Below are 126444 nucleotides of genomic sequence, written 5' to 3'. Positions count from 1 at the left end.
GTTGGGAGACAGTCTTATGGGAATGAGCCTTTAACTTGTGTGATCTGGTGCTAATCAGGTACTTAAGTGTCAGAAATGAAATGAATCATTAGACACCCAGTTGGTGTCAGAGTTGAAGTGCTATAGAAAAACCCCACACATTTGGTGTCAGAAGTGTTGGGAGTAAGAAAGACTACAGAAATCCAACACCAGGCCCTTACAAATGGTTGTGCTAGTGCTATCAGAGAACATCATTAAACGTATGAACACCTCATGTTGTCACGGCAAAGATTTGAAGGAATTAAGTGCTGTTTTAAATAATTTCATTGCAAAAAGAATCCTCACTTTAGGGGCTGGGGATGTAGCTCAGTTGGTAGAGTGTTTGCCTCGCATGCACAAGGCCCTGGGTTTAATTCCCAGCACCCAGCACAGCAAAAAAAAAAAAAAAAAGAATCCTCACTTTAGGGCTGGGGTTGTGACTCAGTGGTAGAGCAGTTGCTAGCCTCTGTGAGGCACTGGGTTCTATTCTCAGCACCACATATAAATAAATAAATAAAATAAAGGTCTATCAACATCTAAAAAAAAATGTTTAAAGAATCCTTATTTTCTTTTCTCCTTCCAGTTGCCCTATTTGGCCCACCCTTAACATGAATAAAAATGAATGCCTATAACCATCATAATCTCAATGTTCTATCTCCAGTTAAGGCCCCTACACCAAATATTATTCAGATTACTTCGCAGCTACTGATCAAGCTTTCTCCAGCACCACAAATTACATTTATCTGAGGGAGTTGAATGGAACACACTCTTTTTTTTTTTTTTTTTTTTTGTCCCATAGGCTATTTCTGTAACTTCAACTGTTACAGAAACTGTTATGAAGAAAGAGGACAATCAAGGGCCTATCCCCACACACTCAGCTATGGAATTAGTGATGATACTGTACGAAAGGGAGATACTTAAGAAGCCATCACATAAGATATTAGAAATGTTGATTAGACTTTGACCTTGGCTGCACCACGATGAATCACAAGGTGCAGAGCTCTACCTCTATCAAAATTTGGGGCCAAAATTTGGTTCATAAAAAGCAGCTATGCCATATCGTGTCAAGCAATAGGTATTGGCTCTCTTTGCTCAGATCTCTCTCAAGTCTAATACCTACGAGTCCCTTTTGGGTTTTGGTGGCAATTCATTCTAGATTTTTAAAACCTAAGTTACTATTTAATTTGGGCCCATTTGAAAACTTCACCTTCCTCAAATACATATTTGCTTACAGGAAACCTGAGAGTATCATGCTGACCCAAACACTGGGGGTGAACTGTGACAATTATAGGAAACTTGCACTTGACTTCGTGTAAGCAATCCACAAGCCCCATCTCCTTCCCCAGTCTCCTGCCTCCTTCACAGTCCTCACAGGGTTCCCCTGCCATTCACAAGTTTTATGTGCCCTGCAACCATCACTTTTAAACTTCCTGCTGGTAAAAAGTCCCCTGTATAACATGAACACTGACTACTCTTCCTGCTCTGGACCTTCTACGTAACAAACCCCATTCCTCACCTCTGTTTGATCATTCTAAGGGGCTATTGTCATAATTCTTGAAACACAAACCTAACCTTGGAGGGAGTTTCTCCACGTCACAGTGGAGTTGTAACAGGTATACAGATTAGCAGGGGGAAAAGAAAAATCTTAAGTTTTCACAGATGACATGATTGTCTACCCAGAAGGTCCCAAGGGTCCCACATGGTGGTGCATGCCTGTAATCCCAGTGACTCAGGAGGCTGAGGCAAGAGAATCACAAGTTGAGACCAGCCTCAGCAACTCAGCAGGGCCCTAAGCAACTTAGTGAGACCCTGTCTCAAAATGAAAAATAAAAAGGTCTGGATGGTAGTTCTGTGGTTAACAACCTGCACCCAATCCCTGGGAGGGAAGGAAGGAAGGAAGAGAAAAATCTTGGGATTTTCTCTATACAATAGGTATTTAAACTATTAAGTTTGACAAGAGGGTAGGATATAAGGTCAATATAAACAATCAATTGCACTTGTACACACTAGCAATGGACAACTGAAAATTAAAGTCTGATAAATAGTACCATTTAATTTAGCACCAAAAAGCATGGAATACTTATATATAAATCTAATAAAATATGTACAGGATCTATATGCTAAAAACTACAAACATCAAAGTAACCAAAGGAGTCCCAAACAAAATTATATACCATGTCTATGGTGTGGAAAATTCGATATTGCTAAGATGCCAATTGTCCCTAAATTCAATTATACATTCAATGCACTCCTAAGAAAAATCTGAAGAATTTACTTTCAAAAATCACAAAGATGGATTCTAAAAATTATGGGAAGACAAACAAAACTCAAATGAATTCTGAAAAACAATGGAATTGGAAGACTCACATGATCCAATTTCAAGATATATAAACAAGAGCTATGGTTGTGCAGTATTTGGCAAAATGATAGATCCAAAGATCAATGAAACCAAACAGAGGCCAGAAAAAGACCTACACACAGATTTTTGACAACGGTGAGACAGCAATTCAATGTTGAAAGAATAGTTAATTGGGTGTACATATGAAAAAAGGGGAACTTGGCCTCACACATTAGCGATTAACCCAAATGGCTCATAGTCCTAGATATCAAACCTGAAGTCATAATATTTTTGTAACCTTGGATTAGGCAGAGTTCTTATATCTGAGATCAGAAAAAGAATAATCCCTTAAAGTCCAAAATTGAACCGCATCAAAATTTTTAAAATTTCCACTCTGTGAAAAATACTGTTAGTCAAATAAAAATATAAGCCAGGGACTGGGGAGATAGCTCAGCCAGTAGAGTGCTTGCCTTGTAAACACAAGGCCCTGGGTTCAATCCCCAGCACCCAAAAAAAAAAAAAAAAAAAAAAAAAAAAAACAAGCCACATACTGGGATATAGTATTTGCAAAACACGTGGCTGACAATCGGTATGTATTTGGATCAGTTATAAACACATATACACACACACATTTTTTTTTTTTTTAAAGGGCCAATTTTAACACAGTTCACCAAAGTAAATAATAACAAACAAACACATGTAAAGACACTGAATGTAGTCCTAGGGAAACACAAATTACAATCAAAATGAGATACCCCTAACATCTTGTGAAATGCGAAAGACCAAACAAGAATAAAAGAAAACCCTAACACACCAAGTGTTGGTGAGGAAGAACTGTAACTCTCATACATTGATGATGATAATGCAAAATGGACAGTCATTCTAGAAAAGTCTGTCAGTGTTTTGGAATGTTAAAAATATTCTTACCAGGGCTGGGGATATAGCTCAGTTGGTAGAGTGCTTGCCTTAGGCCCTGGGTTCGATCCCCAGCACCACAAAAAAAAAAAAAAAATTCTTACCATACATCCCAGCAATAATCCTAGGTATCTATGAAGACAAAAAGAATCTTACTGATACACAAAACTGTATGCAAATGTTTATAGCTGCTTTCTTCATAGCTGAATCTGGAAACCCAAATATTCTTCAAGTGGCAAGTGGATAAGTGAACGTGGTACACCCACACAGCAGAATACCACTCAGCAATAAAAGGAATGACTAGAGGCCTGGGGAAGGAGCCCAATGGTAAAGCATTGGCCTAGCATTCACGTGGTCCAAAGTTTGATCCCCAGGACTGCCCCCCCCAAAAAAAAAGGAATGACAGATACATGCGACAAGATGGGCCAATAACTCAAGCATTATGCAAAGTGCAAGAAGCCAGAATCAACAAGCTACAAACTATAAGATTCCACTGCAAAAAAGTAAAACCAAAAACATATCAGTGGTTGCCAAGGGCTGGCAATGGAGAGAAGGGCTGACTAAACAGAACAAGGGAACTTTGAGACAGGGGGTGCTAGAAACTCAAATTTCTTGATTGTGGTGGTGGTGACCTGGCAGTATTTGCCAAAGCTCAGATGATATACTAAAGTCAGTTTAGTGTATATAAATTATTCCTTAAAAGTTTTTAAAAACTATTAGATTTTCATATATCTTTTATCTAAGAAATTTTTATCATAACTAGATGTTGAATTTTATTAAATGTCTTCTCTGAATCTGAAACAATCATAATAATCCACATATAGAAAAGAACACATGAACCAATATGAAACTGAGCAGATCTAACTAATCCATAGAAGGTGGGATTGACTGGGAATGGGCACAAGGAACCTTTCTAGGGGCTGGGGCTATAGCTCAGTCCATAGAGTGCTTGCCTGTCAAGCACAACACCCTGGGTTCAATCCCCAGCACCACATTAAAAAAAAAAACAAAAAGAAAGAAAGAAAGAAAGAAACTTTCTGTTTAACAGAAATATTGTATACATTTGTCAAAAATCAGGAAGTGAACTGGGGTATAGCTCAGTGATAGAGGACTTGCTTAGCATGAGTGAGACCCTGAATTCCATTTTCAGCACCAAAAAAAAAAAAAAAAAGGAAGCCACCAATTTGAGATTTATACACATTATTGAACTCAAACTATACCCCAATAAGGTCCTGTTAGCATACAAAAATTCTGGTCACAATCCACTAAATTGATTTATGAACCTACTAATGAGTTACCACTCATAAACCTTTGTTTATAGGATGGGCTGGGTTGGAAAAATGAGTGCATATCTAATTTAAATGTCCTCTATGCCTTGTAGAACAATTCATTTGAGGACAATTTTACAGAAACTAATTTAGAACTGGATTAAAAAACCTTCAAATATGACTGGTCTCTTTTCTACTATTTAGCAATTACTGTGAGCATACAATATACTAGGCACTGAAAACACAGAGATTTGGCAGTCAACAAAGTCTCTACTCTCTTGGTGATTATATTCTATTGGAATGGACTTTGGAACTTCCATCTTGGTACTTTTTAGTTCACTCCATATCAGATTCATCCTTCTTCAGCCTCTTGTCTGTGTATATCTGTTAAGGGTCAAGGTTCTGAATAAAGTTCTATGGTTCCATTCTTATAAGGCTTTTCTGTGTTTGGTCCCCAACCTCTATCCATCTTTAGCGAAAACACCAACCCTTTTAATGAAGCAAATTTTTTATCTCCTATAACAGCTCTGATAATTGGATTATTTCAGCACCCATTTGAGATATTAAAACATAAAACTTCAGAGTTTATGATGAAGGGAAGTCCTTGTCACCCTCATCATCAGCATGGATTCGCTGATGAATTATAAGACTTGAGCTCCAACTGAAGCCCTTCCCACACTCCTCACAGGTGTATGGTTTTTCTCCAGTGTGCACTCTCTGGTGGGCTTGAAGGTAGGAGCTCCAACTGAAGACCTTCCCACACTCCTCACATTTGTATGGCTTCTCTCCAGTGTGGACCCTCTGGTGGGCTTGAAGGTAGGATCTCTGTCGGAAACGCTTTCCACACACATCACATCGGTATGGTTTTTCTCCGGTGTGGACTCCACGATGAGCCAGAAAATTTGAGGCCCGACAGAAGCCCTTCCCACACTCGGCACACTGATATGGTTTCTCTCCAGTGTGGCACCTCTGGTGGGCTTGGAGCTGTGAGCCTACGCTGAAGCCCTTCCCACACTCGGCACACTGGTATGGCTTCTCCCCAGTGTGGACTCTCTGATGCACTTGAAGACTTGAGAACTGACTGAAGGCCTTGCCACACTTTTCACATTTGTAGGGTTTCTCTCCTGTGTGGATTCTACAGTGAACGTTAAGATCTGAACTCCGACTAAAGCCCTTCCCACATGTACCACATTTGTATGGCTTTTCTCCAGTGTGGCCTCTCTGATGGGCCAGAAGATTTGAGGCCTGACTGAAGCCCTTACCACACTCCTCACATTTATAGGGCTTTTCTCCCGTATGGACTCTAAAATGAATGTTAAAATCTGAGCTACGACTGAAACCCTTGCCACAAGCATCACATTGATATGGTTTCTCTCCAGTATGGCCTCTCTGATGGTCCAGAAGATTTGAGGCCCGACAGAAACCCTTCCCACACTCCTCACACTTGTATGGTTTCTCCCCAGTGTGGCTTATCTGGTGGGCTTGAAGGTGTGATCCCACACTGAAGCCTTTCCCACACTCCTCACATTTATAGGGTTTCTCTCCCGTGTGGATTCTACAGTGAATGTTAAGGTGTGAGCTGTAACTGAAGCCCTTGCCACATGCACTGCATCTGTATGGCTTCTCTCCAGTATGGATTCGCTGATGGGCCTGTAGTCGTGACCGCCAACTGAAGCCCTTCCCACACTCTTCACATTTATAAGGTTTCTTTCCAGTGTGGACTCGCTGATGGACTTGAAGATAAGAGCTCTGACTGAAGCTCACTCCGCACTCCTCACATTTATAGGGCTTCTCTCCTGTGTGGACTACCACAGGACCTTGGCAATAGGAGCTTTTTTGGACATTCCTCCCATGCCCCTCATGCTTGTATGGATTCTCCCCAGTAGGGACTCTCTGATGATGGTGAAATTGCAACTTTTGACTGAAACCCTTACACAATGCATCGGATTTGTTTGATTTCTCTCTACTGTGCACTCTCTGATGGGCCTGAAGACTGGAAAACCGACGGAAGGTATTATCGCATTTTTCACATTTGTAGGGCTTATCTTCTGCGTGGGCTCTCTGGTTAACTTGAAGATGAGAATCCCAAATTGAACTTTTCTCACATGCCTCCCCTTTGTAAGGTTTTTTACCAACATGGATTCTGTGGTGAACTTGAAGACATGAATCCTGGTTATACCATTTCCTGAACACATCTTCAGAGGGTGCAACATCTTGTTTTTTCAACCGAGAGCCAGTGCCTTGAATATTTCTCATGGAATCTTGATGCCCAGTTAACTCCCCTGTAACCTGTTGCCAGATTTGTGAATAGAAAAGCTCGTCATGTGGCAGATACCTTAATTTGACTTCTTGGAGAGTCTCCATCTCACTTAGATTCTTATTTCCTGTAAAGAGAATTCAGAGATGAGGCATGTGAATGCTCTGTACAGATGTGTCAAAGGTACATGGTGAAGCCCCCAGCCTAAGGTTTTATCATCGTGCATTGGGTTATCTGTGACCCCCAAAACCAAGAGGCAGTCTACCAGGCTCCCATTCACTACACAGTAATGACACCTACTTAGAGTTTTCCTAAGTTTCATAAGTGAGCTACAAGTTAGAAATTTGATAGCCATAGAGCAAGAATAATACTTCCCAGGAAATCTATACCAAGAACCTGACACCTTACTAAAAAGCCTTGTCTTCTTTTGCTGCAGCAGATGTCTAGTAAAAATCTTCTACATAATTCTGCTTACTGCATGGACAACTGGCCTAGCCACTCAGTCTGGGGTAATTGTTATAGCAGTCTTGACAGACTAAGACAGTGAATTAATGAATATTAGCATATATCTACATAAAAAAAGAATCTAGCATATATCTACATATATAAAGAACCTTATAAACTAGAAATAGATTAGACACCTAACAGGAGAATAAAGCTGTTCTAGACTATGTTTCATCACACATTTGTACTTACCAACCTTTAAGTATCTCCACAACTAAGAGAAAAAAATCCATGTAACTCATTCATTCATTCAACAAATATTTATAGAAAACATGCCCTCTGCCAGGTCTGTTTTATACACTGAGGATAGAGCAACAGGGTAGACAAAATTTCTCCTCTCCTCTGAAGTCACATTCCAGTGAGAATGTAGTGAAATAAATATGTAAACAAAAATATGTTAATATGCTAAGTGGCGATCAATGCTTATACATAAAATAAAACAGGGAAAGGAAAGAAGGAAGAAGGCAAAATTAACCGAGTGGTCATGGGAGGCCTTTCTTAGGATGTGACATCTGAGAAGAGACCTAATGAAGTAAGGGAAGGGCCAAGAGGATGACAGAAGGAAACACCACTCCTTCAAACAGCAGGTGATGAGGCATGAGCACACTCAGTCTAGCAAAGAGGCCAGTATGGATGGAACTGACTGACAAAGAGGAAAGTCACAGGTTGTGTTTATAGAATAATGGGGGAAGAGAAAGGAGCAGATACGTGGGACATTAAAAATCACTTTAGGTATCTGAATTTTACTCTAAATCAAGTAAGAAATCATCAGAGGTTTAGAATAAGGAATGACATGATCTAATATTGAAGAGTCAATCAGGTCAGGCATGATGGCGCACGCCTGTAATCTCAGCAGCTTGGGAAATTGAGGCAGGGGGAACACAAGTTCAAAGCCAGTCTCAGTAAAACTGAGGCACTAACCATCTCAGTGAGACCCTATTTCTAAATAAAACACAAAATAGGACTGGGGATGTGGCTCAGTGGTTAAGCACCTTGGGGTTCAATCCCAGTACTCCCCTGCAAAAAAAAGTCAAAGTGGAGAGAGGACTATAAAAGAGCACAACTGAAGAGTGAGAGAACAAAGACTGCTATGGTCATCAGAGACCCAGGCATTGACTTAACCCAGAGCCAAAGCTGTGAATGTGACAAGGACAGACTCCAAACTGCATGATGCTCACCTGGGGAGTTACCACTCTGAGTTGCCACCTTCATCATCCAAAGCTCTTGCCTCTCTATATCTGGTGTGATGGACTGATGTCCTGTGAAAAGACAAAGATAAAAACATATCCCAATTAGAGGGAAAGGACATTAGAGGCCAAAATTACTAAAAATTGTCATTCTCCCTGCATCCTCTTTAGGACATGTTTTCCAAGGGGCTGGGGTTGTGGCTCAGTGGTTGAGCACTTGCCCAGCACATGTGAGGCACTGGGTTCAATCCTTAGCACCACATAAAAAATAAAATAAAGGCATGCTATCCATCTACAGCTTTAAAAAACAATTAAAAATAAATATATAAAACAAATGTATTGTGTCCATCTACAACTAAAAAAAAAAAAAAAAAACTTTTTTTAAAACTAGCGTTTTCGGGCTGGGGAGATAGCTCAGTTGGTAGAGTGCTTGCCTCGCAAGTATAAGGCCCTGGGTTCAATCCCCAGCACCACAAAAAAAAAAAAAAAAAGACTACTAAAACTAGTGTTTTCCAAACTTTCAATCATGACTCAACAGAGGAAATATATTCTATGCAAAGACTCCAAATATTAAGACATTAGTATACACTACTGGAAAAAAAAATGTCTGTTTTCACTGTATCCCCCCCCCCCCCCAACTGTATCTCTCCCCACTGTCTCTCTCACAGTTCTAGGCAATGGGATGCAGTTTTTGCTGCAATGTGCAATTATGGCCAAGCACAGTATTTTCTACTCTGTTTCATTAAAAAATGTTCATATGATTCACTAAAAACTCACTAATTTGCAATGACTGTAATTTGAGAAAGGACAAAAACTTACTGCAATCACGCTGTCGATTTGATTTATTTACAAAAACACACACTACCCAGGGGAGAAAGGCCAGAAAGATTTCAGCTGTCTCATAATGATTAGAAAACTCCAAAGTCCTGCACAGAGAGGGACACAGACATGCCACAAGGAGCTAAAGTTCAGCCAAAGCATCTGTCCTCACCCACTGAGACCACATTCCTGAAGTTCTCTAGCATCACATCTCGGTACAGCTTCTTCTGGGCAGAATCCAGCAGCCTCAGCTCCTCCTCACTGAAGACCACAGCCACGTCCTTGAATGTCACCATCTCCTACAACATCAAACAGACTTCACCTAAATTCTGCAACAAAGATCCACTGGAAGAAGGGTAACACTGTGAAAAGTGGAAAAGATGTATAGGAAGCAGTTCCAGATTCCAAGAGACCAAAGTCAACTTTACTATAATATATGTTAAAGATTTTTTTCTTGTCATAATAAATGCTGAAAAGAACAACTTTTTCATAGATATCAGTCCATCCAATTATTTTCTTAGAGGTAAAAATTACAGTATCAAAAAATAAGCAATTTCAAATTTGACGTACAGTGAGATTTTCTTTTCAAAATTTCCCCTATTTTATCCTTCCCCCAAAGAATATACATATTTATCTAAATTACCACAGACAATACTGATTTTTTAAAAAATTCTCAATAATCTAGTCAGTAAAAAACAACTTGTTTTGGTTAGTTGCACTTATTTGATGATTAATGAGATTCTATTTTCATATATTTACTGGCCTTCTTTATTTTTTCTTTGGCCTTTCCCTTATATTCCAATTAGAGTTTTATCTTATGGCTCTGTAAAATTTCTATTAAATATTTTAAACTTTTGTTTTTCAGTATATGTATGTATACGTCTATATTACACATTTCCTCCTACATTTTGCTATTACTCTCATATAGCTAGCTTTGCATACAGCAGTATTTCTCAACTTTAGCACTACTGATATTTTGGGCCAGTTACTTCTTGTCTACAGGGGGTTGTCTGGTGCACTGCAGGATGTTTAGAAGCATCCCTAGATTCTATCCACTAGCTACTAATAGCACCCTCAACTGTGACAAATTGTGTCAAGATGTTGCCATGTCCATATATGACTGCATGACTGATGTGATCCTACAATTTTTATAATCAGAAAAATGAGAGATTACACTTCATTTACGTATGAGCTACCAAAATGTACACATGCATTGTCATGTACAACTAATTAGAACAAAAAAAATTAAAAATAAAAAAAAAAAATACAATAAAAAATGATGTTGCCTAGGAGGTAAAATTACCCATGATTAGAAATTTTTCTGATTAAGAATTAAGCACTGGGTTGGTGATATAGCTTACTTGGTAGAGTGCTTGCCTTGCATGCACAAGGCCCAGCACCACAAAAAAGAAATAATCATTGTTTTGACTTTTCACTTGCACACTGTTCATCCCTAGAGTCCTGCACATTCGGGCACCCTAAATGTCCAATGCTCACAGACAATGGGTCAATGAAGAGTGAAGTGAGAAGGAGTATGATCTGTAACATCTTCCACCCACCAGGACAAGTTCGGCACCCACAAAGAAAGGCCTAAGTCCTTTGGGCAGAGAATTCTTTGCCCTTCCCTGCTCCCTTATCCAAGTAAAAAATGTAGCAGACCTTCTGAATCATTTTATTCTTCAGTCTCCAGTGTGAATTTAGCTAGCACTTTCCTGAAATTCTGTAATCCTCACTCTTTGCAATACACACAAAATCAAGCACTGCTTTATAAGATTGCTTTGAGAATTAAATGCAATAAAAGTACCTAGCAAGTCTTCTTGAATTATGGCTTTAAAAATTAAGTACACTATTACTTCAACAAAATAAATAAATGTAATAAATTTTAAAAATGTAGATCAGTAAGTAAATACACCCAGGGTGTAACTCAGGCATGGGTGAGAAATATCTAGCTTTATTATGTGATCTTTAATCAGTTACATCATGTTGCATCAAGATATATTTTTACATTCTACATACAAAATATCAAAGTACCACATATCAAAAGTACTTTTGTAATAGTGGTCCATTTCACCTTTTGAATATACCTCTGAGGCTTATTTTTAAAAGGGACAAGTTTTCCTTTTCCTCTTCTCCCTCTCCCCCTCCCTAATAGCGAGGGGGAGGGGCGGGGGCGCGGCGGGAGGCGGGAGGGGGAGGAGGGAGCCTTGAGTTATCTGCCAGAGGATCTAGCAAGTGAATATCTCTCAAATTAACAAGTGAATGTTAACACACCATCAGGGATCCCTGGGACCCCCTGTCAGGGCACACCTGGAATGGTAAGAGCCCTGTTCCTCCTGATGAGCAGAATTACAGCCTCTGGGACAGGAGTTCCCCTTTGCTAACAAAGAAATAAAACTTCTTTTTCCTATTTCTCAAAACTGTCCTTGTTAAAATTGAATTGGCATCCAGGACAAGGACAGAGCTTTCGGTTATACTCTTTCAATTTAGTGTTCCTCAAATATTAGGAAAAAAAAATAATAGCAAAACTCCTCCAAATTCCTTTTTTGGGGAAATGCTTGTATTTGGGAAAACTGTACTACAATGTTTTTTAACGCTGTTAAAATTCTACACTACTAAAATATCCATAAATAGGGAAAAATAATCTCTCAACTCTGCCCCAATCAGAGTATGCCAACTTAAGGGAATATCAATTGTTGTGGTTTGGACCTGGAATGTTCACTGAAAGGATCATATATTAGTCAATGCAGCAATGCTCAGAGGTGAAAAGATTGGATTGAGGGATCTGACTTCATCAGTGGATTAGTCCATTTGATGGACTAATAATTTGAATGGACTTCACCAGGAGAGGTGAAAATGATAGGCATGTTAGACATGGAGGAAGCAGGTCGCTGGAGCATGGTCTTGGGACTATATTTGTCCCTGGTGCCTCCCCGTCTCTTCTTCCACATTGCCATGAGCTGAGCAGCATTCCTCTACCAGGCCCTGCCACCATATTTCTGCCTTGGAGCCAAAAGACCATGGACTGAACTTCTGAAACCATGAGCCAAAATAAATTTTTCCTCCTTTAAGTTGTTACTTTTGGTCAAAGTGACAGAATGCTAACACAATGATATAATCATTAAAAATGCAGGGCTGGGCTGGGATTGTGGCTCAGTGGTAGAGCACTTGCCTAACATATATGAAGCACTGGGTTTGATTCTCAGCACCACATATAAATAAATGAATAAAATAAAGGTCTATAAACATCTAAAATTTTTAAAATATATTTGAAAAAATGCGGGGCACATAATATTCCTTATAAAAGACATAACAATTTTATCTACATAATGATTACAAACATACTGTTATGGATGTATGTGAAGAAAACATGGGAAAATAATTTTATTCCAAAAAATAGAAAATTGGGAGATTTTTATTCACTACTGACTTTTCTATGCTTCTGATCAAATTATAAAACAATAAAGCAACAAAAATTAAACTATACTAAAATAAAAGCATCTGGCACCCAAGAGCTTCTCAAATGCCAACTGTTATCTTAATTCTTCCTCAGAAAAAGAAGGAAAACGTATGCAATCTTTGAGAAATGAAAAGGACAATTTAAAATGTAGAAAAGTAAGCCCAACTCACCTTGAACTTGGTCATTGTGTCCTCCTTCTGGGGAACACCGAGTCTTAGGAAGGCATAACGTGAGGAGGAAAAAAAGCCAAGAGGTTACTGCTGTCAATTGAAAATCACCTTGAACCTCTGGAGTATCTGTTATTCTCTTAGTTTGTCATGCTTAACTTGATGCCTCTGAAATAATATTTAAGATTTCCCACACAACTGAAGTTTTTGGGGTGTAAAATACATAAGGTAATGTACCACTTTAACCACTTGTAAGTGTACAATTCAGTAAGTGCACTGACGATGCTGTGCGACCACCCACACGTCTGTACCACCCGAACTGAACCTCTGAACCCACTGAGCAGTAACTCCCACTCCCTCTTCCCCAGGGAAGACCACTGTCTCTGTGAATTTGACTATATGGACGACTGAGTTGCAAAATCTACCTTGTTAACAAGGTAGGGCCTTAAAAAGACTATCACGGAGATAAGGAACTTTAATAAAAACCTGTGTCTCTATAAGATTTACTTAACCATAAGTTTGATAATCAATGTCAATGAAATTATCAAGCTAATTATCATCATCATAACAAAAACAATAATGCTTAACATTAAATAAACACTAAGTAGATGTTAAGGGCTCTGTGAAACAAGTTTCATTTAGGTCCCTCACACATACCTGTGAAGATCCCTCACACATACCTGTGAAGAAGCTACTGTTACAGTAGTTAGGTGACCTTTGTCCAATCACCTAAACTTTGGTGCCTATCTTCAGCTATAAAAAGAAGAAAAACAGAATGTTAGCCACAGGATTATTATGGGGAATAAATGAATAAATTCATGTAGTACTCTTGGCAAAGTACCTGGCATTTCAGTAAGTTTTCAAGAAACGATGATGACAGTTCTTACACCTATTGAACAGGTGAGGTCAAGAGGCAGGAGTGGTCCCTGAATCCAGCTCTGACACTGAAGCCAGTGTTCTAAATCTTGTTTCTGTTGTTTCTAAAGACAAAAATAAGCAGATGGAAGTCTAAGGTCTGACAGAGAGAGAAATGAGAACTACAGGTAAAAGACAGACACAGAAATGGAGAGGACATTGAAGCCAAAGGATTTGCTTGAGGAGATGAGAACTGAGCTATGAACAGAACAGGCTCTAAACCCAGCCCTCCGGTATTTGAATACTGGCATCTCCACTTGCTAGTACTTTGTGCCTTTGTGTATAATCTAAAAATTGGGGATAATATTAACAATACCAAACTCATAGGAAGGTCAGTGAAAGTGACTAGGTATACATAAAGCTTTTGGAAGTGTCTGGCAGCTTAATCCTTCAGTAGCTATTCCCCAGACACCAACATGGCTACTTTATGTGAAAGAGTCAAAATGCTCCTTCCATGGTGCTATGAGTTGAATGAACGTAGTCCCTCAAAATTCATATGTTAAAACCCTTATGTGATGGTACTGGGCCTCTGGGAGAAAATTAAATCATGAGGGTAAAAACTCCACAATGGGATTAGTGTCCTTATAAGGAGAAAATGTGAGGGGCTGGGATTGTGGCTCAGTGGCACAGTGCTTGCCTAGCATGTGTGAGGCACATGGGTTCAATTCTCAGCACTGCATATAAATAAAAATGAATAACATAAAGGTTCATCAACAACTAAAAATATGGACATTAAAAAAAAGATCTCTTTGGGTTGCAAAATTTTGTGGTTGACCCCCAACTGTGAGGATTTAGAGAGCAGGAGTTTTATTTCCAAGTCTTTCCTCTAGGTTTTTCACAACATTCACTGTTCTTGGACAAGATCAAGGTCATCTCAGAGGAAAGTCATCTCTAGATTTTTAAAAATACCATCTTAGGAAGATTTTTTTCTTTTTTCTTTTTTTTTTTTTGTTTTGGGGCATCAGGGATTGAACTCAGGGGCACTGGATCACTGAGCCACATCCCCAGTCCTATTTTGTATTTTACTTAGAGATGGGGTCTCACCAAGTTGATTAGCGCCTTACTATTGCTGAGGCTGGCTTTGAACTGTCTCAGCCTCCCCAGCCGCTGAGATTACAGGTGTATGCCATGGCACCTGGCAGGAAGATGTCTTCTGTTCTTCAGTCAGTGCCTATTTGGATCCCTGTTAAGGAAACCAAAGAATGTGTCCATCAAAATATGGAGAATGACAACTATTTCACTGCCTGCATAGTTAGCACTACACAGGTTAACTTACTGATTCTTCATTAAACAAATGAGCCTATCAACTCAGCAAACACATATGGGAACCCAGTTTCAAGATGCTGATTAGGAAATCAGCAATGATGCTCCACCTAAGTGCCAGAGTTCTGCATAGGACCCTCTGGCAGAACAAGAAAAGGGCCTGCGCTCACACTGGAATGGAAGGAGTTCTAAAACATGGCTTGATTTGAGCCCTGGAGGATGACAAGAGCTGTGTTAGCTGAAGAGGAGCAGAATCCTTGAAAAACTGCTAGAGGATGAACATAACCACACAAGGACAAATGAGGCAGAAAAAGATGGGCAGGAAGGAAGATTCAAACTATGAAGTGTGAGTTCCTGACTCAGGGCCATGGAAAGGAGAGCAGGAAGATTCCTTTTGTGTTGGAAACAGATTACTCTCCCAGCAGACAGGAGGAATCCTCCAGAGGAAGAAGCCAGAGAGAAAGCCAGGAGGGCCACACCATGCACCATTTCCTTCTTTGTTCAAATGTCAGCACCTCAGCGAGCCCCTCCCTGGCCACCCTGTAGAGACTTTCCATCTCCTAACTGCACACATTCTCTCTTCCTCACCCCTCCTGCTTAAATCTTTCTCCCAGCACTTACCACTTGCCAGTACTCCACTATGCAACTTACTAATTTATATCCACTGCTCTGTCCCCCAGGGAGTTTGTTTCCTGTTGCATCCCAACAGCTAGCATGCTGCTGTAGAAACTCAACAAAGGTCTGCAGAATGGGGTTCTAGGGATATAGCTCAGTTGGTATAGTGCTTGCCTCGCGCATGCACAAGGCCCTGGGTTCAATCCCCAGCACCCCCCCCCCCCCAAAAAAAAGATCTGCAGAATGACTCTGAATTACTGAGTGAACAATTAATAAATATATTATGTAGATCAGGCCTCATTATTTATCCTCTTCTTCATTCATTCAATGTAAGTATATACTTATTGAGAGCCTACTCGGTGCCAGCCAAGGGTCCTAGACCAGAAAGGTACTTCACAAGGTGAGTGAAGCAAAGAACCTAATCTCACAAAGCTGCTAGTACAGTGGGGTACAGGACCACAACAAACCAACAATATATGGTGAAAGGTGCTCTTGATAATGAGGCAGGCTAATAGGATAAGAAGAGGTGGAAGGTGTGACTGTTACAGAATAAGTTTTTGTCATAGAAGGTTTCTCTCACATTTGAGCAGAGACCTGACCCAGGGAGAAAGAGTCATAGAGATAAATAGCTCAGAGTCAAAATGTAAATTAATCACATGGAAACAGAAAATATTTTTAGTTAAAAAAAAAAAAAAACTAACACTAGTCTGTTCTAGTGCTGCCCACATTTTAATGCTCTACGAGTTGACTGGTGATCCTGTGAAACATACAGGACACCCCTAGAAATTCTAAGTCAGAAGTTCAAGGATAGGTACGAAGAATTGACATTTCTAACAATACCTCTCAAGTGATGCTGCTGCTGCTGGCCCCTGGATCACAATGTGAGTAGCATTAGTCAAAAATAGCTCTCTGAAGGAGAGGTTTAACACTGACCTTAACATATGATTATTATCTAGTTCTTGTGTCAGAAATGGTAACATTCAATACATACTATCCTCATGTTTCAGGAAAAAAAAATAGCTCTCTAAGTGTCTTCACACAAATGACCAGTTTTTCACCTCTAACTTTTCTACAGACCTAACAGACTGCCCAGCTGCCCAAGGACAAAACACTGCAGACCATAAACACAAATTGCAAGCTTGTTTCTCTAATACTAACAAATGGGATTAGACTCAAGGTCTGTTAGGATCAGGAGGACCAAGATCAACTCCACTCCCATCCCCACATTACACCCAAGGAAACCCAGACCATTCATTCATTCATATTCTCATTCTCTCTCTCTCTCTGGCTGGGCGGGGAGGGGGGGTTGGTTACTGGGAATTAAACCCAGGGGCCCTCTACCACTGAGTTACATTCCCTGTCCTTTTTATTTTTTGAGACAATGTTAAGTTGCCCAGGTTGGCCTCAAACTTGTGATTCCCCTGCCTCAGCCTCCCCAGTAGCTGGGATTACAGAAGTGTTCTCAGCCACTAGACAATACTTCTCAAAGTCCAGTGTGTGTCTGTATTGTGAGGCCTACTTTGACATCTTTGAAGTTCACAGGGCTCAAAAGGCCTGACTGTGAGTTCCTCTGTCCTCTTCAGATACACCCTTATTTGGCAGGAAATATTCCCTGCCCAAACCCAAATATTCCCTACATATTTAGCATGTCTTTAGATTCTATACTATTTGACATTTGTTATTCCTAATCTCTAAATCTGCTTAATCATAGAGCGAGACTTACAACCAAAGCTATTTACATCTTCCTTGCATGAAGCTTTCATAGGACACCAAAGACACTATTCCTTCAACCACTAACCCTGACCTGCCTGTTTTCGTTCAGTACTCAACAGAGGACAGTCCATTGAGCTACCCAAGTCATACAAGCAGTCTCAGTTCCTTTCTGTCTGCTCCCTGACCCCTAATGTGGCCTGCTTCCTGAGGCCCTGTGTACATGATGTGCCTCTCACTTCCAGGAGAAGTGTAAATACCAAAAATCTTCTTTCAAGCCAGACACTGTGGTACATGCCTGTAATCCCAGCTACTCAGGAGGCCAAGACCAGAGGATGTAAGTTCAAGGCTAAAAATAAAAAATACAAAGGGCTGAGGATGCAGCTCAGTGGAGAGCACCACCGGGTTCAATCCTCAGTACCTCAAAAACATAACAAAATAAAACCAAATCTTTGTCAATGGCACTAACCTCTCCTTGTCAACACTCAGTCTCCTTTGTAAATTCAGACCCAGGCATAATTCATCCTCTCAGCTGGAACACAAGAACTCCATCAGGTCCCTGACAGAACAGGTTTCACCTCCCTGACAGGCTGCAAAATTATTCAAACAATCCATCCTCCTATGGAAACCAAGGGTCACCTTTTTGTCACTACAAGGTCTACCTACCATAGCCTCATTTGGTTAAATCTGTAGAAAAGTTAGAGGTGAAAACCTGAAGTCATTTGTGGCTCTGCCTGGAGTATAGTGTCCTTCTCCCTAAGCTGTGAATATACGTGGCTGATATGCTGCTGCCGATCTTATCACTGTAAGTAGCATCGGGCTTGTGTGTTCAGTCAACTCATATTTAGTCAGTATCTTAGTCCATTTGTGCTGATGTAACAAAATACCACAGACTGGATAATTGGTAAATGATAAAAATTTATTTTTCACAGTCTGATCACAGATTTGGAAAGTCTAGGTTCAGGGCTCTGGCAGGCTACATGTCTAGTAAGGGCCTTCTTGCTGTGTCCTCTTGTGACAAAGGGGACAGAAGGGGCAATACGAGGGGAGAAATGCTGTGCCCTCATGTGGCAGAAGATCAAGAGAGGAGAATTCTCCCTGAAGACTTTAGTAAGGGCCTTCATCACTTCCCGAAAGGGCCCCCTCATAATGTCACCACAATAGGGATTATAATGAGAATTGTGAGACACACTCAGACCATAGCAGTTTGGAATCCTGCCTTCACCAATGAGGTGAACAGATAATCAGAATAACACCAGAATTACCCAGAAAACTAACCATGAGCACAAGGTCAAGCTTATTAAGTAATGTAAGGAATGGATCTTTGTAATTTTTACTGAGTCCCCCAGGTGACTCCAATGTGACCAGAGTTCAAAAACCATTACATATTCTATACTCCCAAGGAGTTAATAGAACTGCCCAAGGGCACCCAGGAAGCCCAAGGCTGGGCTAAGTCTGGCACTCAACCTCCTGATTACTCCTCTGCATTATAAGGTGCTCCTTGGGCTCTAAAAGACAGGAAGAGCAGAATGACTGGTAAATGCCCCTGGAGGCAAGTCCTTAGAGTGAAAGGGAAGACTTCCCTCTAGATCAGTGCTGTTCGACAGAAACAGAATGCAAGCTGCACGTATCATTTAACATTTTCTCCCAGTCAGTTTCGCACATGCTAGGCAAGTGCTCTGCCACTAAGCTATACCCCCAGCCCCAACTTGTTGCAGTTTTAATGTTGCATATTCAACATTAACAAATAAAGGACAACTTGAACCTTTAACACAGAGAGGACTTACTACCTGTTCCAAGCACTTTATATACTACATCTCTTTTAATCATAAGAACTTTAGAAGGTAGATATTGATATTATCCTTGCTTGACAGGTAAAGCAGCTGAGGCACAGAGAAATTAAATAACTTGCCCAAGGTTATCTGGTTACTGAATGCTCAAACTAGGTTTCAACATAGGGCTGAGGTGTGACAAAGGCTCTGCCCCTGGCTGAACTGTGACAGGAGGCTACTTATTCAGTTAACTTGTCTGTGCCTATTTTTTCCTATTTAAAATGAAATTAAGAATAGAATTGTCATGAAAAATAAATGCGTGTGTAAAGCACTGCAAATTCTTTTGAGTCATAAGAGGCACCCAATAAATGGTAGCAGTTCTCATCCCTCTGAAGATCTCCTGCAATCTACAACACTGTGAACATAAATCTTGATTTGCCTCTACAAGAATTTTAGATCATGAAATATTATCCATAATTGTACATCAATTTTTGAATACTCTGAAAAAAGTTGTTGGATTCTATAACCCACCAAAAAGCGAGATAAAGGACAAGGTATATAGTCTTTTTATTTTGTGCCCTAAGCCCAAGCTGCAGCACCCTATTTCCCATGGCCTATTGGGACAGCTACATGAATCACACTCACTGAATAACTCCTCTCTGCCCACCTTTTGTTACTCTGAGAATATGATGAGGTCTGTGAAACGGGGGTCCCTGCAGCCTAACAGTACAGAGAAAAGAAACCAAGAGTTATGTGCCAGTGGCAAGCACACCTTCAAAGCAGCAAAGAATTCACCATCTTCTTTTTCCTAACTGCAACTCTTTCTCACATGAGTAATATTCTCCTAGTTGCCAAGAGCAAGAACCTCAGAGTTGCCGTTAACATGTGTTATGGGCTCAATTGTGTTCCCTCCAAAATTAACATATGGAAGTCCTAACCCTCAGTATCTCAGAATGTGACTATATCTGGATATACTGCTTTTACAGAAGTGAGTACCTCAACACACAGAGGGGCGATAGAGTTCTGGCACACGGAGGAGGAAAGTCTCAGAAAAAGTCAAAGCTCCTGACATTCTGACCTTAAACTTCTTGCCTCCAGAACTGTGAGAAAATCAATCTCGGTTATTTAAGCCACTTAATTTGTGGCACTCTGTCATCAGAGCCCTAGCAAATGAGTATAATCTCCTGTCCCCTGGTCTTCATAATATAAACATATATATATATATATATATCTCCATCCTACTTATCTACTTAAAAAGTCCGAGTTCACTTTAAAATACTCAAGGGGTAAAAATGTGGTGGGTGAGAGGGAGAAGCATCAAGATTAGTAAGGACTGAAGTTGGGGGACTGTCACATAGGAGTTAGTTAATTATGCTTTGGGTATATGTGGAAATTTCCATAGTGAAAAACTGAGGAGACAAGGGTGGTAGCACACACCTGTAATTGCAGCTACTCAGGAAACTCAGAGAGCTGGGTGCAGTGATGCAGGCCTGTAATACCAGCACATCAGGAGACTGACGCAGGAGGGTCACTAGTTCAAAGCCAGCCTCAGCAACTTAGTAAAGCCCTAAGCAACTCAGTGAGACCCTATCACTAAATAAAATATAAAAAGGGCTGGGGATGTGAACCCAGTGTTGAGCACTCTGGGTTTAATCCCCAGTGCCACCAAAAAAAAAAAAAAAAAAAGGTTCAGACAGGAAGGATTGTGAGTTCAAGGCTAACAGTAAAACACTGCCCCCCACTCCCCCCACCCCTGCAAAAAAAAGATGCCCAAGAGCTAAGGAAGTTAAAACTCACGATGAATAGTGTGATAACACTTTCTTTTCTTTTCTTTTTTTTTTTGCAGTGCTGGGGATTGAACCCAGGATCTTCTGCTTGCAAGGCAAGCACTCTACCAACTGAGCTATCTCCCCAGCCAGTGATAACAATTTCATAAACATAGACAATACTTGTTTAAAAACAGAAATGCATTAAAAAGTTAATAATCTATATTCTAGTAGGTTGGGTAATTCCTCATGTTTCCTTTAACGTATATCCGTACTTTTGAAATTCTCTACAAAGAGTATGGATTTTTATGATCAGAACTATACATATTGCTTAAAGTAAAGCTAAATGAGAATGCTTCAAATTTTTATAGAAGAGGACAAACTCACTAACCTTGCTGTCAAAATCCTCTACAATAGGGGCTGGAGAGATAGCTCAGTTGGTAGAGTGCTTGCCTTGCCAGCCCAAGGCCCTGTTCCAACTTACTCCCAAATACTCCCTTGAATCTAGTTTCTTATGACTGGATATTTATACAGCTTATTTTTCTTCCTTTTTTTTTCTTTTCTTTTTCTTTTTTTTTTTTTTTTTTTTTTTTTTGTGGTGCTGGGGATTGAACCCAGGGCCTTGTGCTTGCCAGGCAAGCACTCTACCAACTGAGCTATCTCCCCAGCCCCAGCTTATTTTTCTATATAAGTTCCTAATTCAAAACTGTGTGCCTTAGGATATCCAAAGATATAAGGAACACAAATCCTAGACAGAAATTCCACTTTTTTAAAAAATATATTTTTAGATGTCAATGAACCTTTATTTTATTCATTTATTTATATGTGGTGCTGAGAATCGAACCCAGTGCTTCACACATGCTAGGCAAGCGGTCTACCACTGAGCCACAACCTCAGCCCCCAGAAATTCCACTTTTCTTACTAGCACTGTAATATAGAATAAGTAACTTAGGCTCTTTGTTTGGGTACCAGGGATTGTACACAGGGGCACTCAATCACTGAGCCACATCCCCAGCCCTTTTTTAAAAAATTTTATTTAGAGACAGGGTCGAGTAGCTTAGCACCTTGCTGTCGGCTGAGGCTGGCTTTGAACTGAGGATCCTCCTGCCTCAGCCTCCTGAGGTATGTGCCACCTCACCCTGCAACTTAGGCTCTTTGTATCTTTACTTCCTCTTCTGTGAAATAATGCTAATAACAATGCCTACATCATGGGGCCTTTGTGAATGTTAAATGCGTTAATTTTCATCAAGCCCTTAAAACGCTACTTGGCCCTCAATAGTTCTTTCTGATTCTGACTATTATTTTGCCACATTTTCCCAACTATTCAACTATAATTTCACATTTTCGCAGCAGAAACATTTGCTAATGAATGAAATACCTTCTTCCACTTTGAACAGAAAAGGAAGAAGAATGCTAAGTCCTGCCTAGTGGGGCTCTGTTGCCAGGAGCCTGGGATTCACTCTTCCTCTCTGCAGTCTTTCAGAAGACAGGGCAGGGGAAGAAGGCTCCTGCAAGATACCATTATCTTTTTTTTGTGGTTCTATTTAAGTTCCTAATTCCTATTTAAGTTCCCTATGTCTTAGGATATCCAAAGATATAAGGAACACAAATCCCAGATAGGATCTCACCAAACTCCATCTGTGAGTGATGCATGCTTTCTTTAAAAAAAAAAAAAACAGGTCAGAAGTAGTCCAGGGGCTGAGGAAGTACCTCAGTGATACAGTGCCCAGCATGCGCAAGGCAATCGGTTCAATGTTCAGTACCCGAGGGCGCTGGGGGGCGTAGCCCAGGAGTGGCCTTCTTTTCCGCTCAAAAAGAACAGCGAGTGGTACTGCAAAGACCTTGCAAAGAAAGAACAGTTTTTTGGTTATTATAATGGTCCTAATAGTAACAGCCAACACCTTGCCCCTCGCCTACGCTGTCCTGAACATTAAACTTGTACTCTAAGACTGATTCTGAAAACAAATGGATAAGATAGGAACTTGGAATGTTTCCTTTTACACGAGAAGAAACTAAGGCTCAGAAAGATTCTTAGCAAACGTTATGTTGCCAGAAGTGACAGGGAGGGAGGAAGGAGAGGAAAGGTGGGCTGGGCAGCAGAGCCCAGAGATCAAACGCTGCGGGCTGCAGATCCGCCTCCAACCCGCGGACGCGCGCACCGCCCCCAAAAGCAGAGGCTCCAGCGAACCCAAGGCAGGTGGCCGCCTCTGCCCCACAACCCCGCCCTCCTCCGCTAGTCGCGGCTTCTCTTCTCGGTGACCCAGGTGCAGAACTCGTTGACCCTACAATCAGGTCAGAAAGGTTACAAGAGGTCACAGGGCCCCCAAATTCACTCACCTCCCTGAGAAATAGGCAGGCCGCAATCTCAACACCCCGCAGCGGAAGTGCCCCGGTGGCGCCGAGTTCCGAAACTACACTTCCCGAGATCCCGCAGGACACTGGGCCGTAGCCCCGCCCCCTTGCGGAAGTGCTGTCGCCGACAATATCGCCTGAGTCGCCTTTCCCAGAAACTCCGAGAAGGGCGGGCTTTATATTCTCTCGCTCCCATAGCCGAAATGCCACCAAATATTCTGGGCATTATACTATCCCAGTAGTTCCTTATTTCCCTCAGTGGAGCAGCCACCATGGTCACGCCTCCCCGGGGCGGAAGTGCTCCAACCACAGGAAAGGTCTGGACTACACGTCCCAGAATCCTCTGTAAGGCTGAGCCTGAAATTTTCCTTTGGATTAGCAGGTGGACTCTAAATCAGTGCTTGTTTTCCAAATCGGCCAGCGTTGTTTTTGTTTTGTTTGTCTTGTTGTTTTCACATTGTGAGGCAGAAGTATAGGGTTAAAACTGGGTGACAATGAACGGAAAGGCACATTTTCCATGCTTAAGTGTCAAGGACAGGACTAAAGAGTTAAAATTTAAATTGGAGACGATTAAAGAAAATACACACTTTATGCTTAAGAATGATAAAAAGGCCTACCCAACTACAACATTGTTAAAGACTAACAACAAGAAAATATCAAACCGATGTTAGCAGGTCTGACCACAACCCATAGACCGAAACCAGGAACCTCATTTACATGCATTTCCAAGTTAAAACATTCATGTGGATGGAGGAGGGTACTTAACACAGTTTTAGACACATTTTGAACCATTATCAAACATTTTGACCATGCAGCAATTGGCACAGGTGCAATGAGAGATTGTCCCATATCTTATGCTAATTTCTAGGCCCAAAATGTAAACATGCTGTATATGGCTTGACTTCTTTGCTACTGTGCCCATAGGTAGGCTCCTTTCCTTGCCACTCTGCCTGTGGGGTAGCTACCTTGCTATACTAAACAATGCAATAAAAATCTTTTTAATCGCCTGGTTAGCCACATTTGATTTCTATCTTCCACGTGCAAAAGGACCCACTGAGCTGGTTACAGTTGTTCCCTGTTTCTCGGGTCAGAAGTTGAAAATATGAGGGGAGGGGGTGGAATAATTATAAAAGAGAACTATGTCTGAGCTAAAAATGATAAATAATAAAGATAATAAAGGATGGTTTGCACCTTACTAACCAACAAACTGCCTTATTATATAGACCTGAAGTTATCTGCTGTTAGGTAGCAGTTAGTAATGACCAAAGAAATGTGAACCAGAAACAAAGCAGGGCCACTGGGTTTTTTTGGATGACTTTTAATGAACAATCATGTAATCTGTAGAACAATCCTGAGAATAAACAGGTTGAAACAAGGGCAGACAGTTAAGAAATAATATATTATTAAGAAGGAAAGATCAATTGAGTTAACTTCTGGCAGTATCTACTGAAGTCACTGTAAAGTTAGGATCTCAATGTATTTCAGAACAAAATTTCATTAGTAGCACAGTCTCACTAAGATAAATGCCCAGTCATTGACAGCAGCACTCACATTAACATAGGATTGACTAGCTGAAGCCCCTTGAATGGAATGGTGACCATGACAGTTCCGGAGAGGACTAACCAGGGCCAAAAGCTCCCCCACCCTATGTGAAGGAGGAGATAAACAACTGATTGGTAAAGACCACAGAAGGTGGACCCCAGTTCTCCAGGTAAACATCAAACAGCACGAAATATGGAAGCAGCATTGTTTCCTTTGTCATTGTGTAACCGAAAGCTCAGTCCCTATCCCCTTGTCCCGGATGCCAATTCAATAACAAGGACACGGTTTTGAGAAAAAGGAATACGAAGTTTTATTGCTTTGCTAGCAAAGGAGAAGCACAGGGGACTCCGGTCCCAGAGATTGTGATTCTGTCTATCAAGAGGAACAAAGAGGTTTTAAAGGAGTTCTTCAAAGGCTACATTCCAGGTGTGCCCGGACAGGAGGTCCCAGGGAGCCCAGATGGTGTGTTAACATTCACTTGTTAATTTGGAAGATATTCACTTCCTAGGTCCTTTGGCAGATATCTCCTTCCTGTGGAGCAGATAGCTCAGATAGTAATCTTGTTCCCTGCCCCCAGGTTAGGGAGGGGGACAGGAGAAAAGGAAAAGGAAAACTTGTCCCTTTTAAAAATAAGCCTCAGAGCTATATTCAAAAGGGCAAGTGGACCACTTTACACTCCTAGCACTCCTAGCTTACCTCTTTAATAGAACAAAGCAGACCAAAGATATCAGTTAGTATTTGGAATGCTTGGTAAACATATTGGAAACCAGAACTAATTAGTATATACAGAATGCAACACCCAGCAACTGTGGAATATACACCTTCTCAAGAATGCCTGGAACTTTTTAAAAAAATGAGCATATGTTGGGCCAAAATAGCAATAACAATGTATTTCAAAGAACAAAAATAATATACAGATTTTTCTGGTTATAATGCTATTAAGCCCAAAATTAATAATGAAACAGTAACACAATATGTCCATTATGTTAGACACTAAGGAACTCACACTTAAACATTCATGAAGCAATGACAGTAAATAAGGTGCATGATAAAACTTGTAAGATAGGCTGGGGACTTAGCTCAGTGAGCAGAATGCTTGTCTCACATGCCCAAGGCCCTGGGTTCAATTCCTAGCAGCACCAAAAAAAAAAAAAAAACTTGTAGGATGCAGTCAAAGCCAACCTTAAAGTTTTAAGTGAATAATCTAGTTTAACAGGTTAGAAAAAAGCAGCAAGAGGCTGGGATTGTAGCTTAGTGGTACACTGCTCATCTGGCATACAGGAGGCCCTGGGTTCCTTTCACAACATGGCGAGGGGACGTTATATAAAAAATAGGGCTCTTTTTTTTAGGGGGGGCTGGGGATGGAACCTAAGGGTGCTTTATCACTGAATTACACCCCCAACCCTTATATTTTTTATTTGTGAGACAGGGTCTCACCAAGTTGCTTAGGGCCTTGCTAAATTGCTGAGGCTGGTCTTGAACTTGTGATCCTCCTGCCTCAGCCTCCTGAGTAGCTGCCATTAGAGGTGTGCACCAACCCACACCACAAGAAAAATTTTTTTAAAGAACAAATAAATGAAATAGAGAAAACACATAAAGAGAAGATTGAGATATTGTTCTTTGAGAACACTAAAATTATTAAACTCCAGTTCGAATGACCAAAAAAGCAATGTAATCTCAAATTACAAATGAGAGGTTTAAAAATGCATTATCACTAGAACAATTCCAGGCATTAAACACTTATTATGAGCAACTTACACCAGTGAAATTGAAGACTTCTGTGAACTGGGTAAAATTATGACACAGGGAGAAATAGAAAATATTAGTAGATCTAGAACTACTTCCAAATTGAATTTATAAATAATTCCTCATAAAAAGAAATCTCAGGGGCTGGGGTTGTGGCCACACTCAGTGGTAGAGTACTTGTCTAATACGAGTGAGTCACTGGGTTCGATCCTCCGCACCACATAAAAATAAAAAATTTAAAAAAACAAATCTCAGTTATTATAACACCAATGTGAACTCCAGCATATATGTGGTAATTCTATCAGAGAAGAAAAAACAACTTATTTTGTGAAGCTAACATAAATGATACCAAAATCTGATGGAAACTTTAAAAAAGAAAATGGTAAGCCCTTCTCGTTATTTATATGTATGTGGAAGATTCTAGAATAAAATTTTAATAAGCCAAATCCAACAGCATAAAAAAGGATAATACATTATTATTCTAAGAATGCAATTAATTCAATAGACTCCATTAACAAAATAATTTTTTTTCAGTACTAGGACTAGAACTCAGGGCCTCACACATGGGAAACAAGTGCTCTATTGTAAGACCCCCAAAAAGGAGACCCCAACTCTGTCCCATGGATCGACGGCAACCCTGAAAGAATGGACATTTTTTTAAGCTGTCTGTTTTATCTCAACTCCCTAAGGTCTCCCTCCCAGTGATGGGAACAAAGCCCTTAAAGCTGTTCCAGGAAACAGCCCCAGAGAGTAAAAGGGTAAATTGAGCAAGATAGTGCTCAGACAGTTAAGATATATGGGATATAAGATTATCAGAAACTGTTGACCAGAATCTACGCCCTGTTGTAAAACATTGTGAAACATGTTGTATGTTATCAGCAAACCCAGACCCCCTTTGGAATTTCCTGGCGGCTTTGTTCCCCTTTTCCCTTCCGTGTGTGACCCCTCCCGATATGTGGTTTCTGCCTTTATAAACTTGTAAGATTTTCTGCTAGGGACTCGACTCCTGGACTCCTGCGTGAGTGACGAGTTGGGTCCCAGCGCGCTGGAATAAAAGCCTCTTGCGGTTTGCATCAAGTGACGCCTCCTGCGGTTGATTGGGGTTGCCTTGGATCCGTGGGACAGAGTTAGGGTCTCCTTTTTGGGGGTCTTACAACCCCATTCAACTGCAGGAGGCGTCACTTCATCCTCAGCCCTTACAATGAAATCTACATAGATATAGAAAATTTGCTTCACAAAACATATATATATATATATATATATATATATATATATACATGACTTTAAAAAATCATAAAATACCCTTTTAAAAAAGCTATAGCAGGGGCTGAGACTGTAGCTCTGCGGCAGAGTGCTTGCCTAGCACACATAAGGCACTGGGTTTGATTCTTAGCACCACATAAAAATAAACAAATAAAATAAAGGCACACTGTTTATCTAGAACTACAGATTTTTTTTTTTTTTTTTGTACCAGGGATTGAACTCAGGGGCACTTTACCACTGAACCACATCCCTAGCCCTATTTTGTATTTTATTTAGAGACAGAGTCTCACTGAGTTGCTTAGTAACTAGCTTTGAACTTGCAATCCTGTCTCAGCCTCCAGAGCTGCTGGGATTACAGGGGTGTACTACCTCATCCAGCTGCAAAAATTTTTTTAAAGCTGTAGCAAATATTCTTATTGGTGAAAAAGCTTTCCCTCAGAGATTAAAAATGAATCACACCCTTTTCTTCAGCATTTGTGTTGGTGATATTTATTATATGTATCTATCACATTAATTCTAAGAATTTATTAACATTTTTTAAAAATTTTCCAGCTGTTGGCAAATTTCCAGAAAAGGGGACACTGTTACGGCAGTGGGGAGAAAGCCAACATTTTCATAAACGATGCTGAGGTAATTTGAAGTCTGTAAGGAAAAAATGAAATCAATGTCTACCTCATGGTGTACTGTACACAAAAATAAGCTGCTGGTGAATATTAGATCTAAATGTGGGAAGAAAATAAGAAATCTGTTATGGTTGATATGAGGTATCCCCAAGAGTGCCTGTGTGAGACAATGCAAGAATGTTCAGGGGTGAAATGGTTATATAATGAGAGAAGTAACATAATCATTGGATTAATCCACTAATATGGGTTAACTAGGTGGTAACTATAGGCAGGTTAGGAAGTATCACAGGGCTGTGCCTTTGGGTTTATACTTTGTCCCTGCTGAGCAGAGCACTCTCCCTTTCTTTTTCTTTCTTTCTTCTTTTCCTCTCTCTCTGTCTCCTTGGTTATCATATTCTGAACTGCTGTCCTCTGCCATGATTTTGTGGCTCGCCCTGGGACCAGAGCTATGGAGTTGGACAATCACAGACTGAACCTCTGAAACTGAGCTAAAATAAACTCTTCCTCTAAGTTGTTCTTGTCAGGTATTTTGGTCACAGTGATGCAAAAGATGACTTACACTGTTTATTGAATAGTACAGGAACATATCTTGATGACTTGAGGATAGGGAAACTTTTCTTAACCGGGTATCCAATTTGCAACCACTAACTATAAAGGAAACAACTGACACACAAACCACTAATTACAAGGAGAAAATCGATAAATTAGACCACATTAAAATAACAGAATAGGCCAGGTTGGTGGCTCATGTCTGCAATCCTAGCCACTCAGGAGGCTGAGGCAAGAGGATTACAAGTTCAAGTCCAGCCTCAACAACTTAGTGAGACATATCTTGAAATAAAAAACAAAAAGGACTGTGGATATAGCTCAGTGGTAAATCATCCCTGGACTCAGTCCCCAGTACTGAAGAAGAAGAAGATGATGATGGTGGTGGTGGTGGTGGAGGAGGAATAGAAAAAGAGAATCCATAGATCCATGCATATTACTTCGCTTGATTATGCTCAAGAACACAAATGCAGTGGAGAAAGTTTCAACTTTTAAATAAACGGTACAGGTTTCACTGGAATGAGCCTTGGTAAGTAGAACTACCCACACTATCCCTAGATTGCCTATGTCCTGGATTTTTTTGTGATATTAATATAATTGAACCATTTTTGCTTAAGCCACTAGAAGGGGAGTCTCTAGCGATCATAGTTAAACCTACTCCCAAATGGAACAGAGAATTGTTCTCACCTTCCAATCTCATTTCTTACAAAAAAGGATCTGAACTGATGCTAAGCCATTCTTCCTTTGTGTCCACCCACCTAACCTGCATTCTCAAAAGATGCAAACCAGCAATGATACTTGTGACCCAGGAGGGTTGGACTCCTTCAACCAAGGGGAGTAGTGGCTCTGTCTACACTCCGTCTATAGGCATGGCGAGCCTGACAGAATGAGTGGAGCTCAGGCTGTGCAACTCTGTCATCCAAGGAATCCTGTATTTGGAGATCCATGTCACATTCATCTATGCTGATCTATCACTTCTTACACTGGGAAAGAAAAATGGTGATACTCTGCTCCCCTTGAACTTACTACTTTAAGGCATTGGTTCCATTATTTGCACGTTTAGCACCTAAACATCTATATTATCTGTATTAAATGTAGATGTCTCTGAAATTAACTCTATAGGGAATTTTCAATTGCCATTTAGAAATTGTAATTTAGATTACAATAGCAAGAGATGTTTCTGATAAATGTTGTGATTAATGAACAATATGTACTTTTCAGGGATGGGGATGTAGTTCAGTTGTAGAATGCTTGCCTCGCAGGTACACTGCCTAGGGTTAGATTCCCAGTACTGCCAAACAAAAAACCAAAAAGCAACCCCACTTTCATTACCTAAAACAAATCCCAAATGCCACTATAGTTAAAACAGCTGAGGAGCCAGTGCCTTCTGCTGTGATCTGACAGGTGTAATATATAAAGCCGCTCTCCCGCCCACCAGGTACAGCCATTTTGCCCACCTCCCAACCACTTGTCAATCTGCACTCCAGCCACCTCTCCCTGTTACAAGAATTTCCGGCCTCCCTGTCAATCTGCGCTCTGCCCGCCTCTTATGTTAGAGGAATTTCCAGCTTATGCTGCCGCCATTTTCCTGCTTCCCAGGTTATGTCCTAACATGCTATTGGTTCATCAGTCAGCTTGCAAGAATTCTCCTCTGCTATTGGTTCCTTCCAGCCCGCGAGATTCCAATATCTGGGAGAAGACATGCGCCATCTTTCTCTTTTGCCCCCTTCTTTTCGCCCTGAGTGGACGCCTTAGCCGTTGCATAAATAAAGTCTCTTGCGTGAGATCTCGTGTCTGCAGAGTGTTTTTTTCTGGGAGCTACTGGCAAGCCACAACTGCCCCTAACAAAAGGTCTACTATTAACCTACTGAGACAAGTGTCTTCTTGTGAGCAAAGGATGCTCCTCTCTCCCAAAGAATGCAGCTCTAAGAACCACTACCCTGAACACATTCGCCTTATAAATGTACCTTTATGCAACTTGACAAATGTTATTCAATATGAGAAATGGTCCCGCTTAACCCTAGGATGACTGTGGAGATCTTACCAATTCAATTTCCTTTAACATTATTTCCACTAGTAGAAATGGTATTGTTAATATTTTACTTTGAACCAACTTCATTGAGGTAAAATTTGCATTTAAAACACACCCATTTAGGTGGTTTCTCGGCGGGCGCTGCTCCCGCACTTCCGAGGCCAGCACCCTTGGCGAACGGCCTTTGCTTTTCCGTCCAGGCGGCGTACTAGGGCCTGTCCATGGATTGGGCTGCAGTGGCTAGGGTGGGCGCAGTAGCAAGCGCAAGCATATGCGCACTGGTGGCAGGGGTGGTGCTGGCCCAGTACATGTTCACCTTGAAGAGGAAGACGGGCCGCAAGACCAAGATCATCGAGATGAAGACTGGATAAACAAGATATGACTAATCAAGAACCTGCTGTAATCAAAATTATGCCAGAATTCCAGAAAAGTTCAGTGCGTACCAAGAACTCTAAGAGAGTAGAAGAAACTCTCTGTGGCCTTATCAAAGGCCAGTTACAGATGAATGTCGAAAAAAGTTATTGCAACTAAAGGAACAGTATTATGCTATAGAAGTTGGTCCTGTTCTTACTGTGGAAGAAAAGTACCCTTGAGTGGAGCACCAGCTGCCTGCTGCTTCCTGGAAGTTCACTGTTACAGTACCTGCAGGTTTGATTACACGTGGCTGCTGCCATTTTGAGACAACAGCCAAGCCCTGTGGGACCCCTGGCCGGACTGACTGAGCCACGTCTCCAGGATCCCTCAGCCCGACCGATCACTCCCTGCCTCTGGGGCCCTCACATCAACTGACTGCTCCCTGCTGCCAGGACCCCCAAACCAACTGACTGCACCCTATCACCGGGACCCCAGACCGACTGCACCCGGCCTCCAGGATGCCACAACCACAACAAACACACCGGACCTCCAGGACCCCTGCCAGACCAACCACATCCCATCTCCAGGACCTCCAGCTGACCACGTCCAACCCTGAGCTGCAGCTCCCCATTTGCCAACACATTTCAAAGCCAGAGCGGCCATCTTGGATAATCCTGGAAGCCGGGGCTCTGATCTTTGGGTGGGGCAAATCCCATCCTGCAATGCCTAAAGGAACTTAAGCTGTCACTATTTGCGGATGACATGATTCTATATTTAGAGGATCCAAAAACCTCCTCCAGAAAACTTCTAGACCTCATCAATGAATTCAGCAAAATAGCAGGCTATAAAATCAACACGCATTTTTATATGCAAGCGATGAAACAGCTGAAAGGGAAATGAGGAAAACAACTCCATTTGCAATAGCCTCAAAAAAAAATAAAATACTTGGGCATCAATCTAACCAAAGAGGTAAAAGATCTCTACAATGAAAACTACAAAACATTGAAGAAAGAAATTAAGGAAGACCTTAGGAGATGGAAAGATCTCCCATGTTCTTGGATAGGCAGAATTAATTGTCAAAATGGCCATACTACCAAAAGTGCTATACAGATTCAATGCAATTCCAATTAAAATCCCAATGATGTACCTTACAGAAATAGAGCAAGCAATCATGAAATTCATCTGGAAGAATAAGAAACCCAGAATAGCTAAAGCAATCCTTAGCAGGAAGAATGAAACAGGTGGTATCGCAATACCAGAACTTCAACTATACTTCAAAGCAATAGTAACAAAAACAGCATGGTATTGGCACCCAAATAGACAGGTAGATCAATGGTACAGAATAGAGGACACGGACACAAACCCAAATAAATACAATTTTCTCATACTAGACAAAGGTGCCAAAAATATGCAATGGAGAAAAGATAGCCTCTTCAACAAATGGTGCTGGGAAAACTGGAAATCCATATGCAACAGAATGAAACTAAACCCCTATCTCTCACCCTGCACAAAACTCAACTCACAATGGATCAAGGACCTTGAAATCAGACCAGAGACCTTGCATCTTATAGAAGAAAAAGCAGGTCCAAATCTTCACCTTGTTGGCTTAGGACCAGACTTCCTTAACAGGACTCCCATAGCACAAGAAATAAAAGCAAGAATCAATAACTGGGATAGATTCAAACTAAATAGCTTTCTCTCAGCAAAGGAAACTATCAGCAATGCGAAGAGAGAGCCTACAGAGTGGGAGAATATCTTTGCCACTCATACTTCAGATAGAGCACTAATTTCCAAAATATATAAAGAACTCAAAAAACTCTACACCAAGAATACAAATAACCCAATCAACAAATGGGCTAAGAAAATGAACAGACACTTCACAGAAGAAGATGTACAAGCAATCAACAAACATATGAAAAAATGTTCAACATCTTTAGTAATAAGAGAAATGCAAATCAAAACTACACTAAGATTCCATCTCACCCCAATTAGAATGGCGATTATCAAGAACACAAGCAAAAATAGGTGTTGGAGAGGATGTGGGGAAAAAGGTACACTCATACATGGCTGGTGCAAATTAGTGCAGCCACTCTGGAAAGCAGTGTGGAGATTCCTTAGAAAACTTGGAATGGACCTGCCATTTGACCCAGCTATCCCACTCCTCAGCCTATACCCAAAGGACTTAAAATCAGCATACTACAGAGATACAGCCACATCAATGTTCATAGCTGCTCAATTCACAATAGCCAGACTATGGAACCAATCTAGATGGCCTTCAATTGATGAATGGATAAAGAAACTGTGGTATATATAAACACAATGGAATATTACTCAGCTATAAAGAATAATAAAATTATGGCATTTGCAGGCAAATGGATGAAATTGGAGAATATCATGCTAAGTGAGATAAGCCAATCTCAAAAAACCAAAGGATGAATGATCTCACTGATAAGTGGATGATGACACTCATGGGGGGTGGTACGGGTGCAAGGATGGACGAAGGAGGGACTATATAGAGGGAAAAGAGGGATGAGAGGGGTGGGAAGGGTGTGGAGGAGGGAAAAAAATTACAGAATGAATCAAACATCATTACCCTATATAAATGTATGATTACGCAAATGGTATGCTGTTACTCCATGTAGAAACAGAAACAACATGTATCCCATTTGTTACAATAAAAATAAATTTTAAAAATTAAATAAAAAAATTAAAATAAAAACAAAAAAAGGAAGAAAAATACATGGACTCTTATGATATTGTTTTGGTAAAAGAGGAATCACTGGAGGTCGCCAACTCTATTTTACAGAAGATTCTATAAACAAAAATTTTTCAAGAAGACTTCTCCCATGGGTGCAAATGATACAAGATCTACTCATCTGTCCATCTAACTGAAAAGACTCTTATTTATAATATATTCTTGCTCTTGAAGTTTTCCCTTTACATAACTGCAGTATTTTCAGACATATTGTATCAATCTCCTGGAAGCTGCTTTTCCCCACCTCTTTCAGTACACTCCTCACCATATTTTTTAACCACTTTAAAAAAAAAATGTTGAGGCCAAAATTAGAAAAACAACTCCCTACTTTTTCCAAAGTGAATTTTGTAGCGTAATGTTATCTTGCAGTTTTTGAAGAGTCTTTTTTTACACCAGGAATCTTTATAGTTTTTAAAAATGTTTTATGAAATGGTGAAATAATGTGCATGATTTTAAGTATTGCCCTTTATATAATTTGGGTGGATTATGGTAATGGAATCACTATCTCCTGAAATTGTTATATTTTGGTTTATTTTGTGTGGGGAAAACCAATATTCACCAAAAAAGAGTGGCACTTAATATTTGAAAAGCCTATTGGCGGCCATGTGTCACTAATCATCATAAAATATTCTATATTCAGCACTGATAATAAATATGAAAAGTCAAAAAAAAGTATAAAGTTTAAAGTGTATAGTTCATTTAAAGTACCATTAAAAGTTTAAAGTTTATACCATTTATACCATTTAAAGTATGAAGTTCAATGAATTTGACAAAATATGTACACCCATGTAGGAACCACTGCACTCAAGATGTGCATCACACCAAAAAGTTCTCTTCAGTCCTTTCACTCCAACCACAGCACTGATCTGTTTTTTGTCACTACAGATTAGTTTTTTCCTGACCAAGAATTTCATACAAATAGAATCATACAGTATATACTTTGACATGCCCAGTTTTTTGGACCCTGCACGTTTTCTTAAGAGACATGCAGGTTGTTGAATGTATTATTCCTTCTTTTGTTGAATACTCTTCAATTGCATGAATGTAGACCACCCAAGTCCTTTCTCCCTTTCTCTACTGGTGATCTCACACGGCCTCACATATACCAGCTAGTACTCTACCAACTGACCTATATCCCCAGATCTTACTAAGTTGCCCAGGCTGTCCTTATTGTTTTGTAAAAGATTTCTAATTCACCCCAAAATATATGAGAGTTCCAGTTGCTCCACATCCTCACCAACACTTGTTGTTGTCAGTTTTTTAAAGTCATTCTAGTGAGTATGTATTGTAACCTATGGTGGATTTAGTTTGCCTTTTCCAGATGACAAAAGATGGGGATCATCTTTTCATAAGCTTATTGGCCCATCCTTTCACCTTCAGTCCATAGATGCCTTTACACAAGAGGTATGTCTCTTGAAGACAGCATATTGTTGAGTCATGTTTTTTAATCCAATCTGCCAGTCTGTATCTTTTGATTGATGACTTTAGGCCATTAATGTTTGAGGTTATTATTGAGACATGATTTGTATTCCTCATCATTTTAGTTTATTTCTAATTTTTAAACTTGAGTTTCTCCTTCAATTGACTATTTTTAAAGTGTCTGTTCAAATCTGAAGCTAATTTTTAAACTAGGTTAATTGTCTTACTGGTGAATTTAGAGTTCTTTCATATTTTAGATAGAAGATGTTTTTTTGTCAGATATGCATATTGAATATGGTTTCCCCCTCTATTACTTTTGTGTTCATTTCTTTAACTATTTGGGGGGCAGTACTGGGGATTGAACCCGGGGGCTTAATCACTAAGCCACATCTCCAGCACTTTTTTTTACTTTGAAACAGGGTCTTGCTAAGTTGCTTAGGGCCTCACTAAATTGCTGAGGCTGGCCTCGAAATTGTGATCCTCCTGCCTCAGCCTTCCCAGTCACTGGGATTACAGGTGTGTGCCACAACATCCAGCTTTTAACAATATTTTTTAAGAGCAGAAGGTTTTGATTTTCATGAAGTCTATCTTACCACAATTTTTTATAATTAACTTTTTTTTTTTTTTTTTTGTCCTAGGCCTTTTTGACTCCAAGGACATAAGGAGTTTTCTCCTGTTTTCTCTAGAAGTTTTATAGTTTTAAGTTTTGTATTTAGGTCTTTGATCCATATTAATAATTACATATGGTATTCTCAATTCTTTTGATAAAAAGACTCATTCCTTCTTTTACTTACTTTTGACCTTTGGTGAAAAATCATTTGATTGTATATATGTGGGTTTATTTCTGAATTCTAATCTCTCTATAGTGTTCTTTGATTTGTACATTTAACTTGATGCCAGTATAACACTGTCTGTATTACTGTAGCTATATAAAAGTCTAGAATCTGTTCCAACTTTGTTCTTCTTTTTCAAGTTGTGATATTCTAGGAGCTTTACATTTTCATATGAACTGTACAGTCACCTTGTCAATTTCCTCAAATCTGCTATAATTGTTATGGGGATTGTATTGAATTTATAGATAAATTCAGGAAGGATTGACATCTTAACAATAATGTCTTCCAATCTATGGTAATAGTATTTTGTTTTATACATAATGCCCATAGTTTTAATCATACTTAGCTGGGTAAATACAAAGAAGTATGTCTACTACATCTTTCTGGAATTCCCACCTTATTTTTAAGATGCCAACCTTCTGGAAATGTACCTGTTTCATGCAATTTTTTAAAAATGCCATAAACATCTGTTTGTGTATTTTGTTGAATATATATAGATTTCTTTGGGATTAAATGTAGAAATGAAACTGCTAGGTTATACTATATGCATATGTTCAAACTCAATAGAACCTGCTAAATAGTTTTCCACACGGTTGTGTCAATTTACAGCCTCACCAGCAATATATTTATTACATTGTTTCTTCAGCCTAAATATTTTCTTTGAGTTAAAAATTCATTCCCCCCCGATTTTAAAGAAATTAAAACATTTTGCAGGCCCCTCAAACTACTGATGGCCTTCTGCACTTTGCCTACTCTGCCTAAAGAATAGGTAGCCAATTCAACCTGACTGCACAATGTGTCCTAGGGCAAAAGTCAGCCTTATCACATTTAAACTGGCAATTGTGGACAGGGAATTTCAGGATGGAGATTTGGGTGAGGGATGAGAGTTTCAGATTTATATAAACTCAAAATCAGAAACACAAACCACTTCACTTTCAAAATAACACACTCAGAAAGAAACCATAAAGAAAAACATCCCACTTTTGGTTACAGACCCACAGTGGGGCTCACAATGTCAGAGAGCGGCTGGGGAGGCTGAGGCAGGAGGATCCAGGTTCAAAGCTAGCCTCAGCAAAAGCAAGACATTAAGCAAGTTGGTGAGACCCTGTCTCTACATAAAATACAAAATAGGGATGGGGATGTGGTTCACTGGTAGAGTACCCCTGAGTTCAATTCCCAGTATCCCCTCACAAAAACAGAAAAAGAAAAAAGAACAATAATGCATGATATGCAGGTGCTCTTTCTTTAAAACCAATGCACAGTAAAGGCCTAACCTTAACCCTAACCCTAATCCTGTTGTGCTTTTGGAGCTACTCCAGGTGCAGATACTGTTAGGTAGTAGTTAGTAATGATCGATGAGCGATGAAATGTGAACCGATAATATAACAGGGTCATAGTTTTTTTTTTTTTAAATTGCATTTAAAGAAAAATCAGGTAACTTGTAGAACAACAGGTGCACTAACCCTGAGAATAAACACAAAGGGAGAAAATTAAGAAATACATCAAGAAAGAGGGATCAATGGGGCTAACTCCCTATCAGGGTCTATTGAGGTTATTGTAAAATTAGGATTAATGGGCAGAGGTTTCTCAACTTATTTCAGAAGGAAAATTTCATTAATGACACAGACTCACTAAGGTAAGTTCTGTTCAGTCACTGACTCCAATATCCACATTAACATAGGAGACTATAGCTGAAGCCCCCCTGAATGGGATGTGACCATGAGAATTCTGGAGAGGACCAAATAAGGCCACCCCGCCCAAACCCTCAACACACACACACAGGAGATAAATGCTGATTGGTGAAGACTGCAGGAGGCAGAACCCAGTTCTCTTGGTAAACCTCAAACAGCTATAAATAAATTTGGAAGCAGCAGTTTTCTTTTGACGTTCTCTGCCCCAGGCGACCCACTCGCCCCAAAGTGCTTTTTACTTGAGCCTCATTTTACTTTCATTTATAATAAAATTCTCTTACTTGATTTTTCGTGTCTGACTTTAAATTTTCTTTCGTGGGGACACAAGAACGAAGATTTGGAGCTTCAGTTCCCCACTCTCCTATGACAATACCACCATGGGGGGGTGGGGGACCATAAACCAAAAAACCTGTCCTTACAGAGCTCTCCCACCCTGGCTACCAGCTGCAGGCTGCACTGTGGAACCCACAACTTCCTCCTAATGAACTCAGACTTGATGGTTTCGCGTCTGCTTTCGTTGCTCTGCTATCCCGGGTGGGACTCGGAGTCCTCTGGCCTCTCCCACGCACTCCTAACGTCGTGAACTCTCAGCAAGGTAGGTTCGCCAGTACCTGGCCGGGCCGCGCATGCGCGCTTCCAGAGGGGCGGCACTCAGGGACGGATTCTTCCGGCTGGACTACATTTCCCAGGAGTCTTGGAGTCTGACTCCCCCTTCACCATTGAGTCTTCTTCCTGTGTTCCAGTGGCCATAGTCCCCGCGTGGTGGTAAAATTGTGCCCCGCCCCCTGCTAAAAAAAAATTCAGAGGAGGCTTCCACATCCGGAATGGACCCGGCGGTGGGGGTGAGAGGCTCCGAAGGCGAGGAGGCCCAGTGAGGTAGGGACCCTCGTCCCAGGCCCCACCCCACCTCAATCAGCAGAACTGGCGAGGCTAAGGACCTCCCTTTCGCCCCGCCCCCTTGCTGTTATCGGTGGAGCTGTTTTTCCCAGAGTGAACAGCAAGAATCTGCTTTTTTTTTTTTTTTTTTAATGTACCAGGGATTGAACCCCGGAGCGCTTATCCACTGAGCCACAACCGCAGCCCTTTTTTTGTATTTTATTTAGAGACAGCGCCTCGCCAAGTTTCTTAGGGCCGCGCTAAATTGTTGAGGCTGGCTTTGAACTCGTGATCCTGCTTTAGCCACCCCCAGTGGGTGGGATTACAGGCGTGCACCACCGCGCCGGGCAAGTTTCTGCTTTTCAAAACGATTGTGCGACCATCCCGAGGCTCATGCGCAGAGACCCAATCTTTACTTAGAGCGACCCTACTAAGGAAAAGCCCCCAGTTGAAGAACCCCATACATATGATTTGCATATCGTCCAAGATAAAACTCTGGGACGAGCTCTTTGGCGCATGCGCAATAAGCATTGTGGGCATGGCACAGAGATCTGTCAATCACCCCTTGTTTTGCGTAAACCACTCCTAGCAAAAAGCCCGGCAAAGGCGAACAAAGAACTCAGAATCCTCTGTACCTTGGCCCCGACCTCCTCAGAGCTGGCGGGCAGGTGTCTTTGTTCTTTGTCCGCGTTGAGCACAGCACAGTGTCTTCCTTCCCCCAATAAACTCTTTTTTAACCAAAGGTCCCCCCAATACCCTGGGAGTGGGCAGGCCTTGCCCTGTGCAGAGTCTTAGACCTCTGTGTGGGTACGTGTGTTTTAAGTTGTGTCTGATAATGTTTCTGTTGGCGTGTCACTGACTGGTTGATTGGATGCATGCCGTATGGGCAGGCGAGGGTTTTGTGGCTGTGTCGACACTATCACTCAAGTGTCTCTAGGTTCTGCTCATTTCTCAACTCTCCCCTTTCAGTCACTTGGGGTCTGCGGCAAATAACCAGATTCTGAGCTTTAGAATGGAGGATCCCAGCCAGAAGATACAGACTTGAACTTGAGTTTTTTTTAAATTTGACCTCAGGTTTAAGGCAGGAGTCTGGGAGGACCTGATGAGATCCCAAGAGTAGGATACCCTCTGGGAGGTTCCTCTTTGGAACTTCCAAGGAGTTAACTTCATGTTCCATAACTACAGCATTTCCAGAAAACTCTGGGCAAAGGAGCTTTCTGTGAATTAGAAGCAGATTCGCTGTAGACATCAATGACTCAGGCCTCTCTTGTGTTGGGAAGATCAATTCCAGTATCCTTCCTACCCAGATCAGGTAGTGTGTGGACTTGGTGAGCAGGTGAAGCAAGAATTAAAGATAGGCAGTTAGTGTTGGTAGGTGATCCGGGTTGGGAAGATGGCCGCTGATTCAAAGGGAATGGAATGTTAATATCTTCAGGACACATCCCCCTCCCTCCTGGCCAAAGTCACCTGCCTCTGTGGTATTGAAATGATAATACCTCCAGAGCCTTTCCCCCTGCTACAACCTATTGTCAAGGTGACCTGCTCCCAGGGAATTCCTCCCAACAAAGGGCTATTAATGAATGCCTCCTGGGCCCCTTGGGCAGCTTCATCCAGGCCCTTGGCCCACCTTTGGGTTACTAGTCACGTCTGCAGGATGTGGAGAGATAAGAGGGTGGAAGAGGGCAGAGAACAAAGAAGGTCGAAAATGTATAAAAGAGGCTGGAAGCTCCCACTTCTTGGAATACAGGACACCAGCTATGGCCCCCTTCTCCCTCCCAGGAGAGGTTTGTGTTACTATTATTTAAATAAGATTTGCTTTCTACCCTTGCCTGTTAGTTTAATCTTCACATCCAGGAAGCAGAACTGATAATGGCCGTCTCACAGGTGTGGGCAGGGAGGGTGTTTTCTAAGTTACTGTGTTATCCTGGAAAATCCTGATGTTTCATGATTATTTCTTTTCCCAGTGCCACACCTCTCTAAAACAAACAAAAATCCTGGAAGAGGAAAGAATTTTTGTTGCACATCTGAAAGTTAAAGTCCCGGTGAGTTTATGTTTCTTCATTGTTCATAAAATGTACTTTAATTTCAAATACATGAGGCTCTTTCCCTTCTCTTGAAATGTTCTACCTAATAGTGACATATCTGTAAATAGAAGATCTTCCTTTCAGGGTCTTCTCTCTTGTCTACTGTAGGCTATTAGGCTTCAAATTTTTTACTAAACTAAGCTTATAATGAATGTTATTAAGCATAGACCTCTATGTCCTCTTATAGATAGTCCCTAAGGGCAAACTTCTAGATTTGAAATTTAGTCTAATCATAGATGTTATAAAAGCAGACAGCATTACTTTTTCCTCAACTCAGAAAGACAGTGGTCCATATTTGGTGGTTATAGTTTTTATTCTGTTTATTTCCTTTATCAGATGAAAGAAGTTCCCTTCTGCTCCAAATTTGCTGAGAGTTTTTTCTTGAACTAATGTTGTATATTTATTTTCTACATCTAATGAAATAAGTGAAAATTTTTCTTCTTTATTATTTAAAGTTGAAAAATTATATTGATTTTTAAAAGAATTAAATGACCTTTGCCTTTCTAGAATAAATCTCTCTTGGTCATTTATATTACTGGTTTCTCTTTGATATTATTTTTTAATATGCCTGTGTCTATGCTCATGAGAAAGATACGCTGTATTTTTCCTTTCTTGAAATGTCCTTGACAGGTTTCTATACCATAGGTATACAGGTGCTGTGGTTTAGATATGGTTTGTTCCAAGCCAAAATTCATGTTGAGACTTGGATCCCAGCGTAATGGTATTGAGAGTGGTGGAATTCAGGGGCATCTGGCATTATGAGAGATTTGCTCTCACAAATCGTTTAATGTCTGTTTTGCAAGATGGGGTTAGTTCAGATGAACTAAGACAGCTGACTTCACAACATGGGTCATATTTTTCTGTTTACTAGAAAAGATCAAGATTGGTTGGTCTTTATTATTCTTTAAATGAAAGAACTTAACACTGAATCCTTTGGGCCTAACATTATAATGGTAGGAAGATCCTTAATACAGATTTAATTTCTTTAATAGGTATAGCAATATTCAGATTTGCCATTTCTTAAATAAGTTTAAATTGCATTTTCTAGTAGTTTGAAAATTTCATCTAGATTTTCAAGTTTATCATCATAAAGTCATTCATAAGATTCTGTTATCAATTTGATTTCTGTAATGCATGTAGCAATACCTCCTTTTATATCCTGATAATTGACAGGGCTGGGAATATAGCTCAGTTGGTAGAGTGCCTGCCTCACCTGCACAAGGCCCTGGGTTCAATCCCCGGCACCACAAAAAAAGGAAAAAAAAAAAAAACAAAAAAGTATATCCTGATAATTGACAGTTTTTACTTTATTGTACCTAGAGGTTTATTCACCTCTCCAATGACATAACTTCTGACTATACTCCTTTTTTCTTTTTTCTATATCTTTTTTTTTTTTTTTTTTAATAATGTCTTCTTTTTTTTTTTTTGGATGTTCTACTTTAATTTGCTTTTCTCCTCGCCCCAACCCCCAATGCTGGGGATAGAACCCAGGACCTCCTACATACTAAAAAACATTTTAACGTTGAACTATATCCTCCACCCATCTTTCTACCTCTTGAGGTAGACCATTGATTTTCATATTGTTTTTATGAAACATACGTTTGAAGCCAAAAATGACTTTGTTAGCATTGATTTAACTGTACCTCAAAAGCTTTGATATGTCATACTTTCATTATCATTCAGTTAAAAATATTTTGTGGCTTCTATTCTGATTTATTTTTGAACTATAGTTATCTACAGTTATACTCTTTATATTTGGAAACATTTGAGGAATGCCTGTTTTGAATTCTAAAGGCTTAAGAAAATATACATTGCTTTATATATTTGATTTGTTTTTTGCTTTTTTTTTTGGTGGGGTGGTACTGGGGATTGAACTCGGGGCACTTGATCACTGAGCCACATCCCCAGCCCTATTTTGTATTTTATTTAGAGACAGGGTCTCACTGAGCTGCTTAGCATCTCTATTTTGCTGAGGCTGGCTTTGAACTTCGCCATCCTGTTCCCTCAGCTCCTGAGCTGCTGGGATGACAGGCCTGTGCTACAGCACCCAGCTTGTATTAACCTTTTGAAATTTACAGATACTTGTTTTATGGCCCAGAATATTATTCTGGTAATTATGATGCCGGTGTTTGAAAAGAATATATAATCTGCAGTTTATAATTCAGTTTTATTGTGTTCAAACTTCTATGGACTTGGTGATTTTTGCTTTGGTTATTGTTGTCTTTTTTATTACCAGTTACCAATAGTGTTAAAATTTCTAACTTTAATTTTAAATGTGTCTAGCTTTTGTTGCTGTTGACTTTTGTTTTATATATTTTGAAACTCATCAAGTACCTACAAATGTTAGGACTACTATTCTGTTCTTGGTGAAATGTAGAATACGTCCCCTTTTGTTACTTATCATATTTCTTGCATTAAAGTCTGTTTGATTTTTTTTTTTAATTTTTTAAATTTTTTAATTTTTTATTTTGCAGGGCTGGGGATTGAACTCAGGGCCTTGTGCTTGCGAGGCAGGCACTCTACCAACTGAGCTATATCCCCAGGCCTGTTTTTTAATTTTTTAATTTTTTTAATACCTTATTTTGTTTATTTAGTTTTTTATGTGGTGCTGAGGATTGAACCCAGTGCCCCACACATGCCAGGCAAGTGCTCTACCACTGAGCTACAACCGTAGCCCTAAGGTCTGTTTTATCTGTACCAGCTTTCTTCTGATTTCTAATATATTTTTCCATTCTTTAACATATCTGTGTGTGCAATTCTGTGTGTGTGTGTGTGCGCGCGTGCGCGTGCGCCTGCGGTGCTAGGGATTGAACTCAGGGCCTTGTACATGGAAGGTAAGCACTCTGCCAACTAAGCTATATCCACAACCCTGTGTATAATTCTTTTAAACAGCCTAATTGATCCTTTTTGATCCAATCTGACTATTTTGGGTTTTTTTTATTGCAGTGTTCATCTATTTACATTTACTATAACTACTGATAGAGTTTAAATCTGTCATCTTTTTTTTGTGAACCTAGCGCCTTGCTTAAATCCTTTCATGTTTTGTTTGTTCTGTTCATTCTTTATTTCTTTATTCCTCCTTTCCTGCCATCTTTAGCATTGATCAGGTCTGTTTCATTATTTCATTTTATCTCTTCTGTTAGCTTTTTTGGTTATATATCTTTGTATAATTCTTTAGTGGTTATCTGAAATAGTATAAGATGCATCTTTAATAGAATACCCATTAAATTAGACCTTTTAACGCACAGCAGATAATGGAAGAATGTTTCAGTAGTTGAACTCCACTGACTTTGCCTACAGGTAAATTTTGCTATCATCATTATTCCTTCTTAGTGTATTATAAACCTCACAAAACATTATTATTTTTGTGGATTTAAATAGCCCATTTGTTTTGTTATAATAGTCATACATTTCTTTTGTAGCTGCGCGCGGTTTTTTTTGCACATGCATGCTTCCGTTTGGCATTATTTTTTATTTAGTCTTAATACTGTCCTTCAGTATTTCGGGGAATCTGCTAATAGGGAATTCTCTTAGCTTTCGTTTGAAAAACAAACAAACTTTATTTCACCTTAATTTCTGAAAGATATTTCCTCTGGATATAAAAAGGTTGTTAGAGTTTGTTTATTGACTGGTCTCAATCCTGGAAGGTAGACCTGGATGGGAGAGGATCTACGCAATCTGACTGAAGAAGCCAGGCTAGGTTAGAGTTTGCATCTTCAGAATGAGAGAGGCCATACATCAGATGGATCCACTTCAGTTCGGTGACACTTTTGCTCCATGTCCCCACTTGTGTGGTCTCTTTCCCTAGGAATGGAGAGGGCTTGTTGTATTTGTGTGGACTTCTCACAGCCCTTGACATGTATTTATGTTTAGGGCATGGCAGGAAGAGGGCCAGGGACAGCAGGAAGAAGAAATAAAGGAGAAAAAAAAAAAAGCTTTAGAGTTCTGAGTTCCACCAGGTCTCAAGGTCTCTTTTTCCTCCCCTAGCTCTGGCTTCTCTGAACTTGGCTTCTCTGGTAGAGGAAAACTGAGGAAGGCTGGCATGTTAAATCATGGCCCACGTAAGTTGATGTCTCTTTCTACTTCCTGAAAAGTTAACGATTTTTAACTTATGTAACATTTTTATTCTTTATCCCTAAACATCCTTTGTAAGAAAGCTGCTGGACACATTTCATAGTTCCCATCTGTCAACTGACTTTCACTTATGCATCAAGTAATTCATCTGTTGTTCTGCAACATGTTCATCTTCTCTCCAGCAGGTTTTGAGCCAGGTGTGGTGGTGCATGCCTATAATCCCAGCGGCTCAGGAGGCTGAGGCAGGAGGATCACAGGTTTGAAGCCAGCCTCAGAAATTTAGTGAGGTTGTAAGCAATCTAGTAAGACTCTGTCTTAAAATAAAAAATAAAAAAGGGCTGGGGATGTGGCTCAGTGTCCTTGGGTTCAATCCTTGGTACCGAAAAAAAAAAAAAAGTGGGGGGCTGGGGATATAGTTCAGTTGTTGAAGTGCTTCCCTGTCAGCACACAGCTCTGGGTTCAGTCCCCAGCACTGCAAAAAAAAAAAAAAAAAAAAAGCAGATTTTGAGCAGTGAAAAAATGAAGTTCCTTGAAGGAAATACTTAAGTTTTCCTTGTCAGGTTCTCAGCTTCATGACATAGAAGTGATGGTCTCCTTGGACCACAGGAAGGAAAACTTTCTTCATAGTTTTCTGGATAGATAAAGGAAAATTTTGTCTCAGTCTTAGTGCAAAATGAGGTCTGGCTTTGATAAGGTCTTCGGTTTGGGTAGAGAGAGGATTGGCGCTTACCTAGAGAGAGATCAGAGGCCAAGCTAGAGAAGTGAATAAGGTAGCAAGGTCCATTTTTGTAGTGGAACAGAAGTTGCTGATCTTTAGTGAATCAGTGTTTTTCTGGATCATTCTGCATTAGTGTAGTCAAACTCAGTAACAGTAGTTCAGTAAGGGATTATAGAAATGAAGGTCATTTGGAATTTAATGGAGTAGGTGATGCTTTTCTGCAAGGAAGAGGTTGGGACTTGAGTCCCACATAAATAGTATAATACTTTATATTAATATTATCATTATTAATAATACTTAATGCGTTAAGAAAGATTAAATCTCACAAGAGGGACTAAATGAAATCATTAATTTGTCAGAAGAAGGGAAGTGCTTATGACATACTCTGACATATAATAAACTTGTGTTTTGACTTAATTTCAGTTGTTTTTTAAGATAGAGAATATCAGCTTTTTTGAGGTATAAATGACATAAACGAATATTTTCATTTTTGCCTTTTAAAGTAACTTTGGGCTGGGGTCGTAGCTCAGTGGGAGAGCGCTTGCCTAGCACAATGAGGCACTGGGTTTGATCCTCAGCACCACATAAAAATAAATTAATAGGGGGCTGGAGTTGTGGCTCAGTGGCAGAGCACTTTCCTGGCATGTGTGACACCTTGGGTTCAATACTCAATACCACATAAAAATAAATAAAAGATCCATTGTCAACTAAGAAAAAATTAAAAAATAAATTAATAAAATAAAGGTATTGTATCCTTCTACAACTACAAATATTAAGAATAAATATATAAAGCATCTTTATTGAGTTACAAGTGACAGATAATAAACTCATATTTAAGGTATAGAATCTGGTTAAGTTTGGACATGTATATGAACACACCTGAGAAACCATCTCCAGTCAAGATGATGAACAAATCTATCAGTCTAAGCATTTTTTGGTACTAGGGATTGAACCCAGGGCAACTTACCCCCTGAGCCATATCTCCAGCCCTTTTTATATTTTATTTTGGTACAGGGTCTCACTAAGTTGCTTAGGAACTCCCGAAGTTGCTGAGGCTGGCCTCAAACTTCCAATCCTCCTACTCAGCCTCCCAAGTTACTGGGACTATAGGTGTGCACCACCACACCCAGCTTCCAAATGTTTTCTTATATCCCTTTATAATTGTCTCTTTCCTGCCCATCCATCCTACCTTTCTTGCCCAGCAATGATAGCATAAAATTTTGTAGAATTTTATATAACTGGAATCATATATTATGTACTGTTTTTGAAAGATCTGTCTTATTTCATTCAGCATATTTTAAGATTCATCTAGGTTGTTGCGTATGTTTGTAGTGCATTACATTTTATTGCTCACTAATATTCTAAGATTATAACAGTGTATTTATCCATTCATCGGTTGATGGGTATTTGAATTCTTCCCCCTTTTTCGCTATTACAAATAAAGCTGCTGTAATCATTCTTGCATAAGTCTTTGTAGGCACATATTCTTTTATTTATCTTTGATAAATACTGGAATTAGAATGGTTGGTCACATGGACACTTAACTTTTTAAGAAACCAACAATTTTCCAAAGTGATGACACTGTTTTACATTCCCACTTGCAGGGTACGGGAGTTCAGTTTTGTTCCATATCCATGGAACACTTGAAATGGTTAGTGCCTTTAATGTCAGACATTCTAATAGTTGTGTATTATGGTTTTAATTTGTATCACTTTTCATTTTGCATTTTCCTAATAAATAATAATATTAAATAAATATCTTTTCATTTGTTACTTATATGTGTTATGTGCTTTCTTTGATGAAGTATCTGTTTTAAGTCTCTTGCCCCTTAAAAAATCGTTATTTTCTTAGTATTGAACTTTGAGAGTTGTTTATATATTCTTTTTCTTTTTAACAAACACCTTTATTTATTTTTATGTGGTGCTGAGGTTCAAACCCAGTGTCTCACATGTTCTAGGCAAGCACTCCCCCGCCAAGCTAGAACCTCAGCCCATCTATTCTTTTTTTTTTTTTTTTGCGGTACTGGGGATCGAACTCAGGGCCTTGTGCTTACAAGGCAAGCACTCTACCAGCTGAGCTATCTCCCCAACCCCTCTATTCTTGATATACATATGGATTGCATATTTTCTTATAGTCTAGAGTTTAATAAATAATTAGACTACATTTGTGCTGTTTCATGGCTGATCCTTTTTCAGCCTCACCTCGTCCTCTTTCCCTTCTGTATTAATAGCTGAGCAAGCTGATAAGAAAATTCAGAGGCTCCCTCCTTTGGTGCTGGTGGGGAGTCAAACTACACACTCCTGCTCACATGCAAACACCTTCATCCAATAAACACAATAAAAACTCTAAGCTGTTTTCTTTTCTCTGTTCTCTAAAACCTTTTTTGTACCTACTTAGCCACCTTGCTCTCCCTAGAAAGCACCATATATGAATAATAAATCCTATTTTACCTTCTTGGGGTATCATCAGTCTCAACATCTGGAACAAATTTTTGTGTGGAAGCTTATCATTTCTCTGTAGGGTAGCTTGTCTTTTTATTTATTTAACACTTTTGAAGTCCAGGAGTCATACATTTTTATGAAATCCAATTTACCTATGTTTCCTTTTTATGAATTGTGCTGTTCTTATCGTGTCTGAGGAATCTCTGCCTAACTGAAGATTACTAGGTTTGTATATTCCATTTTCTCCTAGAAGATCTCAATTTTAGGTTTTACATTTAGACTATAATTGGTTTTAAGTTAATCTTGGCATATGGTGCAAGGTATGGACATCTAATTGTTTCAGCACTGTTTTTTTGTTTGTTTGATTGTTTGTTTGTTTTGTTTTTTTGTGTGGTGCTGGGGATTAAACCCAGGGCCTTGTGCATGCAAGGCAAGCACTCTACCAACTAAGCTATATTCCCAGCCCCCAGCACTGTTTTGTGAAAAGATTACTGTTTCTCTACTGAAGTGCCTTTGGACTTTTGTTAGACGTCAGAGCCAAGTGCAGTGGTATGTGTGTAGTGCTAGCCTCCATGAGGCTGAGATGAGATTGCTTGTTCCAAGAATTGAAGAGCAGACTGGACCACTGTGTTATTCAACTTTTCATCGCTGTGACACAATACCTGAGAAAATCAGCTTAAAGGAGGAAAGGTATATTTTGACTCATGGTTTCAGAGGTTTAATTACATAGTCCTTGATCCCATCACTGTGGACTTGTGTTGAGGCAGAACATCATGGTGGAAGTGTGGCGTGGAGAAGAGCTGCACCTCAAGGTAGCCAGCAGAGGTGTAGTCTAGATATAGTCCCCCCAGGGCAGACCTGCAGGGACCCACTCCCTTCAGTTAGACCCCTGCTTCTAAAGTGTCCACCCCCTCCCAATAGTCTATTCAGCTGTGAACTCCACTGATGAGGTTAGCGTCCTCATGATCCAGTCACTTCCCAAAAGCCCTGTCCCGGAGTGTTGCTGCCTTGGGGACCAAGCCTTCAACACATTAGCTTTTGGAGGACATTCCACAATGACACCATAACAATGTTTCCAAAAAAGATAAAAGGACAATTGTCTATATATTTGTAGGTCTGTTTTTCCATTCTTTGTTCTGTTCCTTTGATTTGTTTTTCTGTCCAGATACCAGCACCACATTCTTTTCACTATTTTAACATAATAAGTTTTCCAGTGAGTGAGATAGTACTCTAGCTTTGTCCTTCAAAGTCTAGGCTATTCTAGGTCCCTTATATATTTTACATGAATTTTAGAATCAGCTTATCAATTTCTAAAAGAAAAGCAACGCCCCCTCCAAAAAAAAAAAAAAAAAAAAAGCCTGCTGGGGTTTGATTGGGAATATGGTGAATCTGCTTATGTATTTGCAAAGATAAGCAAGCATCACCTGATACATCAACATGTTATATCTCTCCATTTATTTGTCTTTTAAATTATTTTTCAGCAATTATTTCTGGTTTTTAGAGTATGAGTATTGCACATCTTTTGTTACATTTATAAAATTTGCATTTGACACTCAGTATTCAGTTATTTTTTATTTAAATTTATACCAGTTGTTGCTAATACTGAGATATAAGTTGGGTTTTTGTTGTTATTGTTGTTTTATGGTGTTGGGAACTGAACCCAGGGCCTTCTACAGGCTAGGCGGGAACTCTACAGCTGAACTTCATCCCTTAAGATGTTATTGATATTCAAATGTATTGAACTTGGGTCTTCTTGCTGAATTCATTTAATAGTTCTAGTGACTTTCAATAAGATTCTGCTGGATTTTCTATATAACCAGTCATATCATCTGAATGAAGAGAATTTTACTTATTTTACATTCTGAATTCTTTTTATTTCTTTGTCTTGCTTTATTGCATTGACTAGAACCTCTAGCACAATGCTGAACAGAAGTGGTGAAAGTAGATATCCTTGCCTTATTCTTGATCCTCAGAGGAAAGCATTTAGCCTTTCACTAATAAATGTGATGTTTGCTGTAGTGTTTTTTTTTGAGTGTGTGCAGAGGGACACATACCTTTTTTTCTATTTATTTTTATGTGATGCTGAGGATTGAACCCAGTGCCTCACAAGTGCTAGGCAAGCACTCTCCCACTGAGCCACAACTTCAGCCCTATAGGTTTTTTGTTTGTTTATAGTTTCATTAAGTTGAGGGTGTTTCTTATTTTGCTGAGAATTTTTATCAAGATTAGAAGTCAGATTTTATCAAATGCTTTTTCTGCATTTGTTGATATTTTATGGTCTTTTTTAATATGGTGAATTATATCAACTGATTTTCAAATGTAAACTAGCCTTGAATTCATGTAATGAACTTTATTGTCTTTCTGTGTTGTGGATTCAGAGTGCTAAAAATTGTTTAGAGTCTTTGCATCTGTGTTCATGAGGGATACTGGCTTCTACTTTTCTTGTATCTTTATCTGGTTTGGCTATGAGGATAATACTCAGGAAGTCTACTGGGTTTTATTTCGGTTCCCCCTCCCTGTGCCAGTCTGGAAGCTGTCTTTGTATCAGTTGTGGGTCACATCTCATTTGTTATATCTGTTTCAGAGATCATTTGTGCCATTATGCAATGTTTTCTCTGTTGAAAACCATTGTTTCATATATTTTATCCAGTTTTTCATTTATTTCATGTAGGAGGGTAAATTGAATCTCTGTTACTCCATCTGACTAGGAGATATTTTATAATGTTTTGAGGGGGTGAATTTTTTAAATTCTTTTTACATATTCTGTGAAGAAAAAAGATGTAAGGACTTGTGTTGACTAGTAGTTTGCTGGCTTGGGTGATGTGCTTATATATACTATTTCATTTAATTTGGAAAGTCTGACTACTTTATTCATTTTCATACATTTAGATATTTTTTCCATGTTGTCGATGTAATTTTTTGTGGTCCAACAGGATTAAGATTATGTAGGATTCCATGTAAGATAGGCTGTTATTTTCTCTCATCTAACCATGTAATGATCTCATAACTTCAAACAATTCTTTTTTATATATTGCCCCTTTACAGTATTCCATCTTGAAATTTTTTTTTTTTTTTTAGAAATAACACATGGGTGTATCATTTCAGGTACCACTGACTTTCGGTGATGTTGCCATAGAATTCTCTCAGGAGGAGTGGGAATGTCTAAACTCAGATCAGAGGAATTTATACAGAGATGTGATGTTGGAGAATTATACTAACTTGGTCTCATTGGGTAAGGATTTCTTCATAAAATGATGTAGAATCTGCTCTCTGGAGTATCAGCTTTCTCTACTGTGTATTGATCACTGTATATATTATATGCCAGGAAATCAGCTAAATTTCTGCTCCATATTCACAAAGAATTGATCTGAAGTTTGTTGGGTAGAAGTGGGAACCTCCATTTTGTGCTGAATCTTCCCTATTCACTTGCCTTCCTCTGCCCTATCCCGTAAATTGATTCTTTTTCTAAATGATTAGAGATTTGAATTCTGGGACTTTTTAATGTATAACCACTGACAATGAAGACAAATTTCATACTATGTGTATGTTCAGAATGTTTGTAAATATTCTATTTTAATTACTGACCCTCCTCCACAGAGAACAGGTATTATAGGGTCTTGTTTTTTTCTTTACTCTGAAAGAACCTCTGATTTTTATTGTAGAATGACTCAAGATCATTTTCTTACTGTTATTTTTGTAGTTAGAGCGGTGGGACTGTTGACGTAGAGTCTACCCAGAAGTAGAGGCCTTGTTCCAATTTTGGAAAATACTTGGCCTCTCTCCTCTCCTCTAGAAATCCTGCTATTCCATGTTGGAGCTTTTGAGCATATCACACAGCTCTATCATTATCCTCTTTTGTTCTCCATTTTTCTCTGTGCTGGAGTTTGAGGATTTTCTCTTAACCTGTATTCCAGCTCTCTTATTTTGTCTTCTATTGGGATGAGTCTGCTCTTAAAGGGGTATTTTTTGTATCAGATACTGTCTTTTTCAGTTTAGAAATTCAATTTGACTTTCTTTCATATTTTCCAATTATCTGTTAAAATTCTTCATTTTTTGTTGATTTTTTTTTTTTTTTTTTTTTTAAATCCAGGAGTGCTTAACCACTGGGCCACATCCCCAGCCCTTTTTAATTTAATTAAATTTTTATTTTATTTTGAGACGGGGTTTGAGTTGTTTAGGGCCTCACTTAATTGCTGAGGCCAGCCTTGAACTTGTGATCCTCCTTCCTCAGCCTCCTGAGTTGCTGGGATTTTGGGCATGTGCCACCACGCTGGGCAAAAATACAAATTTTGAAAAACATTATGCCAAGAGTTTTGACAAATCGATGAAATCATTATTAATAAATTTTAATCTATAAGAATCACCGAAGGAAAAATAAAACCTGAAAAGTCTCACAGTACTAAAGAAACGGAATCAGTTGTCCATATGTTCTCACAAAGTAGAAGATTCAGGCCTAGATTGTCATAAAAGTCCTGAAATGTGGAGCCTATGGGTGATTGGGGGCACTCCTGGGTGATGGGAAAGGTTGTGTTGTATTTCAGTACTTAAAAACATGCCATGCGGTAGGATGTAGAGAATAAAGATGCTAACCACTTGAAATGAGTTTGTATAGATAAGGCATAGCCTTTCATTTGTGGTTATGTATTTGAGTTTCATTCTAAAATCAAGATAAACCATGTGGAAAAATTATATAGAGAAACATCTGGTAGATGATGTTAGAAATGCAGATAACGAGCACTACTTCTGCACATTCTAATTCCACGTAAGATATGCTGTTATTTACTCACATCTAACCATGTGATGCTCTCATAACTTCAAACAACTCTTTTGAGTCTGAGTGGATACCTAAAAGGGAGTGTATGCAAGAAGTTCCTCAGTAATTCTGATTCACAACTAAATATGAGAAATACTGACTTTTTCTCTTTGCTTTCTCAACTTTATATCCTAATGTGAACATTTGTAATTTTTCAAGTTCTTCTCTCTCTTTTTTTTTTTTTTTTTTTTTTTTTTTTTTTTTGGTACCAGGTATTGAACCCATGGTGATTAACCACTGAGCCACATCCCCAGCCCATTTTTTTGTATTTTATTTAGAGACAGAGTCTTCACCAAGTTGCTGAGGTTGGCTTTGAACTCAAGATCCTCCTGCCTCAGCCCCCCGAGCTGCTGGGATTACAAGCATGTGCCACTGCGCCCAGCTTCCAAGCCTTTCTTGCGTTTTAAAGATATTATGACAGTATTTTAGAATATCCTGATCCTTTTGCTTCTTCTAATGGATAAACTTTTCATTTTATTATTGTTAATATAAAAATCCCCTCCTGATCCCCAACATAGGAAAATGGCATTTGTTATTTATTTATTTATTTTTTCATTTTCTTTCAGACTTTGATTTCTCAACTGAGACCAACAAGTTATCTTCAGAGAAAAGCAGTTGTGTAATAAATTCACGCCATGAGGAGACATTGGAAAGAAATAAAACTTTCAACCTGATGGGGTTTATTTTCAGTAATGACCAACCATGGAGAAATGAATTTGGAAGACAGCAGGGACCTAAAGTGGAATGTCAAATGATAATCAAAAAACTTGTATCCCTTCCTTTACATCAGAGAACTCACACTGTAAAGAAATCATACGAATGTCAGAAATGCAGGAAGTGCTTCAGAAAATATTCACAACTTACTGAACATCTGAGAGACCATACTGGGGCACGCCCCTATGTGTGTAAGGAATGTGGAAAGGCCTTCGTAATTCTCCGGAACTTTATTAAACATCAAAAGTTTCACACTAATCCTAAGCCCTATGAATGTAATGGATGCAAGAAGGCCTTTAGGTTTTATTCAGAGCTGAGTCGACATCAGACAATTCATACTAGTGTGAAGCCTTATGAATGTGTGCGGTGTGGAAAGGCTTTTAAACGTCAGTCTCACCTTATTGAACATCAGAGAATTCATATTGGTTTAAAACCCTATGAATGTAAGGATTGTGGAGAAACCTTCAGGTTTGTACCGACATATGTGTCTGCATCAGAAAAGTCGTCATGGTGTGAAGTCCTATGTCTGCACAGAATGTGGGAAGTCCTTTGGTCGTTGTTCAGGTCTGATCCAACATAGGAAAATCCATTCTGGCGAGAAACCGTATAAATGTAAACAATGTGGAAAGGCCTTTATTCGCAACTACCTACTGGTCGAACATCAAAGAAGCCACACTGGTGAGAAACCTCACGAATGTATGGAATGTGGAAAGGCCTTTAGCAGGGGCTCGAGCCTTCGAAACCATAAAAGAATTCACAGTGGTAAGAACCCCTATGATTGTAAGGAGTGTGGGAAGGCCTTTCGCAGGGGTTCAAGCCTTCGCAACCATAAAAAAGTTCATAGTGGCAAGAACCTCTATGATTGTAAAGAGTGTGGGAAGACCTTTAGCAGAGGCTCGAGCCTTCGAAACCATAAAAGAGTTCATAATGGTGAGAACCTCTATGATTGTAAGGAGTGTGGGAAGACCTTTAGCAGGGGCTCGAGTCTTCGAAACCATAAAAGAGTTCATAGTGGTAAGAACCTCAAACCTCTGTGATTGTAATGAGTGTGGGAAGACCTTTACACCTCGCTGTCTACTTACCCAGCATCAGAGTTTTCACAAAAGTGAGACACTCTTAAGATCGTGAGAGGAAAGCTTTGAGCCATGGCAGATCCTTTACCATTGCCACTGTTCTACCACTTGATGATATCGCGGTCAAGATCAACTAGTGAATACGAAATAGAAATCCTTGGGAGGGTATCTGGCACCTTAGTATTTACTTACTAAATATTTTATGTCCATCATTAATATTACTAAGAATAAATTCATGAGGAAGAAAGATACCTGAGTATGATATTTTAAAAAACTTTCTATCATTACTTCACCTCATTCATTCTGGAAAAAGTCCTGGAGAATGTATTGTACAAGAAATCTTATTTAGAATTTATCTACTTAAAGAATGCTGGAAGGAAATATATCCTGTCTTTATTAAATCTTAAGAGTATATAACTGGTGAAAAATTAGAGAGTGATTTGAAGAAAATTTTTGGTAATAAATTCTGTAACATAGATAAAGTGCAAGCTATATTCCTACCCTATGAAGAAATAAAAAATGAACAATTGGGTAACCAAAACAGATGTTGACTTGGAAAAGTTTTCTTCAATTTTATGCAGACTTACATATTTATAGAAGAGGTGACTTTTCAGTGGCCAGTGGAGGCTCATTAACTCTCCACCTAGTGGCCGTATTAATGATCTCTCTCATACGTGTTCTTATATGTGTTTATATACACACATGAATACATACACACGTGCACATCTCTGGTATGTGTATTCATAGCCATATGTGTAGTCAGGTTTTTATCACTGTGACCAAAGTCCCTGTCAAGGACAACTTGAAGGAAGAAAAGTTCATTCAGACTTAGAAGTTTCCGTCTGTTTCCGTCTGTGCTGAGCTGACCCCATTGCTCTAATCCCACTGCTCCATTCGTCATGGCCAGGAAGCAGAGAGAACAGGCCACAGGAAGGCAGCCCCTCCGGCGCAAACCCCCAGTGACCCACTTCCTCTAGCCACCTCCCTCCTGCCTACAGTTGCCACCCAGTTAGTCCATTCAAACTGGAGTGGACTGATATGTTATAGCTCTCGTAATTATTTTACGTCTGAGTATTCTGTGTTAACACGGGAGCTCTGTGGGGGTCCCCTCATATCTAAACCATAACAACATACATACCCTGTCCTATGTATTATACATTGTTTTGCTGTCTTTTAAGTGAATGTTCGGGGTATCACTTCACCTCTAAAAGACAACATATGGGGTTGGGAGTGTAATCAGTGGTAGAACTTGCTAGTATGTGTGAGACAGGATTTAATGCCCAGCGCTGCAAAACAAACAACATACAAGTCCTAGGATTATAGATAATTTGCTGTATGACTGCTAAACTATTGACACCTGAAATAATTAACAGTAAACTCCATAATGTCCTATAATGAAGTAGGACAGAAGAGGTTGGACACCTGAGGAATATTCAGGAAGCGGGTTTATTGACTGCAGGGTTCAGAGGTAGCTTAAGCCTAAGAATTCTTCTGAAAAAGATTCTGGAAATTCTTTGAACTTTACACCCAGTGTGTATGTGTTGGGTTGGGGTCTTGCAGGTTCACATGACACGTACTCTCTTCCATCCCCTAGACCAGACACAAACCTGACATTTACAAAAAGAGGAAACTACCAACCACAATATCCTCTGCATGTACAAGTTTTTGCTGATAGACTCCCGAAGAAGAGGAACTTATATGTTACAAATATAATGAGAGTTTCTGCTTAATTATGGTAAGGGTCTTCTCGGTGGGGGACTCTGGCCAGCTTCAATAACAGACCATTTGCAAATTTCTGCAATTATTTAAAGTGTCTTGTAGCCAAGAACCACACTGGGTTCTTATACGATGAAGGCTTATTGTGACATAGACTTTTTGCAGATTTCTTAGAAAGACTTGATCTATTTTATTTGGCCTGTTGTTTCTTGAAGTAGATTTAATTTTCTTGAAGTAGATTTAATTTGTTCTCTGTCTTCTATATTTACTGTGAACTGGTAGTTATGTCGAAAGGCCTGATTTTAGGCTTCAGATTAAAAATTTTGTTAAGACTACTTTATAGATAATATTGCATACTTAATATAGAATATCAGGGGGCATATAGTGAAATGATGTTTGACTTCTTAATTTATAAATTGATTACATGTTCAAGGCCAGGCTGGCAACCTAACAAGGCCCTGTCTGAAGGTAAAATAAAAAAGGCTCGGGATGTAGCTCAGTGGTAGAGCACTTGGTTAGCATGCACAAGGCCCTGCGATCAATCTCCAGTATCAGTCAGTGAGGGAAAATAAAAAATAGTCTCTTCAACAAATAGTGCTGGGAAAACTGGATTTCCTACCTTACATGATATGTAAAATTTAATTTAAAAAATGAATCAAAGGGCTAAATATAAGAACTAAAATTATAAAACTCTTAGAAGGAAACAGGGAAAACTTCATGACATTGGATTTGACATTGATTTCTTTGATATGTCATGAAGAGTCAACAAGAGAAAAAATAAATTTCATCAAGATTTAAAACTTGTATAATAAAAGATATGATAAACAGTAATAAGGCAACCTAAATGATAAGAGCAATATTTGTAATTTTATATCTGAAAAGGGGTTAATGTTCAAAATATGTAAAGAACTCTTACAAGCCAACAATGATAACAGAAACCTCAAAAAGTCTAGCAGAAGACTTGAATAAGCATTTCTCTAAAGAAGTGACCAATAAACACATGAAAAAGTGCTCAAAATCATCGAGGAAATGCAAATAGCCGTGTGTGTGGCACACACCTATAATCCCAGTGACTTTGGAGTCTGAGGCAAGAGGATCACAAGTTTGCTTAGTAACTTAGTGAGACCTTGTCTCAAAAAATAAAAAGAACTGAGGATGTCACTTAGTGATAGAGTGCTCCTGGATTCAATCCCCAGTACTGAAGAAAAAAAAAAGGATAGCATTTCATATAGAGTAGGATGGTTATTCCTTAAAAATACAAAAGGAATATAACATTGGAGATGATATGGAAAAATTGTAGCCATTATGCATTGCTGGTGCAAAAGTAAATGGTATTTATGGAAAATAATTGGTTCCTCAGAAATTTAAACAGAATTACCTCATGATCCATCAATTCTGCTTTTACATACATATCCCACAGAATTTGAATCAGGCTGTGTGCAGTGAATCCCAGCAACTTGGGAGGCTGAGGCAGGAGTATCGCAAGTTCAAAGTGTCAGCCTCAGCAACTTAGCAACGCCTTAAGCAACTCAGAGAGACTGCCTCTAAATAAAAATATAAAAAAGGGCTGGGGATGTGACTCAGTGCTTAAGCACCCCTGGGTTCAATCCCTGGTACCCCACCCCCCCCAAAAAAAAGAAATCAAGTAATGCATCATAATAACATCCTGACTAACCTGGGTATACGTAGGAATGAGGAAAAAGTCAAAGAATGTCATAAATGGTCACATTAACAAAGATTACATAAGTGTGTAGGAAGAGATAAAATGGCATTTGATAAAACTCAGGAGCCAATACTACCTAGACGCAAGAATGATTTTTATTCACAAATAAGAGAACACATTAGCAGGACACAGCCATTTTTTCCCCCCAGGGCCGAGGACTGAACTCAGGGCCTTGTGCTTGCAAGGCAAGCGCTCTGCCCCTGAGCTAAATCCCCGACCCCAGCCATTTTGAAAGTACGATGCTGGCTGTCATTCCATCACAGCTGACATCTAGATTTGGTGGCTGAAATTTCTAACTTCAGAACCTGTTTTGGTTATGACAGCGTTTCCTGATGTAGTTTTACATACCTAAGATGATAAGAGATAACAGGAGTCAGTGTTTCCATGGTAGAGTTTGGGATGCACCAGTTTAAACAAACTTGAATAATTTTCTTCACCAGAATACTCACTAGTCTTTTTTTAAGCTGATGAGGTGCTTTTAATTTTTCCTGAAGAGATTTTGTAGAAGCTACTTCGTAAGCTTCTTTAGCCAAAGAATACCCTTCTTTGTCAAGTATTAGTAAGCATTGGTAATTCTTCAGTCATCATTTCACTCCTCGTGGTAAGACACCATCTCCACATCTCGTTACATACAACACGGTACCCTGGGGATGGGGCGTAGCCTACTGACCGATCAGAAATGATAGATCCTATTATTACACTCAAAGTTTTCTGTTAATAATTGAAATTGCAGTTTTGTGGAAACGAGGTGGTGAGTGACTGAACCAGTGACACCATGGGTGCTCTATCTTCCTAAAAGAGACATGGGGTTAGGTATAGACTTATAGTGATGAACCAAAGACATTTAGTTGTCAATGCACAAGTTTGGTGGGATGGTCATTCTATTTTGGAAATAATTTTTAAAGGGCCGACTTTAACTGTGTGAGTACACAAAGGCACACTGTATTTCATAATTGATATGCTTTGATGCCAGCACTGGCATGGGAGAATAGATGTCTCTGGAGAAGGGTCTGAGGAGTTCCCACAGAGAAGGTTGAACATTTTTTGGTGCTGGGGATTGAACCCAGGGCCTCGGGAGGCAAGCACTCTACCAACTGAGCTATATCCCCAGCCCACCAGTGGGTTCTTGATGTAATGAGAGAAAAGAATTTCAGCATGCACTGAAGACATAGGCTTATTTAGGAAAATTTTCCTCATTGTATAAGGGCACAGGCTAAGGTCAGGTTGTTCAAGCTCAAGATTTACAGCTGTGCTTCCAGCATCTCAATAACCTGTGGCATTTCCCTTAAGGTTCAGTATCTCTCCTTATCCTAAATCCCTTTCAGCACTAAGTCATGACAGCCACCTGGTTGAAAGTGACTTCAAGAGCCATTGATTTTAAGATGTATTCTGATTTATAATTATTAAAAATATATAATTATACATTTTCAAGAGTATCTGGTCAAGTTTTGCCAATCCTACCAGTGGTATATCTTAATAACAGGTAATTCTTTAATCAAATGATGATACAGTATTGCCAACAGTGGGGAAAATGGATATTGTCTGTTTCTGACGTTTTGCAATATGAAGTACAGATCACTATCTATAATGATCTGTATAATGAGTCCCAGGAAAATATGCTTAAGTCTTTATAGCTCTAACTTCATTTTATGAGAGATATGAAATGCAGAGGCACATAGTAAATTTCGCCATGAGGAAAGAAACGAATTCACCATAAGAAACAAATATTCTTCCATGGATCTGATGCAAACTAAATCCATCCAATCTCGACAACAGCACTGAGATAGTTACCATCTCATAGCATTTTAAACATGGTGCCCAAAGAGAATAAGCAGTTTGCCCAGGGTCCCGCAGGTAGTGAGGAGGAGATGGCAAGCATGAATTGACAAGGTCATTGGTAAGGGTTTTCCCATATTTTTATCCTGACAGGGCTATATCTAGCATAAATTTGCTAAAGTTTAATGAAGATTGAACTGTCCCAGTAGGCTTCTATGTGTTCACTAAATGAACACATCTGGTATAAATTATGTTATGCTGTCATAAATGTAAGAAAATCGTGATCCCCTCACTGGCTGCTTTTGAACATTTGCTGTTAAAATCAGAAAGGTGAAAAATGAAGGCTTTTTAAAAATTTGTGATTTAGCTGCAGTGCTTTTTAAATTAAAAAAAAAAAAAATTTTTTTCCCTACAGGTACACAGGGTAATAACGTCTGTCTTGTTCTACTGTCCTTCCCATCCCTACCGCCCCACCCCTCCCCTCATTCCCCTCTGCATAATCCAAAGTTCCTGACAAATGAAGGATTTCTTATTTGAATTCAATCATACTAACTTATGTTTTTAAAAAAGTATGAATATTATTTCTAAAATTATTACTTGGGAAGGACAAACTTTTTGCTTTTAATTTCCAATAGTTTATGGGCTAATACTTTCATAAAATGATGAAACTTATGGTAATACCAAACTGCTATAAAAAAACATCCAAATATTTGCTCTCATTTTCTGCATTTATCTCAGGATGGACAGAAGACAATTCTGTGGACTGGCAGTAGTCTCTGGAAAATACTTTGAGCAGTACCTGTCTAAAGGTCTTCCTGCAATTTAATTCAAGGAGTTTCTCATTTGGATGAAGTTTCTGATGTACTCTATAATATACGCCTTCCTGTATTCCTTACATTCATAGAATTTCATAGCAATATGAATTCTCTGGTGCACAGCAAGAACTGAATTAAGTTTAGATTCTTCCCAGATTGCTTATCATTTTAAAGTAATTCTAACTTTTTTTATTTTTGGTACTGGGGATTGAAATCAGGGGCACTCGACCACTGACTCATATCCCCAGCCTTATTTTGTATTTTATTTAGAAACAGGGTCTGTGTTGCTTAGTACCTTGCTTTTGCCAAGTATGGCTTTGAACTCATGATCCTCCTTCCTCAGGCCTCCCAAGCCACTGGGATTATAGGCATGTGCCACCGTGCCCAGCTTCTAACATGTTTAACTCTCTGGTGTTGATCAGCTTTGTGCCATGAATAAATATCTTCATGTCTTCCATTAAAATGGTTTCACATCAGTGTAAATTGATGTTCAGTAAGATCACACAGAAGCCTAAAGGTTCTTTTCATATTCTTTATATTCAAAATGTTTCTCACTAGTATGGATTGGCTGATAACAGATAAATTGTCTACACACTGGAGGAAAAGCTTTTGCATAATCCTTACATTCATTGGGTTTCTTTCTCTTTTTTCTGCTATACCAAAACTGAATGAACCCAGGGGTGCTCTACAACCCCTGAGCTACAACCCCTGTCCTTTTTATTTTTTAGTTTGAGATAGGGTCTCATCAAGTTATCCAAGCTAGTCTTCAACTTATACTCCTCCTACCTCAGCCTCCAGCATAGGTGGGATTATAGGCATGTGCCACCATGCTCGGCACACATTCATATGGTTTCTTAGGAATAAGCTCTCATGTCAAGCTGTCCATACACAAAAATATTCTCTCACATCTTTTCAATCACAAGGTTTCTCCAGTATCAATTTTCTTGTCTGAGCAAGTTGTCCATATAAAGGCCTTCCCAAATTTTTATATCTATAGGGCTTATTGTTACTATGAGTTCTCTCAAGTTGATCCAAGTTTGGGCTATGAGTAAAGGTCTCCCCAAATTCCTCATACTGATAAAGTTTCTCACCAGAATGAAATCTGTCATGAACATGAAGTTGATAGCCACTAGTGAAGGCTTTCCCATGTTCTGTACATTCATAGGACTTCTCACCAGTGTGGACTCTCTCATGTTTAACGAGACTTGAACCCCAACTAAAGGCCTTCCCACATTCCTTACATTTAAAAGGTTTCTCACCACTGTGGATCTTCTGATGTTGAGAAAGATGATAACCACGACTGAAGGCTTTCCCACATTCTTTGCATTCATAAGGCTTCTCACCAGTGTGGATTCTCTCATGTTGAACAAGACTTGACCCACAATTAAAGGTCTTTCCACATTCCTTACAGTGGTAGGGTTTCTTACCAGTATGAAATACCTGATGTCGAGTAAGCTGATACCTGCTACCAAAGGCTTTCCCACATTCTTTACATTCATAGGACTTCTCACCAGTGTGGACTCTCTCATGTTTAACAAGACTTGAACCCCAACTAAAGGCCTTTCCACATTCCTTACATTCAAAAGGTTTCTCACCACTGTGGATCTTCTGATGTTGAGTAAGATGATAACCACGACTGAAGGCTTTCCCACATTCTTTGCATTCATAAGGCTTCTCACCAGTGTGGATTCTCTCATGTTGAACAAGACTCGATCCACAATTAAAGGTCTTCCCACATTCCTTACACTGGTAGGGTTTCTCACCAGTGTGAAACATTTGATGTCGAGTAAGCTGATAGCCCCAACAAAAAGCCTTTCCACAAACCTTACATTCATAAGGTTTCTTACCAGTATGGATTTTGTGATGCTGAGTTAGTTGATAGCCACGGCTGAAGGCCTTCCCACACTCTTTACATTTATAAGGTTTTCTCACCTGTGTGAATTATTTCATGTTTAGCAAGGCTTGAACCCCAAAGAAGGCCTTCCCACACTCCTTACATTCATAAGACTTCACACCAATATGAATTTTCTGATGTTGAGTAAGGTGATAGCCCCGACTGAAGGCTTTCCCACATTCGTTACATTCATAAGGCTTCTCCCCAGTATGGATTCTCTCATGTTTAATGAGGCTGGATCCCCAACTGAAGGTTTTGCCACACTGTTTACATTCATAGGGTTTCTCACCAGTATGAAATCTCTGATGCGCACTCAGCTGATAGACACTAACAAAGTTCTTCCCACATTTTTTACATTCAAAGTGTTTTTCGGTTATATGAGTTCTCTCATGTTGAACAAGTTTTGAGCCATGACTACAACTCTTTCCACATTCCTTACAAACAGAGGGTTTTCTCTCTATCATGAATTCTTTCCTGTTGAGTAAGAGATTTACTTTTTCTGTATGTGGCCATTTTGAATAGCTGAAAATCACTTGACTTAAGTATCCCTCTTGATGTTCCTGTAGTTCTTCAAATTTGTTTTTGCAATTCCAGTTATTTCTGAAAATGGATGCCTCAAGGCCCAGGGTTTTACTTTTTTCCTTTGTGTCCCAGTGGGGAAAAATTACTTCAAAAATGTCCTTTTCTGAAAATATATTTTTGGTCTCATATGTTGAGTCCAAATCTGAAAGAAACACACACACACATACACACACATTTTATTTTCTTTACCAGAAAAACCAAAATTTCTATAATGGGGGGGATTGAAGATAATACCTACTACAAGTAAAATGGATTAGGAGACTTACTAAACTCACTTCTGAGCATCAAGGATCTCTCCTTTTAAACAAATTGCTTTTATTTTTCAGCTTTTATGTTCTGATAGTTTTCTGGAGAATTCAGACATCACTTGAATGAGCCACGCTGATAGTCTCTTAAACCAAAACATGAGCTATCAGTCAAGCCCTTATGTTCCTAGGTGTGGTTATCCAATGTCCCTTGCTAGGTATGTGTCTTAATGGTGATCAGATTCTTACTATTATGAACTTCAGCTGATTATGTTTTGTCTCACCTGGTCTAAGTTTTCTGTAACATGTAGATTGTTTTGTTTTCCTTAACTCTCACCAAAATCTCTTTAAGACTTGATTCACTCTGGAGTTTGTTTCTGATTTTCCAAACCTGGTTATTTGTATGTGATCTATTGGGTGATAAGGAATGATCTCTACTTTCTAATTGGCTTACGTGCATACTGGGTCATAGAGCCCAATGTAGTTGATTCACATGAAATCTTTGTGTCACTTTAGGAAGTTATCAATCCTGTATAGATACCTTATACTTGGCATGAGTCATTGTGGGTTTTGGTGTCTGCATTTTTGTAATGGATTCCACCGGTAATCTAAGTTTGAGTCACGCCCTATTCCATGGCAAGATCACAAACTAGAGATTTACCACACTTCTAGATTGCCCTGATCATATAGTTGGCAAAATGTTCTTCATCACTCTTTACATTGCTGTTATCTCCTCCAAGCATAGAAACAATATCTTCTGTACATGCTTTGATTTAAATGGAAGCTCTGCGGGCACAAACAACTTCCTCTTTAGGGTATTCAGCCTCTTATGTGTATATGCACTATTGTCTCAATTCCCAGGCATATCCGACAAAGTGGCAGCCTTTCATTCAGGATAATTTAGAACTACAATGGCCATTTTTGGCAGATTTGAAATTTTAACATGCTTCTGCAATTCCAAATAGCTCTAGAATACCAAGGAGAAAATTAGTAAATGAGATTTTTAAAATCTAAGGAGCTACATTTATAGAGACCAACAAGTACTTAAATAAACTCTTAAAAATAGAATTCAACAATTATTTTGTTTTTAATATTTAAAATCTGTTTATTACCATGGCATGAAAATGGGCAAGTTATCAATCCTGTTTATGACTGTATTGGTAGTGTCCCATGCAGTGCCTGGCTAGGAGTGGGTACTCAATACAATATTTGCAGAATTTATGAACAAATATGTACCTTCATTCTCACATGCACAATTAAGTTCAACATATAGATAAAATGGTTGCACCAGATATAGAAAAGAATACCTTCTCCTCATGAAATAGGCAGGAAATATGAGAGGAAAAAACCCAAGAAGAATGGTAAATGGGGGATTAAGATGATATTCCTGGGCTGGGGATGCAGGTAAGTGGAATAACACTTGCCTAGCATGTGCAAGGCCCTGGGTTCTGCAGTGGACAGAGAAAAAAAAAAAGTGACATTCCTTTGGTAGCTCAGACTGAGATTTCTATTTCCTCCTAAGTCTCAGGGCTTCACTCCAAGGTCTTGGTCCTTAGAAGGGGACTTTGCAAACCCTAACCCAGGCCCTCCTTCTCCTCTGTGACCTGTGAGGCTCTTCTCTGCAGTGATGGTTCCCCTGCCTCTGTCTTGCCCTCCCTCTCCTGGGTTCCAGCTTCTTGTCCTCTCCCTCACACCATCCAGGGCTCTTCCCTTGATCTAATAATGTTGTCATATCTGGCTTAGGAATGGAGTGTCTGCTTGCAAGTAAAGAAATGCCTAATGGTGTAGACATTTTCTTAGCTCAAAACACTCAGTGAAGTTTACAATAAAAGTAAAAAACAATATTGCTAAGGACTTCAGAGGAGAGAAAATGACCTTGTTTCAGACTCATTCAAGGCTTTGTCTCTTTAGAGCAGACAGACAGTGGTTGAGAACATATACTCTAGAACCAGACTTCCTAGGTTCAGTGCCTGCCACTGCCTTCTGCCAGCTCTGTGATTTGGCAATTCATTTCAAATGTATGTGCCTCAGTATTCTTAACTAAAAAATGGGGACAATTTGTATCTGAAGATGTTGTAAGGGTTAAATAATGTATTGGTCCTGCTTAGAACAGAGCCTGGTATATAGTAAAGCATAGTGCTATTAATATTAGCACACAGTTATTGTTATTTTGTTAAGATGAAAAACAACACATTTCATGAGACATTCTTAGGATTTAACAAAATGTTAAACACAAAGTTCATAGGTTTGAACTTTCAATTTCAAATCTATGGTAAGTAATGTTTTTACTATTAAACGAATTCTGTTCATTGAATCTGCCCCTAAATAAAGTGCAGAGGCTCTCAAAAGGCAGGGTATGTCAGGTCTCACTTTCTAGCTGTTTTCCATGCACGTGGATCAGAAAATAACAAAGAGCCGCGCTTCTCACTTGAATGTGTACAGAATAACTGGGCAGACCTCGTGTAAAGGCAGATTCTGTTCAGCAGGTCTGGGATAGGACCTGACATACTGGATTCTAACCAGCCCCAGAAGAAGCTGATGATATTTGTGCAGTAGTTCACAATAAAAAGATAAAACTACCACCGACCAACCAAGCCCTGACATCTAAGCACTCAGAAAACCATCTACAATTCTCACAAAAAACCAACACAACTCCCTATCATCTGGCTCCTACTGATCTCCCTTATGAATTTCTTGGTCTCTCCCTCACTAACTTTGTTCTGGCTTTCTTATGATTCCTCAAACAAAAGAGCCACACTCTGAGGAGGGACCACATCTATAGGAAGCCTGAAAGTAAACATAGCACGTGACCTGGTTTCTTTGACAGTGGTTATGGCATAAATGTCCTACAATGCAAACCCAGCCCCCTGGTCACTGAAGAAGAGAGTGGACTGCCGGAAAAGCCAGAGGAAGGTGTGAAGCTCACTTGAGGGTTGTCCGGGAAATCAAGGTGCTGAATGAGCCCATCTCTAACCCAACAAAGTATTGAAACATGCCTGGAACTCATCTGTGTTCTCTGAAGACAGCCCTATAATATCTTGTGGAGAAAGGTGATGTTGCAGAGGAGATTCTAAACTATTTCAGGCAGTTCACCTTACCTAGCGACACCCAGTTACTATAATTCTCCAACATCACATCCATGTACAAGTCCCTCTGAGCCGGGTCCAGGTACTCCCACTCCTCCTGAGAGAATTCGATGGCCACATCCCTGAATGTCACCAATTCCTAAAACCAAAAACCCACGTATTACTTGGAAAATTAAGAAAATATTTCCAAGAGGAAAAATGAGGGTATAAAGGATAAACTGTGAAGAAAGGGAAAATGAATCAATCAAGTAGGCTGGAAGTCTGTGATATAGCTAGGGAAAATGAAGAAGAAACCAGGTCACCAAAACAGAACATCAGTATTCTAGAAGTATCCTCTTATAGCAGAAAAAAACTTACTGGATGCAGTGAGATAACTCAGCTATCAAGATCTATCTGGTAATATATAAATAATTATACTTTCTCCTCTTAAATAAAAAGTGTGTGTGTATTCATGTACCTACAACCTATAAGGTTCTTTATAAATGTGAAGTGCTTAGCCATCTTTCCCTTTTAAGGAATATGAAAAAAAATTCACAAAACTTTTCAAGTATACTCCACAAATGTACTCTGAAGTCTTCTATATTAGAAAAGTGATTTCTACTAAATTAAGGATTATTGTCAAGTCTCAAGTAATCATCCTGTTAGATTACATCATAAACATTGTTTTCATTATAGTGAATAAATAAGTTATTTTAGCAGCAATTTAGTTAATTCTCTGTATATATTTGATTAATCACGTTATTCTCTTTTTTCCAGTTGATGATACTAGGGATTGACCCAGCGATACCCTACACTGAACTATTCCCTTCCTTTTTACTTTACTTTGAGACAGGGTTTTGCTAAATTGTTGAGCCTGGCCTAAAACTTGCCATCCTCCTGCCTCGGCCTCCTGAGTTACTGGGGATTGGACACCTCCACACCTGCCTCTCACTCCATTATCTTTACACACTTAGGTCGAACAAACTTCTGGAGATCTTCTTAATTCTGGGCAATCTACTATCATCTAGTACTTACACATCAGGATCATCTCATTATTTACCTTCAAGCACCTGTCACCTAATACTTTCCTGGGTCCCTAAGAGGATGTTACAAGTGACAGAGATGTCACCCAAGACCAGCATGTCCTGGTTCATGACAAATGAACTCTGACACTGATGTTCAGCTCTAAGGAAACCCTGGAAAGAACCAACCTGCTCCTCTAATCCCCAAAGCCTCACAAAATGTGCGACCACACATAAATTAAGGTTGTGACTAAGCAAGCCCACATTCTGTCTTATCTCTGGGAAGCTTGAGTCCGTGGAGAAGTTCCAGGTTTTTCTATGTGCTCCAGCAGAAACCTCCTCACTAACCCATCACAGATTTGACAAGGGAATGAGAAACTGGGGTAGGGAATGGTGCAGACCTGGCCAAATGGAGACAGAGATGAGGACCAAAAGGGAAGCCAGCCTGCCACACTCATGCCACCGTTAACACCAAAGCTCTTCCAGAGTATGCATGAAACTGAAGCCGTTCTTTTGGGTGACCATGAAGCTAAGGTCAGAGTATCCTGACTGGTTTCTTTGCTAGCTGTTCCCTAGTCAGCATCTTACCCTGAAAAAGGAAAACTATGGTTTGCAAAATATGTAGAGTCTTTCTTTTTTTTTCCTCTTTATATGAATCCTGTTAGTGCCTTGATAGTGATATCAAAACCACTATTAGCTTTCCTTGTATCCAAGGAAAAGTGTGCTAATTGTTAATTATATATCTTGTTATTCTTGACAGAAACAGTTATTGTCCTCAAAAGTCTCCATTTCTTTTCTTTCTTTTCTTTTTTTTTTTTGTGTGGGCTGGGGATTGAACCCAGGGCCTTTGCTTCTACCAAAATGAGCTATATCCCCAGCCCTCCATTTCTTTACTGCCCTAGCATTGCTCTTGACAGAAGACTGAGCACACATGGAGCTGGATGAGGTGGTGCACACCTAGAATTCCAGAAACTCGGATGCTGACACAGGAGGATCTCAAGTTCCAGGCCAGCCTGGGCAACTTAGTAAGACCCTCTCTCCAAAATAAAAAGGGCTATGGGTGTAGCTCAGTGGAGGAGAATCCCTGGGTTCCATCCCCAGTACCACAAAATAAAGAAGAGGAAAAAAAAAAAAAAAAAAAAAGAAAGGAGGAGGAGGGAGGAAGAATAAGAGGAGGAGGAATATGATGACTAAGCACCAAGTAAATGTTGAATATTAGATTCAATGAATAAGACTGATTGCAAAAGGGAGTGGGGTGCTCAGGGGAGGACACAGGGCTATTTAGCACCATCTTTTATTGGAACAAGAAGACTTGAGAAATGGGTTCAGGGTTGGAGTTCTGTTAGGTAGAAAGCTTTAGGGTTAGGATAAAAATCCCTGTGACCAAAAAATCAGAATATTTTCAAGAAGAGAAAAATGCCAACTTACATCACTCATGGTGTTAGAATTGTGAGAGCTAATTAATGATCCATAGGATTCCTCTGTTGGTGAAGCACAGAATCCAGAAAAGCCAGAACTGGGGAAGTAAAAAGAAGAATTAGACCAGCTCTGCCTAAGTGAGCCCATCCTGGCTTAAGCTGCTATAAGCTTTAATCTCCTTCATGACACTTCTACTCCACCCCACCTGCTATTTCTGGAACCTAAACTCTGATCCCAAACCCCAAGGCTCTTCAGCAGGAAGATTTCTGGCAGCACCTAGTTCTAAGGATGCTAATCTGGACCTGGGATTGGACTACTCAGTCCTGCCCAGAGCAGATCTTCCTTCTACCGTTCCCTCCCCTCCAGGCTGAGAAGGAGCCACATGGTCCAAGCTAGAACCTCCTCATGGGCTCAGGACTAAAAAACATTAGTTAAGACATAAGAGCTAGACAGCACAGACCAGGAATTGCTCACAAGTCAAAAGTTGACTTTTTGATGCATACCAGAACATCCATGATGTGAAGCTGGTAAGTTTTCTTATCAACATACACTGTCAAAGCGGTAATCGGGGAGTGATCTGGCCAACACAGACTGCACACTGGAGACTGTGAAAACCCACCCAGCCAAAATCAGGTACAACATGCTGCATACTGTTCATTCTGGTCTCATAACAAACTCTAGAAATATGTGGCATTCAAATCTGCTCTTTCATTGTAAGTGAAACAACCACCGAGACTATTTTAAAACATGGGTTAAATTAGGCAGGACCCCTTAATGATGCGGTCCTAGGGAAATGAGAACTTTCTTAGTGCTGGTGGAATTCCAAGAAGTCCTCTATTTCTGAAAAGCACATTGTAAAATATGTCTAGATTCTTAAAAGTATTTATATCCTTGAACTCAGTTAATTCTATACTTGGGAGTTTGTTCCTAAAGGAAAACCAGTTCAAGTTACATAAAAAAGCTTTAAGTGCAAGGATGTTTATGACAATTCTTATAATACATGAAAATAATGATAATAACTCCACAATGATGGGTATCGATTTTACAAATTATAACAGTCATGCATTGAATCTTATGTATAATCATTAAAATGTTTATAACTAGTGCGGTACATTTTTGTATCAATTAAATATATTAATTTATGTGTGTATGTAAATGCACAAACTTAAGAAAAGTACTAGAATCACATACATTTGTAATGTTAACAGCTATTAACTCTAGAAAATAGGTTGAAAATGTTTTGTTTCTTCTATTTTCATACTGTAGTCATTATTCAGTAAGTCATACTATATGTGTACTAACATTTTCTAAAGTGAATACACCCAAAAAGATATTTGTAACTTCTCGGGGCTGGGATTGTGGCTCAGTGGTAGAGCACTTGCCTAGCATGTGTGAGGCACTGAGTTCGACCCTCAGCACCACATATAAATAAATGAATAAAATAAAGGTCTATCAACATCTAAAAGCTATTTAAAAAAAGATATTTGTAACTTCTCTGTAAATGAGAAAAATTAATACTTTGACTTTAGGTAAATAAAAAAAAAAAGCCATATGCAACTAAGAAAAAAGATACACTGACAATAGAAAAAGTAGGTTATAGGATATACAGTGTATACATTTATAAAATACAAGCATACAAGATCAGTAGAGAAAGAATAAGTTGTCAGTAATGAAAACAATTTGGAAAGTTATACATCTATATATTAATAATGTTTTTATTGTGACCATGAGTTTCTTTTTGTTTAGATATTCTGCTCAGTTGTTGTAATCCTGGTCATACACTGTACAAAGTCCATGATTTACACATATGCCCATGAAACACCTATGCCTAGAAAAGTGGCTGAAAGGTTTGCCCACCCTAGAGACAATGGGAGGTCAATTAAGGTTTGTTGTTGTTGTTTTTAACTAGGGGACTAAACATGATTTGTACTATTTTGTAAAAAGAGATGTGTTTAATCGGGTTTTAAACATTGCTAATGTATAAATGTACTGAAACATCACATGGTTAATATGTACATGTTATAATTTTCATTGATACTTTATAGTTACATGTAATATTGGGATTCCCGATGCCACAGTGATACAATCTCCTTCTCCAGTACCTTCCCTTCCCTCCCCTCCTTCTTCTCCCTGATCCACTTGTTCAACTCTACTGATCTCCTTCTATGATCATTGTTATTATTTTCATTAGTACATTATCACTATATGTATAAGCTGGAGTCACTGTAATATATTTGTACATGGACATAGCACAATTTGAGAGATTTAGTTCCCTAGTGTGTCCCCATGCCCTCCCCTCCACCCTCCCTCTCTCTCCCTTCCTCTTCTCTATTGGTCGCCCTTCTGTTTTCATGAGATCCTCCCCTTTTTTTATTCCAGTGCCAGACCTGCTCTCTAGCTTCCACATGAGATACAAACATTCAACCTCTGCTTTCTGATCCCCAAGCAATGTTATAGATACTCTGATGAGATCTTGATTCCACTTCCTTTCATGTCTTCTTTTCTTTTTTAATGTTTTTTTAAAAATATTTTTATTAGTCGTGGAACCTTTATTTATTTATTTGTAGGTGGTGCTGAGAATCGAACCCAGTGCCTCACACGCTAGGCCAGCACTCTACCACTGAGCCAGGACCCCAGCCCGGCTTTCATGTCTTCTTGACAGACCAGTTTAAACATCTGAACCTGTATTAGACATGAGAACCTCTAGGTAAATGCTAAATCAGTTGATCCTAGTAGACTCAATGTGCAGCTAACATCAGTAGAATAAAAACTAAAAACTAAAAGGTGTAAGGCTTACAGAAAAAATTCCATTTGCCTCCATAAAATTGGTCATGATCTAACCCATCTGGTGAGTTCCTAAGGCAGGTCACCTGGATTGCCTCTTGGCTTTTGTTGCTAGCTGCCTTATACTTACTCTAAACATGTTATGTTCCCAATATTACTATTACAGGATCTTGTATTTGGGAAAAATTTTTGCCCACAATTCCACTGCTAGAAATGTACCTAGGACAAGGGTCCTTCTTACCTTATCTTCAAGTATTAATATCTGTCTTTGACAATTTTATTAGTAAAACATTTTTGTAAAATAACAAAATGTAGCAGGACGGGGGCTGTAGCTTAGTGGCAGAGTGCTTGCCTAGCATGTGTGAGGCACTGGGTTCAATCCTTAGCACCACATAAAAATAAACAAATAAAGACATTCTGTCCATTTATAACTACCAAAAAAAAAAAAAATAGCCAGTGAAGTACTCAAGATATACACAAAGATATTCAACCAAAAATATTTTCAGAAAACCAAGAATTAGAAGCTATCTAACAGTAGGCTAAATGTTTAATAATTAATGACCCCTTACACTCTCATTAGTTATGATACTGGCTAATATTAATTGATGAAGAAAGATATGCATGACCAATTCCTTATTGAGGCAGGCTACTTTGTAGCATAATGTTGGGCACATATGTATGTTGGAATTAAGATAAAAACTCAGAATATGAATCTGAGCTTGATGGTTACCAATTCCCAACACCTCTGTTTCCTCGTCAATAAATGAGGGATGAGAACAGTGTCTACTACAGTAAGCTGCATTGAAGATTAAGTCATAAAATCCATATGAAATCCTGAATTGCACACAATAATTGCTTAAATATAAGCCTTAGCCATTATTATTAAAGATGAGGGATGTTACTAAACCTTATCCCATTATAATAAAAAAGAAGCCTTAGAACACTATTTCTATTTTGTTCATAATAAAATGAATGCTTCTTAGGCTGGCTTTTTGGTAATGCTTATTAAAATTTAAAGGTCGGCCTTGAGCCCACTATTCCTCCTAAATAATAACATGAGCAAAACAGGTTCTCAGGAAATATACCTTCCTCCTAGAAGATCAAAAAGCTGGCTCATGAAATAGAACCTGGGGGCTGGGAACGTGGCTCAGTAGTAGAGCACTGGGCGAGCATGTGCTCCTGGTCCTGGGTTCAATCCCCAGCACGGCAAAGAAATTTTCAAAATAAAATAAAATACAACCTGATTAACGTAAGAACTTAACCAGAGGTTCGATCTTGTTCTACCAAGCAAATTTCGGTTTACTTGAATATTTACATCTGTGTCCTTCTTACCTTATCTTCAAGTATTAATATCTGTCTTTGACAATTTTATTAGTAAAACTTTTTGTAAAATAACAATGTTGGAGATCATTACTATTTTATGTGGAAGTAACCCTTAAAATAATTTCCAAACATCTGTGTTGCCCTGGTAATTAATTTTTCTTCTTCACAGAATTATTATTTTAATAAACAATGCAGTAGATTAAAGATAGTCATATATTCCATCTAGTATTCCCATTAAGGAGCTCTCAATGCAATGCTGGTTCTGAGGGAAACTGACTTCATAACAGAAAGCTACAATGAAATGACCGAATGGAAATACAAAACCACATGGAGACACTCAGGAGCCTGGTAATTTTTAAATGGCATTTCTATAATCGTAAATGTTGGAAGTACCTGAAGGTTTTCAAATAGGAAAGGAATCCCTGATGCTTCCTTTTTCCTCTCTGTTTATGTAGTTAAGATAATACCCACATCTGGATTAGATTTCTTTCTTTCTTTCTTTCTTTTTTTTTGCAGTACTGGGGATCAAACTCAGGGTTGTGTGCTTGCAAGGCAAACACTCTACCAGCTGAGCTATCTCCCCAGCCCTAGATTTCTTCTTTAAACTAAGTATAAAGAGCCTTCAACTCATTTATATCACCAATTACTGTGATTTTATTCTGCTGAAACAAAACCAGACATAAGCTCATAGGAAAAAAAGATTTGCATAAAAATACACTAAAATATTAAGAATGATTAACTCTAGAGATGTAATTTTAACTTCTTTCTCTTTATATCTCCCGGATTGTTAATTTTTTTTGCATTAATTCCATAATAAGAAATATAAAGACATTTCCAAATGTAATCAGCTGAATGATAGATGGGGTATAGTCAGTCCTTAAAGGAACTAAAACAGCACTAACACTGAAAATCAGTGAAACAAATTATACCTACCAGCTCTTAAGCGTCCTGTAGCTGTCCCTCATTAATACAATGACACTTTCACTGTCAAAATTCTGTCAATCGACATGAAGTAGGTAAGCCACCTTCAAAGTCTGAGGAAGAAAACACATGCACATAAATAGAACAGTATTTGGTATACAACAGATGCTCAATAAGTGTTGCTATAACTCTCTTTCACTGAATTACCAATTAAAATAACTTTTGGATATAGTCCTTGAAAAATCTTTTAAAACCCTTAGTGGATGGGATTCAAATATAACTTATGTTCTTGAGTATTTTTATTCATGACTATAATGATTACTTAATATTATACTATTTATGTTTTTCCTTATTGATTATTTATAAACACAATTTTTATTAGGTGCATAATATTTCATCATAAGATATGCTGCAATTTACTTAACTACTTCCATATTAAAGGGCGTGAATTTTATATATGGTCCTTCCTAGCTCCCGAAGTCTTTGTTCCAGACCAATGCAGCTAGATCTTTTTGAACATTGGACAGTCTCATAAAATTATAGACATGTTTTCCCACTTACAAAAACACATTTACAAATTTTTACAAGAAAATTGCTCTTAAATTTGAAAGGTTTATGGTCACCAGGAAGCTTACCAATGGAATAAGAAACTCTAAGATTTCCTGTCTTAGAGCATTTGAGTGTCTGGTAATTTTTTAAATTATCACGATCAACTTCATATTTCTGTTGCTTCTGATCTATAAAAATTGATGGAGAATGATCTAGAATCATAACTCTTAACATTCAGTACGCCCATAGCATGGGGTAGGCTCTGTTCTAAGAAGTGACACATATTAACTCGTTCGATCATTACAACCCCATGAGGTAGATATTATTTTGTCTAAATTTTGTAGATGTGTCAAGAGTCACAGTCGATTGTGTTCCAAGAAATGCTCCAAATAGGCGAATAGATAGGAGCTGACTCAACTGTCCGGAGCCCACGTAGCTAATAACAGGCAGAGCCAGGATTAGAGAAACCCTTACTCTTACCCACAACACCGTACTATCTCTCATAAATCACACAAAGCTGAACCCGAAACAACTCATACTTGACATCATTACAGATTTTTACCTACAGATTATCTGAAAGTCCCTACCCTCGTTGGTGCAAACCACAAATCCCTATACTCAAAGCTCAATCCCATTTCTACCCCTAAAAGCAGGCAATATTGTCTGCTGAAATCTTGCCTTCCTTTAAAACCCTCCTTCCTCGCCTTGCCTTAAAAATTGTAACTGTGGAAAAGATTTTTTTTTGTTTATACACAATACTACTTAAATACTAATCTCATCAACTAATCATATTCTAAAATAAAGCCCTAACATGAATCTCCAAGAGGTATGTTTCTATAACATTAGAAATCACTAAAGGATTTGAACAGATAGTTAATAATCCAAGAGGGATATCAGGGGACTGTGTGTATTGACATGGTGGGTCATTCACCAGAAGGGAGACCCAGCCTGACAATACTAGTCAAGATATTTCCAGCTAAGGAAAGTAAATGTTCTTCTGACCAAGCAAAAGTAATATATGAAAAAAAGAAAATACAAACTCACCTTGATTTCTAAATATGCAAAAAATTCTTCCTCCTCCAGGTGCTTTTTAGGAACCTGGAAACACTGGTCAAAAAGCAGGAATCATGAGACACCAGCATTTCTCCAAGAGCAAACTTGAAAAAATAAAAACAAAACATCTTCTAGGGTCACATCTGCCTTCAGATGTCTGAAGAGGTCTTCTTGCAAACGGCTCTGAAACATGTAGCTGGTTCCCAAAGAGCTCCTCGAGGCACCTCTTTTAGGATCCTATCTCCAGGACTTCCTATCATATCTTTCCAGGAGCCTGTCGTGAGTTCACCTGCAGATCTAAAATTCTCTTTCTTCTTATTTGAAATCTTTGCTCAAGGACTCAGACTTTCTGAGGTCTTTTAACTGTGACAGGCTCAAAGACAGCATGTGGCCAAAGTAAACCAGACCTTCGAATAAGATCACACACCCCATCGCCCGGTCACTCTTCCGACCGCACTCACGGTCTGCCAGTTCTGATTCGCCTCGGCTGCAGCTCGCTGAGCCCTCCCGGTCACCGGGCGCTGACTACTTCCTCGGACGCGACCAACTTGGCGCGTGGAATCAGATCCTTGAGTACACTTGAAAGGGACCCTGAGACCGAGGTTAGTGTGGACATGGAGGCTTATGGGAAATCAGAACAGGCAAGCCCTCCGAGGCTGGGAACCCGATCACAGAACTTGTTCTCTGTAGGCAGACTCACCCCGCCCCTCAAAGACCTGTGCCCCGCAGGCTTCTGGGCAATGTAGTCCGCAGCCGGGGTTCCTCGGAAGTGGGAGTGCGGGCGGCAGGAATGTTCCCAGCATGCAATTCGGATGGCGCGTCAAGGAGCGCTTTCTCCAAATCCGTCCGGGACTAACGGTCCGCTGGAGAGTTGTTCCGGGTTTGAGCGAGCCTGAGGGCTCCGTTTCTTTCATGTGGTTGAGGGCGAAGTCAGAGGTTCTCAGCGAAGGCGGAGGAACGCATTCTGGAGTCCAGAGCGGGTGCAGACGGAAATGGGGGCGCCTGGGGACTTAGACCCGAGGGAGCAGGGCATCCCCAAGGGAGACCACGGGATTACCTGGGTGCAAACGCCTGGAGCGTGTCTGGCAGTTGAACAGATGGGTGTGTCTTGCCCTGAGCTCGTGAATTCCCTGTCGGGGACCCTGTGTGGAATTATGTTCGTGGGTTAATTTCTGAGTTTCTGCCCTTGTTAGTCTTTGCTTCCTTCGGTGTGAAGCATTCTGTGTTAGAGATTATGTGTCGCTGATGGAAGGCCACAAGTGGTCATGAATGGATGTAATGACTGTGGGGACTTGTGCGACGTCTCTGTAAGACTGAGAGACTTGAAGAGGTCTGTGGTATTCTTTATGTTATATCTGTAACCAAAGATGACTTGAGTATTTGTGAGATGGTTTTTCTTGGTATGCATATCATGGTGACTATGAAAATGAGTCACTGTGCAGCTGGAATTTTAAAAAAAAATCTGTTCAGTATTATCTATTTTGGTAAGAATTTGATTACCTGACTCTTGGCAACTATGTGGAAAATTGTGATTGTGAGCAGTAATAAGCTGCAATTACATTATCTATAAAATGTAGTTGGGTTAAATTTGATGCAGCATCAAATTTAAGATGCAGAAAAATTTACAGTTTATCTGATATCATTTAGGTATTTTATTATGAATCAAAGATGTTTTCTGGAAAGACTGTAAATCAGTAAACTTTGATAAAGAAAGAAGAAATCAAAGTAGCATGAAGTCATGGAGTGGCCGAGGTAGGCTCCCCTTCTTCTGAGACTACATAATTTGTTCACCAGATAACTACTTGCCTTATTTTATTTTATTTATTTTTTATTAATGTTTTTGGAGTTGTAGATAGACCACATCCCTTTATTTTATTTGTTTATTTTGTGTGGTGCTAGGAATCAAACCCAGTGCCTCACCAGTGCTAGGCAAGTGCTCCACCAAGGAGCTACAGCCCCAACCCCCCTTATTTTAAAAAGTAATAACACATTTTGTTACATTCTAAATATACAAAAGGAGTCTGCCATTTTATAGGCAGGGCCTGATTTCTCTGTTGCAACTGTCACTTTTGACAAAATTTGAGCTTCTGACATTTCTGACAGTCTCCTTTGTTCTATTTGGAATGGAGATAAAAACAGATGAGGTCAGTTGTGATGGTGCATGCCTGTAATCCCAGTGACTCAGGAGGCCGAGGCAGGAGGATCATGAGTTCAAAGCCAGCCTCAGCAAATAGAGATGTTAAGCAACTCAGTGAGACCCTGTCTCTAAATAACAAAATAGGGCTGGGGATGTGGCTCAGTGGTCAGATGCTCATGAGTTCAATCCCTGGTACCAAACAACAACAAAAAGATGAACAGTGAATGTATGTGGTATTAAGGAAGAGTATAAAGTTCCTTTTCTATTACAGTTTTTTTAAGGAAGCCCTAAGTATTTCTGAAAAAAAGATGCAGTTTTTTTTTCTTCTTCTGACCTTTTTTCACCCCCATCTCCTCCAAAATTCTTTTATTTCACCATACTGGCTTCATCACATCTGAAAGTTGTTAAAACACTTTCTTAGTCATCAAACTCAGTAGTATGTCTTTTATTAATATCTGTGCAGTAGCAAACAAATCTAGAAATAAAACATGCCCACCAAAAATTAGGGTGCTATCTCTCACAGTTTACAAAGTCAAATGCAAAGTGACTATAACCCAAGAGACAAAACGTAACAAATGCATTTTTATATAACACATGGGCCAAAGATGAAATCTCAAGAGAAATGGTTAAATATATTGAACTACATGAAAATGAAAACACAGCTTCTAACATTTGTGGGATGCAATGAAAACAGCATTTAGAGAGAAATGCATGACATTGAATGCATATATTGGAAAAGAAGAAATCAGAATCAGTAATCTAAATTTCCACTTTAGAAAAAGAAGAGCAGATTAAACCCAAAGTAAGCAGAAGAAAAGAAATAGATTGAAAACTGAATGACTGTAGAGGAAACCAGTGTAACCAAAAATGGTTCTTTGATAAGATAAATAAAATTGATAAACCTCTAGCCAGGCTAAGAAAAATAGACATACAAATTACTAATACCAGAAATGAATGAAGATATCACTACAAATTCCATGGACATTAAAAAAGTGAAAGAATACTATAAACAACTTTATGCCCACAAATTAGGTAACCTGACTGAAGTGGACTGACTTATTGAAAGATGCAATCTGCCAAAGCTCTCATAAGAAGAAATAGCCTTGAATGGACCTATATTTATAAAAGAAATTAGATACAAAATTAACAACCTTCCAAAACAAAAAGCACCAGGCCCAGATGGGTTTATTAGTGAATTCTACTGAACATTTAAGGAATAAGTTATATAATCTCATTCAGGTAAAAATAGAGAAAACATTTCCTAATACATTGTGAGACCAGCAGTACCCTAATACCAAAACCAAAGACATTACAAGGAAAGGAAACTATGGATCAGTATCTTTCATGAACACGGATGCAAAAATCTGCATAAATTGAATCCAACAGTGCATAAGAATTATATACCGCAACCAAGTGGAATTTTCTCAGGAATGCAAGACTAGTTCAACATTTGAAAATCAGTTAATGTAATCCATAACATCCACAGACTGAAAAAGAGTCACATTACCACATGAGTAGGTACAAGTAAAGCATTGGACAAAATCCAGTACTCGTTCATGATAAAAAGCAAGCTAGGAATAGTGGGGAATTTCCTCAAGTTGGTAAATATCTACCAAAAGAACCAAAATAAAATACCCTACAATAAATATCATATTTAATGATGAGAAATAGAAGCTTTTTGATGAGATCAGTAAAAAAGGCAAAGATGCTCCTTCCATCACTCCTTTTCAACCTCATACTGGAAATTCTAGCTAATAAGACAAGTAAAGGAAAAGAAGGTATACTGACTGGAAAAGAAGAAATAAAAACTGTCTCTATTCACAGGTGACATGATTATCTATATTTAAAATCTGAAAGAATACACACACAGGCTGGACATGGTGGTGCACACTTGTAATCCCAATGACTCTGAAGGCTGAGGCAGAGGATCATGCGTTCAAAGCCAGTCTCAGGAACAGCAAGGCCCTAAGCAACTCGATGAGACCCTGTCTCTAAATAAAATACAATAAAGGGCTGGGGATGTGGCTCAGTGTTTGAGTGCCTCTTGAGTTCAATCCCTGATACTCCCCCCGCCACACACACACACACAAAGAATACACACTCAAACTCCTGAAACGAACATAAGATTATAACAGGGTTTCGTCATGTAAGATTAACGTGGAAACGTCAATCACAAAAACAACAACTAGAATTTGAAATTAAAGACATGCTATTATTAATATTTCCTCTCCAAAATGAAATACTTAGGTATAACTCTGACAAACTATGTACAAGATCTGTGAGGGAAACTAAAAGACTAATGAAATGAATCAAAAAAAGAACACATAAATGGAGAGAAATTCCATGTTCACACAGAAAAACTAAATGTTGTCAAAATGCCACTTCTTCCAACTTGATTCTAGATTCAATGCAATCTCAGTCAAAATCCCAGCAATTTTGTGGACATTGACAAACTAATTCTAAAGCTTATGTGGAGACACATAAGGCCCAGAGTACTCAGCACAAAATAGAAGGAGAAGAAAAAATCAGAGGACCAACATTAAGTTATTTCAACACTCACTATAAAATTATAGTAATCAAGATAGTGTGGGCAAAAGAATAGGCAAATGGGAATGGGTGTATAGCTCAGTTGTAGAGCATTTGCCTCACATGCATAATGCCCTGGGTTCAGTCCCTGACACTGCCAAAGGATAAAAAAGGAACAGGCAAATGGATCCATGGAACAGAAAGCTCAGAAATTGACTCATGTAAATATAGTCAACTGATCTTTGACAAAGGAGCAAAGGCAGTACAATAGAGAAGAGGTAGTCCTTTCAACAAATGATGCTGGTACAGTTGGGTATCCACATGTGAAAAAGAACCCAGATATAAACTTTATACCCATCACAAAAAGTGACTCAAAATCGATCAAAGACCTAAATGCAAATGCAAAAATATAAAAGTCCTAGAACATTGCAGAGAAGAAAATCTATCTGCACACAAGACCTTGGGTCTGGCAATTATTTTTGATACAACACCACAGGCAAGATCTGTAAAAGAAATAATTAAAAATCTGCACTTCATTAAAATTAAAAGCTTCCGTGTTAAAGTCACTGTCAAGAAAATGAGAAGACATGCCACATGCTGGGAAAAATGACATTTCAAACAAAGTTTTATTATTCAAAATATACAAAGAACTCAATAAGAAATGTAAAACCTGATTTAAAAATAGGTAAAAGATCTAAAGAGGCAACTCGCAAAAGATACAAAATTAGCAAATAAGCACTTGAAAAGATGCTCAATATCACGAGTCATTAGAGAATTTAAAAGTAAAATGAAATACTATCACACGTATTAGAATAGATCAAACCCAAAAAAACTAACACCACCAAATTCTGGTGAGGATGTGGAGCAACAGGAAGTCTCATTGCTGCTAGCAGTGAGAAATGGGTATAGCCACTTTGGAAGACAGTTTGGCAGTTTCTTACAAACTAGGCATTCTTTTATACAATCCAACAATTGCGCTCCTTGACATTTACCCAGATTATTTGAAAACATGTCCACACAAAATCTATATGTGCATGTTTATGGCATTTTTATTCATAATTGTCAAAACTTGAGTTTTTTTTTTTAATGTAGTGTACTAGGTATTGAAACCAGGGGTGCTCCACTATTGAGTCATATTTCCTTTTTTATTTTTCATTTTGAGGCAGAGTCTTAACTAAGTTCCCAGATTGGCTTTGAACTTGGAATCTTCCTGCCTCAGTCTTGCAGTTTGCTGGGATTTCAGGTGTCCCCACCACATAATTGCCAAAACTTGAAAGTAACCAATATGTCCTTAAGTAGGTGAATGGAAAAATAAACTGTGGTAAATCCATACATGGAGTGGTATTCAGCACTAAAAATAAATGAGCTATCACAGCATAAAAAGACCATGAGGAACCTCAAATGTGCATTACTAGATGAGAAGGCTACATACTGTGTGATACCAACCATTTCATGTTCTGGAAAAGCAAAACTATGGAAGGAAAAATATCAGCAGTGGCCAGAGAAGAGGGAGAGGAGGTTTGAATAGGCAGAGCATACAAGATTGTTGAGGCAGTGAAACTACTCTCTATAATGTTATAATGGTGGATACGTGGCATTATACAGTTATCCAAACCAATAGAATGTAGAATGCTGTAAACTATGGACTTTAGGTTAAAATGTGTCCAACTGTGTCTGTGCTGATTCATTGATTGTAACAAATTTACCTCTTTGAGGCAGGGTGTTGATAGTGGGGAGGCCAGAGGCAATGCCTGTGTGGAGGCCGAGTGTTTATGGGCATCCCCCCCCACCTGACCCCAGCACCTGCTCAGTTAGGCTGTGAACCTAAAACTGCTCTAAGAAGCAATCTTTTTTAAAAAAGACAAAGAAAAACTAAATTCAAATTGGACTTTTTCTAGGAATGCAAGGTTGGTTTAACATTAGGAAATCTAGATATGCTACTCTCCAAAAATGGATTCAAGGAAATTTCATGATTATTCCGTAATAAAATTAGGATTTGATAACATTCAACAATTATTCCTGACATAAACTTTTGGCAAAGTAGGAACTAAAGAACTGCCTCACCTGCACAAGGCCCTGGTTCAATCCCCGGCACCACAAAAAAAGGAAAAAAAAAAAAAAACAAAAAGTATATCCTGATAATTGACAGTTTTTACTTTATTGTACCTAGAGGTTTATTCACCTCTCCAATGACATAACTTCTGACTATACTCCTTTTTTCTTTTTTATATATCTTTTTTTTTTTTTTTTAAATAATGTCTTCTTTTTTTTTTTTGGATGTTCTACTTTAATTTGCTTTTCTCCTCGCCCCAACCCCAATGCTGGGGATAGAACCCAGGACCTCCTACATACTAAAAAACATTTTAACGTTGAACTATATCCTCCACCCATCTTTCTACCTCTTGAGGTAGACCATTGATTTTCATATTGTTTTTATGAAACATACGTTTGAAGCCAAAAATGACTTTGTTAGCATTGATTTAACTGTACCTCAAAAGCTTTGATATGTCATACTTTCATTATCATTCAGTTAAAAATTTTGTGGCTTCTATTCTGATTTATTTTGAACTATAGTTTCTCAGTATTTACTCTTTATATTGGAAACATTTGAGGAATGCCTGTTTTGAATTCTAAAGGCTTAAGAAAATATACATTGCTTTATATATTTGATTTGTTTTTTGCTTTTTTTTTGGTGGGGTGGTACTGGGGATTGAACTCGGGGCACTTGATCACTGAGCCACATCCCCAGCCCTATTTTGTATTTTATTTAGAGACAGGGTCTCACTGAGCTGCTTAGCATCTCTATTTTGCTGAGGCTGGCTTTGAACTTCGCCATCCTGTTCCCTCAGCTCCTGAGCTGCTGGGATGACAGGCCTGTGCTACAGCACCCAGCTTGTATTAACCTTTTGAAATTTACAGATACTTGTTTTGGCCCAGAATATTATTCTGGTAATTATGATGCCGGTGTTTGAAAATATATAATCTGCAGTTTATAATTCAGTTTTATTGTGTTCAAACTTCTATGGACTTGGTGATTTTTGCTTTGGTTATTGTTGTCTTTTTTATTACCAGTTACCAATAGTGTTAAAATTTCTAACTTTAATTTTAAATGTGTCTAGCTTTTGTTGCTGTTGACTTTTGTTTTATATTTTGAAACTCATCAAGTACCTACAAATGTTAGGACTACTATTCTGTTCTTGGTGAAATGTAGAATACGTCCCCTTTGTTACTTATCATATTTCTTGCATTAAAGTCTGTTTGATTTTTTTTTTAATTTTTTAAATTTTTAATTTTTTATTTTGCAGGGCTGGGGATTGAACTCAGGGCCTTGTGCTTGCGAGGTAGGCACTCTACCAACTGAGCTATATCCCAGGCCTGTTTTTTAATTTTTTAATTTTTTTAATACCTTATTTTGTTTTTTAGTTTTTTATGTGGTGCTGAGGATTGAACCCAGTGCCCCACACATGCCAGGCAAGTGCTCTACCACTGAGCTACAACCGTAGCCCTAAGGTCTGTTTTATCTGTACCAGCTTTCTTCTGATTTCTAATATATTTTCCATTCTTTAACATATCTGTGTGTGCAATTCTGTGTGTGTGTGTGTGCGCGCGTGCGCGTGCGCCTGCGGTGCTAGGGATTGAACTCAGGGCCTTGTACATGGAAGGTAAGCACTCTGCCAACTAAGCTATATCCACAACCCTGTGTATAATTCTTTTAAACAGCCTAATTGATCCTTTTTGATCCAATCTGACTATCTTGGGTTTTTTTATTGCAGTGTTCATCTATTTACATTTACTATAACTACTGATAGAGTTTAAATCTGTCATCTTTTTTTTGTGAACCTAGCGCCTTGCTTAAATCCTTTCATGTTTTGTTTGTTCTGTTCATTCTTTATTTCTTTATTCCTCCTTTCCTGCCATCTTTAGCATTGATCAGGTCTGTTTCATTATTTCATTTTATCTCTTCTGTTAGCTTTTTTGGTTATATATCTTTGTATAATTCTTTAGTGGTTATCTGAAGTATAGATATAAGACATCTTTAATAGAATACCCATTAAATTAGACCTTTTAACGCACAGCAGATAATGGAAGAATGTTTCAGTAGTTGAACTCCACTGACTTTGCCTACAGGTAAATTTTGCTATCATCATTATTCCTTCTTAGTGTATTATAAACCTCACAAAACATTATTATTTTTGTGGATTTAAATAGCCCATTTGTTTTGTTATAATAGTCATACATTTCTTTTGTAGCTGCGCGCGGTTTTTTTGCACATGCATGCTTCCGTTTGGCATTATTTTTTATTTAGTCTTAATACTGTCCTTCAGTATTTCGGGGAATCTGCTAATAGGGAATTCTCTTAGCTTTCGTTTGAAAAACAAACAAACTTTATTTCACCTTAATTTCTGAAAGATATTTCCTCTGGATATAAAAAGGTTTTAGAGTTTGTTTATTGACTGGTCTCAATCCTGGAAGGTAGACCTGGATGGGAGAGGATCTACGCAATCTGACTGAAGAAGCCAGGCTAGGTTAGAGTTTGCATCTTCAGAATGAGAGGCCATACATCAGATGGATCCACTTCAGTTCGGTGACACTTTTGCTCCATGTCCCCACTTGTGGTCTCTTTCCCTAGGAATGGAGAGGGCTTGTTGTATTTGTGTGGACTTCTCACAGCCCTTGACATGTATTTATGTTTAGGGCATGGCAGGAAGAGGGCCAGGGACAGCAGGAAGAAAAATAAAGGAGAAAAAAAAAAAGCTTTAGAGTTCTGAGTTCCACCAGGTCTCAAGGTCTCTTTTTCCTCCCCTAGCTCTGGCTTCTCTGAACTTGGCTTCTCTGGTAGAGGAAAACTGAGGAAGGCTGGCATGTTAAATCATGGCCCACGTAAGTTGATGTCTCTTTCTACTTCCTGAAAAGTTAACGATTTTTAACTTATGTAACATTTTTATTCTTTATCCCTAAACATCCTTTGTAAGAAAGCTGCTGGACACATTTCATAGTTCCCATCTGTCAACTGACTTTCACTTATGCATCAAGTAATTCATCTGTTGTTCTGCAACATGTTCATCTTCTCTCCAGCAGGTTTTGAGCCAGGTGTGGTGGTGCATGCCTATAATCCCAGCGGCTCAGGAGGCTGAGGCAGGAGGATCACAGGTTTGAAGCCAGCCTCAGAAATTTAGTGAGGTTGTAAGCAATCTAGTAAGACTCTGTCTTAAAATAAAAAATAAAAAGGGCTGGGGATGTGGCTCAGTGTCCTTGGGTTCAATCCTTGGTACCGAAAAAAAAAAAAAGTGGGGGGCTGGGGATATAGTTCAGTTGTTGAAGTGCTTCCCTGTCAGCACACAGCTCTGGGTTCAGTCCCCAGCACTGCAAAAAAAAAAAAAAAAAAAAAGCAGATTTTGAGCAGTGAAAAAATGAAGTTCCTTGAAGGAAATACTTAAGTTTTCCTTGTCAGGTTCTCAGCTTCATGACATAGAAGTGATGGTCTCCTTGGACCACAGGAAGGAAAACTTTCTTCATAGTTTTCTGGATAGATAAAGGAAAATTTTGTCTCAGTCTTAGTGCAAAATGAGGTCTGGCTTTGATAAGGTCTTCGGTTTGGGTAGAGAGAGGATTGGCGCTTACCTAGAGAGAGATCAGAGGCCAAGCTAGAGAAGTGAATAAGGTAGCAAGGTCCATTTTTGTAGTGGAACAGAAGTTGCTGATCTTTAGTGAATCAGTGTTTTTCTGGATCATTCTGCATTAGTGTAGTCAAACTCAGTAACAGTAGTTCAGTAAGGGATTATAGAAATGAAGGTCATTTGGAATTTAATGGAGTAGGTGATGCTTTTCTGCAAGGAAGAGGTTGGGACTTGAGTCCCACATAAATAGTATAATACTTTATATTATTATCATTATTAATAATACTTAATGCGTTAAGAAAGATTAAATCTCACAAGAGGGACTAAATGAAATCATTAATTTGTCAGAAGAAGGGAAGTGCTTATGACATACTCTGACATATAATAAACTTGTGTTTTGACTTAATTTCAGTTGTTTTTTAAGATAGAGAATATCAGCTTTTTTGAGGTATAAATGACATAAACGAATATTTTCATTTTTGCCTTTTAAAGTAACTTTGGGCTGGGGTCGTAGCTCAGTGGGAGAGCGCTTGCCTAGCACAATGAGGCACTGGGTTTGATCCTCAGCACCACATAAAAATAAATTAATAGGGGGCTGGAGTTGTGGCTCAGTGGCAGAGCACTTTCCTGGCATGTGTGACACCTTGGGTTCAATACTCAATACCACATAAAAATAAATAAAAGATCCATTGTCAACTAAGAAAAAATTAAAAAATAAATTAATAAAATAAAGGTATTGTATCCTTCTACAACTACAAATATTAAGAATAAATATATAAAGCATCTTTATTGAGTTACAAGTGACAGATAATAAACTCATATTTAAGGTATAGAATCTGGTTAAGTTTGGACATGTATATGAACACACCTGAGAAACCATCTCCAGTCAAGATGAACAAATCTATCAGTCTAAGCATTTTTTGGTACTAGGGATTGAACCCAGGGCAACTTACCCCCTGAGCCATATCTCCAGCCCTTTTTATATTTTATTTTGGTACAGGGTCTCACTAAGTTGCTTAGGAACTCCCGAAGTTGCTGAGGCTGGCCTCAAACTTCCAATCCTCCTACTCAGCCTCCCAAGTTACTGGGACTATAGGTGTGCACCACCACACCCAGCTTCCAAATGTTTTCTTATATCCCTTTATAATTGTCTCTTTCCTGCCCATCCATCCTACCTTTCTTGCCCAGCAATGATAGCATAAAATTTTGTAGAATTTTATATAACTGGAATCATATATTATGTACTGTTTTTGAAAGATCTGTCTTATTTCATTCAGCATATTTTAAGATTCATCTAGGTTGTTGCGTATGTTGTAGTGCATTACATTTTATTGCTCACTAATATTCTAAGATTATAACAGTGTATTTATCCATTCATCGGTTGATGGGTATTTGAATTCTTCCCCCTTTTTCGCTATTACAAATAAAGCTGCTGTAATCATTCTTGCATAAGTCTTTGTAGGCACATATTCTTTTATTTATCTTTGATAAATACTGGAATTAGAATGGTTGGTCACATGGACACTTAACTTTTTAAGAAACCAACAATTTTCCAAAGTGATGACACTGTTTACATTCCCACTTGCAGGGTACGGGAGTTCAGTTTTGTTCCATATCCATGGAACACTTGAAATGGTTAGTGCCTTTAATGTCAGACATTCTAATAGTTGTGTATTATGGTTTTAATTTGTATCACTTTTCATTTTGCATTTTCCTAATAAATAATAATATAAATAAATATCTTTTCATTTGTTACTTATATGTGTTATGTGCTTTCTTTGATGAAGTATCTGTTTTAAGTCTCTTGCCCCTTAAAAAATCGTTATTTTCTTAGTATTGAACTTTGAGAGTTGTTTATATATTCTTTTTCTTTTTAACAAACACCTTTATTTATTTTATGTGTGCTGAGGTTCAAACCCAGTGTCTCACATGTTCTAGGCAAGCACTCCCCCGCCAAGCTAGAACCTCAGCCCATCTATTCTTTTTTTTTTTTTTTTGCGGTACTGGGATCGAACTCAGGGCCTTGTGCTTACAAGGCAAGCACTCTACCAGCTGAGCTATCTCCCCAACCCCTCTATTCTTGATATACATATGGATTGCATATTTTCTTATAGTCTAGAGTTTAATAAAATTAGACTACATTTGTGCTGTTTCATGGCTGATCCTTTTTCAGCCTCACCTCGTCCTCTTTCCCTTCTGTATTAATAGCTGAGCAAGCTGATAAGAAAATTCAGAGGCTCCCTCCTTTGGTGCTGGTGGGGAGTCAAACTACACACTCCTGCTCACATGCAAACACCTTCATCCAATAAACACAATAAAAACTCTAAGCTGTTTTCTTTTCTCTGTTCTCTAAAACCTTTTTGTACCTACTTAGCCACCTTGCTCTCCCTAGAAAGCACCATATATGAATAATAAATCCTATTTTACCTTCTTGGGGTATCATCAGTCTCAACATCTGGAACAAATTTTTGTGTGGAAGCTTATCATTTCTCTGTAGGGTAGCTTGTCTTTTATTTATTTAACACTTTTGAAGTCCAGGAGTCATACATTTTTATGAAATCCAATTTACCTATGTTTCCTTTTTATGAATTGTGCTGTTCTTATCGTGTCTGAGGAATCTCTGCCTAACTGAAGATTACTAGGTTTGTATATTCCATTTTCTCCTAGAAGATCTCAATTTTAGGTTTTACATTTAGACTATAATTGGTTTTAAGTTAATCTTGGCATATGGTGCAAGGTATGGACATCTAATTGTTTCAGCACTGTTTTTTTGTTTGTTTGATTGTTTGTTTTGTTTTGTTTTTTTGTGTGGTGCTGGGGATTAAACCCAGGGCCTTGTGCATGCAAGGCAAGCACTCTACCAACTAAGCTATATTCCCAGCCCCCAGCACTGTTTTGTGAAAAGATTACTGTTTCTCTACTGAAGTGCCTTTGGACTTTTGTTAGACGTCAGAGCCAAGTGCAGTGGTATGTGTGTAGTGCTAGCCTCCATGAGGCTGAGATGAGATTGCTTGTTCCAAGAATTGAAGAGCAGACTGGACCACTGTGTTATTCAACTTTTCATCGCTGTGACACAATACCTGAGAAAATCAGCTTAAAGGAGGAAAGGTATATTTTGACTCATGGTTTCAGAGGTTTAATTACATAGTCCTTGATCCCATCACTGTGGACTTGTGTTGAGGCAGAACATCATGGTGGAAGTGTGGCGTGGAGAAGAGCTGCACCTCAAGGTAGCCAGCAGAGGTGTAGTCTAGATATAGTCCCCCCAGGGCAGACCTGCAGGGACCCACTCCCTTCAGTTAGACCCCTGCTTCTAAAGTGTCCACCCCCTCCCAATAGTCTATTCAGCTGTGAACTCCACTGATGAGGTTAGCGTCCTCATGATCCAGTCACTTCCCAAAAGCCCTGTCCCGGAGTGTTGCTGCCTTGGGGACCAAGCCTTCAACACATTAGCTTTTGGAGGACATTCCACAATGACACCATAACAATGTTTCCAAAAAAAGATAAAAGGACAATTGTCTATATATTTGTAGGTCTGTTTTTCCATTCTTTGTTCTGTTCCTTTGATTTGTTTTTCTGTCCAGATACCAGCACCACATTCTTTTCACTATTTTAACATAATAAGTTTTCCAGTGAGTGAGATAGTACTCTAGCTTTGTCCTTCAAAGTCTAGGCTATTCTAGGTCCCTTATATATTTTACATGAATTTTAGAATCAGCTTATCAATTTCTAAAAGAAAAGCAACGCCCCCTCCAAAAAAAAAAAAAAAAAAAAACCTGCTGGGGTTTTGATTGGGAATATGGTGAATCTGCTTATGTATTTGCAAAGATAAGCAAGCATCACCTGATACATCAACATGTTATATCTCTCCATTTATTTGTCTTTTAAATTATTTTTCAGCAATTTTCTGGTTTTTAGAGTATGAGTATTGCACATCTTTTGTTACATTTATAAAATTTGCATTTGACACTCAGTATTCAGTTATTTTTTATTTAAATTTATACCAGTTGTTGCTAATACTGAGATATAAGTTGGGTTTTTGTTGTTATTGTTGTTTTATGGTGTTGGGAACTGAACCCAGGGCCTTCTACAGGCTAGGCGGGAACTCTACAGCTGAACTTCATCCCTTAAGATGTTATTGATATTCAAATGTATTGAACTTGGGTCTTCTTGCTGAATTCATTTAATTTCTAGTGACTTTCAATAAGATTCTGCTGGATTTTCTATATAACCAGTCATATCATCTGAATGAAGAGAATTTTACTTATTTTACATTCTGAATTCTTTTATTTCTTTGTCTTGCTTTATTGCATTGACTAGAACCTCTAGCACAATGCTGAACAGAAGTGGTGAAAGTAGATATCCTTGCCTTATTCTTGATCCTCAGAGGAAAGCATTTAGCCTTTCACTAATAAATGTGATGTTTGCTGTAGTGTTTTTTTTTTGAGTGTGTGCAGAGGGACACATACCTTTTTTTCTATTTATTTTTATGTGATGCTGAGGATTGAACCCAGTGCCTCACAAGTGCTAGGCAAGCACTCTCCCACTGAGCCACAACTTCAGCCCTATAGGTTTTTTGTTTGTTTATAGTTTCATTAAGTTGAGGGTGTTTCTTATTTTGCTGAGAATTTTTATCAAGATTAGAAGTCAGATTTTATCAAATGCTTTTCTGCATTTGTTGATATTTTATGGTCTTTTTTAATATGGTGAATTATATCAACTGATTTTCAAATGTAAACTAGCCTTGAATTCATGTAATGAACTTTATTGTCTTTCTGTGTTGTGGATTCAGAGTGCTAAAAATTGTTTAGAGTCTTTGCATCTGTGTTCATGAGGGATACTGGCTTCTACTTTTCTTGTATCTTTATCTGGTTTGGCTATGAGGATAATACTCAGGAAGTCTACTGGGTTTTATTTCGGTTCCCCCCCCTGTGCCAGTCTGGAAGCTGTCTTTGTATCAGTTGTGGGTCACATCTCATTTGTTATATCTGTTTCAGAGATCATTTGTGCCATTATGCAATGTTTTCTCTGTTGAAAACCATTGTTTCATATATTTTATCCAGTTTTTCATTTATTCATGTAGGAGGGTAAATTGAATCTCTGTTACTCCATCTGACTAGGAGATATTTTATAATGTTTTGAGGGGGTGAATTTTTTAAATTCTTTTTACATATTCTGTGAAGAAAAAAGATGTAAGGACTTGTGTTGACTAGTAGTTTGCTGGCTTGGGTGATGTGCTTATATACTATTTCATTTAATTTGGAAAGTCTGACTACTTTATTCATTTTCATACATTTAGATATTTTTTCCATGTTGTCGATGTAATTTTTTGTGGTCCAACAGGATTAAGATTATGTAGGATTCCATGTAAGATAGGCTGTTATTTTCTCTCATCTAACCATGTAATGATCTCATAACTTCAAACAATTCTTTTTTATATATTGCCCCTTTACAGTATTCCATCTTGAAATTTTTTTTTTTTTTTAGAAATAACACATGGGTGTATCATTTCAGGTACCACTGACTTTCGGTGATGTTGCCATAGAATTCTCTCAGGAGGAGTGGGAATGTCTAAACTCAGATCAGAGGAATTTATACAGAGATGTGATGTTGGAGAATTATACTAACTTGGTCTCATTGGGTAAGGATTTCTTCATAAAATGATGTAGAATCTGCTCTCTGGAGTATCAGCTTTCTCTACTGTGTATTGATCACTGTATATATTATATGCCAGGAAATCAGCTAAATTTCTGCTCCATATTCACAAAGAATTGATCTGAAGTTTGTTGGGTAGAAGTGGGAACCTCCATTTTGTGCTGAATCTTCCCTATTCACTTGCCTTCCTCTGCCCTATCCCGTAAATTGATTCTTTTTCTAAATGATTAGAGATTTGAATTCTGGGACTTTTTAATGTATAACCACTGACAATGAAGACAAATTTCATACTATGTGTATGTTCAGAATGTTTGTAAATATTCTATTTTAATTACTGACCCTCCTCCACAGAGAACAGGTATTATAGGGTCTTGTTTTTTTCTTTACTCTGAAAGAACCTCTGATTTTTATTGTAGAATGACTCAAGATCATTTTCTTACTGTTATTTTTGTAGTTAGAGCGGTGGGACTGTTGACGTAGAGTCTACCCAGAAGTAGAGGCCTTGTTCCAATTTTGGAAAATACTTGGCCTCTCTCCTCTCCTCTAGAAATCCTGCTATTCCATGTTGGAGCTTTTGAGCATATCACACAGCTCTATCATTATCCTCTTTTGTTCTCCATTTTCTCTGTGCTGGAGTTTGAGGATTTTCTCTTAACCTGTATTCCAGCTCTCTTATTTGTCTTCTATTGGGATGAGTCTGCTCTTAAAGGGGTATTTTTTGTATCAGATACTGTCTTTTTCAGTTTAGAAATTCAATTTGACTTTCTTTCATATTTTCCAATTATCTGTTAAAATTCTTCATTTTTTGATTTTTTTTTTTTTTTTTTTTTAAATCCAGGAGTGCTTAACCACTGGGCCACATCCCCCCCTTTTTAATTTAATTAAATTTTTATTTTATTTTGAGACGGGGTTTGAGTTGTTTAGGGCCTCACTTAATTGCTGAGGCCAGCCTTGAACTTGTGATCCTCCTTCCTCAGCCTCCTGAGTTGCTGGGATTTTGGGCATGTGCCACCACGCTGGGCAAAAATACAAATTTTGAAAAACATTATGCCAAGAGTTTTGACAAATCGATGAAATCATTATAAAAATTTTAATCTATAAGAATCACCGAAGGAAAAATAAAACCTGAAAAGTCTCACAGTACTAAAGAAACGGAATCAGTTGTCCATATGTTCTCACAAAGTAGAAGATTCAGGCCTAGATTGTCATAAAAGTCCTGAAATGTGGAGCCTATGGGTGATTGGGGGCACTCCTGGGTGATGGGAAAGGTTGTGTTGTATTTCAGTACTTAAAAACATGCCATGCGGTAGGATGTAGAGAATAAAGATGCTAACCACTTGAAATGAGTTTGTATAGATAAGGCATAGCCTTTCATTTGTGGTTATGTATTTGAGTTTCATTCTAAAATCAAGATAAACCATGTGGAAAAATTATATAGAGAAACATCTGGTAGATGATGTTAGAAATGCAGATAACGAGCACTACTTCTGCACATTCTAATTCCACGTAAGATATGCTGTTATTTACTCACATCTAACCATGTGATGCTCTCATAACTTCAAACAACTCTTTTGAGTCTGAGTGGATACCTAAAAGGGAGTGTATGCAAGAAGTTCCTCAGTAATTCTGATTCACAACTAAATATGAGAAATACTGACTTTTTCTCTTTGCTTTCTCAACTTTATATCCTAATGTGAACATTTGTAATTTTTCAAGTTCTTCTCTCTCTTTTTTTTTTTTTTTTTTTTTTTTTTTTTTTGGTACCAGGTATTGAACCCATGGTGATTAACCACTGAGCCACATCCCCAGCCCATTTTTTTGTATTTATTTAGAGACAGAGTCTTCACCAAGTTGCTGAGGTTGGCTTTGAACTCAAGATCCTCCTGCCTCAGCCCCCCGAGCTGCTGGGATTACAAGCATGTGCCACTGCGCCCAGCTTCCAAGCCTTTCTTCGTTTTAAAGATATTATGACAGTATTTTAGAATATCCTGATCCTTTTGCTTCTTCTAATGGATAAACTTTTCATTTTATTATTGTTAATATAAAAATCCCCTCCTGATCCCCAACATAGGAAAATGGCATTTGTTATTTATTATTTATTTTTTCATTTTCTTTCAGACTTTGATTTCTCAACTGAGACCAACAAGTTATCTTCAGAGAAAAGCAGTTGTGTAATAAATTCACGCCATGAGGAGACATTGGAAAGAAATAAAACTTTCAACCTGATGGGGTTTATTTTCAGTAATGACCAACCATGGAGAAATGAATTTGGAAGACAGCAGGGACCTAAAGTGGAATGTCAAATGATAATCAAAAAACTTGTATCCCTTCCTTTACATCAGAGAACTCACACTGTAAAGAAATCATACGAATGTCAGAAATGCAGGAAGTGCTTCAGAAAATATTCACAACTTACTGAACATCTGAGAGACCATACTGGGGCACGCCCCTATGTGTGTAAGGAATGTGGAAAGGCCTTCGTAATTCTCCGGAACTTTATTAAACATCAAAAGTTTCACACTAATCCTAAGCCCTATGAATGTAATGGATGCAAGAAGGCCTTTAGGTTTTATTCAGAGCTGAGTCGACATCAGACAATTCATACTAGTGTGAAGCCTTATGAATGTGTGCGGTGTGGAAAGGCTTTTAAACGTCAGTCTCACCTTATTGAACATCAGAGAATTCATATTGGTTTAAAACCCTATGAATGTAAGGATTGTGGAGAAACCTTCAGGTTGTACCGACATATGTGTCTGCATCAGAAAAGTCGTCATGGTGTGAAGTCCTATGTCTGCACAGAATGTGGGAAGTCCTTTGGTCGTTGTTCAGGTCTGATCCAACATAGGAAAATCCATTCTGGCGAGAAACCGTATAAATGTAAACAATGTGGAAAGGCCTTTATTCGCAACTACCTACTGGTCGAACATCAAAGAAGCCACACTGGTGAGAAACCTCACGAATGTATGGAATGTGGAAAGGCCTTTAGCAGGGGCTCGAGCCTTCGAAACCATAAAAGAATTCACAGTGGTAAGAACCCCTATGATTGTAAGGAGTGTGGGAAGGCCTTTCGCAGGGGTTCAAGCCTTCGCAACCATAAAAAAGTTCATAGTGGCAAGAACCTCTATGATTGTAAAGAGTGTGGGAAGACCTTTAGCAGAGGCTCGAGCCTTCGAAACCATAAAAGAGTTCATAATGGTGAGAACCTCTATGATTGTAAGGAGTGTGGGAAGACCTTTAGCAGGGGCTCGAGTCTTCGAAACCATAAAAGAGTTCATAGTGGTAAGAACCTCAAACCTCTGTGATTGTAATGAGTGTGGGAAGACCTTTACACCTCGCTGTCTACTTACCCAGCATCAGAGTTTTCACAAAAGTGAGACACTCTTAAGATCGTGAGAGGAAAGCTTTGAGCCATGGCAGATCCTTTACCATTGCCACTGTTCTACCACTTGATGATATCGCGGTCAAGATCAAACTAGTGAATACGAAATAGAAATCCTTGGGAGGGTATCTGGCACCTTAGTATTTACTTACTAAATATTTTATGTCCATCATTAATATTACTAAGAATAAATTCATGAGGAAGAAAGATACCTGAGTATGATATTTTAAAAAACTTTCTATCATTACTTCACCTCATTCATTCTGGAAAAAGTCCTGGAGAATGTATTGTACAAGAAATCTTATTTAGAATTTATCTACTTAAAGAATGCTGGAAGGAAATATATCCTGTCTTTATTAAATCTTAAGAGTATATAACTGGTGAAAAATTAGAGAGTGATTTGAAGAAAATTTTTGGTAATAAATTCTGTAACATAGATAAAGTGCAAGCTATATTCCTACCCTATGAAGAAATAAAAAATGAACAATTGGGTAACCAAAACAGATGTTGACTTGGAAAAGTTTTCTTCAATTTTATGCAGACTTACATATTTATAGAAGAGGTGACTTTTCAGTGGCCAGTGGAGGCTCATTAACTCTCCACCTAGTGGCCGTATTAATGATCTCTCTCATACGTGTTCTTATATGTGTTTATATACACACATGAATACATACACACGTGCACATCTCTGGTATGTGTATTCATAGCCATATGTGTAGTCAGGTTTTTATCACTGTGACCAAAGTCCCTGTCAAGGACAACTTGAAGGAAGAAAAGTTCATTCAGACTTAGAAGTTTCCGTCTGTTTCCGTCTGTGCTGAGCTGACCCCATTGCTCTAATCCCACTGCTCCATTCGTCATGGCCAGGAAGCAGAGAGAACAGGCCACAGGAAGGCAGCCCCTCCGGCGCAAACCCCCAGTGACCCACTTCCTCTAGCCACCTCCCTCCTGCCTACAGTTGCCACCCAGTTAGTCCATTCAAACTGGAGTGGACTGATATGTTATAGCTCTCGTAATTATTTTACGTCTGAGTATTCTGTGTTAACACGGGAGCTCTGTGGGGGTCCCCTCATATCTAAACCATAACAACATACATACCCTGTCCTATGTATTATACATTGTTTTGCTGTCTTTTAAGTGAATGTTCGGGGTATCACTTCACCTCTAAAAAGACAACATATGGGGTTGGGAGTGTAATCAGTGGTAGAACTTGCTAGTATGTGTGAGACAGGATTTAATGCCCAGCGCTGCAAAACAAACAACATACAAGTCCTAGGATTATAGATAATTTGCTGTATGACTGCTAAACTATTGACACCTGAAATAATTAACAGTAACTCCATAATGTCCTATAATGAAGTAGGACAGAAGAGGTTGGACACCTGAGGAATATTCAGGAAGCGGGTTTATTGACTGCAGGGTTCAGAGGTAGCTTAAGCCTAAGAATTCTTCTGAAAAAGATTCTGGAAATTCTTTGAACTTTACACCCAGTGTGTATGTGTTGGGTTGGGGTCTTGCAGGTTCACATGACACGTACTCTCTTCCATCCCCTAGACCAGACACAAACCTGACATTTACAAAAAGAGGAAACTACCAACCACAATATCCTCTGCTGTACAAGTTTTTGCTGATAGACTCCCGAAGAAGAGGAACTTATATGTTACAAATATAATGAGAGTTTCTGCTTAATTATGGTAAGGGTCTTCTCGGTGGGGGACTCTGGCCAGCTTCAATAACAGACCATTTGCAAATTTCTGCAATTATTTAAAGTGTCTTGTAGCCAAGAACCACACTGGGTTCTTATACGATGAAGGCTTATTGTGACATAGACTTTTTGCAGATTTCTTAGAAAGACTTCTATTTTATTTGGCCTGTTGTTTCTTGAAGTAGATTTAATTTTCTTGAAGTAGATTTAATTTGTTCTCTGTCTTCTATATTTACTGTGAACTGGTAGTTATGTCGAAAGGCCTGATTTTAGGCTTCAGATTAAAAATTTTGTTAAGACTACTTTATAGATAATATTGCATACTTAATATAGAATATCAGGGGGCATATAGTGAAATGATGTTTGACTTCTTAATTTATAAATTGATTACATGTTCAAGGCCAGGCTGGCAACCTAACAAGGCCCTGTCTGAAGGTAAAATAAAAAAGGCTCGGGATGTAGCTCAGTGGTAGAGCACTTGGTTAGCATGCACAAGGCCCTGCGATCAATCTCCAGTATCAGTCAGTGAGGGAAAATAAAAAATAGTCTCTTCAACAAATAGTGCTGGGAAAACTGGATTTCCTACCTTACATGATATGTAAAATTTAATTTAAAAATGAATCAAAGGGCTAAATATAAGAACTAAAATTATAAAACTCTTAGAAGGAAACAGGGAAACTTCATGACATTGGATTTGACATTGATTTCTTGATATGTCATGAAGAGTCAACAAGAGAAAAAATAAATTTCATCAAGATTTAAAACCTGTATAATAAAAGATATGATAAACAGTAATAAGGCAACCTAAATGATAAGAGCAATATTTGTAATTTTATATCTGAAAAGGGGTTAATGTTCAAAATATGTAAAGAACTCTTACAAGCCAACAATGATAACAGAAACCTCAAAAAGTCTAGCAGAAGACTTGAATAAGCATTTCTCTAAAGAAGTGACCAATAAACACATGAAAAAGTGCTCAAAATCATCGAGGAAATGCAAATAGCCGTGTGTGTGGCACACACCTATAATCCCAGTGACTTTGGAGTCTGAGGCAAGAGGCACAAGTTTGCTTAGTAACTTAGTGAGACCTTGTCTCAAAAATAAAAAGAACTGAGGATGTCACTTAGTGATAGAGTGCTCCTGGATTCAATCCCCAGTACTGAAGAAAAAAAAAAGGATAGCATTTCATATAGAGTAGGATGGTTATTCCTTAAAAATACAAAAGGAATATAACATTGGAGATGATATGGAAAAATTGTAGCCATTATGCATTGCTGGTGCAAAAGTAAAATGGTATTTATGGAAAATAATTGGTTCCTCAGAAATTTAAACAGAATTACCTCATGATCCATCAATTCTGCTTTTACATACATATCCCACAGAATTTGAATCAGGCTGTGTGCAGTGAATCCCAGCAACTTGGGAGGCTGAGGCAGGAGTATCGCAAGTTCAAAGTGTCAGCCTCAGCAACTTAGCAACGCCTTAAGCAACTCAGAGAGACTGCCTCTAAATAAAAATAAAAAAGGGCTGGGGATGTGACTCAGTGCTTAAGCACCCCTGGGTTCAATCCCTGGTACCCCACCCCCCCAAAAAAAGAAATCAAGTAATGCATCATAATAACATCCTGACTAACCTGGGTATACGTAGGAATGAGGAAAAAGTCAAAGAATGTCATAAATGGTCACATTAACAAAGATTACATAAGTGTGTAGGAAGAGATAAAATGGCATTTGATAAAACTCAGGAGCCAATACTACCTAGACGCAAGAGATTTTTATTCACAAATAAGAGAACACATTAGCAGGACACAGCCATTTTTTCCCCCAGGGCCGAGGACTGAACTCAGGGCCTTGTGCTTGCAAGGCAAGCGCTCTGCCCCTGAGCTAAATCCCCGACCCCAGCCATTTTGAAAGTACGATGCTGGCTGTCATTCCATCACAGCTGACATCTAGATTTGGTGGCTGAAATTTCTAACTTCAGAACCTGTTTTGGTTATGACAGCGTTTCCTGATGTAGTTTTACATACCTAAGATGATAAGAGATAACAGGAGTCAGTGTTTCCATGGTAGAGTTTGGGATGCACCAGTTTAAACAAACTTGAATAATTTTCTTCACCAGAATACTCACTAGTCTTTTTTAAGCTGATGAGGTGCTTTTAATTTTTCCTGAAGAGATTTTGTAGAAGCTACTTCGTAAGCTTCTTTAGCCAAAGAATACCCTTCTTTGTCAAGTATTAGTAAGCATTGGTAATTCTTCAGTCATCATTTCACTCCTGTGGTAAGACACCATCTCCACATCTCGTTAACATACAAACACGGTACCCTGGGGATGGGGCGTAGCCTACTGACCGATCAGAAATGATAGATCCTATTATTACACTCAAAGTTTTCTGTTAATAATTGAAATTGCAGTTTTGTGGAACGAGGTGGTGAGTGACTGAACAGTGACACCATGGGTGCTCTATCTTCATAAAAGAGACATGGGGTTAGGTATAGACTTATAGTGATGAACCAAAGACATTTAGTTGTCAATGCACAAGTTTTGGTGGGATGGTCATTCTATTTTGGAAATAATTTTTAAAGGGCCGACTTTAACTGTGTGAGTACACAAAGGCACACTGTATTTCATAATTGATATGCTTTGATGCCAGCACTGGCATGGGAGAATAGATGTCTCTGGAGAAGGGTCTGAGGAGTTCCCACAGAGAAGGTTGAACATTTTTTTGGTGCTGGGGATTGAACCCAGGGCCTCGGGAGGCAAGCACTCTACCAACTGAGCTATATCCCCAGCCCACCAGTGGGTTCTTGATGTAATGAGAGAAAAGAATTTCAGCATGCACTGAAGACATAGGCTTATTTAGGAAAATTTTCCTCATTGTATAAGGGCACAGGCTAAGGTCAGGTTGTTCAAGCTCAAGATTTACAGCTGTGCTTCCAGCATCTCAATAACCTGTGGCATTTCCCTTAAGGTTCAGTATCTCTCCTTATCCTAAATCCCTTTCAGCACTAAGTCATGACAGCCACCTGGTTGAAAGTGACTTCAAGAGCCATTGATTTTAAGATGTATTCTGATTTATAATTATTAAAAATATAAATTATACATTTTCAAGAGTATCTGGTCAAGTTTTGCCAATCCTACCAGTGGTATATCTTAATAACAGGTAATCTTTAATCAAATGATGATACAGTATTGCCAACAGTGGGAAAATGGATATTGTCTGTTTCTGACGTTTTGCAATATGAAGTACAGATCACTATCTATAATGATCTGTATAATGAGTCCCAGGAAAATATGCTTAAGTCTTTATAGCTCTAACTTCATTTTATGAGAGATATGAAATGCAGAGGCACATAGTAAATTTCGCCATGAGGAAAGAAACGAATTCACCATAAGAAACAAATATTCTTCCATGGATCTGATGCAAACTAAATCCATCCAATCTCGACAACAGCACTGAGATAGTTACCATCTCATAGCATTTTAAACATGGTGCCCAAAGAGAATAAGCAGTTTGCCCAGGGTCCCGCAGGTAGTGAGGAGGAGATGGCAAGCATGAATTGACAAGGTCATTGGTAAGGGTTTTCCCATATTTTTATCCTGACAGGGCTATATCTAGCATAAATTTGCTAAAGTTTAATGAAGATTGAACTGTCCCAGTAGGCTTCTATGTGTTCACTAAATGAACACATCTGGTATAAATTATGTTATGCTGTCATAAATGTAAGAAAATCGTGATCCCCTCACTGGCTGCTTTTGAACATTTTGCTGTTAAAATCAGAAAGGTGAAAAATGAAGGCTTTTTAAAAATTTGTGATTTAGCTGCAGTGCTTTTTAAATTAAAAAAAAAAAAAAATTTTTTTCCCTACAGGTACACAGGGTAATAACGTCTGTCTTGTTCTACTGTCCTTCCCATCCCTACCGCCCCACCCCTCCCCTCATTCCCCTCTGCATAATCCAAAGTTCCTGACAAATGAAGGATTTCTTATTTGAATTCAATCATACTAACTTATGTTTTAAAAAAGTATGATATTATTTCTAAAATTATTACTTGGGAAGGACAAACTTTTTGCTTTTAATTTCCAATAGTTTAGGGCTAATACTTTCATAAAATGATGAAACTTATGGTAATACCAAACTGCTATAAAAAAACATCCAAATATTTGCTCTCATTTTCTGCATTTATCTCAGGATGGACAGAAGACAATTCTGTGGACTGGCAGTAGTCTCTGGAAAATACTTTGAGCAGTACCTGTCTAAAGGTCTTCCTGCAATTTAATTCAAGGAGTTTCTCATTTGGATGAAGTTTCTGATGTACTCTATAATATACGCCTTCCTGTATTCCTTACATTCATAGAATTTCATAGCAATATGAATTCTCTGGTGCACAGCAAGAACTGAATTAAGTTTAGATTCTTCCCAGATTGCTTATCATTTTAAAGTAATTCTAACTTTTTTTATTTTTGGTACTGGGGATTGAAATCAGGGGCACTCGACCACTGACTCATATCCCCAGCCTTATTTTGTATTTTATTTAGAAACAGGGTCTGTGTTGCTTAGTACCTTGCTTTTGCCAAGTATGGCTTTGAACTCATGATCCTCCTTCCTCAGCCTCCCAAGCCACTGGGATTATAGGCATGTGCCACCGTGCCCAGCTTCTAACATGTTTAACTCTCTGGTGTTGATCAGCTTTGTGCCATGAATAAATATCTTCATGTCTTCCATTAAAATGGTTTCACATCAGTGTAAATTGATGTTCAGTAAGATCACACAGAAGCCTAAAGGTCTTTTCATATTCTTTATATTCAAAATGTTTCTCACTAGTATGGATTGGCTGATAACAGATAAATTGTCTACACACTGGAGGAAAAGCTTTTGCATAATCCTTACATTCATTGGGTTTCTTTCTCTTTTTTCTGCTATACCAAAACTGAATGAACCCAGGGGTGCTCTACAACCCCTGAGCTACAACCCCTGTCCTTTTTATTTTTTAGTTTGAGATAGGGTCTCATCAAGTTATCCAAGCTAGTCTTCAACTTATACTCCTCCTACCTCAGCCTCCAGCATAGGTGGGATTATAGGCATGTGCCACCATGCTCGGCACACATTCATATGGTTTCTTAGGAATAAGCTCTCATGTCAAGCTGTCCATACACAAAAATATTCTCTCACATCTTTCAATCACAAGGTTTCTCCAGTATCAATTTTCTTGTCTGAGCAAGTTGTCCATATAAAGGCCTTCCCAAATTTTTATCTATAGGGCTTATTGTTACTATGAGTTCTCTCAAGTTGATCCAAGTTTGGGCTATGAGTAAAGGTCTCCCCAAATTCCTCATACTGATAAAGTTTCTCACCAGAATGAAATCTGTCATGAACATGAAGTTGATAGCCACTAGTGAAGGCTTTCCCATGTTCTGTACATTCATAGGACTTCTCACCAGTGTGGACTCTCTCATGTTTAACGAGACTTGAACCCCAACTAAAGGCCTTCCCACATTCCTTACATTTAAAAGGTTTCTCACCACTGTGGATCTTCTGATGTTGAGAAAGATGATAACCACGACTGAAGGCTTTCCCACATTCTTTGCATTCATAAGGCTTCTCACCAGTGTGGATTCTCTCATGTTGAACAAGACTTGACCCACAATTAAAGGTCTTTCCACATTCCTTACAGTGGTAGGGTTTCTTACCAGTATGAAATACCTGATGTCGAGTAAGCTGATACCTGCTACCAAAGGCTTTCCCACATTCTTTACATTCATAGGACTTCTCACCAGTGTGGACTCTCTCATGTTTAACAAGACTTGAACCCCAACTAAAGGCCTTTCCACATTCCTTACATTCAAAAGGTTTCTCACCACTGTGGATCTTCTGATGTTGAGTAAGATGATAACCACGACTGAAGGCTTTCCCACATTCTTTGCATTCATAAGGCTTCTCACCAGTGTGGATTCTCTCATGTTGAACAAGACTCGATCCACAATTAAAGGTCTTCCCACATTCCTTACACTGGTAGGGTTTCTCACCAGTGTGAAACATTTGATGTCGAGTAAGCTGATAGCCCCAACAAAAAGCCTTTCCACAAACCTTACATTCATAAGGTTTCTTACCAGTATGGATTTTGTGATGCTGAGTTAGTTGATAGCCACGGCTGAAGGCCTTCCCACACTCTTTACATTTATAAGGTTTCTCACCTGTGTGAATTATTTCATGTTTAGCAAGGCTTGAACCCCAAAAGAAGGCCTTCCCACACTCCTTACATTCATAAGACTTCACACCAATATGAATTTTCTGATGTTGAGTAAGGTGATAGCCCCGACTGAAGGCTTTCCCACATTCGTTACATTCATAAGGCTTCTCCCCAGTATGGATTCTCTCATGTTTAATGAGGCTGGATCCCCAACTGAAGGTTTTGCCACACTGTTTACATTCATAGGGTTTCTCACCAGTATGAAATCTCTGATGCGCACTCAGCTGATAGACACTAACAAAGTTCTTCCCACATTTTTTACATTCAAAGTGTTTTTCGGTTATATGAGTTCTCTCATGTTGAACAAGTTTTGAGCCATGACTACAACTCTTTCCACATTCCTTACAAACAGAGGGTTTCTCTCTATCATGAATTCTTTCCTGTTGAGTAAGAGATTTACTTTTTCTGTATGTGGCCATTTTTGAATAGCTGAAAATCACTTGACTTAAGTATCCCTCTTGATGTTCCTGTAGTTCTTCAAATTTGTTTTTGCAATTCCAGTTATTTCTGAAAATGGATGCCTCAAGGCCCAGGGTTTTACTTTTTTCCTTTGTGTCCCAGTGGGGAAAAATTACTTCAAAAATGTCCTTTTCTGAAAATATATTTTTGGTCTCATATGTTGAGTCCAAATCTGAAAGAAACACACACACACATACACACACATTTTATTTTCTTTACCAGAAAAACCAAAATTTCTATAATGGGGGGGATTGAAGATAATACCTACTACAAGTAAAATGGATTAGGAGACTTACTAAACTCACTTCTGAGCATCAAGGATCTCTCCTTTTAAACAAATTGCTTTATTTTTCAGCTTTTATGTTCTGATAGTTTTCTGGAGAATTCAGACATCACTTGAATGAGCCACGCTGATAGTCTCTTAAACCAAAACATGAGCTATCAGTCAAGCCCTTATGTTCCTAGGTGTGGTTATCCAATGTCCCTTGCTAGGTATGTGTCTTAATGGTGATCAGATTCTTACTATTATGAACTTCAGCTGATTATGTTTTGTCTCACCTGGTCTAAGTTTTCTGTAACATGTAGATTGTTTTGTTTTCCTTAACTCTCACCAAAAATCTCTTTAAGACTTGATTCACTCTGGAGTTTGTTTCTGATTTTCCAAACCTGGTTATTTGTATGTGATCTATTGGGTGATAAGGAATGATCTCTACTTTCTAATTGGCTTACGTGCATACTGGGTCATAGAGCCCAATGTAGTTGATTCACATGAAATCCTTGTGTCACTTTAGGAAGTTATCAATCCTGTATAGATACCTTATACTTGGCATGAGTCATTGTGGGTTTTGGTGTCTGCATTTTTGTAATGGATTCCACCGGTAATCTAAGTTTGAGTCACGCCCTATTCCATGGCAAGATCACAAACTAGAGATTTACCACACTTCTAGATTGCCCTGATCATATAGTTGGCAAAATGTTCTTCATCACTCTTTACATTGCTGTTATCTCCTCCAAGCATAGAAACAATATCTTCTGTACATGCTTTGATTTAAATGGAAGCTCTGCGGGCACAAAACAACTTCCTCTTTAGGGTATTCAGCCTCTTATGTGTATATGCACTATTGTCTCAATTCCCAGGCATATCCGACAAAGTGGCAGCCTTTCATTCAGGATAATTTAGAACTACAATGGCCATTTTTGGCAGATTTGAAATTTTAACATGCTTCTGCAATTCCAAATAGCTCTAGAATACCAAGGAGAAAATAGTAAATGAGATTTTTAAAATCTAAGGAGCTACATTTATAGAGACCAACAAGTACTTAAATAAACTCTTAAAAATAGAATTCAACAATTATTTTGTTTTTAATATTTAAAATCTGTTTATTACCATGGCATGAAAATGGGCAAGTTATCAATCCTGTTTATGACTGTATTGGTAGTGTCCCATGCAGTGCCTGGCTAGGAGTGGGTACTCAATACAATATTTGCAGAATTTATGAACAAATATGTACCTTCATTCTCACATGCACAATTAAGTTCAACATATAGATAAAATGGTTGCACCAGATATAGAAAAGAATACCTTCCTCATGAAATAGGCAGGAAATATGAGAGGAAAAAACCAAGAGAATGGTAAATGGGGGATTAAGAATGATATTCCTGGGCTGGGGATGCAGGTAGTGGAATAACACTGCCCTAGCATGTGCAAGGCCCTGGGTTGCAGTGGACAGAGAAAAAAAAAAAGTGACATTCCTTTGGTAGCTCAGACTGAGATTCTATTCCTCCTAAGTCTCAGGGCTTCACTCCAAGGTCTTGGTCCTTAGAAGGGGGACTTGCAAACCCTAACCCAGGCCCTCCTTCTCCTCTGTGACCTGTGAGGCTCTTCTCTGCAGTGATGGTTCCCCTGCCCTCTGTCTTGCCCCTCCCTCTCCTGGGTTCCAGCTTCTTGTCTCTCCCTCACACCATCCAGGGCTCTTCCCTTGATCTAATAATGTTGTCATATCTGGCTTAGGAATGGAGTGTCTGCTTGCAAGTAAAGAAATGCCTAATGGTGTAGACATTTTCTTAGCTCAAAACACTCAGTGAAGTTTACAATAAAAGTAAAAAACAATATTGCTAAGGACTTCAGAGGAGAGAAAATGACCTTGTTTCAGACTCATTCAAGGCTTTGTCTCTTTAGAGCAGACAGACAGTGGTTGAGAACATATACTCTAGAACCAGACTTCCTAGGTTCAGTGCCTGCCACTGCCTTCTGCCAGCTCTGTGATTTGGCAATTCATTTCAAATGTATGTGCCTCAGTATTCTTAACTAAAAATGGGGACAATTTGTATCTGAAAGATGTTGTAGAGGGTTAAATAATGTAATTGGTCCTGCTTAGAACAGAGCCTGTGATATAGTAAGCATAGTGCTATTAATATTAGCACACAGTTATTGTTATTTTGTTAAGATGAAAAACAACACATTTCATGAGACATTCTTAGGATTTAACAAAAATGTTAAACACAAAGTTCATAGGTTTGAACTTTCAATTTCAAATCTATGGTAAGTAATGTTTTTACTATTAACGAATTCTGTTCATTGAATCTGCCCCTAAATAAAGTGCAGAGGCTCTCAAAAGGCAGGGTATGTCAGGTCTCACTTTCTAGCTGTTTTCCATGCACGTGGATCAGAAAATAACAAGAGCCGCGCTTCTCACTGAATGTGTACAGAATAACTGGGCAGACCTCGTCGTGTAAAGGCAGATTCTGTTCAGCAGGTCTGGGATAGGACCTGGACTACTGGATTCTAACCAGCCCCAGAAGAAGCTGATGATATTTGTGCAGTAGTTCACAATAAAAAGATAAAACTACCACCGACCAACCAAGCCCTGACATATAAGCACATCAGAAAAACCATCTACACTTCTCACAAAAAACCCAACACAACTCCCTATCATCTGGCTCCTACTGATCTCCCTTATGAATTTCTTGGTCTCTCCCTCACTAACTTTGTTCTGGCTTTCTTATGATTCCTCAAACAAAAAGCCACACTCTGAGGAGGGACCACATCTATAGGAAGCCTGGAAAGTAAACATAGCACGTGACCTGGTTCTTTGACAGTGGTTATGGCATAAATGTCCTACAATGCAAACCCAGCCCCCTGGTCACTGAAGAAGAGAGTGGACTTGCCGGAAAAAGCCAGAGGAAGGTGTGAAGCTCACTTGAGGTTGTCCGGGAAATCAAGGTGCTGAATGAGCCCATCTCTAACCCAACAAAGTATTGAAACATGCCTGGAACTCATCTGTGTTCTCTGAAGACAGCCCTATAATATCTTGTGGAGAAAGGTGATGTTGCAGAGGAGATTCTAAACTATTTCAGGCAGTTCACCTTACCTAGCGACACCCAGTTACTATAATTCTCCAACATCACATCCATGTACAAGTCCCTCTGAGCCGGGTCCAGGTACTACCCACTGCCTCCTGGAGAAGAATTCGATGGCCACATTCCCTGAATGTCACCAATTCCTAAACACAAAAACCCACGTATTACTTGAAAATTAAGAAAATATTCCAAGAGGAAAAATGAGGGTATAAAGGATAACTGTGAAGAAAGGGAAAATGAATCAATCAGTATGCTGGAAGTCTTGTTGATATAGCTAGGAAAATGAAGAAAAACAGGGTCACCAAAACAGAACATCAGTATTCTAGAAGTATCCTCTTATAGCAGAAAAAAACTTACTGGATGCAGTGAGATAACTCAGCTAGCAGATCTATCTGGTAATATAGAAATAATTATACTTTCTCCTCTAAATAAAAAGTGTGTGTGTATTCATGTACCTACAACCTATAAGTTCTTTATAAATGTTGAAGTGCTACCATCTTTCCCTTTTAAGGAATATGAAAAAAAAATTCACAAAAAACTTTTCAAGTATACTCACAAATGTACTCTGAAGTCTCTATATTAGAAAAGTGATTTCTACTAATTAAGGATTATTGTCCAAGTCTCAAGTAAATCATCCTGTTAGATTACATCATAAACATTGTTTTTCATTATAGTGAATAAATAAGTTATTTTAGCAGCAATTTAGTTAATTCTCTGTATATATTTGATTAATCACTTTATTCTCTTTTTTTCCAGTTTGATGATACTAGGGATTGAACCCAGCGATACTCTACCACTGAACTATTCCCTTCCCTTTTTACTTTACTTTGAGACAGGGTTTTGCTAAATTGTTGAGCCTGGCCTAAAACTTGCCATCCTCCTGCCTCGGCCTCCTGAGTTACTGGGATTGGACACCTCCACACCTGCCTCTCACTCCATTATCTTTACACACTTAGGTCGAACAAAACTTCTGGAGATCTTCTTAATTCTGGGCAATCTACTATCATCTAGTACTTACACATCAGGATCATCTCATTATTTACCTTCAAGCACCTGTCACCTAATACTTTCCTGGTCCCTAAGAGGATGTTACAAGTGACAGAGATGTCACCCAAGACCAGCATGTCCTGGTTCATGACAAAATGAACTCTGACACTGATGTTCAGCTCTAAGGAAACCCCTGGAAAGAACCACCTGCTCCTCTAATCCCCAAAGCCTCACAAAATGTGCGACCACACATAAATTAAGGTTGTGACTAAGCAAGCCCACATTCTGTCTTATCTCTGGGAAGCTTGAGTCCGTGGAGAAGTTCCAGGTTTTTCTATGTGCTCCAGCAGAACCTCCTCACTAACCCATCACAGATTTGACAAGGGAATGAGAAACTGGGGTAGGGAATGGTGCAGACCTGGCCAAATGGAGACAGAGATGAGGACAAAAGGGAAGCCAGCCTGCCACACTCATGCCACCGTTAACACCAAAGCTCTTCCAGAGTATGCATGAAAACTGAAGCCGTTCTTTTGGGTGACCATGAAGCTAAGGTCAGAGTATCCTGACTGGTTTCTTTGCTAGCTGTTCCCTAGTCAGCATCTTACCCTGAAAAAGGAAAACTATGGTTTGCAAAATATGTAGAGTCTTTCTTTTTTTTTCCTCTTTTATATGAATCCTGTTAGTGCCTTTGATAGGTGATATCAAAACCACTATTAGCTTTCCTTGTATCCAAGGAAAAGTGTGCTAATTGTTAATTATATATCTTGTTATTCTTTGACAGAAACAGTTATTGTCCTCAAAAGTCTCCATTTCTTTCTTTTCTTTTCTTTTTTTTTTTTTTGTGGTGCTGGGGATTGAACCCAGGGCCTTGTGCTTCTACCAAATGAGCTATATCCCCAGCCCTCCATTTCTTTACTGCCCTAGCATTGCTCTTGACAGAAGACTGAGCACACATGAGCTGGATGAGGTGGTGCACACCTAGAATTCCAGAAACTCGGGATGCTGACACAGGAGGATCTCAAGTTCCAGGCCAGCCTGGGCAACTTAGTAAGACCCTCTCTCCAAAATAAAAAGGGCTATGGGTGTAGCTCAGTGGAGGAGAATCCCTGGGTTTCCATCCCCAGTACCACAAAATAAGAAGAGGAAAAAAAAAAAAAAAAAAAGAAAGGAGGGAGGAGGGAGGAAGAATAAGAGGAGGAGGAATATGATGACTAAGCACCAAGTAAATGTTGAATATTAGATTCAATGAATAAGACTGATTGCAAAAGGGAGGGGTGCTCAGGGAGGACACAGGGCTATTTAGCACCATCTTTATTGGAACAAGAAGACTTGAGAAATGGGTTCAGGGTTGGAGTTCTGTTAGGTAGAAAGCTTTAGGGTTAGGATAAAAATCCATGTGCCAAAAAATCAGAATATTTCAAGAAGAGAAAATGCCAACTTACATCACTCATGGTGTTAGAAATTGTGAGAGCTAATTAATGATCCATAGGATTCCTCTGTTGGTGAAGCCACAGAATCCAGAAAAGCCAGAACTGGGGAAGTAAAAAAGAAGAATTAGACCAGCTCTGCCTAAGTGAGCCCATCCTGGCTTAAGCTGCTATAAGCTTTAATCTCCTTCATGACACTTCTACTCCACCCCACCTGCTATTTCTGGAACCTAAACTCTGATCCCAAACCCCAAGGCTCTTCAGCAGGAAGATTTCTGGCAGGCAACCTAGTTCTAAGGATGCTAATCTGGACCTGGGATTGGACTACTCAGTCCTGCCCAGAGCAGATCTTCCTTCTACCGTTCCCTCCCCTCCAGGCTGAGAAGGAGCCACATGGTCCAAGCTAGAACCTCCTCATGGGCTCAGGACTAAAAAACATTAGTTAAGACATAAGAGCTAGACAGCACAGACCAGGAATTGCTCACAAGTCAAAAGTTGACTTTTTGATGCATACCAGAACATCCATGATGTGAAAGCTGGTAAGTTTTCTTATCAACATACACTGTCCAAAGCGGTAATCGGGGAGTGATCTGGCCAACACAGACTGCACACTGGAGACTGTGAAAACCACCCAGCCAAAATCAGGTACAACATGCTGCATACTGTTCATTCTGGTCTCATAACAAACTCTAGAAATATGTGGCATTCAAATCTGCTCTTTCATTGTAAGTGAAACAACCACCGAGACTATTTTAAAACATGGGTTAAATTAGGCAGGACCCCTTAATGATGCGGTCCTAGGGAAATGAGAACTTTCTTAGTGCTGGTGGAATTCCAAGAAGTCCTCTATTTCTGAAAAGCACATTGTAAAATATGTCTAGATTCTTAAAAGTATTTATATCCTTGAACTCAGTTAATTCTATACTTGGGAGTTTGTTCCTAAAGGAAAACCAGTTCAAGTTACATAAAAAAGCTTTAAGTGCAAGGATGTTTATGACAATTCTTATAATACATGAAAATAATGATAATAACTCCACAATGATGGGTATCGATTTTACAAATTATAACAGTCATGCATTGAATCTTATGTATAATCATTAAAATGTTTATAACTAGTGCGGTACATTTTTGTATCAATTAAATATATTAATTTATGTGTGTATGTAAATGCACAAACTTAAGAAAAGTACTAGAATCACATACATTTGTAATGTTAACAGCTATTAACTCTAGAAAATAGGTTGAAAATGTTTTGTTTCTTCTATTTTCATACTGTAGTCATTATTCAGTAAGTCATACTATATGTGTACTAACATTTTCTAAAAGTGAATACACCCAAAAAGATATTTGTAACTTCTCGGGGCTGGGATTGTGGCTCAGTGGTAGAGCACTTGCCTAGCATGTGTGAGGCACTGAGTTCGACCCTCAGCACCACATATAAATAAATGAATAAAATAAAGGTCTATCAACATCTAAAAAGCTATTTAAAAAAAGATATTTGTAACTTCTCTGTAAATGAGAAAAATTAAATACTTTGACTTTAGGTAAATAAAAAAAAAAAAGCCATATGCAACTAAGAAAAAAGATACACTGACAATAGAAAAAGTAGGTTATAGGATATACAGTGTATTACATTTATAAAATACAAGCATACAAGATCAGTAGAGAAAGAATAAGTTGTCAGTAATGAAAACAATTTGGAAAGTTATACATCTATATATTAATAATGTTTTTATTGTGACCATGAGTTTCTTTTTGTTTAGATATTCTGCTCAGTTGTTGTAATCCTGGTCATACACTGTACAAAGTCCATGATTTACACATATGCCCATGAAACACATATGCCTAGAAAAGTGGCTGAAAAGGTTTGCCCACCCTAGAGACAATGGGAGGTCAATTAAGGTTTGTTGTTGTTGTTTTTAACTAGGGGGACTAAACATGATTTGTACTATTTTGTAAAAAGAGAGTGTGTTTAATCGGGTTTAAAACATTGCATAATGTATAAATGTACTGAAACATCACATGGTTAATATGTACATGTTATAATTTCATTGATACTTTATAGTTACATGTAATATTGGGATTCCCGATGCCACAGTGATACAATCTCCTTCTCCAGTACCTTCCCTTCCCCTCCCCTCCTTCTTCTCCCTGATCCACTTGTTCAACTCTACTGATCTCCTTCTATGATCATTGTTATTATTTTCATTAGTACATTATCACTATATGTATAAGCTGGAGTCACTGTAATATATTTGTACATGGACATAGCACAATTTGAGAGATTTAGTTCCCTAGTGTGTCCCCATGCCCTCCCCTCCACCCTCCCTCTCTCTCCCTTCCTCTTCTCTATTGGTCGCCCTTCTGTTTTCATGAGATCCTCCCCTTTTTTTTATTCCAGTGCCCGACCTGCTCTCTAGCTTCCACATGAGATACAAACATTCAACCTCTGCTTTCTGATCCCCAAGCAATGTTATAGATACTCTGATGAGATCTTGATTCCACTTCCTTTCATGTCTTCTTTTCTTTTTTAATGTTTTTTAAAAATATTTTTATTAGTCGTGGAACCTTTATTTATTTATTTGTAGGTGGTGCTGAGAATCGAACCCAGTGCCTCACACGCTAGGCCAGCACTCTACCACTGAGCCAGGACCCCAGCCCGGCTTTCATGTCTTCTTGACAGACCAGTTTAAACATCTGAACCTGTATTAGACATGAGAACCTCTAGGTAAATGCTAAATCAGTTGATCCTAGTAGACTCAATGTGCAGCTAACATCAGTAGAATAAAAACTAAAAACTAAAAGGTGTAAGGCTTACAGAAAAAATTCCATTTGCCTCCATAAAATTGGTCATGATCTAACCCATCTGGTGAGTTCCTAAGGCAGGTCACCTGGATTGCCTCTTGGCTTTTGTTGCTAGCTGCCTTATACTTACTCTAAACATGTTATGTTCCCAATATTACTATTACAGGATCTTGTATTTGGGAAAAATTTTTGCCCACAATTCCACTGCTAGAAATGTACCTAGGACAAGGGTCCTTCTTACCTTATCTTCAAGTATTAATATCTGTCTTTGACAATTTATTAGTAAAACATTTTGTAAAATAACAAAATGTAGCAGGACGGGGGCTGTAGCTTAGTGGCAGGAGTGCTTGCCTAGCATGTGTGAGGCACTGGGTCAATCCTTAGCACCACATAAAAATAAACAAATAAAGACATTCTGTCCATTTATAACTACCAAAAAAAAAAAAAATAGCCAGTGAAGTACTCAAGATATATACACAAAGATATTCAACCAAAATATTTTCAGAAAACCAAGAATTAGAAGCTATCTAACAGTAGGCTAAATGTTTAATAATTAATGACCCCTTACACTCTCATTAGTTATGATACTGGCTAATATTAATTGATGAAGAAAGATATGCATGACCAATTCCTTATTGAGGCAGGCTACTTTGTAGCATAATGTTGGGCACATATGTATGTTGGAATTAAGATAAAAACTCAGAATATGAATCTGAGCTTGATGGTTACCAATTCCCAACACCTCTGTTTCCTCGTCAATAAATGAGGGATGAGAACAGTGTCTACTACAGTAAGCTGCATGAAGATTAAGTCATAAAATCCATATGAAATCCTGAATTGCACACAATAATTGCTTAAATATAAGCCTTAGCCATTATTATTAAAGATGAGGGATGTTACTAAACCTTATCCCATTATAATAAAAAAGAAGCCTTAGAACACTATTTCTATTTTGTTCATAATAAAATGAATGCTTCTTAGGCTGGCTTTTGGTAATGCTTATTAAAATTTAAAGGTCGGCCTTGAGCCCACTATTCCTCCTAAATAATAACATGAGCAAAACAGGTTCTCAGGAAATATACCTTCCTCCTAGAAGATCAAAAAGCTGGCTCATGAAATAGAACCTGGGGGCTGGGAACGTGGCTCAGTAGTAGAGCACTGGGCGAGCATGTGCTCCTGGTCCTGGGTTCAATCCCCAGCACGGCAAAGAAATTTTCAAAATAAATAAAATACAACCTGATTAACGTAAGAACTTAACCAGAGGTTCGATCTTGTTCTACCAAGCAAATTTCGGTTTACTTGAATATTTACATCTGTGTCCTTCTTACCTTATCTTCAAGTATTAATATCTGTCTTTGACAATTTTATTAGTAAAACATTTTTGTAAAATAACAATGTTGGAGATCATTACTATTTTATGTGGAAGTAACCCTTAAAATAATTTCCAAACATCTGTGTTGCCCTGGTAATTAATTTTTCTTCTTCACAGAATTATTACTTTTTAATAAACAATGCAGTAGATTAAAGATAGTCATATATTCCATCTAGTATTCCCATTAAGGAGCTCTCAATGCAATGCTGGTTCTGAGGGAAACTGACTTCATAACAGAAAGCTACAATGAAATGACCGAATGGAAATACAAAACCACATGGAGACACTCAGGAGCCTGGTAATTTTTAAATGGCATTTCTATAATCGTAAATGTTGGAAGTACCTGAAGGTTTTCAAATAGGAAAGGAATCCCTGATGCTTCCTTTTTCCTCTCTGTTTATGTAGTTAAGATAATACCCACATCTGGATTAGATTTCTTTCTTTCTTTCTTTCTTTTTTTTTGCAGTACTGGGGATCAAACTCAGGGTTGTGTGCTTGCAAGGCAAACACTCTACCAGCTGAGCTATCTCCCCAGCCCTAGATTTCTTCTTTAAACTAAGTATAAAGAGCCTTCAACTCATTTATATCACCAATTACTGTGATTTATTCTGCTGAAACAAAACCAGACATAAGCTCATAGGAAAAAAAGATTTGCATAAAAATACACTAAAATATTAAGAATGATTAACTCTAGAGATGTAATTTTAACTTCTTTCTCTTTATATCTCCCGGATTGTTAATTTTTTTTTGCATTAATTCCATAATAAGAAATATAAAGACATTTCCAAATGTAATCAGCTGAATGATAGATGGGGTATAGTCAGTCCTTAAAGGAACTAAAACAGCACTAACACTGAAAATCAGTGAAACAAATTATACCTACCAGCTCTTAAGCGTCCTGTAGCTGTCCCTCATTAATACAATGACACTTTCACTGTCAAAATTCTGTCAATCGACATGAAGTAGGTAAGCCACCTTCAAAGTCTGAGGAAGAAAACACATGCACATAAATAGAACAGTATTTGGTATACAACAGATGCTCAATAAGTGTTGCTATAACTCTCTTTCACTGAATTACCAATTAAAATAACTTTTGGATATAGTCCTTGAAAAATCTTTTAAAACCCTTAGTGGATGGGATTCAAATATAACTTATGTTCTTGAGTATTTTATTCATGACTATAATGATTACTTAATATTATACTATTTATGTTTTTCCTTATTGATTATTTATAAACACAATTTTTATTAGGTGCATAATATTTCATCATAAGATATGCTGCAATTTACTTAACTACTTCCATATTAAAGGGCGTGAATTTTATATATGGTCCTTCCTAGCTCCCGAAGTCTTTGTTCCAGACCAATGCAGCTAGATCTTTTTGAACATTGGACAGTCCTCATAAAATTATAGACATGTTTTCCCACTTACAAAAACACATTTACAAATTTTTACAAGAAAATTGCTCTTAAATTTGAAAGGTTTATGGTCACCAGGAAGCTTACCAATGGAATAAGAAACTCTAAGATTTCCTGTCTTAGAGCATTTGAGTGTCTGGTAATTTTTTAAATTATCACGATCAACTTCATATTTCTGTTGCTTCTGATCTATAAAAATTGATGGAGAATGATCTAGAATCATAACTCTTAACATTCAGTACGCCCATAGCATGGGGTAGGCTCTGTTCTAAGAAGTGTTACACATATTAACTCGTTCGACATCATTACAACCCCATGAGGTAGATATTATTTTGTCTAAATTTTGTAGATGTGTCAAGAGTCACAGTCGATTGTGTTCCAAGAAATGCTCCAAATAGGCGAATAGATAGGAGCTGACTCAACTGTCCGGAGCCCACGTAGCTAATAACAGGCAGAGCCAGGATTAGAGAAACCCTTACTCTTACCCACAACACCGTACTATCTCTCATAAATCACACAAAGCTGAACCCGAAACAACTCATACTTGACATCATTACAGATTTTTACCTACAGATTATCTGAAAGTCCCTACCCTCGTTGGTGCAAACCACAAATCCCTATACTCAAAGCTCAATCCCATTTCTACCCCTAAAAGCAGGCAATATTGTCTGCTGAAATCTTGCCTTCCTTTAAAACCCTCCTTCCTCGCCTTGCCTTAAAAATTGTAACTGTGGAAAAGATTTTTTTTTTGTTTATACACAATACTACTTAAATACTAATCTCATCAACTAATCATATTCTAAAATAAAGCCCTAACATGAATCTCCAAGAGGTATGTTTCTATAACATTAGAAATCACTAAAGGATTTGAACAGATAGTTAATAATCCAAGAGGGATATCAGGGGACTGTGTGTATTGACATGGTGGGTCATTCACCAGAAGGGAGACCCAGCCTGACAATACTAGTCAAGATATTTCCAGCTAAGGAAAGTAAATGTTCTTCTGACCAAGCAAAAGTAATAATATGAAAAAAAGAAAATACAAACTCACCTTGATTTCTAAATATGCAAAAAATTCTTCCTCCTCCAGGTGCTTTTTAGGAACCTGGAAACACTGGTCAAAAAGCAGGAATCATGAGACACCAGCATTTCTCCAAGAGCAAACTTGAAAAAATAAAAACAAAACATCTTCTAGGGTCACATCTGCCTTCAGATGTCTGAAGAGGTCTTCTTGCAAACGGCTCTGAAACATGTAGCTGGTTCCCAAAGAGCTCCTCGAGGCACCTCTTTTAGGATCCTATCTCCAGGACTTCCTATCATATCTTTCCAGGAGCCTGTCGTGAGTTCACCTGCAGATCTAAAATTCTCTTTCTTCTTATTTGAAATCTTTGCTCAAGGACTCAGACTTTCTTGAGGTCTTTTAACTGTGACAGGCTCAAAGACAGCATGTGGCCAAAGTAAACCAGACCTTCGAATAAGATCACACACCCCATCGCCCGGTCACTCTTCCGACCGCACTCACGGTCTGCCAGTTCTGATTCGCCTCGGCTGCAGCTCGCTGAGCCCTCCCGGTCACCGGGCGCTGACTACTTCCTCGGACGCGACCAACTTGGCGCGTGGAATCAGATCCTTGAGTACACTTGAAAGGGACCCTGAGACCGAGGTTAGTGTGGACATGGAGGCTTATGGGAAATCAGAACAGGCAAGCCCTCCGAGGCTGGGAACCCGATCACAGAACTTGTTCTCTGTAGGCAGACTCACCCCGCCCCTCAAAGACCTGTGCCCCGCAGGCTTCTGGGCAATGTAGTCCGCAGCCGGGGTTCCTCGGAAGTGGGAGTGCGGGCGGCAGGAATGTTCCCAGCATGCAATTCGGATGGCGCGTCAAGGAGCGCTTTCTCCAAATCCGTCCGGGACTAACGGTCCGCTGGAGAGTTGTTCCGGGTTTGAGCGAGCCTGAGGGCTCCGTTTCTTTCATGTGGTTGAGGGCGAAGTCAGAGGTTCTCAGCGAAGGCGGAGGAACGCATTCTGGAGTCCAGAGCGGGTGCAGACGGAAATGGGGGCGCCTGGGGACTTAGACCCGAGGGAGCAGGGCATCCCCAAGGGAGACCACGGGATTACCTGGGTGCAAACGCCTGGAGCGTGTCTGGCAGTTGAACAGATGGGTGTGTCTTGCCCTGAGCTCGTGAATTCCCTGTCGGGGACCCTGTGTGGAATTATGTTCGTGGGTTAATTTCTGAGTTTTCTGCCCTTGTTAGTCTTTGCTTCCTTCGGTGTGAAGCATTCTGTGTTAGAGATTATGTGTCGCTGATGGAAGGCCACAAGTGGTCATGAATGGATGTAATGACTGTGGGGACTTGTGCGACGTCTCTGTAAGACTGAGAGACTTGAAGAGGTCTGTGGTATTCTTTATGTTATATCTGTAACCAAAGATGACTTGAGTATTTGTGAGATGGTTTTTCTTGGTATGCATATCATGGTGACTATGAAAATGAGTCACTGTGCAGCTGGAATTTTAAAAAAAAATCTGTTCAGTATTATCTATTTTGGTAAGAATTTGATTACCTGACTCTTGGCAACTATGTGGAAAATTGTGATTGTGAGCAGTAATAAGCTGCAATTACATTATCTATAAAATGTAGTTGGGTTAAATTTGATGCAGCATCAAATTTAAGATGCAGAAAAAGATTTACAGTTTATCTGATATCATTTAGGTATTTTATTATGAATCAAAGATGTTTTCTGGAAAGACTGTAAATCAGTATAACTTTGATAAAGAAAGAAGAAATCAAAGTAGCATGAAGTCATGGAGTGGCCGAGGTAGGCTCCCCTTCTTCTGAGACTACATAATTTGTTCACCAGATAACTACTTGCCTTATTTTATTTTATTTATTTTTTATTAATGTTTTTGGAGTTGTAGATAGACCACATCCCTTTATTTTATTTGTTTATTTTTGTGTGGTGCTAGGAATCAAACCCAGTGCCTCACCAGTGCTAGGCAAGTGCTCCACCAAGGAGCTACAGCCCCAACCCCCCTTATTTTAAAAAGTAATAACACATTTTGTTACATTCTAAATATACAAAGGAGTCTGCCATTTTATAGGCAGGGCCTGATTTCTCTGTTGCAACTGTCACTTTTGACAAAATTTGAGCTTCTGACATTTCTGACAGTCTCCTTTGTTCTATTTGGAATGGAGATAAAAACAGATGAGGTCAGTTGTGATGGTGCATGCCTGTAATCCCAGTGACTCAGGAGGCCGAGGCAGGAGGATCATGAGTTCAAAGCCAGCCTCAGCAAAATAGAGATGTTAAGCAACTCAGTGAGACCCTGTCTCTAAATAAAATACAAAATAGGGCTGGGGATGTGGCTCAGTGGTCAGATGCTCATGAGTTCAATCCCTGGTACCAAACAACAACAAAAACAGATGAACAGTGAATGTATGTGGTATTAAGGAAGAGTATAAAGTTCCTTTTCTATTACAGTTTTTTTAAGGAAGCCCTAAGTATTTCTGAAAAAAAGATGCAGTTTTTTTTTCTTCTTCTGACCTTTTTTCACCCCCATCTCCTCCAAAATTCTTTTATTTCACCATACCTGGCTTCATCACATCTGAAAGTTGTTAAAACACTTTCTTAGTCATCAAACTCAGTAGTATGTCTTTTATTAATATCTGTGCAGTAGCAAACAAATCTAGAAATAAAACATGCCCACCAAAAATTAGGGTGCTATCTCTCACAGTTTACAAAGTCAAATGCAAAGTGACTATAACCCAAGAGACAAAACGTAACAAATGCATTTTTATATAACACATGGGCCAAAGATGAAATCTCAAGAGAAATGGTTAAATATATTGAACTACATGAAAATGAAAACACAGCTTCTAACATTTGTGGGATGCAATGAAAACAGCATTTAGAGAGAAATGCATGACATTGAATGCATATATTGGAAAAGAAGAAAGATCAGAATCAGTAATCTAAATTTCCACTTTAGAAAAAGAAGAGCAGATTAAACCCAAAGTAAGCAGAAGAAAAGAAATAGATTGAAAACTGAATGACTGTAGAGGAAACCAGTGTAACCAAAAATGGTTCTTTGATAAGATAAATAAAATTGATAAACCTCTAGCCAGGCTAAGAAAAATAGACAATACAAATTACTAATACCAGAAATGAATGAAGATATCACTACAAATTCCATGGACATTAAAAAAATAGTGAAAGAATACTATAAACAACTTTATGCCCACAAATTAGGTAACCTGACTGAAGTGGACTGACTTATTGAAAGATGCAATCTGCCAAAGCTCTCATAAGAAGAAATAGCCTTGAATGGACCTATATTTATAAAAGAAATTAGATACAAAATTAACAACCTTCCAAAACAAAAAGCACCAGGCCCAGATGGGTTTATTAGTGAATTCTACTGAACATTTAAGGAATAAGTTATATAATCTCATTCAGGTAAAAATAGAGAAAACATTTCCTAATACATTGTGAGACCAGCAGTACCCTAATACCAAAACCAAAGACATTACAAGGAAAGGAAACTATGGATCAGTATCTTTCATGAACACGGATGCAAAAATCTGCATAAATTGAATCCAACAGTGCATAAGAATTATATACCGCAACCAAGTGGAATTTTCTCAGGAATGCAAGACTAGTTCAACATTTGAAAATCAGTTAATGTAATCCATAACATCCACAGACTGAAAAAGAGTCACATTACCACATGAGTAGGTACAAGTAAAGCATTGGACAAAATCCAGTACTCGTTCATGATAAAAAGCAAGCTAGGAATAGTGGGGAATTTCCTCAAGTTGGTAAATATCTACCAAAAGAACCAAAATAAAATACCCTACAATAAATATCATATTTAATGATGAGAAATAGAAGCTTTTTGATGAGATCAGTAAAAAAGGCAAAGATGCTCCTTCCATCACTCCTTTTCAACCTCATACTGGAAATTCTAGCTAATAAGACAAGTAAAGGAAAAGAAGGTATACTGACTGGAAAAGAAGAAATAAAAACTGTCTCTATTCACAGGTGACATGATTATCTATATTTAAAATCTGAAAGAATACACACACAGGCTGGACATGGTGGTGCACACTTGTAATCCCAATGACTCTGAAGGCTGAGGCAGAGGATCATGCGTTCAAAGCCAGTCTCAGGAACAGCAAGGCCCTAAGCAACTCGATGAGACCCTGTCTCTAAATAAAATACAATAAAGGGCTGGGGATGTGGCTCAGTGTTTGAGTGCCTCTTGAGTTCAATCCCTGATACTCCCCCCGCCACACACACACACACACAAAGAATACACACTCAAACTCCTGAAACGAACATAAGATTATAACAGGGTTTCGTCATGTAAGATTAACGTGGAAACGTCAATCACAAAAACAAACAACTAGAATTTGAAATTAAAGACATGCTATTATTAATATTATTCTCTCTCCAAAATGAAATACTTAGGTATAACTCTGACAAACTATGTACAAGATCTGTGAGGGAAACTAAAAGACTAATGAAATGAATCAAAAAAAGAACACATAAATGGAGAGAAATTCCATGTTCACACAGAAAAACTAAATGTTGTCAAAATGCCACTTCTTCCAACTTGATTCTAGATTCAATGCAATCTCAGTCAAAATCCCAGCAATTTTGTGGACATTGACAAACTAATTCTAAAGCTTATGTGGAGACACATAAGGCCCAGAGTACTCAGCACAAAATAGAAGGAGAAGAAAAAATCAGAGGACCAACATTAAGTTATTTCAACACTCACTATAAAATTATAGTAATCAAGATAGTGTGGGCAAAAGAATAGGCAAATGGGAATGGGTGTATAGCTCAGTTGTAGAGCATTTGCCTCACATGCATAATGCCCTGGGTTCAGTCCCTGACACTGCCAAAGGATAAAAAAGGAACAGGCAAATGGATCCATGGAACAGAAAGCTCAGAAATTGACTCATGTAAATATAGTCAACTGATCTTTGACAAAGGAGCAAAGGCAGTACAATAGAGAAGAGGTAGTCCTTTCAACAAATGATGCTGGTACAGTTGGGTATCCACATGTGAAAAAGAACCCAGATATAAACTTTATACCCATCACAAAAAGTGACTCAAAATCGATCAAAGACCTAAATGCAAATGCAAAAATATAAAAGTCCTAGAACATTGCAGAGAAGAAAATCTATCTGCACACAAGACCTTGGGTCTGGCAATTATTTTTTAGATACAACACCACAGGCAAGATCTGTAAAAGAAATAATTAAAAATCTGCACTTCATTAAAATTAAAAGCTTCCGTGTTAAAGTCACTGTCAAGAAAATGAGAAGACATGCCACATGCTGGGAAAAATGACATTTCAAACAAAGTTTTATTATTCAAAATATACAAAGAACTCAATAAGAAATGTAAAACCTGATTTAAAAATAGGTAAAAGATCTAAAGAGGCAACTCGCAAAAGATACAAAATTAGCAAATAAGCACTTGAAAAGATGCTCAATATCACGAGTCATTAGAGAATTTAAAAGTAAAATGAAATACTATCACACGTATTAGAATAGATCAAACCCAAAAAAACTAACACCACCAAATTCTGGTGAGGATGTGGAGCAACAGGAAGTCTCATTGCTGCTAGCAGTGAGAAATGGGTATAGCCACTTTGGAAGACAGTTTGGCAGTTTCTTACAAACTAGGCATTCTTTTATACAATCCAACAATTGCGCTCCTTGACATTTACCCAGATTATTTGAAAACATGTCCACACAAAATCTATATGTGCATGTTTATGGCATTTTTATTCATAATTGTCAAAACTTGAGTTTTTTTTTTTAATGTAGTGTACTAGGTATTGAAACCAGGGGTGCTCCACTATTGAGTCATATTTCCTTTTTTATTTTTCATTTTGAGGCAGAGTCTTAACTAAGTTTCCCAGATTGGCTTTGAACTTGGAATCTTCCTGCCTCAGTCTTGCAGTTTGCTGGGATTTCAGGTGTCCACCACCACATAATTGCCAAAACTTGAAAGTAACCAATATGTCCTTAAGTAGGTGAATGGAAAAATAAACTGTGGTAAATCCATACAATGGAGTGGTATTCAGCACTAAAAATAAATGAGCTATCACAGCATAAAAAGACCATGAGGAACCTCAAATGTGCATTACTAGATGAGAAGGCTACATACTGTGTGATACCAACCATTTCATGTTCTGGAAAAGCAAAACTATGGAAGGAAAAATATCAGCAGTGGCCAGAGAATAGAGGGAGAGGGAGGTTTGAATAGGCAGAGCATACAAGATTGTTGAGGCAGTGAAACTACTCTCTATAATGTTATAATGGTGGATACGTGGCATTATACAGTTATCCAAACCAATAGAATGTAGAATGCTGTAAACTATGGACTTTAGGTTAAAATGATGTGTCCAACTGTGTCTGTGCTGATTCATTGATTGTAACAAATTTACCTCTTTGAGGCAGGGTGTTGATAGTGGGGAGGCCAGAGGCAATGCCTGTGTGGAGGCCGAGTGTTTATGGGCATCCCCCCCCACCTGACCCCAGCACCTGCTCAGTTAGGCTGTGAACCTAAAACTGCTCTAAGAAGCAATCTTTTTTAAAAAAGACAAAGAAAAACTAAATTCAAATTGGACTTTTTCTAGGAATGCAAGGTTGGTTTAACATTAGGAAATCTAGATATGCTACTCTCCAAAAATGGATTCAAGGAAATTATCATGATTATTCCGTAAATAAAATTAGGATTTGATAACATTCAACAATTATTCCTGACATAAAACTTTTGGCAAAGTAGGAACTAAAGAAGTGGGAACCAGCTACAGAGGCTAAGAATAAGGCAACAGAAAGAAATAACACACTTCTACATGTTGAAGGGGGAAGGAAGTGAGAAAGCAAGGGTTGTTAGCTACTGATGAAGTCAAGGCACATGGCACAAAGCATGGCCCAGGTGATCCAGTGAGGGTTGAGCGACTGAGTGTTATAGTGAAAACTCATACTGAGGCCAAATATTAAAGCACAACTTTGAATTATACTGTGAGTACATCAACCCTTTATTTGTCTCAATTACCCAGAACAATTCAAGGCAGTGATGGCTATGAATGGCTGTGCATGTTAATTATTAATCCCAACTGCCTTTGAAGGAGATCATTAACATGTTGCTATACAATGATTTGGGTCAAGCCTGGCTCAGTGGCACATGCCTGTAATCCAAGCCATCCAAGAAGCTGAGGCAGGAGAATCACAAATTCAAGGCCAGGCTGGGCAACTTACTAAGACTCTGTTTCTTTTCTTTTTTTTTTTTTTTAAAGTAACAGTGATAATAAATTTATTAATTTGATTGTAGCAATCACAAATAATGTTATGTGTACCCCTGAAATATACATATACACCCATTATTTTTCAATTAAATATTTTAAAATATATTTTTTAAAAGAACGGGGGCCTGGTTAAGGGTTCCTGAGATTAAAAGTGCTAAGACTCTCTATTCTAACTCTTTAATTTCACTCTCTGGTATTTCCCCACTTTGCCTGACACATTTTGATCATAAAGTGTATCCTTTTTCCAAATATGCTAGCCTTTTCAAGTTTCTGTGTCAAGACTGAACTCACTGTAATTCCCTTTCTATCTGTGCTTCATGAAACCTTGGTCATAATTCAAAGTGAAGTTTACAACTTACCTGTACCTCTGAGTTCAGAAAATGGAATAATGAAGTGATGGGGTACACAAGTACCTATAGACTCTGTTTCAAAATAAAAATAAAATGGGTTGGAGGTATAGCTTAGTGTTAAAGCAGCCCTGGTTTCAAGCCCCAGTACCAAAAAAAAAAAAAAAAAAAGCTTAATTTAGATATAATTATTCTCAGAGAATCTCAAACAAATACATTTTATTTCCCTCGCTTCTTTCAATCTACTTTATTAATATACTTCCCTCATTGACCATGGATAAAAATTTTTCAGAAGGCAGAATACGAATGTCAGTGCTATGTAACTATCAAAATTTGACTCTTAGGTTAAATTGTGGTTCTTTTCTTTTCCTCCTCAAGGCAAGTAGAAGGGATGCTCTTTCCTGGAAATGATTCAACTTTTCCTCCCAACCAGGACTGTTGCATCAGGATGAGGAGAAGCAGAAGAACCTGGCACTGCCATGAAACTTTAGTTCGGTGGTTCTCACACTTAGGCATGCACCAGAATCACCTGAACAGAAAGGTCTGTTAAAACAGATTTGCAGCTGAGTGGTGGCACCTACTGATAGTCCCAGCACTCAGGAAGCCGAGGCAGGATGGCTCACTAGTCCTTCGAATCAAACTAATCTAGCCTCAACACTCTTTAGTCCTAGCAGATCCTTAAAGTTGAAACTTCAACCCGTGGAAGATTGTTGGGGTTTCTTCTATCAAGGATCTTTGTAAGGTTTCATTCATGTCCTCACTGAAAGATCTTGTTAACACCCTCGCACATATTCAAAATGGCATCCAAATTTTAAATCGTATGGCTAAATAATTACAAAAGTCATAATATCTTGAATATTTGCACTTTAAGACTTCTACCTCACTCTTTTAGGCTTAAATAATAGAGACTTTTAAAAATCATTTAAAATAAATAAACAAGTCAGAAAGTGTATTTTAGCAATCAATGTATATATGGATACTTCATCAAATCTAAGGAGCCACTGATTGTAGAAGACACCATTGTTTTATGTACCTCTTTATTACTCAAGGTCCAAGGAAGAATGAGAAATAATTTCAATTGTTCCACTCAGAAGTTAACACAGGGACTTGGTTGCTTGAAAACCAAAGAAGCAGCTGGGTGTAATGGTGTATGCCATAGTCCCCACGATTTGGGAGGCTGAGGCAGGAGGATCACAAGTTCAAGGCCAGCCTTAGCAATTTAGTGAGGCTCTAAGCAACTTTGTGAGACTGTCTCAAAAAATAAAAGGGCTGGGAATGTAGCTTAATGGTAAAGCATCTGCATCCTGGGTTACATCCCCTGTTCTAAAAAAAAAAAAAAAGGGGGGGGGGGAAGAAAAAGACAACACAGAAATAATTTTTAATTTAGAATAAAATTGAAAACTGATGAAACAGTCATTTCCTGGAAAGTTATAACTGAATTGACACACACAAAAAAAATTTTTAGTAGACACCCAGCTTTCAATGACATACATAGTGTCAGTAGTTTAGAATTTAAATCCTAATCACCAGGTTTAGGCAACTGTGTGAAAGAGCTTAATTAGGGTTCATGTCATGTGTAATTTACATGTCGTTGCTGGCTCTTTGCGGTTTCAAAATCCGTGGATATTTGTCACCGCCTGCAGCAACAACTTGCACGGGTCTTATGGGTGGTGGAGTGGAAACTGAGGCACTTCTATCTTTCTCTTTGGTGCACTGCTTTCTTGCTTGTTTATAGAGGATAGAGGAAATGAGGTTTACTTGCTTTGAGAGGAGAGAGAGAGAGACCCCGCTTATCAGAGAGAAAGAAACTTTGCTTAAGAGAGAAACTTTGAAAGAAAGACAGGCTTTTTTAGAGCTTAGAAGGAGAGAGGCCTGCCACGCCTTAAAGTCCTGCATCCTGTGACCTAAGGTGCCCTAGTGATGCGTCTCAGTTCCCGTTCCGCAATCTGCCTTCCGCCGCTGCCCCTACTCGCTGCTGTGTTCTTTCTTCTGGCTTTTCTGCTAATGGCTGCTGTGGCGTGTATCTTCTGCTACTGCTTTTCTTCTGCTAATGGCTGCTGTGGCGTGTTTTTCCCTCTGGCTGCTGCCCCGCGTGTGTCTTCTTCTACTAGCTTTTCTGGTAATGGCTGCTGTCCTTCTGTCTCTCGCTCCGCCTACCGCTTATATCACCTCCAGGACGCGGAGAGCAGGGCCGCGCCTCTTATACAAAGATTAGGCGAGACACTCCGAGCAGGCAATTAGTGCTCGAGAACACATGTGCATACATTGTGTGCGTGGACGAGAAAATCACCTGAGTGTGCTTATGTCAATTAACCTCCTCTTGCCGATGTGATCAGGCGCCATCCCGGCGCTGCCAACATGGCACAGCCCCCAACAACATGTCATTTCAGATCCTCTTGACCTCATCTGTGCCTGAGGTCTTTGGAAACTTGTTCCTCTTTGGGGTTGGGAGGAGATTGAACCCAGGGGTGCTCTACTACTGAATGACATCCCCAGCCCTCTTTAGTTTTTATTTTGAGACAGGGTCTAGCTAAATTCCCAGGCTAGCCTTGATCTCGTGATCCTCTTGCTTCAGTGTCCCAAGCCTCTGGGATTACAGGTGTGTGCCCCTGCACCCAGCCTGAAACTCGTTTCTCTTGTTTCTCTGCAGCAACAACCAACCCTGCGTGAACTCATGCCCGCTTCACGCGGGGCACAGCAGCAGCAGCCCCTGACCTCAGGCCTCACTGGGCACCTCTTCCTTAAGCCCTGGGGCTTCCCTGTTGATGCCATCACTTGAGACTTCAGAGAACCCATTCAACTCCCGAACAGGCGCGACCTGGAAGCACAGCAAGTTCACGCTGTCTGGAACAAATCTTTCATGAG

General features: G+C 38.7%; 2 protein-coding genes and 2 long non-coding RNA genes across 6 annotated transcripts; 2 read left to right on the top strand and 2 right to left on the bottom strand.

Annotated features, from left to right (window-relative positions):
• Window positions 1-4383: 4383 nt before the first annotated feature.
• Window positions 4384-23374, bottom strand: LOC306648676 (uncharacterized protein). Of its 3 annotated transcripts, none has more exons than XM_079118913.1 (8): window positions 23309-23374; window positions 14890-15028; window positions 13772-13910; window positions 13611-13683; window positions 12934-13098; window positions 9479-9605; window positions 8479-8559; window positions 4384-6923 (listed from the first exon to the last, which is right to left on the bottom strand). In XM_079118913.1, the coding sequence occupies exons 5-8, from the start codon at window positions 12946-12948 to the stop codon at window positions 5125-5127; spliced, it is 2022 nt and encodes a 673-aa protein (XP_078975039.1). In that variant the 5' UTR covers window positions 12949-13098; window positions 13611-13683; window positions 13772-13910; window positions 14890-15028; window positions 23309-23374; the 3' UTR covers window positions 4384-5124. The 3 variants fall into 3 exon arrangements, with proteins under 3 accessions (XP_078975039.1, XP_078975038.1, XP_078975040.1); XM_079118912.1 differs by having other exon boundaries at window positions 12934-12976; XM_079118914.1 differs by lacking the exons at window positions 13611-13683; window positions 13772-13910; window positions 14890-15028; window positions 23309-23374 and having other exon boundaries at window positions 12934-13582.
• A 15562-nt stretch (window positions 23375-38936) lies between these two features.
• LOC306648734 lies at window positions 38937-95732 on the top strand. The gene is made up of 7 exons (XR_013760463.1): window positions 38937-39003; window positions 40968-41045; window positions 45075-45148; window positions 51426-51552; window positions 53700-54627; window positions 56520-56655; window positions 93862-95732. It is a non-coding gene; the product is annotated as an uncharacterized lncRNA (long non-coding RNA).
• Window positions 59255-77313, bottom strand: ZNF283 (zinc finger protein 283). Its single transcript, XM_079119003.1, has 5 exons — window positions 75799-77313; window positions 74218-74318; window positions 69187-69274; window positions 66770-66896; window positions 59255-63568 (listed from the first exon to the last, which is right to left on the bottom strand). The coding sequence occupies exons 2-5, from the start codon at window positions 74247-74249 to the stop codon at window positions 62892-62894; spliced, it is 924 nt and encodes a 307-aa protein (XP_078975129.1). The 5' UTR covers window positions 74250-74318; window positions 75799-77313; the 3' UTR covers window positions 59255-62891.
• On the top strand, window positions 85273-93687 carry LOC306648738. The gene is made up of 3 exons (XR_013760468.1): window positions 85273-85351; window positions 91603-91729; window positions 93576-93687. It is a non-coding gene; the product is annotated as an uncharacterized lncRNA (long non-coding RNA).
• Window positions 95733-126444: the final 30712 nt, after the last annotated feature.

This window comes from Sciurus vulgaris, assembly GCF_902686455.1.
Source record: "Sciurus vulgaris genome assembly, chromosome: 17".
Lineage (NCBI taxonomy): Eukaryota > Metazoa > Chordata > Mammalia > Rodentia > Sciuridae > Sciurus > Sciurus vulgaris.
This window is presented reverse-complemented; position numbering and strand designations above follow the sequence as displayed.

What these genes read in the sequence shown, in the direction of transcription:
- LOC306648676 (XM_079118913.1), bottom strand. An exon ending in CAGGAATGTGGTCTCAGTGG is followed by an intron (nt 8,560 to 9,478) that starts GTGAGGACAGAT and finishes GTCTTTTCACAG; the next exon opens with GACATCAGTCCATCACACCA. An exon ending in TCAGAGTGGTAACTCCCCAG is followed by an intron (nt 6,924 to 8,478) that starts GTGAGCATCATG and finishes TTCTCTTTACAG; the next exon opens with GAAATAAGAATCTAAGTGAG.
- ZNF283 (XM_079119003.1), bottom strand. Translation starts at nt 74,249, where the DNA reads ATGAGGGACAGCTACAGGACGCTTAAGAGCTG. An exon ending in TACAGGACGCTTAAGAGCTG is followed by an intron (nt 69,275 to 74,217) that starts GTAGGTATAATT and finishes TTACTTCCCCAG; the next exon opens with TTCTGGCTTTTCTGGATTCT. An exon ending in TAGTAACTGGGTGTCGCTAG is followed by an intron (nt 63,569 to 66,769) that starts GTAAGGTGAACT and finishes TGTTTCTTTCAG; the next exon opens with ATTTGGACTCAACATATGAG.